This window comes from Pseudonaja textilis, chromosome Z (assembly GCF_049901715.1).
Source record: "Pseudonaja textilis isolate UNSWEBS1 chromosome Z, rPseTex1.2, whole genome shotgun sequence".
Lineage (NCBI taxonomy): Eukaryota > Metazoa > Chordata > Lepidosauria > Squamata > Elapidae > Pseudonaja > Pseudonaja textilis.
Window position 1 is genome coordinate 118,420,180 of NC_142008.1, and position 125,790 is coordinate 118,545,969.

The 125,790-nt window shown below is 38.1% G+C and overlaps 1 protein-coding gene and 2 pseudogenes across 2 annotated transcripts; all 3 read left to right on the plus strand.

Annotated features, from left to right (window-relative positions):
- The first annotated feature begins 68,061 nt into the window (after positions 1–68,061).
- On the plus strand, positions 68,062–77,473 carry LOC113452402 (vomeronasal type-2 receptor 26-like; annotated as a pseudogene). The gene is made up of 5 exons (XR_015740355.1): positions 68,062–68,352; positions 72,256–73,118; positions 74,921–75,148; positions 75,573–75,699; positions 76,398–77,473. The product of XR_015740355.1 is annotated as a vomeronasal type-2 receptor 26-like (transcript).
- A 5,134-nt stretch (positions 77,474–82,607) lies between these two features.
- LOC113452313 (vomeronasal type-2 receptor 26-like) lies at positions 82,608–100,522 on the plus strand. The gene is made up of 6 exons (XM_087917273.1): positions 82,608–82,900; positions 94,779–95,070; positions 95,524–96,387; positions 98,199–98,426; positions 98,593–98,719; positions 99,612–100,522. Exons 1-6 carry the CDS (start codon positions 82,608–82,610, stop codon positions 100,520–100,522), a joined length of 2,715 nt encoding a protein of 904 aa, XP_087773399.1.
- A 3,711-nt stretch (positions 100,523–104,233) lies between these two features.
- On the plus strand, positions 104,234–111,243 carry LOC113453423 (vomeronasal type-2 receptor 26-like; annotated as a pseudogene).
- Positions 111,244–125,790: the final 14,547 nt, after the last annotated feature.

A 125,790-nucleotide genomic window follows, 5' to 3' on the forward strand; every position in this document is an offset into this window, starting at 1 on the left:
TCACGGGATGCCTGCGCTAAGGGTTGGGTTAAAACTGATCGGGTAGCTCCGGTATCCACTAAGAATGTAACTGGCTTGCCTCCCACATTCAATCTGACCATGGGTTCAGGGAGGCTGACTGAACCCGGTCGGCCTCAGTCCCATTCTTCTGCCTGGGCCAAGCCCACCAGAGGGGGTCCGCCCAACCCCCGTCTACTTTCTGTCGGTCCTCTACCCCTCTGGGTCAGCCTTTTCTGACCATTTTCCACCACGAAACTGAGGCTTCGTGGTGGTCCTTCCCTATTTCTGGGTAATTCACGTTCGGGACACTCACCTTTCCAATGCCCATATTTCTTACATAGGGCACATTGGTTATGGCTGAGTTCCCATCTACCCCCTTTCTCCCGACTATTGCCCCGTCCCCTCTGTGAGCCAGACCCCGCACCTCGTGGGTTTGTTCGTCCTCGTGGTGCCCACATCATGGCTGCTGCCATTAGTTCAGCCTTTCGTTGCATCTTCTGATCTTTTTTCCTATCCTCCTCTTTATCTCTATTTGCAAAGACTTTTCGAGCTACCTCCATTAACTCACTTATAGGCTTTCCCAGGGCTCCCTCCAGTCGTTGTAGCTTTCGCCTTATGTCCGGAGCACTCTGGGAAATGAACGCCATAGTTAACATCCTGGCGTTCTCAGGGATTGTGGGATCTATAGGGGTATACATACGGTAGGAGTCAATAAGACGGGTATAAAATGCTTCCGGAGTTTCAGTGGGTTCTTGCAACACCAGGGAAGGTTTTGACATATTTATAACAGGCTTCCGCAAGGCGTATTGCTCGCACCACTAAAGCTTGATAATCCCTCAGTCTATCCTTCCCATCATCCCGGTACATATCCCACTCTGGGTTACTCGAGGGGTATTTTTCTCTCAAAAGATCCTCCATTGAGTGATATAACCGCACATCAGGTTTTAATATCTCAGTCACTACATTCTTAATCTTCTCCCTTTCCTCCGGGCTAAAAAGTGTCCCCAATAACTGTTGAATATCTAGCCAGTTGGGGTTATGTGCATCCATTATAGTCTTAACTAGATCTGCCACCTCTGTGGGCTTTTCACTAAATGGGCCATAGTGAAGTTTCCAATTCAACAGATCTGAAGAAGTGAACAGTACATGTTGGAATAAAGACAGAGTGACTGATTCAGATGGATCCTTTGGATTGATTGCCAACTGATCCACTTGCCTCAAGGGTGCTGTCAGGGAAGCCTGTTCTGTTTTTGCCCGAGTTCTGGCTGCACCGGTTCAGTCATAGCAGATGTACTCGGCGCTGAAGTGGATGGGGTAGGGTCCACGGGCCTTTCCTTTGGGGTGGATGTTGAAGGCAGTGATCTATCCACCTGGACCGATCTATCCATTCCCTCTGACCTTGGGGGACTTTTTAGATATGGAGATAGTCGATCTAATCGTGCCATAAAGTCTGCCACCCCTCCCGATTCCTCCCCCTCTGACCCTTCTTCAAAACCTCCCGGTGGTACATAAGGGGGGGGGGGTTTGGAACTTCCTCGGGACAACTAGGCAGCACTTGTACAGATCTCTGTAATTTTTTAAGAGTAACATGTCGTGATAGCAAGGCTTTACACCGCTGCATTTTAAGTCATCGTAGCCAAGGGGGTGGATGATTCAATAAATCCAGCCACACATCTATATATGGACCCTGATCTGGGTAGCCTAACATTGGGTGGAAGACCCTACGATGTACCTGCACAGCAGTAGGAATATCAAGTGTACCCACCGGGGGCCACCCAATCCCCAGTTTGGGCCATTCACTTTCACAAAATTTTCGCAATTTCTGCCTATCCCATTTATGCCCATAATCCTGAGATTGGTAAGCCTCCCTAAAATGTCTCATCATAATCTCCAGAGGGGTTACCTCTTTACTTTGTCTACCACCCATAATCCTCCCACATAAACAGACAAGAGAGAGAGGAGAGGGAGTTGAAGAAGAGGGTAAGGGGTCCCACTTTCTTCAAACACAGCAGGGGATTTTTCACATAGACACCCACTCACACACGCCCGACCCAGGGAGCCGGATGTTCACGGTCTCCGATGGGAACTGCGGACGCCACTCGCTTTCTACTGACCCACGGTGCTGGAGACTCACAGTCACCAATGGGAACTGCAGTAGGCTCTCTCTCTTCTCCAATCAGACTTGACAAGTCCACCCACTTTATCTGTTAAGAGAGGGTGATCAGTCCTCTCCTCCGTCCCTGCTTACAGGGAGGGATTGTATTTCCCATCCAATACTTGCCTGCAGGCGTCTTCTCCTTTTTTATTCCTCTTTCACTGCTGGCCAGCCCCAGTCCTGTTCTTCTCACCTCTCACCAGTGGTTCGTGGGTTCGTCAATCGCCGACAGCAGCAGTCAGCCGTCTGGGGAAGTCCCTCGGATTCAAAGGGTCCGATGGCGCCTGGGATATTCCCTCCAACTCACCGATCCACTGACTGTCGGGATGGACCACCCAGAGGGCCTCAGGGCCCCTCCAGTCCCGGCGGAGTCTCGCCAGAAAATGTTGCAGCAGTCTCGTTTTCAACACAGAACAAGAGACCACGAGAGGTGGAAGAATTCAGGTTTATTTGCGCAAAGCGTTCAGAGCATTAACATGACAAATTCTGAACCCCATTACATGCCGGGTTAGTTCTTTTATACTTTATGATGATTTCAGCCCAAGCCTGGGCGTTCACCTATAACCTATTTACCAAATATGGATTTTATGCTTACAAAATACCTAAAAACATATTTTGTCCTGGGAACAAAACATAAGAAAGAGGATGTGGTAAAGAAGACAGGATGTTTGTAAGTATATTCTATCTTTTGCCATTATCTTACACTTACGAAAAATGCTTCCATGACCTTCCCTTGATTGCAGCTTCCTTGTACTCAACTTTAAATACATTGTTACTTCCTCTAAATAGATTTCCTAATTCTTTAGCGTAACACAGACAGAGTTGCCTTCTGTCCCTATGACCTATATATCAGAGAGTTATAATATGCTCAGGAGCTAGCTGACTTATATAAAATATATTCCTTCTCTGGTCCTTCTTCAATAGCAGACAACCCTGTAAACTGGAAAGTTCCTGTTGGCGGACTTTAAAGGGTGAAAATTCGTTAGAAGGGTTACTACCCGGCCACCCCCTCCGTACCCAGTCCAGGACCTGGGCGATCAGTCTGTCCTTCCTGGATTGGAAGGCAATGTCTCTCACCGTGACTGGAATTCTGAACTCACTGGTGTCAAAAATGGTGTGGACTGGGGCTGGATCCTCCACAGGCGTTGGTAGCGGGCATTGGCTGAGGGCGTCTGCATGGCTGAGATTTTTTCCTGGACGGTGAACTAACTTGTATGAATATGCTGCCAGGAATAAGGTCCATCTTGTCATTCGGGGGGACAAGACTTGTGGTGTTTGCTTCTCTCCAGAGAGAAGTCCCAACAACGGTTTGTGATCTGTAACCAGTTCGAAGTTGTGCCCAAACAGAAATTCATGAAATTTTTTAACCGCGGCTATGGCAGCTAGGGCCTCTTTGTCGATTTGGCTATAGTTGCGTTCTGTCGTTGAAAATGTTCTAGAGAAGAACGCAATTGGGGCTTCGGACCCGTTGGGTAGTCTATGACTTAATACGGCCCCAATCCCGAAAGATGAGGCATCTGCTGCCAAAACTAGCGGTAGGTTCTGGTTGAATTGGATCAGTACAGCATCTGAAGTGAGGAGTGACTTGACTGCCCTGAAGGCATATTCCTCTTTGGGTCCCCAGTGCCATGGAACATTTTTATCTAAGAGTCTATGTAGTGGTTCTGCCACTGATGCCTTGTGCGGCAGAAATGACGCATAGAAATTCAGCAGGCCTAGGAAGGCTTGTAGTTCTGGTTTGGAAGACGGCGTGGGGGGCTCGTGAATGGCTTTAACCTTTGATTCTACCGGGTGGATGCCAGAGGCGTCTATTCGGTACCGAGAAAGTCCACCTGCTTAGTGGCTATGGTGCATTTTTCTTATTTTAGTTTGAGGCCATGCTGTCTGAATCTGTCCAACACCCCTCTAACTCTGAGGAAAAGCTGTGTTCTGTCCCGGCGGAAACCAAGATGTCATCAAAGCACGGAACCACGCCAGGAGGCCCTGTAGGATCCGCTCCATTAACGACTGGAATATGCCCGGGCATGCACTCACACCAAATTGGAGGCGCTTGCATCGGAAGGCCCCTCTGTGGGTAACAATGGTTTGCAATTCAGCCGTTTGGTTGTCCACAGGAAACTGTTGGTAAGCCTGTGACATATCCAATTTGGCGAATATCGTTCGGGTTCGAATGTGTGCAGTAAATGCTGGATTACTGGCACCGGGTATGCGCTAGTCTGTAAATAGCAATTTATTGTGGTCTTGTAGTCTGAGCACATCCTTATACTACCATCTTTTTGAGGGGTGTGACAATAGGTGTCTCCCACTTAGCAAAACGTGGGTTCGATTACCCCTTGTTTTAACAATTTGTCTAGTTCCGCATCCAGCTTAGAACGCAGAGCGAATGGCACTCTCCACGGTTTCAAGCGGATGGGAACTGCCTGGGGGTCCACTGAGAAGGAAATAGGTGTGCCTTTGTAGCACCTAATTCATCGCTGAAAACGTCAGCGTAATCAGAGAACAGTGAGTCGGTGTCAGAGGACGAGACAGCATGTATCCCCGTTAAGCTAAGGCCAAGAGAGGGGAACCAATCCAACCCCAAAAGACTAGGAAGGGCACCATCAACTACCACTAATGGCAGGTGGCCTTTAAAGGTTCTGAATTTGACTAGGAACTTCCCTGTTCCGATTACTGGAATGTTCTTCCCTTGGTAGTCTCGTAAGGATAGGCGACTCTTCTGCAGCTGTTTCCTGGACAGGCTGGGACATATTTTCTTGAGCGTGCTCCATGAAATAATCGAGAGCGCTGACCCGGTATCGACCTCCATTAGGCAGGGTCTACCTTCTAAATGAATGGAGAGTTTAATTTTATTGGGAGTTAAGAAGGTATGGTTAGCTTGATAGCATGTAAAACAATTTTCTACTTGCCTGGATGGCCCCGAGGGGGCGTAAGATGGTGGCTTTTGTGGAGCCACGTGCACTGCCTGGCACACCCTAGCGATGTGTCCTCTTCTGCTGCAGTTGTTGCAGGTGGCACTTTTGAACCTGCACGTTGCTCTGGCATGGGGACCCCCACAGGAGAGGCACAGCGGGGTGTGCCTAGGTGCGTTGCCTTCTCTCGGTCTAGTTCCTACCTGTGGCTGCTTGAATGGTTTGAGACGGTGCACCTCAGATTGCTCGATGGGCTCTTCTTCGTTCACTGCCTCCTCAGAATGCACAGTGACTGGGTTAGCTTTGGGGGTGCTTCCCTATATTTCAGCCGCTGACTGTATTGCCAATTCTGCAGCCAGGGCTTCTTCGATGGCTTGTGCGAGGTTGAGGTCCTTCCTTGCCAATAACCGCCTCTGTAGCCTTGTATCCTTGACTCCGCAGACAAGTTGGTCCAGGAGCATGTCATCAAGGTAGCCTTTAAATTCACAGTGCAGGGCTGCGGTTCTGAGGGCTGCCATATATTGGTTTATGGTTTCTCCCTCCGCTTGCTTCCTCATGCGAAAGGCGAAGCGTCTCGCGATCTGCGATGGTTTCGGCGAATAATGATTGGAGAGGGTCTCCAGTAGCTCAGACCATGGGACATTCTTGAGTTCTCTTGGGGCGAACAGTGCTGTTGCTGTGTCAAATACAGTGGCCCCACAATAGCTCAGGAAGAATGACTTCTTTTTGTTGTCTGTAGCGTCGGCCAGACCCACAGCATCAATATAATGGTTAAATCGGTTTTTATAAGAGTCCCATTTATCTTCGTCTGGCTTAAATGGCGGGAACGCCGGATTCGCATTCATGACTGGTTCAGCTTGTGGCAGGTAAAACAAGTCTCACTGGGGATACAGGCCCTGGAAAAGGTAGCAGCTTTGAACGAGTGTTCAGCTTCTGAGTTCTCTCTGGGTTGTACAGGTAGCAGCTGCGCTCGCAGTGCAATTTCGGTCTAGTGATTCAGCTCGTGGAATCTCTCTGGGTTTTCTCGCTCTCTGCAGCCCTTGGTTGCTGGGAACAGACATTATAACTGACGTCTGTTTGAAATTTGCGCCCTTACAAGGGCGAGGCGGCAATGGCTGCAGCTGTGCGCTGACAGCGATTTGAATTTTGCGCCTAGATTTAGCGGTCGTGAGCGTCGCGCTGGAGCTTCGCTACACAAAATTCTGGCAAGCTTGCTGTTGGGCGGCTGAGGCTCTCAGCGCCCAACTCTCTTGTAGCTTATTTGTGTTCTTGAGCGGCTATACGCTCCGCTTCGCTTCCTTCTCAAATGGCTGACCGAGCTCTCAACGACGCGGCTACGGTTCAGCGCTTCAGATTCGTGACATTCAGCTCTTGTATAGCTGCTGGTTGGCCACATCCCATCCTCGTCGCCAATGTTAAGTTCAGAAAGGAGGGAGGCCACACCAGAGCTTCAGTCATAACACACTTTATTCGTAGGAATAAAGGGGGCTGTCGCGTCTGCAGCTAACAGCAGACCTACCAGCGAACAGTGGCTGGCTCAACCTAGCAGCCGGCTTTTATAGCCGACTGTCGAAGGGAGCCAGCCAATGGGGACTAAGAACGCCCCCGCAGGAATTGCGGACCTGATGGGGAACTGGTGTCAGCCCCAAGGACATAACAATTATAATAAATGGAGAATATACCCGCCCAATAAAAATAGAAAAAGGAGTCAGACAGGGCTTCCTACTCTCACCCCTGCTCTCCATATTATCATTAGAAGCATTACTAAAGCAAATTAGACAGAACCCAGATGTAAAAGGATTAAAGGTTAAGAAAGAATATAAGTTGCAAGCATTTGCAGATGATATGATTTTTTTTTCACTGAGGAAACAATAGAAAGAGGACAAAAATGATGAACAAATTAGAACAATTTGGAGCAGTAGCAGGACTTAAAATTAATAGGAAGAAAACAAAATTAAAGACTAAAAATTTAATAAATAAAGAAAGTTAAATACTTAGGAATATGGTTGACAGCACATTGTAAGACACTTAAGGAAAATAATTATGATAAATTGATGCAACACGTGAAGAAGGATTTAGAAACATGGGGCAAGCTACAACTTTCATTATTAGGCAGGATTGTTGCTATTAAAATGAATATTCTTTCAAAATTCCTATATATATTTCAGATGATCCCAATCAAAGTATACAATTTTTTTCTGAAGAACTTAATAAAATAACTGTAAAATTTATCTGGCAAGGGAAAAAACCTAGAATAAATTTAAAGGCAATGCAGGATATGAAGAGCAGGGGAGGTCTGGCACTTCCAAATTGGGAGTTGTATTATAGTTCAGCCTCTTTATTATGGTTGAAGGAATGAGTGAATTTAACCAATAAGAGAACGTTATTCTTAGAAGGCCATGACTTGCAAAGGGGCTGGCATGCTTTTTTATGGGATGTAGGGAAAACTATCCAGAAATATTTTCACAGACACCTAATCAGAGACTCATTATTAACTCATTGGAAGAAAATACAGAAAAAACACTATTTAAAAATACCAATTTGGATTTCAACAATGGAGGCGATGATTCACCCAAATAATCTGGATATAACTAAAATGATTAAATATAATGATCTATTGGATACACAAGGAAATTTGAAATTGCGGCAAGAACTTCAAGAGCAGAGACTAAAAATTAATCAGTGGGCATATCTTCAAATTCAAAGTAGATATAAACAGGACAAGAAAGAATTTGGAATTAACAATAAACTACAGCAATTAGATAAAATTTTATTAGGATCAGGCAAAAAGAAATAACAAAATTTTATAATTATTTATTAGAAATAGAATTAGAAGAAGAAATTGTAAAAGGGAACATGATAGCCTGGAGTAGGAATATAGGACGTAGCATCACCATAACAAAATGGGAAAAGGTCTGGAGTAGAAATAATAAAATTACAAAATTGGTAGCATGCAAAGAAAATGCCTATAAAATGTTTTATAGATGGCACCTTCCTCGTTCGAGATTAGTGAAGATGCACCCCAGTGTGAGTCTGAATTGCTGGAAATGCAAAAAAAAGAGGGAACTTTTTTCCATATGTGGTGGACCTGTACAGAAGCTCAAAAATATTGGCAGAAAATTAGAAATTGGCTGGAAGAAATGACAAGAGAACAGATCAAATTCAAACCAGAGTCCTTTTTATTAGGGATCTTTGATAAACAAATATCAAAAAAGTGAAATATATAATAATACACATTTTGACAGTCGTCAGATTGGCTTTTGCACAATGTTGGAAGCAGCCTCATGTTCCATCAGAGGAGATGATCATTCAAAAAATTTCAAGTTGTGCAGAAATGGACAAATTAATCTTGGCATTAAAAAATAAAGACACTTCAATATACTACAACAGCTGGAATTGCTGGTACAAATGGATAGACCAAAGATAGACTTTACACTAAAAGGCAAAAGATGATACGATAAATCCATAGTAGTGATACACAGATATATGTAAGGATTAGGTGTGTGTATATGGCATAAAATAAGGATAAAAAAAGGTCTTACAAACTGTTGAAGATGAGAATGTTTTTAATTCTTTTCTATTTTTTCTTTCTATTTTCTCCTCCCTTTCTTCTTTTTCTCTCTTTCATTTATGTATGTGTTGTTGGTATGTTTTAATTGTAAAATCAATAAAATTTATTTTTAAAAAAGAGTTTGGTTTTCCTCTCTGTGTCCTTGTTTGTGTGTATGTGTGAGTATGTGTGTTTGTTTAACTCTTTGTGTGTCCTTGAGGTAACTGTTACAACTGTTAAGTGTCTCTGATCCCTTCAGATATTTATTTTAAATTGTTAAGAGTTAGAGACACTGAGAGGAAAAGAAAATGTCTTCACCCAGTTTGGTTAGGCCAACTAGACTGGATGAGGAACAGAATTCAATTTTCTTTCGTCTCTGTGCTTTTAAGAAAACCCCAAGGTTATTAATGAATGTTTTAAGTTCATTTACAAGGAAAGTTTCATCCTTGCATTTACTGTGTGTTTAAATGATTTTACCTGATCATTTTTTTCCTGAAGCGTGTGAAGCCAGTTTTTCTCTTTCTCATCTGTTGTGTGCCTGTTTTATTGAAATTGATTTATCTGTTTAGTAACTGCAATACTGATGTGTTATTTTTCTTCCTCCTCAAACCCTGTCTGCAAGCTATCTATCCCCTTCCCCCAAAAAAATTCTAATCCTTTTACAAAGCCTTTCTTGGTAGAATTACCAGCGAAGAGGAGAGGGGACCCTTGTTCTTTGTCTTTCAACCCTGCAACATGTGGAAGCAGATGCTGCCCCCTTAGAGGAGACATTCCATCCATTGGAGCCAGGAATTGGCTTTGGATCCAGCATCCACTGAAAGTCATTTCAGCAAACCAGAGTGGAGGAAGACCTTCCAAGCTTGACTGACCACCCATACCACCAGGCCAAGCCTATGCCACCCAGAGACATGAAGAAAAGAATAGACCAGTAAAAGACTTTTCAATCTCCAGAAGACAGAAAGATTATGGGGGGAGGGTGGAAATTCACTGTAATATGAAATTCCTTGTAATGTTTTCTTTCTTGTATCATTTAATTTTGTAAGCAATTTGATGTATTCATGTAAGGATTGTATTTGAGTGGCTGGCCCAGCAAGTTCTGCACACCTTGGATTTCTGCCTGGTGAGAGGGAAAATTGTCCAGCATGTTTGTATTATCTGTAGTGTAAAACTAGCTGCATATACAAGCACATACATAGAGACACACCATTCCGAATTAGACAGAGGTTATCCCTTTCACCTACCTCCACACAAAGCTGCCCCTAGCTTCCTTTTTTAGTTGCTCCTAGCTTCCTTTTTTGTGTTTATAGTTTTTATTTTTTGCTGCTCTGTGGCATTAAGGCCTAAGCAAAACTCCTCCCTGCTAATTCCATGGGGGAAGGGGCATCCCCCTCAGGCAATTCCTGAAGAAATAGCAGAAAAGAGATCTCTAATTCCCAAGCCCTGACTGTGACTCACAAATTATGCTTCCCAGTTGCCCTGTAAAGCAGAACATGTTCCACTGGTGGTTTCATGAGTTGAAATCCCAGGACTCATCGTATGTAATTTTAAAAATACTAAATAGCCTAGATTGTACACTGACTAACCTCAATTTGGCCTCACAAACTCTGAAAGCTAAGAGCTAGGCAGATAGCAATCACAACCTTGGAAATGGGCAGTCTGTAATTTAAAGGCTGTGGAGAATATAGAGTCTTGTGCTTACAACCTGACTGTAAGCTCATAAAAAAGTACATCAAACACCTGAAAATTAATTGGCATGAAAATTTGAATACAGCAAAAAAAAAAAAAAAAACATCAGAAAACCCAGAATTTTTCCCAGGCTGCTAGACCTTCATGGTTGAAAGCTTTTGGGAGCCACTGAAAGAATCCTTTTTTGTTGCCTCTTTTTCAATGCCTCCCCCTTTGCATCAGAAAAATTAAAAGCACCCATCAAGTCTCCCTGATCTGATCACCTTTTAAACTTTTGTCAAAACACTCATGTGTTTTGAAAAAAAAAGTGAGGGATTGTTGGAAGTTATGATTCATCCCTTTCCTAGGAAAAGGAAAGAAATTTTAAAATCTCAGAAGGGGCAGGAAAATTCCCCTAAAGAAAAGGAGAGGTGAAAACACAAGCAGGGTCAGCTCCATTAGCCCCACCTTTGCATGGGATACAGAAAAAGCCTTCAAATTAGCTAAGATCCTTTCCCTTAGAAATCAAATAGATGGCAACCTGTAAAAAAAACTTGTGAAAAGCAAACTCCAATAGGAAAAAGGATCAAGACACATGAGAAAAGGAAATACTCATCAAAATGCAGTCATAAAAAACATGGCAGGAAGAAAAGGTTTAAAACCATGATACCAAATGAAAAGGCATAACAGGAAACTCAGGATATTGCAAAGTGAACAAGCAGCTACTATAAAACAATTACTCCTACCAAGATCCCAGGAAAAGATCCCAATCTCAAGAGAGACAATTCAAATGCCATAAAAGAACTCATCACAAATCAAAGGCTTCAAGGCTTCACACTTACAAAATCAAAGGACGTGAAGGGTATAAGAAAGGGGTTTTTCTACTTACAAAATTATATTAGTCTCAAGAATGCTGTAGGATTTTGTTGTGGAGCGATGGTAAGGAAGAGGCATGAGACAAGAGCGTACAACTAACAAGGCTTTATTGCAGGGAATAAAGGATTGTCGCATCTGCTTGCTAACTTGCAGACTAGCGGGCGACAACCGGCTGGCTCTGCTCGACAGCCGGCTTATGTAGCCGACTTTCAAACGGAGCCAACCAATGGGAGCGGCTGGTGCTCCCGCTCAAACAGCGGACCTGGTTGGGAACTCCCACCAGTTCCATGGACATAACACTCCTTTCCCCCAGCTGGGAACATGCGTAGTCATGTAGGTAAGTTGGCTGTCTGCGTTGGCGACCAGAACGTCACAGTTCGGGTGAACTGTTGGCTGGTGACAAGTCCAGGCCCTCGGGACATGCCTCGACGGTCATCGGGGCATGGGCTTGCCCCGGCGTGGTGTTCTGCGAAGTCGGCGAGTCCCCTTGCTCGGGCTGACCCGGGCGAGTCTCGAGGTCCGGTTGGCAAACTGGAACGCTCAGCTGCTGAGTCGGTGATCCTGGCCGGAAACTGGCCGGTCTACCTTCCTGTTCATCGGGGAAAACCGGGTTCCACATGGAGCTTCCGTCTGGCACCTGCAGGGAGGCGTTGGCGCTGGCAGGTCGGGTTGGGTTGGCGTCAGCCGCACGTCGCCTTCTGAGTTGGTCCACGTGCCTTCGCCCCAAGAGTCCATCTTCCAGGAGGACCCTGTAGGATCTTGGACCTGTGACTGACACGATTTGACCTGGTACCCACAAAGGATCCCCTGCATAGTTCCTGGCGTACACCAGGTCTTGCAAGGCAAAGTCTCTGACCAGACTGTCAGACCCTAAAGGGGTGTCTGGGCAGTAGTGGGGGTGTAGCCTGTCCAGGGTGGTTCTAAGGCGTCTCCCCATTAAAAGTTCGGCGGGAGATTTGTTAGTAGTGCTGCAAGGCGTCGTATGTTAGCTGAGCAGGAAACGAGACAGTTTAGAGTGCCAGTCCTCCTGGCCAAACCTGGCGAGTGCCTCCTTGGCTGACCTAACTGCTCTCTCTGCCATCCCGTTGCTAGCGGGGTGAAAGGGAGCCGTAAGGACATGTCTGATGCCCAAATTAGCCACGTACATACTGAACTCACATGATGTGAACTGCGGGCCATTGTCAGACACCAGCGTGTCTGGAAGTCCATGGGTGACAAATAAACGGGTCAGGGTTTTGACTACTGCTTGGGTGGTGGTCGTGGGAAGCAAGGCCACGTCAATCCACTTGGAGTAGGAATCCACAACCACCAAGAAAGTCCTGCCATGCACTGGTCCAGCCAGGTCGATGTGCAGGCGAGACCAAGGAGCACTAGCACTTTCCCACCTGGTGGGCATGGCAGCTGGCGGGGCAGCCCTGGTTTCTTGGCAAGGTTGGCAAGAGCTTACCCAGTTGGCGATTTGAGCATCCATGCCGGGCCACCAAACGTAGCTGCGGGCCAACGCCTTCATCCTTACAATGCCCGGATGGCCCTCGTGAAGCACCTTCAGGATGGGTACTCGAAGGGTGGCTGGGATGACTACTCTTGTACCCCACAATAGACATCCCTGTAGCCTCAACAGTTCCTGCTGGCGGGTTTTAAAGGGAACAAAGTCAACTGTACATTGAGTTTCCGGCCACCCCTTCCCACCCAGTCCAGAACCTGGGCGATTATTTTGTCTTTTTGAGTGCGCCCGCAATGTCTTCGGCTGTCACTGGAAGTTTGAGTTCGTTGACCTCAAAAATGGCGTGAATTGGTGCAGGGTCCTCAACTGGGACTGGCAGGGGCAGCGACTGAGGGCATCGGCATGACTCAAGTTCTTGCCAGGACGATGCACCAACTTGAATGAGTAGGCGGCCAGAAACAAAGTCCATCTGGTCATTCTGGGTGAAAGTACCTGCAGGGTTTGCTTATCTCCAGATAAGAGTCCTAGGAGAGGTTTATGGTCAGTCACAAGTTCAAAATGGTGGCCAAATAAGAATTCGTGGAACTTTTTAACTGCAGCAACCGCAGCCAGGGCCTCTTTATCAATTTGGCTGTAGTTCCTTTCTGCCATGGAGAAAGTCCTAGAAAAGAAGGCAATTGGTGCCTCGGAGCCGTTGGGGAGTCTGTGGCTTAGGACAGCCCCAATCCCAAAAGGGGATGCGTCAGCAGCCAGGACCAGAGGAAGGCGTTGATCGAACTGGACTAAAACCGCTTCCGATGTGAGTAAGGATTTGACTGCTTTGAAAGCGTGGGCTTCTTTGGGTCCCCAATGCCATGGTGAGTCTTTATCTAAGAGTCTATGTAGGGGTTCAGCGACAGATGCTTTGTGCGGGAGGAATGAGGCGTAAAAGTTTAGAAGCCCCAGAAAGGCTTGTAGTTCAGTCTTGTTGGTTGGTGTGGGTGCCTCGTGGATGGCCTTCACCTTGGACTCAATTGGGTGGATGCCAGAGGCATCTATCCTATAACCCAGAAAGTCCACCTGCCTAGTGGCGATGGCGCACTTCTCCCTTTTAAGTTTGAGGTCATGCTGCCTAAACTTCTCTAGCACTGTCCTGACCCTCTGAATGAGTTGAGGTCGGCTAGTAGCTGAGACTAAGATGTCATCGAAATACGGAACAACTCCTGGGAGACCTTGGAGAATCCGTTCCATGAGTGATTGGAAAATACCCGGGGCCACACTGACCCCGAATTGGAGGCGCTTACATTTGAATGCCCCTCTATGTGTGACTATGGTTTGTAATTCAGCTGTCTGATCATCAACAGGGAACTGTTGGTATGCCTGGGACATATCTAACTTGGCGAAAATGGTACCGGTTCAATGTGTGTAACAGGTGCTGAATAACAGGGACGGGGTATGCGCTGACCTGTAAATAACGGTTGAGCGTGGTTTTATAGTCTGCGCAGATTCTTAAACTGCCATCCTTCTTGAGTGGGGTGACTATGGGGGTCTCCCATTTGGCAAAATCAGTAGGTTCTAACACCCCTTGTTTAAGTAGTTTGTCTAATTCTGCGTCCAATTTAGGATGGATGGCGAAAGGCACCCTGTGTGGCTTAAGGCGGAGAGGGATTGCCTGGGGATCTACAGAAAACGAGATGGGGGTGCCCGAATAGCAACCCAGCTCGCTGCTAAATATGTCAGAAAAATCAGAAAATAATGTATCTACGTCAGAAGTTGAGACAGCATGGATCCCAGTTACACTAAGGCCAAGGGAAGGAAACCAATCAAGTCCCAACAGGCTGGGGAGGGCACCATTAACAACCACTAATGGCAAATGGCCTTTAAAGGCTTGGAATTGAACAAGGAACTTGCCTTTCCCGAGGACCGGAATGTTCTTGGCCTCGTAGTCCCGCAGTGTCAGGTGGCATCTTTGGAGCTGTTTCCTTGACAGTCTGGGCTGGATCTTCTTCAGAGTGTCCCAGGAGATGATTGAGAGCGCAGATCCCGTGTCTACCTCCATCCTACAGGGTTTACCTTCTAGGAAAACAGAAATTTTAATTTTATCAGGGGTTTGGGAAGTATGGTTAGCGTGGTAGCAGGTATAGCAGTCCTCCACTTGCCTTTGGGAAATAGAAGGTGGTGGAGGTCTTTGAGGCAAGGAGCGCCCTGCTTGGCATACTCTAGCGAGGTGACCCTTCTTTTGGCAGTTCAGGCAGATGGTGTTTCTAAACCTGCAGGATGCCCTAGAGTGGGAGCCTCCGCAGGTTAGGCACAAGGGCGGTTGTTTGGGGGTGAAGTTGTTTGTCTGTCCCGCTCCTACCTGTGAAGGCTTCTGATGCTTAAGGCGGTTAATGTGTGATGAGTCTGTGGGGTCTTCTTCACTGAGCACTTCTTCAGAATGGACGGTTGGACTGCTGGGCTTTAATGGAGTGCCCTGAATCTCAGCTGCTGACTGGGCCGAGAGCTCAGCAGCCAGGGCTTCCTCCATGGCTAGGGCCAGATTCAAGTCCTTTTTTGCCAGCAAACATCTTTGGAGTCTCAGGTCTCTAACCCCACAGACGATCTGGTCCAGCAGCATGTCCTCCAGATATTCTTTGAAACCGCACTGTAAGGCAGCTGTCCTAAGGGCAGCCATGTATTCGTTGATCGACTCCCCCACTGCCTGCTTCCTGATTCTGAAGGCATAGCTTCTGGCGATCTGGGATGGTTTTGGCGCGTAGTGATTGGAGAGTATTTCTTGTAGTTCATCCCATGGGATGCTTCTGATGGCGCGTGGTGCGACTAACGCTGTAGCGGTGACAAGAACGGCGGCCCCACAATAGCTGAGGAAATAAGACTTCTTTCTATGTTCCGCAGCGTCAGCTAACCCGATGGCATCGAGGAAATGGCTGAAACGATTCTTGTAGGAGTCCCACGTTTCCTCGTTTGGCTTGAATGGCGGGAATGCTGGATTAGCATTCATCGTGGGTAGTGCCGGGTTCGTCTTCTTCAGTCATCTTTGAAATCGTGCTCTTAAAAGAGCGCAGGCTGTGACTGTCTCTCTGGGCTACGTAGCTCTTTCTGAATTTCGCGCTCTTGGTGAGCGTTGGCGGCCGCGTCTACGGTGCCGGCGGCTCATTTCAGTGACTACAGCTCGAGTAATGGCGATTTGAATTTCGCGCTCTTTGTGAGCATTGCGCGGCTGCGGCTACAGCGCTCATGACTTCACTCTCAGTGATTACAGCTCTTTGAACACACGCGTCTGGTTAGCCTTCGACCATCCCATCCTCGTCGCCAGTGTTGTGGAGCGATGGTAAGGAAGAGGCATGAGACCAGAGCGTACAACTAACAAGGCTTTATTGCAGGGAATAAAGGGTTGTCGCATCTGCTTGCTAACTTGCAGACTAGCGGGCGACAACCGGCTGGCTCTGCTCGACAGCCGGCTTATATAGCCGACTGTCAAACGGAGCCAACCAATGGGAGCGGCTGGTGCTCCCGCTCAAACAGCGGACCTGGTTGGGAACTCCCACCAGTTCCACGGACATAACAGATTTATTCTTACTTGTCTTCCTATTAATAAACTGATTCTGATTCCAATGCTGCTGACCAATTATTTTGTAGTGAATTTTCCAGCTGGGAAAATTTGAATTAACAAAGGAGAGAGCTCAGCCTTTTTCTTAAAGGGCAAGGCTCCCTTTACTTTTCAACAATCAATTAGCTCTGGTGCACTGGATGGCAGAGTCGGATGTGGAAGCATGCCCCATTGATTTCAATGGTCCACAGTTAGCTCTGATGTTCAGGAGCATGGAACAAGACACAAATCCATGTTGGGAAGCTCCTCCATACAGTACTGAGCTGATCAAAGAAGATATGGTTACTTTATGCTGTTATGTGTGGTAAAAAGAACTAAGAGAAGAAAAAATGTTTATTGTTCTTTTCATGATGTGATTTCCATTAAAACTTCTTAGATGTGTATGCATAATAATGTATAATAATTGCATGTAGAATTGAATTTAGATGCGTATGTATAATAATGTATAATGTTTGTATGAAGAATTGAATAGGATTGAATCAGACTGTCAATCATTTGGAAGCGTGCACTCACAAACAAAAAAATCTCCACACCACAAGCCAGGCAAACACTTGAGCACAGACAGATCCCCCCTGATACCTCCAGCTCAAACACACCCCAACCAGGCACCCAGATGAAACCTAGCTTCCTAACTAATGATAGCCATCCATTTACCCAGAGCCAAGGTGCACTAAAGACCTCCAATAAAGTAACACAATGTTGCCTGCCAATCAAGATATAAAAAGAGCCAAAAAACAGACAGAAGATATTAGAAACACCAATCAAGCAGAACACAGCAAACTCCAAGACCAATAAACACAGACCAAAACTCCCAACCAATCAGGGTGAAGAAAAAACCATTCTGGCACTGCAATAGGCTGCCCCAAATTTAAATCTGAAACCACTATAAAAGCCTGACTCACAGATGAACACTATACAGAAGCCTGATGATGGCAGATAAGATTCTGCCGAAACGTCGCTACAACTTTAAAAGCACAACTACAATGACGTGGGAAAATACCCAAAAAAAGCTGAATGCCATACATGTAAGTACCCGCGAAAACTTCAGGATATATATATATAAAACAATATGATTGCTTGCAAGAAGAATTAATTTTTGTATCCTATTGCATAGATTGCTACATTCCTTATACCCTATATATCCTTTATATCTTTCTACAATTTGATACCTCGGGTAACAACTAATTAATTAATTGATGTATAACTAATTAATGGCTATATATTGATTCATAGACTTAATTGAACTATAAGAAAGTTATACGATATAGTATGTAAGAAAAGAAAACAATCAAACATATACTTATTTATATGTATTGAATTATATATGTTTACTCTATAAGCTATTATATTTAGAATTATATTTAATTAATTTATTAAAAGGATTAAATCGGATCAGAAAATTAAGAGGGTTCTGACTTCCGGTTTGCCAGGTTTCGGCGGCAGCGGGGATTCGCGATTGTGTGCAATCCCTGTTGTGCTAGCCGTCTTGGTGCCTATGATCCTAATGGGTCTGGAGGATAAGGCTGCCCCATAGAGGCAGCCGAAGATAGGGAGGATCTGGGAAGGGGCTAGGGGGTGTCGCAGATCCCCTCCTCACCCAGCATAACCTCCTTTTCTCAAAGCGGTGGAGCGGCGGTCAGTAATGGCCACCACAAAGAAGCTGGCAGCTGGAAAAGATTGTGCTGGAGGAAGAAGGAGAAAGAAGAATAAAAAGTGAAAGTGCTGGCTGAGCCGGGAAAATAACAATTTTTAAAACCCTGGAAATGGAATTGCTTGAATTGCCTGAAAGATACATTGTATCCCTAAGAAGAGGAAAGAGGTGGAGAAAGCTGTCAAGGGAAAACTTGTTTTTCTTCACTCTCCCACCCCATAGAAATAGCACAGTGACTTGGAAAATATATTTGGGCACTGAAGGTAACTCAACTTGAAAGTTAAAGACAAGGGATAAAGGATTCTTAGACATTGGATTTAACAACTTCAGAAATTGGAAAACCCGTATTTGAGGTATGGATTTCTGAGCATTTAAAGGGAAATTGTTGTTGTAAGTGGGGGGAGAGGAAAAATGTTTTGGAGCAGAACTTTAAAAAGGAGGAGACTGCCTAGACCTTTAAAGAAAGATATATTTTAATGGGAACTCTTTGATCAAACAGCCCCAGAAAGAGAAATAGAAGAAAGAAAGAAAAAAGTATTAAAAGAAAGAGTTTATTTGGATCTTTTAGTGACTTTGGAACTTTTTGGAATTATTCTTGATTAAAAATACTTGGGTGGTTGTTTTTGAAAAAGTTCTCTTCATGATGGCATTGCTTCTGGATGAACTAAAAATTCAATATCAAAAATATAAAGAAGAACAGCAAGATGGAAAAGACACTTTGGGCACTCTTTTTCAATTTCTAGAAATGGTGGTATGCACTTATGAAAAACTGACTATGCAGCAGGATGACTGGAATAAAGAAGAAGAAGAAGCCATCTTGGATGAACAATGGGTTTTCTTTGGGGAGAGGAGGAAGAGGAAAAGAAAAAGGGGATTTTAAGGTTTGAAAAAACAATCCAAAAAGAGAAAAAATGAGATGAAAGGTGGATACAAGGTTAGAAAACAACAAAAAGGGGGTAAGCAGAAGAAGAAAAGGGAGGAGGAGAGACAAAGGGGTAAAAAGGGCAAGGAGAAAAATAAACAAGAGAGAAAGGAGGGGATGAGAAGCCTTAATGGTGGGAAGCAAGATTTAAAGAAACAAAACTTATTTAGAGACAATGGGTAAATCTAATTGAAAAAGGGATTCTGGAAGGTACATAAGATTGTGTTTTTATATGTGCATTTAGAGTAAAATGTTTAAGATATAAATAAGTATCAATATATATGATTAGCTTTTTAATGGTATTGATGGTGGTTTATATGCTTTTATTTTGTAATTGTAGTGTTGTTACTTTTCTCATAAAATTTATCGTGTAATTTTGGAATGTACTAAACAGAATCCCAATATAACGTAAGTGTTATATTATGTATTATTAAGTTAGGGGAAAGAGTCAAAGGCGTCACTCTAATTAGTATACAGGAGAAGTATATTGAGGGAGAAAAGATGAACGGATAGTTGGAAAAGAACAGACAAAGAATGATAAGTATTATGAATTGTATTGAGATAAGATAAATAAAATAAAACTAAGAAAGATAAAAGAGGGAAGAAGCTATGTATGAAAATGGTAACAAGATACGCAATGATATATAAACTAAATATGATTTTTGAATTTGCGACTTTGCAAAGAGTTTTAACCCAGGATCAAGCAGCTTTCAGAAAAGATGTTTTATGTTCTTTTATATTTTATGTTCTATATGTTTGTGTATTGTTTTTGAAAGGCAATAAAATTTTAATTAGTAAGAAATATAATTTGGATAATAGAATGATAAGGAGGAGTTGGGATAAGATATGAAGTTGAGCAGATAATGTAAATATATATATTATAATTTGGAACTATTTTGTATGTTCTACTGGGTTTTTTCTTTTAGAAAAGATCTTTTATGTTATCATGCCTTGATTGTTTGTGTATTGTTTTGTAAAGTTAATAAAATTTGTCTTAAAAAAAAGAAAATTAAGAGGGTTACAGACTATCATAGATTATAAACAATAACGATATTTAGTTTTACATTGTTGTATAAATATATACATATATATATAAAGTGTGCATAAAATTAAGGAGAGATATTAGACCTTGTAGTGATAAACTGAACAGATTAGAATAAGATAAAAGGGAAGAGATAAACATGGAAAATGCAAAAGGGAGTTGATACAACGGATGATAATATTGAAAGACTTTCTTAAGAAAATAGGTAGATTTAGGAAGCCTAAGATGTCCACCATGACAACTACCACTAAGATTGGGAAGAAAACAACATCCAACCCAACATCAATGATAACATCACAAGCAGGACAATGTTCGATAGAGGGCATGCTGAATCCTAAGAAGGCAAGTCAGGTGTCAAATATGCAAACAATTCAAGTGGCATTAACAACAATACAAGAAATGATGGTGAGAAACCACGCAGACTTTAAAACAGAAATGGGGGAAATGAAAGGCAAAATATGGAAACTAGATGAGAAGATAAGTACAATCCAACAAACAGTAGTAAAAACAGAACATAAAATGAAAGCAGTGGAGGTAAAGGTTGAACAAACAGATAAGAAAGTAGAATCAATAGAACAGAAATTAATGGGAGACAACAGGAAATTAGAAGAGGCAATTGCATATTTGGAGATGGAAAAGACTGATTTCTTCCTCAGATTTCAGAATGTAACAGAAGAAATGGGGGAGGACTTGTCCAAATTAATGGCAGATCTCATAGCAGAAGCATCACAGAAAGAGGGCCAAGAGGTTCGAAGGGAAATCGATGAGTTATATAGAATATATACCAACTATACAAGATGTTTTAGACTTCCAAGAGAGGTTCATATATGATTCTCAAAGAAATAATTGAGAGATGAGATATACAAAGTGACAAGAGACCAACCGCTGATATTCAAGGGAACAGAAATTGTAACATTGAAACAAATTCCAAGAAGAATAAGAGAACATAGAAAGAAATATAGATTCCTGGCCGCCCAACTGAATAAGAATAACATCCTGTTCAAATGGCTTATCCCAGAGGGAATGTTAATATCATGGCAGGATAAAAAATTTAAAATAGACAGTATAGAAAAAGCGAGGGAATTCTTTGAACTGTATGTAGTATCAGGAGAAGACCAGAACAGCAAAGAGGAAGTGGAAAGTAGAAGCCAAGAAAAAGATTGGGTGGAGAAAAGAGAAACAGAACAAGAGGAAAGAGAGCAGGATGAACTGGAAAGAGAAGGTGTAAGAACAAGACAACAAATGAGAGCAAATAAGCTTCAACAAGAAACAACTACAGAGTAAGATGGTGGAAGAAATCAAATTGATTAAGAGGGGAAAAAATGATAAATAAACTACAGAAACTGAACTTAGATATTATATGCCTTCAAGAAACACATATCCAGAAACATCAAAGTAAACTGTTAGAAGCACCAAAGTTAAGAGATGTATACGTATCTCTAGCCCAACCAAAAAAGAGGAGGATAGCAATATACATTAGGAAACATTTACAAGCAAAATAGCTATATGTAGACGAGGAGGGTAGGATTTTGATGTTAGAAGTTTATATAAATTATAAGAAAATGTTATTGACAGTGATATATGTGCTGAATGAGAAACAAGAAAAAATTTATACCAAACTATACAGAAAATTAGTAGAACAGGAATATGAGAACATATGCCTGTTAGGTGATTTCAATGCAATAGCAAATGTAGGAAAAGATTACAATAATGGAAATCCAAGGAAAAAAAGGAAAAGGAAAACATTACTAAAAGTATTCTATCAAATGGGGGAAGAATTAGGATTAAAAGATATATGGAGAGAAAGAAATTCAGAAAAAAACCCAGTATACTTACTATTCAGCACCACACACATCATGGTCAAGATTGGATATGTTATGGACAAATAGGGAAATGAAATGTAATATAAAAGAAATGGAAATTGAATCTAACATATGGGCGGACCATAATCTCATTAAAATAATTTGGAAAGGATTGAAAAATAAACAGAAGATGGATGCTAAACAAGGAGTTCCTAAAAGAAAAAGAATGTGTTAAGATGATGGAAAAAGAATTGGAATTCTTTCTGAACAAAAACAAAAAACAACAAACATCAATTCCAAACCTATGGGACATGACTAAAGCATATATCAGGGCCCTGGCAACTTCATATAATGAACATAGATATAAGGGGAAAAAAAGAACAATCTAAACTACTAGGTACTGTTAAGGAGTTAGAAAAAACACTAGAAAAAACACCACATAATAAGACAGCAAATATGGAGAGGATAATGATTAGACATAAACTGAATATGTTAGCACAAGATGAATGGTTACAGGACATGAAAAAGATAAACAAGAATTATTTTGAACACGCGAATAAGCCGGGAAGGTGGCTAGCCTATAGCCTTAAGAAAGAAAAAGAAAAAAGAGCAATCCAACAATATATATATATGTGTGTTATATAGTAATTAGGGAGATGGTATCAAGGTAGATTGAAGGTGGCTGGCACGAATTAATAATTAGAGGGGGCAATTTTGAATAAAACTAAGGATTGATAAAATTGCAAATATGACAGATAAAGGTAATTTGGGAAATGAATATAGAAATGACATGAGAATTTCAAATAACATTGTAAAATAAGATATGAGAATACTCTAATGAATGAAATAAGTTATAATATAAATTGGAATTGGATATGATTAATACTTAATACTAATAAGGGTAATGTGATATGAAATTGAACAAACAAAATGAATAGGTAAATATGGTCATGTTTGTATTGTATTGAAACCTGGAACCATAAGGCTTGCCAAATGAGATTTTTTTTTATTTTAAAAAAATTGAGGAGGAAATTGAAAAATGAAATTGTTAGGTATGTCTAATTGATATGGTGATTGGCATTAGGAGAGAGTATTGATGTTGAAAATAAGCAAGGAAGGAATTTGACTTAATATGAATGTGGATATTAAGAGATTATCAAGCTTGCTTATACTAAAATGTATAATATATTGATGCCATACAGTTAAAGTATTGTTGTGTATGTGTAGATTGAAATAAAAATCTTTTACTGAAAAAAAGGGAATGGAGTGAGGTCCACGGTTGATAGTTTAAAGTTTTGTGGGTTTGAGGATGTAACTTTACGATGCATATAATTATTAGATTTATGACTAGTCAGGGGAAATATTCATTTATCTGTGGATCATACTCCATTTGCCCTTGATCCCTAGAGGTAGTATTTCCTATTCAGACACAAGCTATACATGCATTGAAATATAGACTCTAGATGATAACATGATAGATTGATGGATAGATGGATGGATATAGAGAGATAGATGATAGGTAGGTAGATGGATGGATAGGTGGATAACTGGATAGCTAGATAGATGATAGATAGATAGATGATAGATAGATAGATAGATAGATAGATAGATAGATAGATAGATAGATAGATATAAATTAAGCAATAGAGATAGAGAGGTATGAATGTCATCATATAAAATCTATCACTCAATAACCCAAATCTATATCTATAATCATCTACATTTGTCTATCCGTCTGTCTCTCATCTATCTATTTATCTATCTTTTATTTTTGTAAACCTGGACATGGCTGATATAAGATCAAGGTGAGAAGCAACCTTGAACTAAGGAGAAATTTCTGACAGTTAGAACAATTAATCAGTAGAACAACTTGCCTCCTGAAGTTGTTAATTAAGAAGATGGACAACCATTCATCTGAAATAGCATAGGGTTTCAGGCCCAAGCAGGAAGTTGGAATAGAAAAGCAGGAGACTCTATACCATTTCAGACAAGTGGCTATCCAGTCTCCTCTTTAAAACCTCCAGTGATGGAGCATGAACAACTTCTGACAGCAAGTTGTTCCACTGGTTAATTGTTGTCACTGTTAGGAAGTTTCTCCTAATTCCACATTGCTTCTTTCCTTGATTAGTTTCCATCCATTGTTTTAACATCCCTCCTTTTTTTTATCCATTACATTTTATCCATCCATCTACCCACTAATATTGTCCTCATAGAACACAGAAGCATCATAAAAGTCAGGACAAAATTAATGGACCACAGCCATATACATTTCTTATATTGAAAGGTCAATCATAAAGGAAATTTGCACTGACTGTCCTTTGGAAGGACAGATACTGAAGCTGAAATTCAAATATTTTGTCTACCAAATGAAAAGACTCATTGGAAAGATTGAAGGCAAAAGAAGAAGGGGACTTAAGAGCATGAGATGGGTAGATAGTATCATTAACACAATGGGCAGATTCAGAGAGGCAGTGGAGGATGGGGAGGATGGTATGCTATGGTCCATGAGGTAGTGAAACGTCAGACATGACTTAGCAAATGAACAACAGCAATATTGAAAATAAATCAATAGTATTTTTTTCTTGTTTCTCAAACCACATCTTTTCTCAAAATAAAAATACTGATGTTTCCTAGTTTACTCACTCTTTAGGAAGGAGATTGCATTTTAAGAGTAATTGCATTTATGTCAATCTTTAATGACATAATATAATTAAATGTGCTTACATAGAAACACAATCAAACTGAGAAAGAACTCAAAAAGAATAACATGTGTCTCCCACTCTGAAATAAAATTAAGAAATAGGGAAAGCATAGATGACAAATTCCTTTACTTTTTTTCCCCAGATATGAATGACTGTTTTGAATGTTCAGAAGATCACTATCCAAATAAGGAAAAGATAGAATGCATTGTGAAACTAGTAGTCTTTCTAAATATTGAAGAAAACCTAGGAATTGGTTTAGCTTCAATTGCTCTATCTTTCTTCTTCCTCACAATGTGGGTACTTGGAACTTTTATTAAAAACAGGGATACTCCCATTGTCAAAGCCAACAACCGGTCCCTCACCCACACCTTGCTTGTCTCTCTTCTGCTCTGTTTTCTCTCCTCTTTGTTCTTTCTCAGCCATCCTGGCAAAGTGACCTGCATTCTCCAACAACCAATCATCTTCTCAGTGGCCATTTCTAGTGTACTGGCCAAAACCATCACTGTGGTTGTTGCTTACATGGCCTCTAAACCAGGATCTCGGATGAGGAAATGGGTGGGGAAAACATTGGCTTTGTCTATTGTCCTTTCCTGCTCTCTCTTACAAATCTGTATTTGTATTCTTTGGTTGGCAACATCTCCTCCATTCCCTCAGTTGGACATGCACTCAGAGTCCCAAGAAATAATTTTACAATGCAATGAAGGGGCAACTTTCTTCATCTACTGTGTCTTGGGCTACATGTGTGTCTTGGGCTACATGGTTATCTTGGCCATCACCAGCTTTATTGTGGCTTTCCTTGCCGTAAATTACCTGACAGCTTTAACAAAACCAAATTCATCACCCTCAGCATGTTGACCTTTTAAAGTGTTTGGATTTCCTTCTTTTCAGCCTATCTGAGCACTAAAGGAGAAGCCATGGTCGCTGTGGAGGTCTTCTCCATCTTGTCCTCCAGTGCTGCATTGCCGGGATGCATATTTTTGCCAATGTGCTACATCATTGTTTTCAGGCCTCAGCTAAACCACAGGGAGCTATTCATAAAGAGGACTTAGTACATATCATATAGTGTTTCTTGCTATACTGACAAAGAAGACTAAAAATCCTGTTTGCTATGTATATGAAATATATAGAAGTTATTTCTGTGAAAGGAGGATTTTTGGAAGTTATTATGATTATTAAGATTTATTAATGTCACCCATTCAAAAAGAAGTGTTCATGTTGCTGCATTTTCAAATATTTCTGAAGATTGTTTCACCCTTTCAACACTTCACCTCACGAAGATTTTTAGAATCTAGATTTCTTAGATACTGTTAAAAGATTTCAGATATTGACTGAAAGGATATCCAAGCTCCTTCATGGTTTTTTGCTATACTGACAGACCTATTCTGTCTCATCCTTTATTTGACATCCTTTATACTTGTCATTTATAACATTTAATTTGCTTTGGTATACATTGTTCCCTGTAACCTTTCCATGGAATTGTGGAAAAATACATTGTGGATATATCAAGGTGTGGTGTTGTGTTTGTTACTTTTAAAAGAAGAATCGCTGAAGCTTCTAAGGATGGAATGAACTTGCTATGATGGGGAAGTGATAAAAGATTGAATAAATAAATGATCACCCATCCCCAATCAATTAACATTTCTTGTCCTACTTTCTGGTGCTTTGGAAAATAAGTTGACTCCCCTCTTGTTTCTGGCAGCCTTAATAAGATAAACAAAATACTGCAGTTGCAGATATATAGTTTTTTCTCTTAACATCAGCTAGGAACAATAAAGAAATCAGCACTCAAGGAATATGCTGTAGACTATCATTTGATAGGGCAACAATAAAAGTTAAGAGATATTCAAATGCAATGTAAAGTGAATACTCATTCATGGAATTGTCCAAAGCAATGGCGGCATAGTTTTGAAGCTTTGATGAAACTATATTTTACCATCTTAGGGTAGATTCAGATAACCAATTCTAAGCCTTTTCTTGGAAGCTCACGTACCCAGTGCAATTAATAGCTACTGGTAGTGATGTAGACCTCAGTATGTTTGTACAATAGGCTTAAACTTTTTCCAGATGTCATTATTTCTGATCCTCATGACACAAGATGGACTTCAAGGAAGGATTTTAAAAAAGCAGAGAGAAAATCAGATACTTAATTCTTTAAAAATTGCTTACTTATAACTTGGCAGATCTTCCAAAGAAAAGGAAAAGAGATAGAAATTCATATTATGATTGTTAATTTCCACCAGTCTGACTTACACAAATTAGAAAAGTGGTTTTTCTATAAGTGGCTGGGAAATACTGCAATGGTTAATGAAATCTGAACCATGATTCCTTTCTCAGAAAAAAATGGTTTTTTTTGGGGGGGGGGGAGGTCCATGCTGAGCTAAATAATGATTTGTTCTTGCACATCTTGTTTATTATTCTGTAGCTAATTAACTTTTCTTTGAAGAGTCCCAATTACTATAATGGGTTTATCTGCTTAAAGCTCCAGAGATTTTCAAGAAAGCAGTGAACACTGGAAAGCATGGCTGAAAGAGGTTATAAATTAACTCCAACTCAATGATGAGCTTGAGGTGATGGGAAGAGTCAAACAGGGCTATTAGGTTTGTTATTTCCAGTATCTGTTCTTTATTTATCAGACCAATTTCAAATTTTGGTTGTAGAAATCTCAGTCATTATTTATTTCTGTCTCTCCATTAAAGTTAAAGATTCAGATTGATGTTATCCTCCTAGAAGGTGTCTTGGAAAATCCAGGATGCTAAGTCTAATCCATTGGTGTGAGTTGATACGTTGGAGACTTCTTTTAGAAGTGGCAAGAGAGAAGACATTGAAATATAAAGGTAAAGAAATTTTGGTCTTAAAACAAATACTAGAAGAGTGAGAGAGATGAGAAGAGAATATCGATTCCTGACCAAAATGTTATTGAAAAAGGAGGTGACCTACAGATGGCTGATCCCAGAAGGACTGATGTTCACGTGGCAGGAACAGAGACATAGAATTGATTCAATTGAGAAAGCAGAACTGTTCCACACAGAATTTTTTGGAGGGAGAGAAGGAGAGGCAGGAAAGGAGGTTTCATTAATTGAACCTCAAGAGGAACAAATGGAGATTGGAAAAGAAGAAGGTGCAGTAGGTGGACAGGTGGATATTAAAGATCAGCGTGAACTAAGACCTACGAGAGTGGTCAAATCTAAATATAAAATATAACCATGGAAGAGAAAAAACTGATTACAATGAATATAAATGGACTGAATTCAGTTGCTAAGAGAAGGGAGATTTTCCATAAATTAAGGAAACTAAAGTTTGATATAATTTGTCTACAAGAAGTACATATTAAAAAGCAACATGAACAATTGCTAGTACAACCAAAATTAGGGAAATTGTTTACTTCTCTGACTCAATGTAAGAAAAGAGGGGTGGTTTTATATATTAAAGAGGCTATCCCAGCAAAACTGATTTATACAGATGAAGATGGGAGAATATATTAATGGTGGAAATAATGGACAATAATAGAAAGATACTTTTGACTGCAATTTACGCCCCAAATGATAAACAGGAAGAATTTTATAAAAAATTACACACAAAGATGGCTGGACTGGACTATGTTAATATAATTATGATGGGAGACTTCAACGGAATCATGGACAATAAACTTGATCATATTGCAACAGCAGCAAAGTATAATAGAAAAACTCTTCCTAAATCCTTTTTTTAAATGATAGATGAATTAACTCTAAAAGATATATGGAGAGAAAGAAATCTTAAACTTAAGCAATATACGTTCTATTCAAATAGACATTTATCATGGTCCAGACTTGACATGATTTGGATCTCAACAGACTTAATATCTAGCGTTCAAGAAGTAAATATTGAAACAAGTACTTGGGCTGATCATAACCCAGTGACAATCAAATGGAAGGACAAAAAAAAAGATCGAGATGGACATTAAATAATACTATCTTAAAGGAGAAAGAATTTATACAATGGATGGAGAAAGAATTGGCTTTTTTTTTTAAAGAAAATAGAAAAGAAGACACTTCAATACAGAATGTTTGGGATACAATGAAGGCTTATGCCAGAGGCTTGATAATAGACTATACAAGAAAAAAAGAATATTAGGAAAAGGCAAGCTTTTAAAGCCTTGGAGGATGAATATAAAAGACTCGAAAAGAACTGCGTGGAAAATGCCACAGAAAAAGACGTTAAACTGAAACTGGATATAACTAAACATAAAATGGACTTAATAGAGAAAGAAGAACTGGCACAGAAAATTAGGAATGCCAAACAGAATTATTTTGAAGATGCAAATAAGCCAGGTAGATGGCTAGCATATAAGTTGAGAAAAGGAGAAAGAGTCGAGGAAAATATTGCAGTTAATAGATGACCAAGGTAAAACTTGTCATGGCAACAAAGAGAAAATAGAAATTATTCATGATTTTTACAAACATTTATATAAGAAAGAAGATATTGATGAGGAGAAAAGTAAAACAGTACCTGCAGAATGCAAATCTACCTAAGATACCTAAAGAGATTGAAGAAATGCTAGAAAGCAATATAACAATGATGGAGTTAAGCCAAGCACTTAAGAAACAAAATAATGGAAAGGCACCAGGTCCAGACGGGTTTCCTGTAGAATTTTATAAAACCTTTCAAGAATCACTGTGTATTCCATTGTTAGAAGTTATGAATGAAGTTATGTTAAAAAAGATGATACCTAAAACATGGTCAGAGGCCTATATTACACTTATTCCAAAAGAGGAGGCGGACCCACTTCAAATCAAGAATTATAGACCGATTTCTTTATTAAATGCAGATTATAAAATCTTTGCTTCAATATTAGCAGAAAGACTTAAAAAATACTTGAATAACTTTATTCATCCAGACCAAAATGGGTTCTTGCCAAAGCGACAAATTAGAGACAATATGAGAGTAATTCTGGACACCTTGGAATACTATGAGGCGCATCCTGAAAAGCAAATGGCTTTGATATTTTTAGATCCTCAAAAGGCATTTGATAACGTGAATTGGAGATTTATGTTACTTTTAATGGAACAGATGGGCTTTGCTAGAAGATTTATTCAGGCAATAGAAGCAATTTACAATGAACAAACAGCTAAGGTAATGATGGAGGGAGAATTTACAGATCCTATTAATATAAGAAAAGGCACAAGGCAAGGTTGTCCTCTTTCTCCCTTGCTATTTGTATTGACTTTGGAAGTGTTGAACAGAAATATCAGAGAAGATAAAACTATAAAAGGAATGAAAATTAAGAGGGAAGAATTTAAACTACAAGCTTTTGCAGATGACCTAGTCTTCATCTTGGAAGATCCTATAGAAACAGCCTTGAAGCTGTTGGAAAAGATAGAGGCATATGGGGAGGTGGCGGTCTGAAAATAAACAAAAGATAAAACAAAGATTTTGTCAAAGAATATGTTGCTAAGACAAAGAGAAGAACTGGCAGAATTGTTAAAAATTCAAGTTACAAATAAGGTTAAGTATTTGGGGATATATTTGACCCCAAGATGTAGTACACTAAAGGAGAACAATTATATTAAACTTAAACAACAGATAGCCCAAGATCTGAAGAAATGGGAAAACCTACAATTGTCATTAATAGGAAGGATTTCAACAATTAAGATGAATATTCTACCCAGAATTTTATTTTTGTTCCAAAACAATACCAATTAGGCTTGGAAAAGACTATTTTGAGGATTTAAATAAAATTGTTTAGTATATATGGCAAGGCAAGAAAGCAAGGATAAAGTTAAAGCTTTTACAGGATGCCAGAACTAGAGGAGGGTTTGGCCTGCCTAATTGGGAGTTGTACTACCAAGCTGCAAATTTGATGTGGGTTAAAGAATGGATAACATTAAGGAAAACTAGATTGTTGACATTAGAAGGTCATGATTTGTTGTTGGGTTGGCATGCTTTTTATGGTATATGGGAACCAAAACACAGGGGTATTTTTAGAAGACATTATATACGGGAGTCTCTGTGGTTAAATTGGGAGAAGACAAAAAACAATGTTACTTGAAAATTCCAGTTTGGTTATCGACGATAGAAGCGTTTTCTTACCCTATAATTTATAAAAGGAACAAACAGTTAGCTATAGGGGAATTACTAGATGAAAAGGGTGAACTTAAATCGATACAAAAATTAGAGGAACAAGGTATACAGATGAATTGGTTTTCATATTTGCAAATACATTCAAAGTATCATGAGGATTCCAAAACAGAGGGATTTTATGATAAACAGACTGATTTAGATAAGATTTTGATGGGTACTGATGAAAAGGTGATTAAAAAATTATATGGTTACTTATTGGAAATTAAACTGGAGGAAGAACAAGTTAAAGAAACTATGATTGCCTGGGGGAGGAATTTTGGATATGGGATTGACTTAGAGAAATGGCAGAAATTATGGTTGCAAAACTATAAAATGACAATGTCTACAGCCTATAAAGAAAATTTGTATAAGATGTTTTACAGGTGGCATTTTCCCCCGACAAGGATAGCAAGAATGTTCAAGAACAAATCTGAAAAATGCTGGAAATGTCATCAGAAACCTGGTTCATACTACCATATGTGGTGGACTTGTGAGGATGCTAGAAAATATTGGACTAAAATCCACATGTGGTTGGAAAAAATGACAAAGAAGCACATAGACTTGAAACCAGAGCTTTTCTTATTGGGAATCTCACCAGATGTTTATAGTAAAGAGTTGAAATATTTGATTGTAAATGTATTGACTGCGGCTAGGATTGTATTTGCAAAAAATTGGAAAAATGAGAAAATTCCATTGCAGGAAGAAGTTATAAAGAAAATATTGGAATGTGCTGAGATGAGTAGATTGACTTTTGAAATTAGAGAGCAAGAAGATAAACAATTTTATATAATTTGGGATCTTTTCTATCAATGGCTGAATGATGAAATACAAAAATAGAATATTTGAAATGTTAGACAATAAGGAATAATATTGATTTCATTTTTCTTTTCTCTTTTTGGTATTGGATATTATATTTATATAATGGTTTTCTTTTTCTTTTTTTCTCTTATTTAGGATAGAACTGGCACGATTATATGATTTGTTTTAGAATAAATTACTTAAAATATAGTTATCTCACAAAGGCATGATCGAATAAAAGTATAGTCAAACTTCTTTTTCTTTAATAATGATATGATGATTTATAAGTTTGTATTGACAATAAGAGTTATTATATAAGGTAATTGCAATTGTGACTATGAAGTGAATGCACAAAACTGATGAACCAACCGACTCACTGTTTGTATATAAATATGGGAGAGCTGATGTTTTTATGTTTTGTCTGTTTGTTTGTATGTTAAAAAACAATAAAAAAAAATTTTTTTTTAAAAAAGAAGATTTTTTGGCTATTGATGTACTGTTCTTTCTGATCTTCCTGGTGATGAAAGTGAATGCACTCAAATGTCCAGAGGTTGATCTTTTTCCAGTTCCACATGAATGGTACCAACTGGGTGATGTCCTCATTGGAGGAACGGCTTCACAGATAATCTATGCATTCAGTGAGCATTCATTTTATGAACATCCTTCTCAGGAGCTATATGGGCTTTCAGAGTAAGCAAATCCCATACTTTTCTTTATCTAATGATAACTTTGTTTTTACTTTTTAAGATATCCACCTCAGTTCCTTTCATTCACAATGGTCTCAAGGATGGCAGATGAGATCATGTCAGTGAAAGCATTCCTTGATTTTTTTCTGAGATTTCAGATCCTATGTTTCTATAGGAATGAGAGAGTATTTATCCTATTTTGAAAAAGTGATACAAATATGAATTTGAATGTCAAATGAATACCTACGTTACTAATGAGAGAGAGCATATATAGCTCAGGTATAAATTGTACAATCTTTGGTGCTGTCTAAGCTTGGTTATTTTTTGCAGATCTTTTGTTATAAGCTTAGGAAATAGCTTAAGTATTCTGAAGAGCATTGCAAATACATAAAGTAGGAGGACTTGTTTCAGATACTTCATCCCATATGTCAGAAATTGTAGAGTTCTACAAAATTCCACAGGTAGGCCCTATGGGTTAAGAGCTTTCTTAAGTATTTATTCTCATTTCTTTATCTCCACAAAAACATGATTGTAAGCAAATCTCAATCTATACTTAGCAAGAGATTGAAAATTAATGTAAGCTTGCACTGGTATAGGGGGCTTTCAATTTGCTGGTATTTGATCATGTTCCAATTAGAAAAATAATGGCAGACCCTGACATTTTGCTATATTCTCAAAATTTCAGCAATGTTGCACTGGAAGATATATATCAGTGGGATTTGACTATTATTAAGTGTTGTACCTTATGATTCTTGACTTTTGACGAATGTATTTTTTCTTTTATGTACACTTAGAGCATATGCACCAGTCAAATTCCTTATGTGTCCAATCACACTTGGCCAATAAAGAATTCTGTTTTATTCTATTCTATCAGATATAAGAAGTCTAGGGAAAATGAAATATAAATTAAACAAAGTAATAATTTCATTTGAGCAGCTTTTAAACTAATTCATGAAGAGGAAGAGACAAAACAAAACACACTATTTAAACCTTCTGTTGAATATTCTTTATTTATTTTTTTAGATTTCATATGGATCCTTTCCCCCAAAAGAATTTCATATCAACAATTTTTCTTTTTCAATTTTTCAAATGACAGGTCATAGTTATAGCATCTATAATGGTATCTATGTTGTGGCTCATTCTTTGCAAGCTTTATTATCAAAAGAATCCAGTCACAATAAAACATTGATGAATAAAATCCCAGAATCTGAAGATCTACCTCCTTTTAAGGTAAAGTTGTCCAACAAAAGTGATACATTTACTAGAAAATGACTTGTATCACAATATATCATTCAAATAGCTATGATTAAATCAATCAATATATGATAGATACCAAAGCAAAGTATTGTTCTTCTGCAGTAAATACCACCCTTGGGTTACATTCAACTTTCTACCTAAGAACATGTGAAACATTATTCATAGTAATACATTATTTTTTTATATCTATGAGAATGGATAGCATTGTGCTCCTTACTATATATAGTGATGCTCTTCAGGCTAATTCTTGATATTTATTGAGTCAAGCTGTATAAAGAAATTTGGAAAAAAGGGGAAATGTTTCTTAGAATGATTTATCTGATTATTCTTTAAACTTCCTCCTCCTCCTCTCCTTCTCCTTCTCTCCTGCACAGCATTTCTTCAAGGCATTTCTTTCAACAACTCAGCAGGAGAAAGTATGTCTTTTAATGAAAAGATGGAAATTGGAGGAGGATTTGACATCATTAACATGATCACCTTTTCAAACAAATCAATCCAGAGAGTGAAAGTTGGAAGATTAGATCCCAATGCTCCAGATGGAAATGAATTGATTATTAATGAAAATTTGATTGCACGGCACAAAGATTTTAATCAGGTATGGGTAATCTTCAATAGATCAGATCATTGCACACATTTTCCTAAAACATGTGTTATGTTTCTCCCTTATACCAATTGAGAAAAGCTTGGTGAATCCCTTTAATCAGGTCTTCCAGTTTCTTATTCTTTTGGAAGAAATTTTTTTTTCTCTGTGGTTTTAATCAGTATGGATTGCGAGCATGTAGAATGTTTATAGTTTTACAACTTCCTTGGAAATGAAAAATGAAACAATGGGGGGAAGGGGGAAATCACTTATAATGTCTACAGTCAATTTCTGTTGGCCATGACTCTCTTTATAGGATTATTAATTGATTTTGTTTTCAAATGATGAAAAACTTAACAACTCGACAACTAATTGTTCAACATTTTTCATTGTTATGAACAGGTTCTTCCAGTTTCTCTGTGCAATCAATACTGTCATCCTGGATATTGGAAGAGAAAAATCCGAAGAGAAAACCTTTTGTTGCTATGATTGTATTCCCTGTCCAGAGGGGAAGATTTCAAGCAAGACAGGTCAATTATAAAGTTCTTCTATTTTTGGAGACAGATACATTATTCTGTCAAAAATTACAATTTGTTCTATTTCTTACTAACTATGAGATTTTCCCACCATTTAAAGCAACAAACAAATGTAATCCCTATAATCTCAGTTATTAATAATCTCTCATATCTGAAAATACTATATTTTGTAGGATACAGCATCCATATATGCCATCTTTTCTCATAGGCATTTTTATCCCAGAATTCAAAATCCAAACTATTTATTTGGGTTCCAGAAGATGTCACCTACAAAACCGAGGCTTACATAGTGACAAAGTCAAATTTCGGCCCAGCCATCTTTTATATGGTAGTCATTGAAAGCATTATAACAGGTGGAACTGGAAGAAAATTGAAAAATATCCATGTAATTGTTCTAAAATTGGCAGAGGGGGAGGGAGATTATAACCCACCTTATTTTTTAAATTTCAGAAATTCTGCTTAGAAAGCAAGTCATGGCTAAGTGAGATCAGAAGGAATGTCAGTTTCCAAGCAGAACAGAACATTTCAGAAATAAATAAATAAATGATTTTCTTTTTTATCCAGACACAGAAGATTGTTTCGAATGTCCTGAGGATCAGTATCCAAGCAAAGTGCAAGATCGATGCCTTAACAAAACAATGAGTTTCCTGTCCATTGAAGAACCTTTAGGAATCGGTCTGGCCTCTGCTGCTCTTTTCTTTTCCTTAATGACAATCAGTGCACTCAGAATTTTCCTTAAGTGTAGAGATACCCCCATTGTCAAGGCCAACAACTGGGACCTCACTTACACTCTCCTTATTGCCCTCTTACTATGCTTTTTATCTTCCTTGTTATTCTTTGGTCAGCCAGGGAAAGTAACCTGCCTTCTCTGTCAACCAACATTTGGCACCATCTTCTCAGTTGCTATTTCTTGTGTCTTAGTTAAACTATTACCGTGGTTGTAGCTTTTATGGCTACTAAGCCAGGTTCTTCAGTCAGAAAATGGGTGGGGAAAAGATTGGCTCTTTCCATTGTTCTTTCTTGTTCTTTACTTCAAGCAGGTCTTTGCATTCTGTGGCTGGCGACATCTCCATTTCCTCAGTTAAACATGAATTCCCTTATAAAAACCATGATTTTACAATGCAATGAAGTCTCCATTTTCATGTTCTATTGTGTACTGGGCTATCTGGGCTTCTTGGTTATTGTCAGCTTTGTTGTGGCATACTTTGCTTGTAATTTACCTGACACCTTTAATGAAGCCAAGTTCATCACATTTAGCATGTTGGCTTTCTGCAGTGTGTGGATCTCCTTTGTTCCAACCTATCTGAGTACCAATGGAAAAACCATGGTGGCTGTGGAGATTTTCTCCATCTTGTCCTCCAGTGCTGGGTTAATGGGATGTATCATTTTCCCAAAATGTTTCATAATTGTACTTAAGCCAGAGCTAAACATTAAGAAATGACTAATAAAATGAAGTTATTGTATCATGTGATACAATAACTATTTTCCCCAAGAATACTGAATTTAAATGAGATGACTATAATCTGTTTAGAGTTAATTAGATAATTAATTGGGGTTATTTATTGATTTATTTCATATGGCATAATAGAATACATAAATATTTCTCAACTTTGACAACTTTAAACTGTATGGATTTCAACTCCCAGAATTCGCCAGTCTTCTCTTTTGACTGGGGAATCCTGGGAGTTGCAGTTGATACAGCTTAAAGTTGCCAAGTTTGAGAAACATTGGAATAAAGCCTTAATGCATAAAATTCACAAAACATCATATAAAATATGTATATAAATCAGAACAGTGAATTATTTTTAAAATTCACAATATGAATTATGAATAAAATTATTTTAAAAAATTAAATTATGTATGAGTATTTGTTAGAGCACCTAAGCCTATGGCCTATATCTAGGCTATTTAGCCTTTGGAAAGCAATGTCCTCAAGATGATGTAGTTCTTGCAGGGAACCTTCAATGGGGCACTTCATCACAATATGATGTAAAACTTGTAGGACTTTTTTACTGTCATATTTAGTATTATCAACCTTTTGTTTTTCAGATGCCAATCTTAGTTTGGATGAAATTATTGCTGTCCAAGTTTTCATGGTGAATTCTGAGATATGAGACTAAATATTTGATCATGATAATCCACGTGTATGAGTAATAATTAGCTTTGCCTCACATTTTTCCTCTCCATTTCTAAAGCTGATTTTCTTCTAAGGTTTGTGGATGGTATGTTAGATAGCACTGGCTATTTGGAAATCATCAATTTCATAATTCCTGATATTAGCTTCATGGTTTGGATAAGCTGGGTGTCCACTGCTTTTATGTGTGAACAATATTTAGCCATAAAGGGCTGTGATACTTAACTGCCAAATACATCAATCAAAGTAGAGCTAGAAGGGACCTTGACAACTCATATCTGTGCTATCTCCAAGGAAAATCTGTTAGTGCTCTTTTGTAACAATGTAATGGATTACTGTATCTCTGGAGACAAAATGTAAATCAGGGCTATAATCCTTAGTCCATCTGGCTGAGTGGCAGGTAATCTTAACTCTGTTGGATCCAGAAGACATTTTCTTGGAATGTTTTCAGTGTTTAGAAGACAAATACCCCAGCAAGGAACAATCTCTCCCTCTCCCCCGCAAAAAGATATTTTCTGTCATATGAATAGGACTTGGGCATCCCTTTCACTTCACTTTTAATTTTCTTGTCTCTCATCAAGTGTTAGGAATTTTAATAAAAAAAAACAGAAATATCCCCTTCCCCTTGTCAAAGCCAACAACTGAGACATCACTTACACTCTCCTTCTCTCTCTTTCTTCTACTTCTTCTGCCCTCTGCTATTCTCTGGCCAACCAAGGAAAGATACCTAACTTCTTCAACCAAGGAAAGACACCCACCTTTGGATTATTTTCTCTCTGGTTGTTTCCTATGTGTTAGCCCAAACCTTTGTCTCTGTTGCTTTCCAGGCTCAACCGCAAATAAATGCATAGGGGAGAAATGGTACTTTCCATTGTCTTTCCCTGTCTGTCATTCAAATAGGCATGTGTCTGATGTGGTTGGCCATTCCCCTGATTTAGTTATGAGCTAGTTTATTGGAGAAACCATTGGGCAGTGTATTGAAGGATCTTCAACAAAATTTTATCCTGTCCTAGGCTATATGGGCTTCTGAACCATTGGAAGATTCATTATGGCTTTCCATACTTGAAAATTACCTGCCATTTTTGATGAAGCCAGGTTTATCACTTTCAGCATGCTAATGTTCTACAGTTTTTGCAATAAAGTAGCATGATGTAATATTATATACAAAGGAAAATATTTGATAATGAATTACAACAACTAGATAAAATCTTGGTAGGCCCAGAGAGAAATTAATAACAAGAATATATAATTATTTACTAAAATTTGATATGGAAGAGGAAGTAGTAAAATGACCCATAATAGCATGGGCCAAAAATTTTGAACATAATATTGAATTAGAGGATTTAAAAAAAAATATGGAGTAAAAACTAAACAATAGCAAAATTCACTGCATATAAGAAAAATCAATATAAGATGTTTTATCATTAGCATTTGGCCCCAACAAGGTTGGCAAAAATCTTATGGTATTTCTGGACATCTGCATAAATGGATAGAAGCATTCCTGTCAAACAGATAACAAATGGTCAAAATTGGGAGCATCCTATCAAATTCTGTACCTGTCAACAGTGGTGTCTCCCAAGGCAGTGTTCTAGGATCAACTCTCTTCATACTCTACATAAATGACCTCTGCGATCATATTAAGAGCAAGTGAATTCCCTTCGCTGATGACTATTCAAAACCACAGACAATACAGCTACCCTTCAAAAAGACCTCAACCATGTATCAGAATGACCAAACAAATGGCAACTTCAAATCTCAACAAATAAATGCTCTATCTTACATATTGACAAAAAAATATATATCAGAAAATAAAATGCAAGCTGAATAGTCAAGACCTTGTTGATGATCCAAACTCTGTCAAGGACCTTGGAATACTCATCTCTAATGACCTAAGTGCTAGACCCTATTATATTCTTTCTAAAAATCAGCTGACGAAGGCTTTGATGAATGAAACACTGTTTATTGTAACAAAGAAACACACTACCCTAGTCTGTTGATATATTGCTGAATCAGCCTGCTGACAGGTAACAGATGATGCTGTCTGACAGCTCCCTTTTATAGTTCACTGTCAGGCTGCTCAGCCAATCAGAACAAACAAAACTCCCGCTCCCAAATTACAGACCAACAAAGAGAACTTCTGTAGGACACAATACTCCTTTCCCCCAACTAGGAACATGCATAATCATTTTAATATGTGGGACATCATCTCTCTCACCCCGACCTGCACAGTTCAGTCTTTGCAGCTGGTTGACATGGATCAGCTGTCTCCAAACTCTCTGGACGTGGTGGTGCTGGACTTCTCACTGAAGATGAGTGGGACTCTCTCAAGAATTCTTCATCAGGTAAGTTTGTGTCAGCACGTGCATCACTTATTGGTGTCTCATACTTTGATGCATCATACCCACAAAACATTCCCTCTGTTTGTTCCTTCCCCTCTGAGTTACTCTGGAATGAACCCCAATGACCTCTCAATTAGTCAATATGGCGTTGCCATATTCTGCCATCCTGTAACCCAATTTTATAAGACCAGGGGCTTGTGACAGCCAGCACTTGGCTGGGCAATCAGAGAGGATTATCCCCAAAATTCCTAGCATATACAGGGTCATTTACCTGGAATGACCTTACCTGGGCTAAAAGAATCTAATGGAATTGAAGGAAAGTAGCTAGGTTGGAGCCTATCTAAATTATTCCTAAGCCTCCTTCCCATCAGCTTCTTTGCTGGAGAATGATTTGTCACTGAGCTAGGGGTGATATGTTGTGATAGTAAATAAGTGGCTAATTTTGAGTGCCAATCTTCTCCCTCAAGTCTCCCTAAAACCTCCTTGGCTGCCCTTATGGCCCTTTCAGATTGCCCATTCATTGCTGGGTGATAAGGGTCTGTCAGCGCATGCTGGACCCCCTTCTTAGCTAGAAACAATTCAAAACTAGCTGATGCAAGTTGTGGACCATTGTCCGAAACAAGAACCTGGAAAACCATGAGTTGCAAACAAATGGTCTGACACTTTTATGACAGCTGCTGAAGTAGTAGAATGCATGAGGGACAACTCAAACCATTTGGAATAAGAGTCCACTACAATTAAGAATAGGAAGCCGTGGAAAGGGCCTGCCAAATCTAGGTGGACTCGTGACATGGGGACTTAGCCGGTTCACCTGGATTGGCAGCTGGTGGGGCAGGCCTCGATAGTTGACATGCCTGGCATGTCCTGACCTTAGTAGTTATGTCTGTTTCTATGCCTGGCCACCCGACATAACTCTTTGCCAGTGCCTTCATTCTGGCAATACCCGGATGTCCTTCATGTAAAGTATCTATTATCCCAGGCCTCAACCTTCTAGGGACAATGACACAGCAACCCTATAATAAATACCCCTGCTGGGTGGACATCTCATGCTGCCTGACTTTAAATGGTAAGAATTTGGTGTCTAATTTCCCTTCTCACCCAGTCCAAAACCTGTATTATTATTTGGTCTCTTGACGAACATTGAGCAATATCTGCTGCAGTCAGATGTAATTGTTGATCATCCAAAAAGAACACAGTTAATGATGGTGTGGAGTCAATTACAGGGGTTGGAAAGGACAACGGCTTAAAGTATCTGCATGACTAAGGTGTTTCCCAGCTCTGTATATTAATGTATATGAGTAGGCAGCAAGGAATATTGTCCACCTAGTCATTTTTTGAATCAACACTGGAGGACTTGAATGCAGGACTGTAGGACTTTATACCTTGTTCCTCTATATTTTACATCGATTTAAGTTCACCCTTTTTATCCAACATTTCCCCATATCTAACTGTTTGTTCCTTCTTACATATTATAGGATAAGAAAAAGCTTCAATAGTCGATAATGAAACTGGGATTTTCAAATAACATTGTCTTTTAATCTTCTCCCAATTTAACCACAAAGACTCCCATATATGATGTCTTCTAAAATAGCCCTGTGTTTTAGTTCCCTTATACCATAGAAAAGCATGCCAGCCCAACAACAAATCATGTCCTTCTAGCATCAACAATCTGGTCTTTCTTAATGTTATCAATTCCTTGGCCCACATCAAATTTGCAGCTTGGTAGTACAACTCCCAAATAGGCAGACCAAATCCTCCTCTAATTCTAGCATCCTATAAAAGTTTTAACATTATTCTCGCTTTCGTGCCTTGCCATATATACTTCAAAACAATTTTATTTAAGTCTTCAAAATAGTCTTTTCCAAGTTTAACTGGTATTGTTTGAAACAAGTATAAAATTCTGGTTAGGATATTCATCTTAATTGTTGAGATTCTCCCTATTAATGACAATTGTAGGTTTTCCCATTTCATTAAATCTTTTTTTTTTTTTTGAAAACAGTTTTATTAATTTTAACAACAAACAAAAACACATAAAACATAAAAACATCATCCTTTCCTTCATGGGTTTACAGACAGTGTATTGGTTGGTTTATCACTTTTTTTGTGCATCCATTTCATAGTCTCCATTGTAGTTATATTACATAATAGCTCATATTATCAATCAACAATTATATAGCCTGATATCATTATTAAGCAATCATTTGACTATAATTTTATTAATTCATACTTTAAGCGAGATAACTATAGTTTACTTAATTTATTTTATAGCAAATCATAAAGTCATACCAAGTCTATCTTAATAAAATTTTATATAGTATCATAAAAAAAGGAAATATGTATTCATTGTTTCCTAAGATTCTAAATATTCTATTATTATATTTTATTATCTAACCATTGATAGAAAAGGTCCCAAACATCATAGAATTGTTTATCTTCTTGTTCTCTAATTTCAAATGTCAATCTACTCATTTCAGCACATTCCAATATTTTCTTAATAATTTCTTCTTGTGATGGTATTTTCTCACTCTTCCAATTTTTAGCAAATACAATCCTAGCCGCCGTTAATACATTTACAATCAAATATTTCAAATTTTTATTGTATGTATCAGGTAAGATTCCCAATAAAAAAATCTCTGGTTTTAAATCTATATGTTTCTTTGTCATTTTTTCCAACCATATGTGAATTTTAGTCCAATATTTTCTAGCGTCCTCACAAGTCCATCACATATGGTAATATGAGCCAGGTATCTGATGACATTTCCAGCATTTTTCAGATTTATTCTTGAACATTCTTGCTATTCTTGTCGGGGGAAAATGCCACCTATAAAACATCTTATACAAATTTTGTTTATAGGTTGTTGACATTGTCATTTTATACTTTTGAGACCACAATTTTTGCGATTTCTCTAAATCAATCCCATATCCAAAATTCTTCCCCCAAGCAATCATTGTTTCTTTAACTTGTTCTTCCTCTAGTTTAATTTCCAGTAAATAACCATATAGTTTTTTAATCACTTTTTCATCAGTACCTGTCAAAATCTTATCTAAATCAGTCAATTTATCATAAAATCCCTCTGTTTTAGAATCTTTAACATACCTTGAGTGTATTTGCGCATATGAAAACCAATTCATCTTTATACCTTGTTCTTCTAGATTTTGCATCATTTTAAGTTCACCCTTTTCATCCAATATTTCCCCATATCTAACTGTTTGTTCCTTCTTGAATATTATGGGATAAGAAAAAGCTTCAATAGTTGATAACCAAACTGGGATTTTCAAATAACATTGTCTCTTAATTTTCTCCCAGTTTAACCATAAAGACTCCCATATATAATGCCTTCTAAAATAGCCCTGTGATTTAGTTCCATTGTACCACAGAAAAGCGTGCCAACCCAGTAATAAATCATGTCCTTCTAGTGTCAACAATCTAGTCTTTCTTAATGTTATCCATTCTTTAGCCCACATCAAATTTGCAACTTGATAATACAACTCCCAATTAGGAAGGCCAAATCCTCCTCTAATTCTAGCATCTTGTAGAAGTTTTAATTTTATTCTCGCTTTCTTACCTTGCCATATATACTTCAACACAATTTTATTTAAATCTTCAAAATAATCTTTGCCAAGCCTAATTGGTATTGTTTGGAACAAATATAAAATTCTGGGTAAAATATTCATCTTGATTGTTGAAATTCTGCCTATCAGTGACAATTGTAGGTTTTCCCATTTCTTCAGATCAGATGCTATCTGCTGTTTAAGTTTAATATAGTTATTCTCTTTCAATGTAGTACATCTTGATGTCAAATATATCCCCAAATATTTAACCTTGTTCATAACTTGAATTTTCAATAGATCTGCCAGCTCTTCTCTTTGTCTTAATAACATGTTCTTTGTCAGAATCTTTGTTTTATCTTTATTTATTTTCAAACCAGCCATCTCATCGTATATCTCTATCATTTCCAATAATTTTAAAGCTATCTCTAGAGGATCTTCCAGAATGAAAACCAAATCATCCGCAAAGGCTTGTAATTTAAATTCCTCCTTTTTGATTTTCATTCCTTTTATATTTTTGGTCCTCTCTAATATTTCTATTCAACACTTCCAAAGTCAATACAAATAACAAAGGTGATAATGGTCATCCTTGTCTTGTGCCTTTTCTTATGTTAATAGAGTCTGTAAGTTCTCCCTCTAACATTACTTTTGCCGCTTGCTTATAAATTTTCTGGCAAAACCCATCTGTTCCAGTAGTAGTAACATAAATCTCCAATTCACATTATCAAATGCCTTTTGGGCATCTAGGAATATCAAAGCCATTTGTTTATCAGGGTGCGCCTCATAATATTCCAGAGTGTCCAGAATTACCCTCATATTGTCTTTAATTTGTCTCTTTGGCAGGAACCCATTCTGATTGGGATAAATAAAATTATTTAAGTATCTTTTAAGCCTTTCTGCCAAAATTGAAGCAAAAATTTTATAATCTGCATTCAACAAAGAAATGGGTCTATAGTTCTTGATTTGTAATGGATCAGCCCCTTCTTTGGAATAAGTGTAATGTAAGTTTCTGACCATGTTTTAGGTATCTTCTTATTTGACATAACTTCATTCATGACTTCTAGCAATGGAATGTTCAAAGATTCTTGTAATGTTTTATAAAATTCTGCTGGTAGCCCATCTGGACCTGGTGCTTTTCCATTATTCTGTCTGTTAAGTGCTTCGGTTAGTTCCATCATTGTTATAGTACTTTCTAGCATTTTTTCAGTCTCATCAGGTATCTTAGGTAGGTTAGCATTTTGTAAATACTGTTTAACTTTTTCCTCATCAATATCCTCTTGTTTATATAGTTGTGCATAGAAGTCTCGGATAATTGCCTTTTTCTCCTTATTACCATAGCACATTTGGCCTTGATCATCTATTAACTGTAATATTTTCCTTGATTCTTTCTCCTTTCTCAATTTATATGCTAACCATCTACCTGGTTTATTTGCATGTTCAAAGTAGTTTTGTTTGGCACTTCTAATTTTCTGTGCCCATTCTTCTTTCTCTAATTGACCTATTTTATGCTTGATTATATCCAGTTTTAGTTTAATGTCTTTTTTCTGTGGCATTTTTTGTAGTTCTTTTTCAAGTCTTTTATGCTCATCTTCTAGAACTTTACTGGCTTGCCTTTTCCTTATGTTCTTTTTCCTTATATAGTCTATTATCAAGCCTCTAGCACAGTGGTCCCCAACCTTTTTGTACCAGGGACCAGTTTCATGCAGAAACACTTTTTCAAGGACCGGCAGGGGGGGGACTTTTTCAAGGAGGGGGGAGGGGGAGGAGTCCGAGTTTGGTGGTTTGCTTGCAGATGCTTCATTACCTGACTAGATAACATCTGATGTTGTTACCTAGTCAGGTAATAAAATGTCTGCCAGCAAACCACCAAGTTCAGGGAGGCTCAGGACAAGTCCCTGCAGGATGGCTGAGAAGCCCCACCTCTCAGCCCTGCCTCCCTCAGCCTCATCCCTCAGGTGTCTCCCTCCCTCCCTCAGCCTCATCCCTCAGGTGTCTGCCTCGTTCCTCTCTCAGTCGCTCTCTCGCTCCTCCACCAGCCCAGGAAGAAACTGCTTCAAAGAAACCAGCAGGGTGGCTTTTCCTGTCGGCGCAGCTCCTCCAAAGCACCCGTTCACCCCCACCCGCCACCAGCAGTTCAATCCAGTGCTCCGTTCTGCCTGCCTGCCTTTGTTTCTGGTTGCTTCGGAGCAGCTTCGGCTGAGTAAAAGAGGCGAATAGTTATTATTCTCAGCCAAAGCTACTCCAAAACAACCAGAAATGAAGGCAGGCAGGCAGGCAGGCAGAACGGAGCACTGGATTGAACCGTGGGCGGTGGGGTGGGGGTGAACGGGTGCTTCGGAGGAGCTGCGCTGACAGGAAGAGCCACCCTGCCGGCTTCTTTGAAGCAGTTTCTTCCTGGCTGGTGGAGGAGCGAGAATGCGATTGAGAGAGGAACGAGGTGGGAGGAAACCAAAGCCGCTGAGCCAGAGAGCAGGACAGGCTTTGGTTGCTTCCTCCCTCCCCTTCTTTCATTTGTGTCCTTGATCCCTGATCCCAGCAGCATTCACCAAAGGCGAAGAAAGCCGCCATTTTTATTTTATTTTTATTTTCTTTGTGGCCCGGTACCAAATGATCCACGGACCGGGACCGGTTCACAGACCAGTGGTTGGGGACCCCTGCTCTAGCATATGCCTTCATTGTGTCCCAGACATTCTGGGTTGAAGTATCTTCTTTTTTATTTTCTCTAAAGAAAAAGGCCAGTTCTTTCTCCATCCATTGTGTAAAGTCTTTTTCCTTTAAAATAGTATTGTTTAACATCCATCTCGATCTTCTTTTTTGTCCTTTCCATTTAATTGTCATTGGATTATGGTCTGCCCAGGTACTTGTTTCTATGTTTGTTTCTTGAATGTTAGATATTAATTCTGTTGAGATCCAAATCACATCTGTTCTGGACCATGATAAGTGTCTTTTTGAATAAATAGTAAATTGTTTGGTTTTAGCATTTCTTTCTCTCCATATATCTTTTAAGTTTATTTCATCTATCATTTTAAAAAAAAGGTTAAGGGAGAGTCTTTCTGTTTTGCTTTTCTGTTGTTGCTATATAGTCCAGTTTATTGTCTACAATCCCACTGAAATCTCCCATCATAACTATATTAATATAGTCCAGTCCCAATATTTTCATATGTAATTTTTTGTAAAAATCTTCTTGTTTATCATTCGGGGCATAAATTGCAACCAGGAGTGTTTTTGTATTGTTATCCACTATTTCAACCATTAATACTCTTCCCTCTTTGTCAGTATATATCAATTTTGCTGGGATAATTTCTTTAATATATAAAAACCACTCCTCTTTTCTTACAATGGGTCAGAGAAGTGAATATTTTCCCTAATTTTGGTTGTGCCAGTAATTGTTAATGTTGTTTTTTAATGTGTAATTCTTGTAAGCAAATTATATCAAATTTTAACTTCTCTTATTTATGAAAGGTTTTTCTTCTTTTGATAGCCGAGTTCAGTCAATTTATATTCATAGAAATCAATTTTTTTTCCTCCATGATTATGTTTTGTATTTAGGTCTAACAGCTCTCGTAGATCTTATTTCATGTTGTTCTTTGGTCTCCACTTGTCCACCTACTGCACCTTCTTCTTTTCCCATCTCTATTTGGTCCTCCTGAGATTCAGTTGAGATGATCTCTTTTTCTGTTTCTATTTCCCTTTTTTCAAAAAATTGATTGAAAATATTTCTGCTTTCTCAATTGAGTCAATTCTGTGTCTCTGGTCTTGCCATGTAAACATTAATCCTTCTGGAATCAACCATCTATAATTCACCTCCTTTTTCAATAACATTTTAGTCAGGAATCGATATTCTCTTCTCATCTCTCTCACTTTTCTGGGTACTTGTTTTAAAACCACAATCTCATTGTCTTTATATTTCAACGTCTTCTCTCTTGCCACTTGTAGTATTTGTGTTTTGATAGTTTTCTTTGTAAATCTGACACGAACCTCTCTTGGTAGATTGTTCGTCATCGCATATCTTGTGAAGACTCGATATACCTCATCTGCTCCATCCATCATCTTTTCCTCTGATATTCCCAGGGCTCCAGCCAAGATTTCTATCATTATTGCAGCCAAGTTTTGTCCTTTTTCTTCCTCTATATTTTGAAATCTGAGATAGAATTCTGACCTGTCCAACTCCCACTTCAACATCCCACTTTTGTCTTGTTCAACCATTGTTAATCTGCTGTCAATATTTCCAATTGTCACATCTCTTTGCTTATCTTTCTCTTCAATTTTTTGGAGTCTCTCATCATATTTCACCATCATTTGTTGAATATTTTCAATTTTTTCATCGGTCTTCCCAATTCTTTGTTCAATACTCTCCATCCTTTGTTCAATACTCTCCGTCTTTTGTTCATTTCTCAGCTCTTTGTTCAATGCTTTCTATTTTCTTTTCAATAATATCCAATTTCGTTTTAAGTTCTTGAATTCCTTGCAGAATCATCTTTAAATCCACTTGTCCTTTATCTTGCTTTGACATTATCTGGGTTAAACGTTGTCCTCCAGCTGTTGGTGAAGCAGGAGCAGAAGTTGAAATGCCAGAAGGTATGGATTTCTTACTCATTTAGGTAACTCGGGGTCTTCAAGCTCTTTTAATCCAATTAGTAGTGTGGTCAATTATAATCCAAATAGGAAAAGAGAAAAATAAGAAAAATAAGAAAAAGACAATAAAAAAGCCCCAAATTGAAAAGAAAAAGTTCTTCAGGTTCTTCACACCTTAATCCAATTGGAAGATCTCAAAAATAAAAATTAACCATCAAAAATGGATCAAAAATGGAGATGGAAAAGGCAAAAATCCCAATAGGAAAAGAAAAAAAATATTCTAAGGCTTTCCCTTTACAAAGAAAAATAAATAAATAAATAAAAAATAAATATACAATTATTACCAAATACTATGGGATTGAAGAGGAGGGATAAGACAGCTAAGAAAAAATAAAAAATAGCACACTGCGTTTTATTTAATTGTCCAAGGCTCTTATTATGGCTTCTCCACAAGTTTCAAAGCCAAGCTTCAAATATTCAATTGTTGATAGAAGTTCCGAAGAGCACCTGTAGAAGTTCCTGTAGAGCACCTGTAGAAGTTCCGAAGAGCACCTGTAAAAACATTCTCCAGTGTTCTTCCCTCTATCTTATCAAATTCCAGTGTCCTTGAGAGAGAGTTTTTCACAGTTCTCTCAGCTTCAAATAAAGTATTTTCAAGTCTCTAGTTGGCAGTGCTACAAAGTTTCTTTGATCCACTCCCCCTTCTTTCCCAAAAAAAAGCATAATAGAAAAAAAAAAGATATGTATGTATGTATGTATGTATGTATATAAAATTACTAAAGGGACCTTCTATTCTAAAAAATATGAACTGTCAAAAAGGAGAGAAAGAATAGGTAGATATAAGAGAAAAAAACAGTCCAGTTAATAATTGCTAAGTCGCAATGGAAGTTCAGTAAAAAAAAAAAAAAAAAGTAAAAGTAAAAAGCCAAGCCTCACTTTGACATTTCTCTTTAAAAAATCGCCGGTAAGCCAGTTTTGTCAAAAATCTTATAGATTTCGTCTCCTTCTTAGGGTGTCCTTAATTCCCAAATATTAAGTTAAAAAATGTCCTCACCAACCGGTACACTTTCTCTTTCAGTCTCTTCCTTCCGGAGCTGTCCCAGCTTCAGCAGCTTAATGGCTGCCTCTCCACTGATGGTAAAAGGGCTTCTCCTGGCTCAACCAGGGACTTTGCGATGTCCCTGGGATTCACAGAATGTGCCCCTTACTATCACCATCTCTACAGGATGGTTTAGGTCCATTGGGACCGACCAGGGGCGAAGATATCAGCTGCGATCTCAGAGCCCTGAGATTGCAGTTGTATTGCAGTGATGTGGCTCTGCCTTGTCTGCCCCATTTCATTAAATCTAACGTGATCTGTTGTTTGAGTTTAATGTAATTTCTCTTTTAATGTACTACATCTTGGTGTCAAGTGTATCCCCAAATACTTAACCTTATCCGTGACTTGAATTTTCAGTAGATCTGCCAGTTCTTCTCTTTGTCTTATTAACATATTCTTTGTCAAAATCTTTGTTTTATCTTTGTTTATTTTCAAACAAGCCACCTCACCATAAGTCTCTATCTTTTCTGATAGCTTTGGAGCTGTTTCTAAGGGGGTCTTCCAAAATAAAGGCCAGATAATCCGCAAAGGCTTGCAATTTAAATTCTTCCTTTTTGATTTTCATTACTTTGATACCTTTATCATCTCTAACATTTCTATTCAACACTTCCAAAGCCAATACAAATAGCAAAGGTGATAGAGGTCATCCTTGTCTTGTACCTTTTCTTATATTAATAGAATCTGTGAATTCTCCCTCTATCATTACCTTTGCCATTTGCTTATAGTATATGGCTTCTATTGCTTGGATAAATTTTCTGGCAAAACCCATCTATTCCAGTAATAATAACATGAAACTCCATTTCGCATTATCAAATGCCTTTTATGCATCTAAGAAAATCAAAGCCATTTGCTTCTCAGGATGTGCCTCATAATATTCCAAAGTGTCCAGAATTACTCTCATATTGTCTTTGATTTGTCTCTTTGGCAGTATTTTTTAAGTCTTTCTGCCAAAATTGAAGCAAATATTTTATAGTCTGCATTTAGTAAAGAAATAGGTCTATAATTCTTAATTTGCGATGGATCAGCCTCTTCTTTTGGAATAAGTGTAATATAGGCTTCTGACCATGTTTTAGGTATCTTCTTCTTTGCTATAACTTCATTCATGACTTCTAAGAATGGAAGGCTCAGTGATTCTTGTAGTGTTTTATAAAATTCTGCTGGAAGCCCATCTGGACCTGATGCTTTTCCATTGTTTTGCTTCTTAAGTGCTTCAGTTAATTCCATCATTGTTATATTACTTTCCAACATTTTTTCTGTCTCTTTAGGTATCTTAGGTAGATTAGCATTCTGTAGGTACTGTTTGACTCTTTCCTCATCAATATTCTCTTGCTTATATAGTTGCCCATAGAAGTCTCGAATAATTTCCTTTTCTCTTTATTTCCATAGCAAACTTGGCCTTGATCATCTATTAACTGTAATATTTTCCTTGATTCTTTCTCCTTTTTCAATTTATATGCTAACCATCTACCTGGTTTATTTGCATCTTCAAAGTAGTTCTGTTTGGCACTTCTAATTTTCTGTGCCAATTCTTCTTTCTCTAATTGATCCATTTTATGTTTAATTATATCCAGTTTCTGTGGTATTTTCTGTAATTCTTTTTCAAATCTTTTATGCTCATCTTCTAAAACTTTAATGGCTTGCCTTTTCCTTATGTTCTTTTTCCTTATATAGTCTATTATCAAGCCTCTAGCATATACCTTCATTGTATTCCAAACATTCTGGATTGAGGTATCTTCTTTTTTATTTTCTCTAAAGAAAAAGGTCAATTCTTTCTCCATCCATTGTGTAAAGTCTTTTTCCTTTAAAATAGTATTGTTTAACATCCATCTCGATCTTCTTTTTTGTCCTTTCCATTTGATTGTCATTGGATTATGGTCTGCCCAGGTACTTGTTACAATGTTTGTTTCCTGAATGTTAGATATTAGTTCTGTTGAGATCCAATGCATATCTATTCTGGACCATGATAAGTGTCTATTTGAATAAAAAGTTTGGCTTTAGAACTTCTTTCTCTCTGTATATCTTTTAAGTTTATTTCATCTATTGTTTTAAAAAAGGATTTAGGGAGAGTCTTTCTGTTTTGTTTTGCTGTTGTTGCTGTATAGTCAAGTTTATTGTCTACAATTCCATTGAAATCTCCCATCATAACTACACTGACATAGTCCAGTCCAATTATTTTCATATCTAAATTTTTATAAAATTCTTCTTGTTTATCATTCGGAGCATAAATTGCAATCAGGCATGTTTTCATATTATTGTCCATTATTTCCACCATTAATACTCTTCCATCTTCATCAGTATGAATCAATTTGGCTGGGATATTCTCTTTAATGTGTAGAACCACTCCTCTTTTCTTACATAGAGTCAAAGAAGTAAATATTTTCCCTAATTTTGGCTGTACCAACAAATGTTCATATTGTTCTTTAATATGTACTTCTTGTAAACAAATTATATTGAATTTTAATTTCTCTAATTTATGAAACATTTTCCTTCTTTTGACAGCTGGGTTAAGTCCATTTATATTCATTGTAATCAGTTTTTGCTCTTCCATGATTATATTTTGTAGTTAAGTTTGGCAGGTCTCATAGATCTTGGTTCACGTCGTTCTTTTGTTCTCCACCTGTCCACCTACTACACCTTCTTCTTTTTCAGTCTCCATTTGATCCTCTTGGAATTCAATTAATGAAATCTCTTTTTCTGCCTCTTCCTCTCTCCTTCCAAAAAATTCTGCGTGGAATAATTCTGCTTTCTCAATTGAATCAATTCTATGTCTTTGTTCTTGCCATGTAAACATTAGTCCTTTTGGAATCAGCAACCTGTAATTCACCTCTTTTTTTCAATAACCCGGGGCCTGTGACAGCCACCACTTGGCTGGGCAAACAGAGAGGATTATCCCCCAAATTCCTAGCATATACAGGGCCTGAGGGAGATAAAACCTTCCCATTGATCTTAAAAAGATTTGCTTTTAAAGAAATCTTTCTTAGATAGCCTCCAAAATAAGGTAAATGAGTTACTTTGAATTGTGTAGTTATTTTGAGATATTGTCAATGAAAAGAACAGATACAGGCTTACGCATAGCCAGAAATTCCACAAATGCGGCTTACAACCATAATTAAGCCCAACATTTATTGCTTTGCCCTGATCGGGTTGTGTAATCCATATGTTTTTGCAGGGTACGAGTTTCAGATTATGGGATAGTTTTTTTCCGAAACCAAATTGTTTATTAGAGAGTAGGTTGTTTGTCTCTAAGTGGAGGTTAATGGATTGGTTAATAATTGATTCTATGACTTTACAGGTGACGCAGCATAAAGGGATTGGTCTATAATTTTCCAACTAGGCTGGGGTCTCCCTTTTTGAATAGGGGGATGACTGTGGCTAGTGACCATAGCTTTGGCAAGGAGCTGGTCCTGAAGGATTTTTCAAAGATTATGCTTAGAGTTCGGCTATGGCACTGGACAGCTTTTTTAAGAAGTAGTCACATATTCCATCCAGTTCAATAGATAGAGATGGTTTCAGATTGCGCAGTGATTTTTCAACATTGTCTTCTGTAAAATCAATATGTATTAGATCATTGTAGTTGTCTGTGGTTCAATTAGGAAACACTGGGCATGATCCATTGCTGTTGACAAATACTGAGCCAAAGAATGTGTTAAAGAGGTTGGCTTTAATGGTGTCATCATTGCACCATTGTTACCATTAGGTCCTTTAACAGGTGGGATGGACCTTGAGTCTTTTAGTTTGTTGTTTACAAAATTGTAGAAAGTGTGGGTGGAATTGGTGCATAGAAGGGTTTCCTCTTGTTTAATGTGATAATTGGTGCATTCAGTCTTTATCTGGTGGTATAAATTTTTGTATTGGCTTTTGAAGTTGGAAATGTTACCAGAGTTGTTTCTTCACCAAAGTGATCTCATTAGATTGAAGTTTCCTTATTGTTATAGGTAATCTGTTTTTTTTCTGGTTTGGGCAGTTTTTATTGGTACGTATAGTTTGATGACTCTTTTGACTTCAAGTAAAAGTATGTTGGATGGTCTTCAATAGTATTGCATCCAGTGAGTAGAGATTGCCAATCAAGGGATGAGAGACCGTTGTCTATAACTATCATAGTTGTCTTTTTTGAAGTTATAATTGGGGATCCTGTCATTATGATGATTTTTGTGTGGATGTATGTTGAGACAAAAGTCAACCATGTTGTGGTCACAGTTGGAAAATTGAATTCAAACTATTGCAGAAGATGCGATCGAGGCAGTTGTTTAGTGTAGTATTATTGGTTACTAGTTGTTCCAGTCCCAGATTTGTTACAGCATTGTAGAATGTTGCATGTATAGGTTCAGTTTTACATTCGTTTAGGGTCCAGTTAATATAAGGTAGATTGAAGTCACCAAGAAAGATATAAGTGTGTGGGCAGGATGTTGCCCATGTTAGTAGTGAATTTAGCTTGTTTACATGTTCAGTGTCATAATCAGGGGCTCTGTAACATAGTAAGAATTGAAATGTGATATTTAAGGATAGTTCACAGATGATGGTCTCAGGAAGAGCAAGCTCTTGGGTAACTTGGATGTTTTTTAGATGTAAGGACTATTTATAGAAGATAGCAACACCACCTCCTCTATGGATTTCACGATCTGATCGGTAAACATGATAGTCTCTTACTGTGGTAAAGGAGTCAGGGAGAGATGCATTGAGCCATGTTTCACAGACAAATATGTCAAATTTAGCTGTATTTAAGAAGAGGAGAAATTCAGGTATTTTATTCACAAGGCTTTTTGTATTGAGTAGCTTGCATTTAAGGCCAGTTGTAGTTGGAACTGAGGTAGTTAGGGGTGTGCATGCCTAGTTTTGGGTGATGGTGGATTGATTGAAGTAGGGTTGGATGCTGAGCTACAGGTTTTGTGACTTACTTTTGATACAGTCAGCATGGTAGTCAATGTACAGGTCCTTCTCTCCATTGTCTAGACATTTTTTGAGTTCTGTGCAGAGTTCACGGGAGTGGACATATTGCTGTAAGGTTAGATCAGGGCAAGAACAGAGTTTCTTATGCTTAGTGTTGCTTTTGGCGAGTGAATTTATAGTATAAATGAATTTACGTTTGTTAGATTCATTTTTGCAAATGACCCTGAAGAAGTGTGGGGCCACCGAGCCATCTCTGTTTTTGAACTCTAGGCCGATGTGGAAAATGTCAAGTATTTCATCAGGGCAGATGTTGATGCTTGATAGTCACTGATGATGTTGCAGACAATTGTGATTTCATCATTGTCATTGATGTCCTCTAGTCCAAATAAGATGGCGTTTGGACACTTCCGTTCACACTCAGCAGCTTCTCTGATGAGGATTGGGATATCATTATTTGTTGGATTTGTGGGGTTTTTTTGTGAATAGGGTTGTGGTTGTTGGGTAGAGATATGGTTTGTAGCTATTGGATGTTCGGGTTTTTGTGTTGTGTCTTTTTTTTTTTCAAGGTTAGTTAATTTGTCTTTTAAAGTGTCAGGGATGCTACTACGGTGTCAAGGGATGTGATTTGTGTTTCTATGGGACCAACTCTTTCAAACAGGGCAATATATTTGTCCAGATTGGGTTTGCATGATGGGCAGAAATATTGAAATTCATGGTTGGATAATTCTAGGATTTGAGTCATTTGCTTGGGTAATCCCAAGCAGCCATGGTGAGCATAATTGTCACATAGGGAACATTTGGTGGAATTTTCATTATCCTTTAGAGTTTCATTGTATATAAGAAATGTGCAGGAGTCTTGTGGTTCAATGGTGGGGATTTCTTTCTCTTTAGGTTGTGTTTTAGAATTAAGGGGATGAACATTCTGAAACTCTATATTAGGATGCTAATTTTGGTTTGCAACCCACAGGTGAAAATATATTTCATTTTGAGACTTTATTGCTTATATTGTCCATATATATAAACTATGTATATTTTGATATTTTCAGTGTAGGGACACCTTCATTCAATTTAAATCCAGCAAGCAATCCTTTTTTCCATATTTTTCCTTGATTCTTGTGAATAATAGCTCTCTCTCTTTAGTTTAGTTGACTTATGGCTCTTTTGCCCAAGAAGAGTTCCAGACTACTAAGTTATCTTCACTTTATTGCATGGTACCAAATGAGGAGCATCAGTATACTGGAGTTATACAACTTCTTGTTCATTTTAAATGGATGTGGATAGGAGTCTTCACTCTTGATACGAATAAAGGAGAACATTTCTTCCAGAAACTGCAGTCATTGCTTTCTCAGAATGACATGTGTATAGCTTTCTCACAAAATATTCCACAATTAGTTAATTTGGAAAACATGTCTGAATTATTTCAGGGAAACTTAATTATACATAATAAACTGATAGATCAGAATGCAAATGCTTTTCTTGTCTATGGAGAATCATGCACAATTTGTTGGCTCAGAATTGTTGCATTTCTGTGTGAGCTAGAGATCATATCATTTAGAAAAGTTTGGATCCTGATGAATCCAACTGATTTCATACTGACAGTATTTCAAAGAGGTTTTGATCTCCATTTGTTCCACGAGGCTCTGTCCTTTATTGCGCACTCAAGAGAAGTTCAAGGCTTCAAAAAATTTCTTCAAGTCATCAAGCCTTCAACCCACAAAAGTTGATTTTTTCAAGAAGTTTGTGAGCAATTGTTTGACTGTTCATTTTCAAATGAAGACTTATCTGAAAAAAATTGCAGTGGAAAAGAGAATTTGGGGGATCTGCATCCGCCTCTGTTTGAGTTGCAGATAACTGGCCAAAGTTACAGTATCTACAATGCTGTTTATGCAGTTGCACATTCTTTGCATGAAGCAGTGAGTTCAAGATTCAGAAAGAGAGAGATTCAAAGGATTGAATTTCCAGATCTTCAGCCTTGGCAGGTAATGTCTCAAAGGATGTTTGACCTATGTTTTGTTTTATTTTTTTAATATATGTTTCAATCTGAACAATGTATTGACTGGGTACAGTTAGTTTTGAGTAGAGTAACAACAATAATCATAATGGCAATCATAATATACATATCAATATTAATCACATAGTAATAATATGATTAGTTCATCCATCGTTTAAAAAAAATCAATACATAATTAATTATCTTTTTAATCTTTTTAGTTTCTAACCTCTGTTTCTGTTAGTTAGCCATTGGTAAAACAAGTCCACTGTTAAAAAGTATTCTGTTTCTTTCTTTTCTTTTCTTTTAAGTGTTAATCTATCTATCTCGGTGTTGTAGAGCGGCGGAGATATGAGGCTGAGCCAGGGCAAACGTTTAAAGGCTTTATTGAATAAAGGGTTGCAGCGTCTGCCAGGCTAACTCGGCAGATCAGCTGGCGGCAACAGCTGATACCGTTTGACAGCTCCCTTTTATAGCCGGCTGTCAAATGGTATCAGCCAATGGGAGAGGTCGGCGCTCCCGCTTGAACGGCGGACCTGGTTGGGAACTCCAACCAGTCCTATAGACACAACACTCCTTTCCCCCAGCCAGGAGCATGCGTAGTCCTGCAAATATGTTGGTCGTCTGCGATGGCGGCAGGACCGTCGAAGCCCAGGAAAGCCGCTGGCTGGAACAAAGTCCTCGGCCCCGGGAGCATTTCGGAGGCCGTTGAAGAGCGGGCTCGGTCGGCGAGGCCCTTCCGTGGATCTGGTAAGCCTCCCTGTTCGGTTTGTCTTTGGCGCGTCATTCGGCCGGGGCAGTAGACTGGCTCGCTCGGCTGTGAGTTCAGAGTCCTTTGTCAGTAGACCAGGCCCGGCTGGGAGTGCTCAGTGTCTCTCAGGTTGATCGGGGCCTTAAGGGAGCGTTCGGCATTGGCTGGGTAGACCGGGCCCTGCAGGGAGCTCTCGTCGTCAGCGAGGTAGATCGGGTCCTGTAGGGAACTCTCGGCTGGGTAGACTGGTCCCGGCAGGGAGCCTTCAGTGCTGGATGGCTGGGCTGAGTAGATCGGTCCCTTGGCGGTTGCTGGGTAGTCTGGGTCACCGGTGTTTGCTGGGTAGACTGGATCGCTCGTTTGGTTGTGGAAGCCATCAGCTGTGCCTCTCCATCGCCTCCTTAGCTGGTCCACGTGTCTGCACCACAGGCGTCCATCTTCCAGGAGGACTCTGTAGGATCTCGGCCCTGCAACTGACACAACCTGTCCAGGTACCCACAGAGGGTCCCCTGCATAATTCCTGGCATAAACCAGGTCATGCAGGGCAAAATCCCTGACCAAGCTGTCAGATCCAATAGGGGTATCTGGGCAGTAATGGGGGTGTAGCCTGTCCAGGGAGGTCCTAAGGCATCTCCCCATTAAAAGTTCTGCAGGAGATTTATTTGTGGTGGTGCATGGGGTCATATGTTGGCTAAGAAGGTAACGGGACATTTTGGAGTGCCAGTTTTCCTGGCCAAACCTAGCAAGTGCCTCTTTTACTGACCTGACTGCCCTTTCAGCCATCCCATTGCTAGCTGGGTGAAAAGGGCTGTGAGGATGTGTCTGATACCCAAGTTGGCAACGTACATACTAAACTCACAAGATGTGAACTGGGGGCCATTGTCAGACACCAGCGTGTCAGGGAGTCCATGGGTAACAAACAAACGGGTCAGGGCCTTAACAATTGCTTGAGTGGTTGTTGAAGGTAGTAGGGCCAAGTCTATCCATTTGGAATATGAGTCTACTACAACCAAGAAGGTCTTCCCATGTACTGGTCCAGCCAGGTCGATGTGCAGGCGAGACCAAGGCCCCCCAGCACTTTCCCACCTGGTAGGAGTGGCTGCTGGTGGGGCGGGTCTGGTTGCTTGGCAAGGTTGGCACGAGCTTACCCAGCTGGAGATTTGGGCATCCATGCCTGGCCACCAAACGTAGCTGCGGGCCAGGGCCTTCATCCTTAAAATGCCCGGGTGGCCCTCGTGAAGGACCTTTAGGATGGGTACACGGAGAGTGGCTGGGATGACCACCCTTGTCCCCCACAACAGACAACCCTGTAGGTTTGACAATTCTTGCTTGCATATTTTGAAAGGAGTGAAGTCAGGAGTGTATTGTGTTTCCGGCCACCCCCTTCCCACCCAGTCCAGAACCTGGGCAATTACCCTGTCTTTTTTTGAGTGCGTTGCAATGTCTTCAGCTGTAACAGGCAGTTTAAGTTCATTTATTTCAAAAATGGCATGAATGGGTGCTGGGTCTTTGACTGGAACTGGCAGGGGGCAGCGACTAAGGGCATCTGCATGACTTAAGTTTTTTCCAGGGCGATGCACCAATTTAAATGAGTAAGCAGCCAGAAACAAGGTCCACCTGGTCATCCTAGGTGATAGTACCTGTGGGGTTTGCTTGTACCCTGACAAAAGCCCCAGAAGTGGTTTATGGTCAGTTATGAGTTCAAAGTGGTGCCCAAATAAAAATTCATGAAACTTTTTTACTGCAGCTACTGCAGCCAAGGCCTCCTTATCTATTTGGCTGTAGTTTCTTTCGGCAGCAGAGAAAGTCCTAGAGAAGAAGGCAATTTGTGCCTCAGAACCATTTGGGAGCCTGTGGCTTAGAACTGCCCCAATACCAAAGGGGAATGCATCAGCAGCCAGGACCAGGGGAAGTTGTTGATTAAATTGGATTAAAACTGCATCAGATGTAAGTAAGGATTTGACTGACTTGAAAGCGTGGGCTTCCCTGGGTCCCCAATGCCAGGGGGATTCTTTGTCTAACAGTCTGTGTAAGGGTTCTGCAATGGATGCTTTATGAGGAAGAAATGAAGCGTAAAAGTTCAGTAGACCCAGAAAGGCTTGGAGCTCCGTCTTGTTAGTTGGTGTGGGTGCCTCGTGGATCGCCCTTACTTTGGATTCAATTGGGTGAATGCCAGAGGAATCAATCCTATACCCCAGAAAGTCCACTTGCTTAGTGGCGATGGTGCACTTCTCCCTTTTGAGTTTGAGGCCATGCTGCCTAAACCTGTCTAGGACTGCTCTGACCCTTTGTATGAGCTGAGGTCTGTTAACTGCTGAAACTAAAATGTCATCGAAGTAAGGGACAACCCCTGGGAGACCTTGGAGAATCCTTTCCATGAGGGACTGGAAAATACCTGGGGCTACACTCACACCAAATTGGAGGCATTTGCATTTGAATGCCCCCCTATGAGTGACTATGGTTTGCAGCTCAGCTGTCTGATCATCAACAAGGAACTGTTGGTATGCCTGGGACATGTCTAATTTTGCAAAGATGGTGCCGGGTTCGAAAGTGTGTAATAGGTGTTGGATAACAGGGACAGGGTATGTGCTGATCTGCAGATAACGATTGAGGGTGGTCTTGTAGTCAGCGCAGATTCTCACGCTGCCATCTTTCTTAAGTGGGGTGACTATGGGGGTCTCCCATTTGGCAAAATCAGTTGGCTCTAACACCCCTTGCTTTAGTAACTTATCTAATTCTAAATCTAACTTTGGACGGATGGCAAAGGGTACTCTGCGTGGCTTAAGGCGAAGGGGAATTGCCTGGGGGTCCACAGTGAAGGAGATGGGGGTGCCAGATAGCAGCCCAACTCATTGCTAAAGACATCAGAATAATCTGTGAATAGGGTGTCTACTTCAGAGGTTGAGACAGCATGGATTCCAGTTATGCTAAGGCCGAGGGAAGGGAACCAATCTAGTCCCAGCAGACTGGGGAGGGCACCATTAACAACCACCAAAGGCAAATGGCCTTTAAAACCTTGAAACTGAACTAAAAACTTGCCTTTCCCGAGGACAGGGATGTTCTTGCCCTGGTAGTCCCGCAGGGTCAGGTGGCATTTCTGCAGCTTCTTTTTTGAAAGCCTGGGGTGAATCTTCTTCAGGGTCTCCCAGGAGATGATTGAAAGTGCAGATCCCGTGTCCACCTCCATTCTGCAAGGCTTACCTTCTAAGAAAACAAAAATACTTATTTTGTTAGAAGTCTTGGAAGTGTGGTCTGCGTGGTAGCAAGTATAGCAGTCTTCCACTTGCCTTTGGAAATTAGCAGTAGGTTGAGGTCTCTGAGGGAAGGTTTGCCCTGCTTGGCAGACTCTGGCTAGGTGGCCTTTCTTCTGACAGTTTAGACAAATGGCATTCCTGAACCTGCAGGATGCTCTAGAGTGGGAACCCCCACAGCCCAGGCAAATGGGAGGTTGCTTGGGTGTGAAGTTGTTTCTTTGCCCTGCTCCTTCCTGTGGGGGCCTTTGTTGCCTAAGGCGGTTTATGTCTGTTGTGCCTATGGGGTCTTCTTCAAGGGAGACTTCCTCTGAGTGAATAGTGGAGCTGCTAGGTCTGATAGGAGTTCCTTGAATCTCAGCTGCTGATTGGGCAGAGAGCTCAGCAGCTTGGGCTTCTTCTATAGCTAAGGCTAGGGTTAAGTCTTTTTTGGCTAGCAAGCGTCTTTGAAGCCTAAGGTCCCTAACCCCACAGACAATCTGATCTAATAGCATGTCTTCTAGGTAGTCTCTGAACCCACACTGTAAGGCAGCTGACCTCAGAGCTGCCATATACTCACTAATTGACTCCCTCTCAGCCTGCCTTCTGGTTCTGAAGGCATGTCTCCTAGCTATCTGTGAGAGTTTAGGTGAGTAGTGATTGGAAAGAATCTCTTGGAGTTCTTCCCAAGGGATGTTTCTGACAGAGCGAGGGGCAACTAGTGCTGTGGCGGTGTCAAAAACCGCAGCCCCACAGTAACTGAGGAAGAAGGATTTTTTCCTGTGCTCAGCAGCGTCTGTTAGATCGATAGCGTCGAGGAAGTAGATGAACCGGTTTTTGTATGACTCCCACGTTTCTTCGGCTGGCTTGAAGGGTGGGAATGTCGGGTTGGTGTTCATCTTGAGGCAGCAGTGCCTGTCACCTCAGCTGCTGTGGTTTCGAAAATCGCACTCTTAGAAGAGCGTTTTGCGGCTGCGCCTGTCAGGCGGCGTCTGTCTCCTCGGCTGAGGAGGCTTTAAATATCGCGCTCTTGGTGAGCGTCGGCAGCTGTGGCTTCAGCGCCCGGTGGCTTCGCTCTTTTGTTTAGTGACCAGCTCTTCGTATCGGACGTCTGGTAGCCTCTTATGGTATCCCGCCCTTGTCACCAGTGTTGTAGAGCGGCGGAGATACAAGGCTGAGCCAGAGCGAACGTTTAAAGGCTTTATTCTATTGAATAAAGGGTTGCCGCATCTGCCAGGCTAACTCGGCAGATCGGCTGGTGTCAACAGCTGATACCATTTGACAGCTCCTTTTTATAGCCGGCTGTCAAACGGTATCAGCCAATGGGAGCGGTCGGCGCTCCCGCTTGAACGGCAGACCTGATTGGGAACTCCAACCAGTCCTATAGACACAACACTCGGCACATTTCAATGTTTTTTATTACACTTTCCTCTGCAGGGATCTCTTCATTTTTCCATTGCTGTGTAAACACAATTCTTGCTGCCAATTAACACATGTAAAATGAAACGAGTATTCCCTTTATTATAATATTCTGGTAAGATACCTAACAAGAATATTTCTGGCTTTAAATCTATGTTTTGGTTTATCAATTTTTTCTAACCATGTATGTATTTTAGCCAGTATTTTATTTTACTTTTGGGCATGTCCACAACATATAATAATATGAACCTGGTATCTGATTACACTTCCAACATTTAGTTGACAGATTTTCAAATATCTTCGCTAATCTTTCCACTGGTAAATGCCACGTATAAAATATTTTGAATAGATTTTCCTGTCACTTTGGTCAAAGGAGACTTATCTCTTGTTGTTACTTCCTCCTGTGTCTGACCCAGCCTGGAATGCTTATCTCTAGGAGGTGATGTTAGTCTGCCAGCTACTGTAATTTGTTGCTTTGCTCGTGACCTTGTGGTTGACCAGCTCGTTCTTCATTATACCTGTCTGCTATAACTTGAGGCAGCTTTGGATGAGTCCAAATGCCCAGGGATGGGAGGGGGGGTGCCATCGGTCTCTGCTCCCCAATGGGAAGTGGACTCTACTCCTCCTGAAGAGTCTTTCCTGCTGTTTTAGTGCTTGGTAGGCCAGTGGTAGGCTGGTGTATACACACACACACACACACACACACACACACACTCATAAATGAATTTTCAACCTTATTTGTATAAGTTGTACTTCTCCCTAAGACTAGTAACAAAATATTGTTTTTTGTGTATGTGTAAGCTCAGAATATATTCAGCATTTAATATCTTGGTTTCTCCTGATGTTACCTTCATAACTTGTGAGGACAACCTTCTTATAAGAGACTCATTATAAGTCCAGTTAACCTAATAAATCTTTAAATGAGAGCTCGCCAGTTAATTACAGTTTATAACATAGTTTAGAATTAAAAAGAAAGTGTACTGAATAAAACAAGGACAATTTACCTGATATCTACCAAAAAACCCACCTGAACACATCATTGGAATTTATGCTAATTTATGCTAATTTCTGAACAAATTCAGGAATTTGTTAATTTCTTCTTCTTTTTCTTTTTGCTCATATAAAAGTATGACTGGAGGGCCACAATTTCCTCATTTAAGCATGGCAGAGAAATAAGAATCAAGTTAAATCTAAACTTCTAGTTGCAATTTAAATAAATTCTACTGCGAAGCTGAATGAATAAGGGGAACAAATTAAATTAACATTAAAAATGACCATTGTTAAAATTGTAAAGTACAACTAACAAATATTTGCATGGCTCAGGTCAGTTTAACTGCCAATGAACTGTCACTTGTTCTGCCATTTTCCAGACTTTTACTTCCATGAAAACATAAAAATAAGGGAAACCAAAAAAGCTTCATTAGACATGGGAAGATTTGTGAATTGATCTAATATTCATATAAAGGGTGTTGCCTGTAGAACCTACTAATGTTATCTCATAGAAACATCACAAAGGCCAGGACAAAATTCATGAACTACAGTAATGTACTTTTCCTATATTAAAGATTCATTCCTAAAAGAAATAAACCTTGACTGTTCTTTGAAAGGACAAGTACTAAAGCTAAAGCTCAAATATTTTGTCCACCAAATAAGAAGAGAGGACAGACTGGAAAGATTGAAGGCAAAAGGAGAAAGAGACTGAAGAGCATGAAATAGGTAGATAGCATCATTGATACAGTGGGTATGAGTTTGGGCACATTTAGGGAAACAGTGAGGATAGCAGGGGATGATATTATATGGTCCATGAGGCAGTGAAGAGTTGGACATGATTTAGGAACTGAACAACAACAATATCGAAAGTAAATTTATGTGATTTTTTGTTTTGCTTGTTAAACCACACTACTTTTTCAAAATAAAAATACTCTTTAGGAAGGAGAAAAGCTAGAGGGTTTAAAGAATTATATTGGAATGAATCTAAGAGATTCTCCATCTGCTCTGTTATTCAAATCTATCAACAGGGTTTTCTTCTCCATTTTTGGAAATTGTCTCTATTGTAGTAATTTTCAAAAAAATGTTAGAAAGACTGCATTTTAAGAGTAATTGCACTTTATTTTAGGCCAATCTTAAATGATGCAATAGAATTAAAACTGTACATACATAGAAACACAATCAAACTGAGAACAATTGGAAACAACTCAAAAAGAATAGCATGTGGCTATTAATAAAACTAGGGAATGCATAATGACAAATTCCTTGACTTTTCCCCCCCAGATATGGATGACTGTTTTGAATGTTCAGAAGATCACTATCCAAATAAGGAAAAGATAAAATGCATTGTGAAGCTGGTGGTCTTTCTAAATATTGAAGAAACCCGAGGAATTGGTTTAGCTTCAATTGCTCTATCTTTCTTCTTCCTCACAATGTGGGTACTTGGCACTTTTATTAAGTAAAGGAATACTCCCATTGTCAAAGCCAACAACAGGTCCCTCACCTACACCTTGCTTGTCTCTCTTCTGCTCTTTTTTCTTTCCTCTTTGTTCTTTCTCAGTCAACCTGGCAAAGTGACCTGCCTTCTCTGACAATCAGTGTTTGGCATCACCTTCTCAATAGCCATTTCTAGTGTCCTGGCCAAAACTATTACTGTGGTTGTTGCTTTCATGGCCACTAAACCAGGATCTCAGATGAGGAAATGAGTGGGGAAAAGACTGACCTTTTCTATTGTCCTTTCCTGCTCTCTCTTACAAGTATATATTGGTATTCTTTAGTTGTCAATATCTCCCCAATTCCCTGAGCTGGACATGCACTCAGAGTCCCAAGAAATGATTTTACAATGCAATGAGGGGGCAACTTCATTCTTCTACTGTGTCTTGGGCTACATAGGTATCTTGGCTATTTCCAGCTTTAATGTGGCTTTTCTTGCCCGTAAATTCCCCGACAGCTTTAATGAAGCCAAGTTCATTACCTTCAGTATGTTGGCCTTTTGCAGTGTGTGGATCTCCTTCTTTCCAGCCTATCTGAGCACAAAAGGAAAAGCCATGGTAGCTGTGGAAGTCTTCTCCATCTTGCCCTCCAGCGCTGCGTTACTGGGATGCATATTTTTGCCAAAATGCTACATCATTGTTTTCAGGCCTCAGCTAAACCACAGGGAGCAACTCATAAAGAGGGCTTAGTACCTCATATATTTTTCTTGCTATACTAAAAGAAGAATACAAAGCTTATTTGTTGTGTATATGAAACTTATAGAAACTATTTCTGTGAAAGGAAGATTTTTGGAAGCTTATGATTATTAAGATTTATTACTGTCACCCATTAAAAAAAGAAGTGTTCATGTTACTGCATTTTCAAATATTTTTGAAGATTGTTTAACTTAATGAATAGAATACAATTCTTTATTGGGCAAGTGTGGGTGGACACACAAAGAATTTGTTTGGGTGCAAATACTCTCAGTATACATAAAAGAAAAGATACATTCATCAAGAGTCAGTCCCTTTCAGCCTTTTAACACCTCACCTCAAGAAGATTTTGAGAATCTACATTTCTTGGGTACTCTTAGGAGATTTCAGATATTGAAATAAAGTGATGTGAAATGTATTTTTTCTGCCTCATCCTTCACAGTTTTTATACTTTCTATACATAAACTACTGTATCAATATAGTAAAAAGCTGATTAACATTTTATGAACACATATTTGGAACAGTTTTCAAATGTTTAGGGTTCTTTGTAATGTAAAATTTAGAAAGTTTCTGAATCCTGGACATTTAATTGAATTCGTAGGTCACAAGCAGTTATTCTGGAAATGAAATGAAATAAAGTGATGTGAAATGTATTTTTTCTGTCTCATCCTTTAATTGACACATATACTTCTCATATATGTACTTATAAAATTTAATTTGCTTTGGTATACATTCTTCCTCTGTAACCTTTCCATGGAATTGTGGAAAAACAAATTGTGGATATATCAAGATGTAGTGTTCTGTTTGTTGCTCTTTAGAAGAATACCCAAAGCTACTAAGGACAGAATGAAATTGTTATGATGGGGAAGTGATAAAAGATTGAATAAGTAAATGATTGCCCATCCCCAGTTAATTAAAAAAAAATGTCCTACTTTCTAGTGCTTTGGAAAATAAGCTGACTCCCCTCTTCTTTATGGCAGCCTTAAAAAAGATAAACAAAATACTGAATTGGTGGATAGATTTTTTTTCTCTTAACATCAACTGTGAACAATAAAGGAATCCACACTCAACAAATGTTGGTATAATTTTGAAGCTTTGATGAATATCATGTTCTACCATCTTAGGGATAGATTCAGGTAATCAATTCTAACACTTGTGAAAAATGGTCATACGTTACTTTTTTCGGTGCCATTATAACTTTGAATGGTCACTCCACACAAGCAAAATACCAGCAAAGGAGGGGAAAAAAATGTTCCTGAGACAGGAAGTCTAGTCCTGCCAAGAAAGTAATAAGGGTTAATGGAGAGGCAGTTTCTTTAAGCAACACCAGAATGTTACCTTCCTGCCTTTTTTACAGGATTAGGCCAATAATTTTTCTAACAACCAGTTCTCCGAACTGCTTAGAATGTTAACAACCAGTTCTAGCATATAGGTGTGAACTGGTACTATCCCACCCCTGGTCAAGATCCATCTGGATCTTGAGCCTATCTTCTTGGGTGTTAGCTAATAGACATCAGTACATTTTTAGAATAGGCTTAAACTTTCACCAGGTTATTATTTCTGGCCCTCATGACACAAGATTGACCTCAGGGAAGGACTTTAAAAACCAGATTCTGCAGATAAACTCTTCATTCTTAAAAATTGTTTACTTACAACTTGGCAGGGCTTCCAAAAAAAGGAAAAGAGATAGAAATTCATACTGCCATTGTTAATTTTTACCAGGCTACTATTTGCAAACAAATTAAAAATGAGAAATAGATCAAACAAAGATTAACTTCCTTTTAAAGGTCACATTCCATGAGAATATTTTCATAAGCCTGAAGACAAGTAAAAAAAAATATTAGAAGCAGGATTCCAGAGACAGACTGCACACTTTAAGAGAAATCAGAAGAGCCCATATGTTTAAATATTCATTTGTTTTAATTTCCCATTTTAAAGGAACATTGAAAAAAATAGTTTATGCTCATAAACAAATGGCATTTCCACTTTTCTTGAAGTTTTAGGGCCATATTTTTAACCTGTATATTTTTTTAAAAAATATACTATTATCAGGATTTCCAAAGACATTCCAAAGATTTTAGATGAACATCATAAATTTGGGATGATAAAATTCCTAAAATAGTAATTTAAATTATTTTTTTAACACAGCCGTAACCAAATTCTATCAGCATGTTGCTGTCTTCACTGTGAAGGAAATCAATGAGAATCCCAGATTCTTGACTAACATCACCCCTGGGTTCCAAATCTATGACAGCTACTTGGAATGATGAGTTATTAGACTACTTTAAACCTGCTTTTCAGCTCAGGTAGATTCATCCCCAACTATAAATAGGGCACCAAGGAAACCTTCCTGGGTATCATTGGTGCACTTGGCACTGATGCCTTCAATCCCATTGCTGAGATTCTGAGTCTTTATAAGTTTTCACAAGTAATAAGTAAAGTTAATATAAAGTTACTATTTCTGACCAAGGAAAAATAACAGTCATAAAATAGCCTCCTATTTTCAGTGGTGGAGAATATTCTGATTTGACTGGCAGTCCATTTCCTGGATCCATGCTCTGTTTTGGAAATATCTCTTGTTTTAATGGGTTCAACATTGAAAAAAACCTCATGATACATGATTCATGTTGGATCAAAGGCTTCCCTATTGAAGTATAGATTTAAGGATGGAATGAGATGCTTATTTGAATAACTCTCTCTGTAAAACTTGTATAACTCATAATATTTTGATACAAATGGAAAGAAAGATTCCCTAAACTCACACTCAGTTCTTAGTGAAATGCTTGCATCTATGTGTGGTTTTTCATTGTCATATTCTCTGAATTTTTCATGACCTCCCATCTATAATAAGTACTATCCCTATAAGGCCTCGTATTTTTCAAAATCGCTAAGGTGGTTTTTTTTTTTCATTGATGCACCAAGTTAACTTTGTTGTAGTGTATATTTGATTCTATAAGTAGCTGGGAAATACTGCAATGTTCAGTGAAAACTGCAGCATTATTCCTTTCTGAGCAAAAATGGTTTCTTTGGTTTCATGCTGAATTAGTAATTGCATTAAGATTTCCTATTGCACATCTTGTTTATTATTCAGTAGATAATTAATTTTCCTTAAAGAATTGAAATTACTATAATGTATTTATCTACTTAAAGCTCCAGAGATTTTCAGGAAAGTAGTGAAAAATAAAAAGCATAGGTGAGAGAGGTTATAAATTAATTAGTTCCATGAAGATCTTGAGCCTATGGAAAGAGTCAAACAGGGCTATTGGGTTCATTTCCTCCAGTATCTGTTCTTTCTTTGATTGGACCAATTTTAGACTTGGGTTGTAGAAATCTCAGTCATTATTTATTTTTGAATCTCCATTGAAATTAAAGATTTAGGTTGATGCTATTCTCTTAGAAGGTGTGTTGGGAAAATCCAGGATGCTAAGTCAGATCCATTGGTGTAGGTTGGTATGGTGGAGATCTCTTTTAGAAGATTTTTTGGCTGTTGATATACTGTTCTTCCTGATCTTCCCTGTGATGAAAGTGAATGCATTCAAGTGTCCAGAGGTTGATCCTTTTCCGGTTCCACATGAATGGTACCAACCAGGAGATCTCCTTATTGGAGGGATGGCTTCACAGATCATCTATGCATTCAGTGAGCATTCATTTTATAAGCATCCATTTCAGGAGTTATATGGATTTTCTGAGTAAGTAAATCTCATACTTTTCTTCACCTAATGATAATTTATAGAATCCACATCACAATGGTTTCAAGGGAGGCAGATAAGTCAGGCCAAGATTTCTTGATTTTTTTCCTGAGATTTCAGATCCTACGCTCTCTATAGAAAAAGTGATACAAGTATGAATTTGAATGCCTAAGAAATACCTAGATTACTAATGAGAACATGTATAGCTCAGATATAAACTATATAATTCTTGGTGCTATCTAGCTTGGTTATTTTTGGCAGATATTTTGTAATTGGCTTAGTTAATATTTTTAGTATTGTGAAGAGCATTGCAAAGCTTTTAATATGCTACTTACTGGGGAGGCAAATATTTGAAAGAGAACATTCAAGATCTGAAAGACCTGCACGTTTCCCAATACCTAGAATATAAATACATAAAAGTAGAAATTCATAATATAAGAAGAAAATGTTCAGAAATGATCACTCCTCATCAAAGAATGAAAAAATGTTCTGCACGATTAACATATTTTCTCAGAAAAAGGAGGAAATGACCAAAAATGGTTAATTAAATATATAAAAGTAGGAATTCCTAATATAAGATGTTCAGAAATAATCCCCGATCCCCATAAAAAGCATACAAGCAATACAAAATGGGGAAAATGTTCTTCACATTTAACAGATTTTCTCAGAAACAGGAAGAAATGGGAGAAAAAAAATGGTTAAAATAAGTGTAAAGAAGTGGAATTAGTTTAGCTTCCTTTAAATAAAACAGAAGATATCATCCTTCTCATTGGAAATTAATATAAAATATAAAAATATAAATTAGTGTATTATTTAATGCATGATATAGTGTAATGCACAACAACACCCACACCATGATACTTTGAAGCAGTATAAAAGGAATTTAATCTTTTTAATTCCAATCACAGGCACAAATGGCTATTCTTGATGACCGACTAATTCATTCACATTTTTACTTACAGTATGATTACAAAATTTTACCAACATGTCCTTTCCTTCGCCTTTGCTGTCAAGGAAATCAATAATAATCCAGAAATCTTGTCCAATATTACTCTTGGGTTCCATATGCATGATAGCTATTATGATGCAAGAATGACTTATCGGACCACCCTGGACCTGCTCTTCAAATCAAATAGACTTATGCCCAACTACAAATGTGGACTTGAGAAAAATCTCATGGCCATCATTGGAGGACTTGGTTCAGATACTTCATTCCATATGGCAGAAATTGTAGAGTTCTACAAAATTCCACAGGTACGTCCAGGAATGAGGAAATTTCTACAGATCTTAGTTAAGAACCTTTTTAAACATTTATCGTCATGTGTTTATCTCCACAGAAACATGATTGTAAAAAACTCCCAATCAATACTTAGCAAGAGATTGAAAATTAAAATTAGCTTGGATTGGTAAAGGTGGCTTTTAACTTGCTGGTATTTGATCATGTTCCAATGAGAAAAATAAAGTCAATTCTATAAGGATTTACATGAGAGAATCATTGAGATGGGACAAGATAATGTATGCATTTTGGGAGATCTTAATGTGGTAGTAGATATAAGGAAGGATTATTTTAGTAATGCAAAGAACAAAAAGAAAAGGAAAATTTTGCTCAGATCCTTTTTCAATATGACACAGGAACTAAATTTGATAGATCAGTGGAGGAGAATAAATTTGGGGGAAGAAGAATTCACGGTCTACTTTAACCCACACAAATCATGGTCTAGATTAGACATGGCATGAATGAACGCAGAACTAGGAAACCAACTAGATATGATAGAGATTATGACAAATGTATGGGCTGATCATAACCCATTAAAAATAATTCGGAAAGGAAGGAAAAGGAAGAATAGAAGATGGATACTTAATCCCCAAATTTTAAAGGAGAAAGATTTTGTAGAGGAAATTAAGAAAGAAATGGAACTTTTTTTAAAGGAATATACAGTGGAGCAAACACCATTACAGAATATATGGGATACAGCAAAGGTAGTCTTGAGGGGGCTGGTAACAGCATAAACAGCGAAAAGGAATAAGGAAAGATGGCAAAATCAGAATAAATTACAGGAGATTAAAGACCTAGAAAGTAATTACACACACACACACACACACACACACACACACACACACACACAAAAACAAGATGAAAAAATGAGGAGATGATTCTTACTAGGCATAAATTGGACATTATAAATCAGGAAGAGAGCATTAAAGAGGTGAAAAGGGCAAAACAGATTTTTTTTTTTTGAACATGCAAATAAACCAGGGAGATGGTTAGCCCATAAATTAAGGTTAGAAAGAGAAAGAAGGGTGATACAAGAATTGGAGGATGGTGATGGAAAATTAGAATATCGAATGACTGAGAAAAAGAAAATAGTACAAAAATATTTTGAACAACTATACAGGGAGGATGAAATAAACCCTGAGAATATAGAACAATATTTGAAAAGGAAAGGTCTCCCAGAAATTAGAGAGGAACAGAAAGAGATATTAAATAAAGAAATAACAGTGATGGAATTGAAAAGGGCGATTGAAAGGCCAAAAGATTATAAGATGCCAGGGCCGGATGGTCTTCCAGCGGAACTGTATAAATGTATTTATGAATGTCTTGAACCAGTGATGTTAGATGTGCACAATGAGGTATTAGACTTTGCCAAATTACCTGATTCATGGAGAGAAGCGAATACCTCACGAATTCCTAAAGATGATTTAGATCACAAACAGATTAAAAATTATAGACCAATCTCACTCCTGAATGTACACTATAAAATATTTGTAACTATAATGTTGGAAAGATTAAAAATTATATTAAATGAACTTATTCATATTGACCAGAATGGCTTTCTACCTTTTAGACAGATAAGGATCAATATAAGGATAGTATTAAATATATTAGAATACTATGTGACCCACCCGGGAAAGCAGGCAGCATTGATATTCTTGGATGCTCAGAAGGCCTTCGACAATCTCAGCTGGCAGTTCTTCATCCAACAGGTCAATAATATGGGATTTGGATCTAAATTCAAGAAAATGATTGGCAAAATTTATTAGAACCAAAAAGCTAGGGTAATTATAAATGGGGAGATTAATGAAAACTTTAAGATTATGAAAGGTATTAGGCAGGGATGTCCAATGTCATCTCTGCTTTTTAACTTGACCATCGAAGTGCTTTTAAATCAGATTAGACAAAGAAAGGAGATAATTGGACTGAAGAGCAAAAAAGAAGAATATAAAATACAGGCGTTTGCGGATGACATAGTATTTTTTGTGGAAGATCCAATGGAGTCAGGGACCTATTTAATTCAAGAATTAGAAGAATATGGGGCAGTAGCAGGACTAAAAATTAATAAAGATAAAACAAAAGTAATAACCAAAAACTTGACAGAAAATTTAAAAAAAAGAATTGGAAAGGAAATTGGGATTACAAAGTGTCAAAAAACTTAAATATCTAGGAATTTGGTTAACAGGAAGATGCTCTTCCATAAAAGAGGATAATTATATGAAATTACTTTCACAGATAAAGAAAGATCTGGCCAATTGGGGAAAATTACAACTATCACTATTAGGCCGAATAGCGGCCATAAAAATGAACACACTACCAAAACTGTTACACAATTTTCAAACAATACCTATAAAATTGGATAAGAATTTTTTTCAGGAACTAGATAGGATGATAATGAAATTTATATGGATGGGGAAAAAAGCATGAATAAAATTGAAAATATTACAAGATAATAGAACCAGACCCAGCCTTGGACTCCCAAAATGGGAAACATATTATCAAGCAGCAATTTTACTATGGGTTAAGGAGTGGATAAACTTTTTTTAAAAAAATTGGTGATAGGTCATGACCTCCAAATTGGGTGGCATGCCTTTCTATGTGATAAAAAGAATAAGATCCACTCCTATTTCCATAGACATTTGATAAGGGACTCACTTTTACAAACATGGGAGAAATTTTTTTTTAAAAAGCATCATTTGAAAAGACCAAACTAAATCTCACCTATGGAAGCTATATTATATCCAAATACAAGGGACATTTAAAAAATGATTAGATATAAAAAGTTGGTAGATGAACAGGGGGAATTAAAAACACTGGATAAACTAAAAGAAGAAGGGATAATATTGGACTGGTGAGTATATTTGCAAATTCAAACTAAATTTCAGAAAGATGTAAAGGAGCTAGGGATAGATAAAGATTTACAAAAAATTGGACCAAATCTTGACAGGCAAGGATATAAAATTTATAACATAAACATATAATTATTTACTGGAGGTAGACCTAGAGGAGGAAATTGTTAAGGGACCAATGATTGCCTGGGTGAAAAATGTGGGTCATAATATAAATTTGGATAAGTGGGAAAAGACTTGGACCAAGAACTGGAAGCTGAGTTTGTCAATGGCATTCAAAGAAAATCAATATAAATGTTTTCTAGATGGCACTTAGCACTGGCACCACTGGCGAAAATGTATCCAACCTTGAAACCAGAATGCTGGAAGTTCAAACAAAAGAAAGGAACGTTTTTCCATATGTGGTGGCAATGTATAGAGGTCAAAAAGTAAATACAGAGATGGCTTTTTGAGATTACAAAATATAATTTGAAATTGGAACCCGAAACATTTTTATTAGGTATGATTAAAGGGAATTTGAGTAAAGATAAAAGATACCTTATTGTACACATCTTAACTGCAGCAAGAATCACGTTAGCACAAAATTGGAAGAGTGATAAAATACCACCAGATGAAGTTTTGATTCAAAAAATAATGGACTGTGCTGAACTAGATAAATCCACTATGGAACTGAAAGGCAAAGAGGATTGAGAATACTCTGTGACATGGGAGAGATGGTACGAATGGGTGAAGGATAAGGATAAAAATAATGTATAGTCACAAAATAAGAAACATGTATATACAATGATACAATAACAGTTAATGGAAATGAGTTTTTTTTTTTAAGAATTTCTTTTAAGAAAAAAATAATGATTCTCATAATTTCAACAATGTTGCACTGGAATCCTTATATAAATAGTAACAGATATGACAAGTCTAGGAAAAATGAAATATAAATTAAACAATAAATTCATTTGACCAGCTTTTAAACAAATCCATGAAGATGAACAGAAAAAACCAAAATCCTCTGATGAAAGTTCTTTTGTTTTCTTTTAGCTCCCATATGGATCCTTTCCCCCAAAAGAATTTCATATCAGTAATTTTTCTTATTTTTATTTTATGGCACCAAATGAAGGTCTTATATATATTGGGATTATCCGATTACTTCAACATTTTGGATGGAAATGGGTTGGACTCTTTGCCGTTGAAAATGAGAGTGGAGAGCACTTTTTGAAGAAGATACAAGTGATGCTTTCCCAGCATGGAATCTGTCCAGCTTTCATACAAAGAATCCCCCTATTGCTTCCATTGGATCACATCTATTCCTTCAACGATATAATTAAAAGTTTTTACATACATTTCACAGATATTAAAGCAAACATATTTATTCTTTATGGAGAGTCTTACACGCTTGTCTGGATGATATCTCCCATATTTCTAAGTGATCCTGAAGATAAATTAAATGCATCCCTTAGAAAGGTATGGATCACTACAAGTCAAGTTGACTTCATATTAACAGGAAATGTAAGGAACTGGAATCTCCAATTGTTCGATGGGACTATTTCTTTTCAGATACATTCAGGCAATGTTCCAGCATTCAAAGAATTTCTGCAGACGATAAAACCTTTTTGGAGGCAAAGAGATGGATTTCTAAAAGGGTTTTGGGAGCAAGCATTTGACTGTCCCTTGAATAATTCAGAAGCTCAACAACAAATCCTAAAAAATGTACTGGGGAGGAGAAACTGGACAATCTTCCTGGACCTCTTTTTGAAATGCAAATGACAGGTCATAGTTATAGCATCTATAATGGTATCTATGTTATAGCTCATTCTTTGCAAGCTTTACTTTCAAAAGAATCCAGTCAGAGTAAAACTTTGGTGGATAAAATCCCAGAATCTGAACATCTACTACCTTTTGAGGTAAAGTTGTCCAACAAAAGTGAAAAATTTACTAGAAAAATGACTTAGATCACAAATGAGTTCAATCATATTTTCAGGCACAATATATCATTCAAATAGCTAAGATTAAATCCATCAATATATTATAAATAGGTAAGGAACGCACTGTTCTGCAGTCAGTAAATTCTACCTCTGGGTTACATTCCACTTTCAAATGAAATGGAATATGTGAAATATTATTCACAGTAATACACTGCTTTTTTATATCGATGAAAATGGAAATCATTGTGTTCCTTACTGTATAAAGTGATGCTCTCCAGGCTAATTCTTGATATTCATTGCATCAAGCTGCATAAAGAATTTTGGGGAAACTTTTTCTACTTGTCCAAGTAGAAAAAATTACAACTCTTGCTAATTGGAAGAATAACTACAATTAAAATGAACATCCTACCAAAATTTTCATTATTATTTCAAGTAATCCCAATAAAATTAAGTAAAAAATTATTCAAAAATAGACTAATAGCAAAATTTATTTGGTTAGGGGAAAAAGCCATGGATCAAATTGAAAATGTTACAGGACAGTAAAAGTAAAGGAGGATTTGGGCTACCAGATTGGGAGCTATATTATCAAGCCTCAGCCCTTACATGGATAAAGGAGAAACTACAGATAAAATATAAGAAGGACACAGAGAGTTATGGATTCTATAGTGGACCACAAGATTTGGATAAGATATTACAGGGGATGGATGAAAAGTTAATTTAAAAATGTTATGACTACTTACTGAGGTTTAACATAGAAAAAGAAACAGTAAAGGAAAATATGATAACCTGGGCAAATTTTGGGGGGTAAACTATAGAGTTGGATGATTGGCAAAATTTGTGGGAAAAAATTATAGATTGTCAGCAGTGTATAGAGAAAATTTGTACAAGATGTTCTATAAATGGCATCTACCACAAGCAAGATTAGCAAAACTGTTCCCAAATAGCCCATGAGAATGCTGGAAATGTAAACAAACATAGGGAACATATTACCATATGTGGTGGACCTGTCCATTGGCGAAAATAGATTGGGCAAAGATAAAAAACTGATTGGAGAAGATGATAAAACAATAGACTTAAAACCAGAGCCATTTCTATTGGGGATATTGAAATATAATAAGAAAACTCAGTACTTGATGCTTCATGTAATAACAGCTGTGAGAATTAGCTACACACAAAATTGGAAAAACAGAAATACACCAACAGAGGAAATGGTAATAAGGAAAATATTTGATTGCGCTGAAAGGGACAGGTTGATGATGGAAATAAAAAATAAAGGAGAATCAGAATATTATTCCATTTTGACATCTGGTACAATTGGTTAGCTAAGAGATGCAAAGATTAGAAAACTACAATGAAAGATAATCAAAGTACTAGAAACAATATGAGTATAATGATAGTTAAAAATATAAACATATAGAATAAGAAAGATAAATATGGTATTGTATAAAGAAAAGTTAAATGGTTGAACATAGAAGATATAATAGAATACAAAATGTATAATGTTGATACAACCACTATATCGCAGCTGTAAAATTGAAGCTGTACTACAAAATGAAGAAAATGTATAATAAAACTTTATTATTATTATTATTTTAAAAGAAATTTGGGGAAAAAGGGAAATATCTCTTAGAATGAATTATCTGACTATTCTTTAAACTTCCTCTGTTTCCTCCTCCTCCTCTTCTTCTCCTTCTCCCTCTCCCCCTCTTTCTCCTTCTCCTCCTCCTTGTTCTTCTTTTCTTCCCCTTCCCCTTCCCCTCCCTCAACCTCTTCCTCTGTAGCTGCACCCATTTCTTCAAGGCATTTCTTTCAACAACTCAGCAGGAGAAAGTATGTCTTTTAATGAAAAGATGGAAATTGGAGGAGGATTTGACATCATCAACATGATCACCTTTTCAAACAAATCAATCCAGAGAGTGAAAGTTGGAAGATTAGATCCCAATGCTCCAGATGGAAATGTATTGATTATTAATGAAAATTTGATTGCATGGCACAAAGATTTTAACCAGGTATGGGTAATCTTCAATAGATCAGATTATTGCACACATATTCCTAAAACATGTGTTATGTTCTCTCCCTTATACCCATTGAGAAAACTTGGTGAATCCCTTTGATCAGGTCTTCCAGTGTCTTATTCTTTTGGAAGAATAAGCATTTCAAATGCCTTTCAAATTTCAAATGCAATTATTGAATGGCAGAAAGGTTTTAATTGGTATGGAATACAAGCATGTAGAATGCTTATATTTTTACAACTTCCTCGGAAATGAAAAATGAAACAATGGGGGGGCAGGGGCAAATCACTTATAATGTCTACAGTGGATTTATGTTGGCCATGATTCTCTTTAGAGGATTATTAATTGATTTTGTTTTCAAATGATGAAAAACTTAACAACTTGACAACTAATTGTTCAACATTTTTCATGTTATGAACAGGTTGTTCCAGTTTCTCTGTGCAATCAATACTGTCAACCCGGATATTGGAAGAGAAAATCCAAAGAGAAAACCTTTTGTTGCTATGATTGTATTCCCTGTCCAGAGGGGAAGATTTCAAGCAAGACAGGTCAATTATAAAGTTCTTCTATTTTTGGAGACAATGGCTGCAGATAAATAATTCTGTCAAAAATTACAATTTGTTCTATTTCTTACTAACTATGAGATTTTCCCACCCTTTAAAGCAACAACAAGCATAATCCCTATATAACTCAGTTATTAATAATCTCTCATATTTGAGAATACTATGACATCTTGTAGGATATAGCACCCATAGATGCCATATTTTCTTATATGCATTTTTATCCCAGAATTCAAAACCCAAACTATTTATTTGGGTCCCAGAAGATGTCACCTACAAAACCAAGGTTTACATAGTGACCAAAGTCAAATTTCAGCCCAGCCACCTTTTATATGGTGGTAATCCAAAGCATTAGTGTAAGTGACAATATAATAGATGGAACTGGAAGGAAATTAAAAATTATCCATGTAATTGTTGTAAAGTTGGCTGAAAAATGCAATAATCAATGTTGGAGAGGGAGCGAGAGAGAGAGAAAGACACACACACACACACACACACACACACACACACACACACACAAAGAGACACTGTAACCCACCTTATTTTCTAAATTTCAGAAATTCTGCTTAGAAAACAAGGCCATGGCTAAGTGAGATTGAAAGGAATGTTAGTTTCCAAACAGAAGAACAGAAATCTCAGGAAGAAATAGATAATAAATGATTTTCTTTTTGATATCTTTTATCCAGACACAGATGATTGTTTCAAATGTCCTGAGGATCAGTATCCAAGCAAAGTACAAGATCGATGCCTTAACAAAACAATGAGTTTCCTGTCCATTGAAGAACCTTTAGGAATCAGTCTGGCCTCAGCTGCTCTTTTCTTTTCCTTAATGACAATCAGCGTGCTCAGAATTTTCCTTAAGTGTAGAGATACCCCCATTGTCAAGGCCAACAACCGGGACCTCACTTACACTCTCCTTATTGTCCTCTTACTATGCTTTTTATCTTCCTTGTTATTCCTTGGTCAGCCAGGGAAAGTAACCTGCCTTCTCCGTCAACCAGCATTTGTCATCATCTTCTCAGTTGCTATTTCTTGTGTGTTAGCTAAAACTATTACCGTGGTTGTAGCTTTTATGGCTACTAAGCCAGGTTCTTCAATGAGAAAATGGGTGGGGAAAAGATTGGCTCTTTCTATTGTTCTTTCCTGTTCTTTTCTTCAAGCAGCTCTTTGCATTTTGTGGCTGGCAACATCTCCTCCATTTCCTCAGTTAGACATGAATTCCCTTACAGAAATGATGATTTTACAATGCAATGAAGGCTCCATTTTCATGTTCTATTGTGTACTGGGCTATCTGAGCTTCTTGGCTATTGTCAGCTTTATTGTGGCATACTTTGCCCGTAATTTACCTGACACCTTTAATGAAGCCAAGTTCATCACATTTAGCATGTTGGCTTTCTGCAGTGTGTGGATCTCCTTTGTTCCAACCTATCTGAGCACCAGAGGAAAAGCCATGGTGGCTGTGGAGATCTTCTCCATTTTGTCCTCCAGTGCTGGGTTAATGGGATGTATCTTTTTCCCAAAATGTTTCATCATTGTTCTTAAGCCAGAACTAAACACCAAGAAACAACTAATAAAATGAAGTTATTGTATCATGTAAACATTTTTTTCTGCAAGCATACTAGGTTTAAATGAGATGTCTATAATCAGTTAAGAGTCAATTAAATAATTAATTGGGGTTATTTATTCATTTATTAAAGGGATGTGGTGGCTTAGTGGGTAAGACACTGAGCTTGTCGGTCAGAAAGGTTGACAGTCTGGTGGTTTGAATCCCTAGTTCTGCATAATGGAATGAGCTCACTTACTTATCCCTGCTTCTGCCAACCTAGCAGTTCTGAAGCATGTAAAAGTGCAAGTAGAAAAATAGGGTCCACTTTGGTGGTAAAGTAACAGAATTCTGGGTGCTTTAGTCATGCCAGCCACATGACCATGGAGATATCTTCAGACAGCGCTGGCTCGCTTTGTAACAGAGATGGGCACCACCCCCTAGAGCTGGAAATGACTAGCACATATGTGTGAGGGGAACCTTTACCTTCCACCTTTACATATTTATTTATTTCTTTTTTAAAAAAAACAATTTTATTGGTTTTTTTAAAAACAAACAAAATATGATTTGCTGTTGGGTTTGCACGCTTTTTATGGTATAAGGGAACTAAAACACAGGGTTACTTTAGAAGACATTATATACGGAGTCTTTGTGGTTAAACTGGGAGAAGATAAAAAAACAATGTTATCTGAAAATTCCAGTTTGGTTATTGACTATTGAAGCATTTTCCTATCCTATAATCTATAAGAAGGAACAAACAATTAGATATGGGGAATTATTGGATGAAAAGGGTGAACTTAAATCGATACAAAATCTAGAGGAACAAGGTATAAAGATGAATTGGTTTTCATATGTGCAAATACACTCAAGGTATGATGAAGATTCTAAAACAGAGGGATTTTATGATAAACGGACTGATTTAGATAAGATTTTGACAGGTACTGATGAAAAGGTGATTAAAAAACTATATGGTTATTTACTGGGAATTAAACTAGAGGAAGAACAAGTTAAAGAAACTATGATTACTTGGGGGAGGAATTTTGGATATGGGATTGATTTAGAGAAATGGCAAAAACTATGGTCACAAAATTATAAAATGACAATGTCAACAGCTTATAAAGAAAATCTGTATAAGATGTTTTACAGGTGGCACTTTCCCCCGACAAGGATAGCAAGTATGTTCAAGAATAAATCTGAAAAATGCTGGAAATGTCATCAGATACCTTGCTCATGCTACCATATGTGGTAGACCTGTGAGGATGCTAGAAAATATTGGACTAAAATCTACATGTGGTTGGAAAAAATGACAAAGAAACACATAGATTTGAAATCAGAGTTTTTTTTATTGGGAATCTTACCGGATGCATACAGTTAAGACTTGAAATATCTGATTGTAAATGTATTAACTGCGGCTAGGATTGTATTTGCTAAAGTTGGAAAAATGAGAAAATTCCATTGCAGGAAGAAATTATTAAGAAAATATTGGAATGTGCTGAGGTGAGTAGAATGACATTTGAAATTAGAGAGCAAGAGGATAAACAATTTTATAAAATTTATTTCTTATTGCATAATATAATGGAGCAATGTTTCTCAACTTTGACAACTTGAAGCTGTATGAATTTTAACTCCCAGAATTCCCCAGTCAGTTCTGTTGGCTGGGGAATCCTGGGTGTTGCCATGGATACAGTTTAAAGTTGCTAAGCTAGAGAAAGTCTGGAATAGAACATTAATGCATAACTTTAAGAAAAAAACATAATGTGGAATATGTGCCAAAGTAAAGAACATCAAAACTGTGAATTATTTTTTAAAAATGCACAAATGATGAATAAAATTATGTATGATCAGATATAAGAATAACTAAGCCTATGGCCTGATATCTAGATCATTTAGACTTTGGAGAGCAGTATCCTCAAGGTGAAGTAATTTCTGCAGGGAATTTGGGAACCTTCAGTGGGGCATTCAATCTTAATATGATGTAAACCTTGCAGGATATTCTCACAATCATATTTAGTATTATCAGCCAGACCCCATTTGTTTTTCCAATATTGGTATTCGCCTTTTTGGTTTGGATCTGATTGAGTGCTGTCTGGTTTTCCCTTTGAAGATCAAAGCCGAAAGGGTATTGAACTGTATCAGATACTAAATCAAACAGATCTGGTTTGAAATTGCCTATTCCCGGCACCATATTGTTTCAATATAAAAGTCTATCAATTAATATTAATTAATCAATTATGTGACAATCAAGCCCACCTTGCCTGCTTAAACTTAAACAAAGATGTAGCTGATCTCCTAAAAGCATCAGAAATATTCCTTTGTCTATGTCCATCATGTTTTCCTAAGCTAAACAAACCAAATACCCTGACTGACAGAGTTGATAGCATAGAATCCATGCAATCAATAGAAAAATGCTTAGCAACATGTTTGAAACAATTATACAAGAAAGCCTAATTTCTCTTGAAAAAAAAATACAGTACTGATAAGTGACTACCTATCAGCTCAAAATCAAATCCCAACCCAACAAGCACTACCACAACTACTACTGCAAGTACAATCACAGCTACAACCAAAAATAACCACCAAACCACAACCACAAATAATTACTATCCAAAATTATATCTCCTTACTCATCAGAGACACCATGGAACGTGATCAGAAACATCTAAATGCCATCTTATTTGGTCTTGAAGACACCAACAAATTAGATAACATCACCAAAGTTCATAATATCATAAGCACATCAAATACAACAAACATCTCACCTGAAGATATCATTGAAATAACCAGAGATGGCCTTGAGTACAAATACAATGACGGCTCTATGGCCCCAAAATTTTGTAGAATTTTGCAAAATTTTGCAAAAACAAGTCCAGCAAACACATGTTAATTCATACAATAAACACCATTGCAAAAACCTATCCTAACCACAAAAAAGTTGCTCAAGATCAGATTTGTCCATTCTACAAAGAATCTGTTCCTGTAAATGAACTCTGCAATGAACTCAAAAGACATCTAGACAATGGAGTGAAGGATCTGTAGATTGACTACCGTGCTGATTGTATCAAAAGTAAGTCACACAACCCACAACTCCACATCCAACCCTACCTCATCCAACCCACCATCACTAAAAGCTAGGCACGCACGCCCCTAACTACCTCAATTCCAACTACAATTGGCCTTAACTGCAAGCTACTCAATGCAATAAGCCTTGTGAATAAAATACCTGAATTTCTCCTCTTACTAAATATGGCTAAATTCAACATCATATTTGTCTGTGAAACATGACTCAATGCATATCTCCCTGACTCCATTACCACAGTAAGAGACTATCATGTTTACCGATCAGATTGTGAAATCCATAGAGGAGGTGGTGTTGCTATCTTCTATAAAAGGTCCTTACATCTAAAAAACATCCAAGTTACCCAAGAGCTTGCTCTTCCTGAGACCAACATCCATAAATATCAAATTTCAATTCTTACTATGTTACAGAGCCCCTGATTATGACATTGAAAATGTAAACAAGCAAAATTCACTACTAACATGGGCAACATCCTTCCCACACACCTCTATCTTTCTTGGTGACTTCAATCTACCTCACATTATCTGGACCCTAAATGAATGTAAAACTGAACCCATACATACAACCTTCTACAATGCTGTAACAAACCTGGGATTGGAACAATTAGTAGCCAACAATACTAGACTTAACAACTACCTCAATCTAAAATTCTGCAATAATTTGAATTCAATTTATGGAATACAAATTAAAGAGCCCTTTTCCAACAGTGACCACAGCATGATTGACTTTTCTCTGAACATGTGTCCACACAAAAATCAACACAACTGAGACTTCCGGTGGCAGGACAGGGACGTGCAGAGGTGGAGAAGCCCAGCTGCATTTTTTGAATACCCTTTCTTGCGTCTGGAGTGATCTCCAAAGGATACACGCACCCCAGAGGGATTCGTGTTGGTGTTGGGGACCCTCGGGTTGCAGTGTGGGGGAAGGCAACCTCCTGGCAACTTAAAGGAGAGCCCCTGAGCCCAGAGCAAAAGAGCCAGCTGCCAAAATATGGCGGCTCCAAAGTCCAGTCTGCCACCAATGTTACTAAGCGAGAAAGTGACACCCTGTTAGATCAAGAAAGAAAGAGATGCAGAAAGACTACAATAGTGAAGAGTGAGACTGGCGTGAGATTTCTTTTCCTTTATTGTGAGCCCTATTTGTCAGAAGCTGGTGAGAAAAGCGGCCAGAAAAGCGGCTAGAAAAGCGAAAGTGCGACAAGCATGGGTGGAAAGGCTTGATTGTCAGAGTGAAAGTGTCTGAAAGGAGAAGTTTGTGGAGAGAAGAAGAATACTGGGAAATTAAGAGTTTTGTGGACTCGAGTTTGTGAGTGGTTTGCTATTTGGAATTAGTCTCCAAGTAAAACCCGAAGAGGAAGGAGGCAACGGAGGAGAAAGAAACGCGGCGCTGAAAGTGATACTTTGACTCTTTGAATTTAGCGTAACAAGACTACTGAGTCTATTTAACACCATTTATATGATAGACTTCTAAGTGATTGGGAGGAGAGAACTATTGGATTGAGGTGAAAGCAATAAGTGAAGGAGATCAGGACATTGGACTTAAAAGTGTTGGGGAAAAAAAGAAAAAAAAGAAAGAAGAAAGAGACTAATTGAAGTCTGGGAAAGGCTGACTGTTGACAGCGATTAGTCAGCACTTCCCACCATCCTCCTTCCGGTGTGCTGGAAATGAAATACAAAAACTCAAAAAACTTTAGCTTTAATTTTGACCTTATAATTCTATTCCTTTATCACTCTACTCTATCTTCTTGAATCCTCTCTTGGCATTGTTTTCACAAATTTAATATCTTGTCTTCTACTTATTGATTTCCTGATCCTAAGGGGCAATAACATTGAATGGTGATTTGGGATAATATAATCAACTTAGTTCAACAGCAAAAACAAATTCCAAAAGAGATGACCTCCAAAACAACCACGGCCCTGAAAACGGGAAGGAAGACTACCCCGACCTTAACGACCATTTTGACATCAGCTTCACCAACAATTCAAAAAACTATTGAAGAATCTTTAACAGGAGAAAAACAACCCAACATTTCCAATGCTAATATACAAGCCACTCTACTATCTTTGCAAGAATCAATGTCCAAAATGGAAGAAATAATGATTAAGAACCATAACGAAACTAGAGCGGACATCAGTGAATTAAAGGAAGAGATGGGAAAGCTAAAAGCGGAGATGAAAGCAGGTATACTTAAAGTAGAGGATAAGATTGGGACAAATGCAACAGGCTATGGAAAAAAATGAAACAATGATAAAAGAAATAGAGGTAAGGACAGGACGAATGGAGAAGAATCTAGAAAGGATAGACAAAGAATTAAAAAATGTAACTAGAGAAACGGAAGATTCCCTGGTCCATCTAGAAATAGATAAAGCAGCGGCATATCTGAGATTTCAGAACATGGAGGAATTGAAAAATGAAGAATTAGAGCAGCTAATGGCAGGATTATTGGCCGAACTGTTAGAGAAAGAGAAAGATGATCTACTCAAGGAATTCGATGAGGTTTATAGGGTCAGCAGTAGTTATGCAAGACACCACAATTGTCCAAGAGAGATTCACATCTGCTTCACAAGAAGGTGTGTGAGAGTTGTAATACTCAGAATGTCAAGAGATGAAACAATAACATACTAGGGCAAAGAGATTATGATCCTTAAGCAAATCCCAAGAAAAGTGAGGTTCATAAGACAAGATTACAAATTTCTAGCAAACTATTTAAACAAAAAAGGAATCCCATTCAAATGGTTAATCCCGGAAGGGATGCTAATAACATGGAAAGAAAGAAAAATTAAAATAGACTCTTTGGAATAGGCACAAGACTTCCACGGACAGTTAGCAGGCATGGATGAGCAAAACACAAAGGAGGAAAACAAAAGTAATCTGCAGGAAGACCGAAATCGCTATAGAAACAAAAAAGAAGGACCCCCCGCAAAAAACCAAGGGAACGACAACCCACATCAAGAGAGAGAAGAACCAATCCCACAACAACCACAAGAAGAGAGCCGAATTATTACAAGACAAAAAGCTAAACAGACTTAGTTAAATGGAGGAAGGAAAGAAACTCCTTTCTATCAACATAAATGGCCTAAACTCAACATCTAAAAGGAAAAGGATATTAACCAAACTAACTAAACAAAACGCTAATATAATATGCTTACAAGAAACACATATTAGGAAAAATGATGAAAGATATTTAATTTGCCCGAAACTAGGGAAGCTATTCATGGCACCAGCAGATAAACATTTTTAAAAAAGGAATTGCAATATATGTGAAAGATGACTTAAAAGTGGATTTAATTTGGTCAGACCCGGAAGGAAGAACCCTGGTTGTACAAATTTTGATTAATTTTATTACATTTTTATTGGTAGCAATTTATGCTCCAAATGAAGAACAAGGAAAATTTGTTAAAGATCTACACCAAAAAATAATAGGTTTTGAAAAAAGGAACATCTGTATGATAGGCGACTTTAATTCTATTGCTGACTATCAAAAAGACCATAGTAATGCGAGTAAGAACAAAAAAGGGAAAAGAGAATTCTCTAAGTCTTGTAAGGATATGATGAAAGAATTAAATTTAGTAGATTTATGGAGAAAATTAAACCCAGAAGATAAACGATTTACACATTACTCTAACCCGCATAAAATATGGACAAGAATAGACATGGCCTGGATGAATGGGGAATTGGCAAATGAAATAAAAGAAATCGAAATTTTACAAAATGAATGGGCCGACCATAAGCCAATTCAAATAATTTGGAGAGGCAGGAGAAAATCAAAGAAAAGGTGGACTCTAAACACTCATTTAATAAGTGAAGAAGAGTATATTAATAAGTTGAAAGAGGAATTAAATTATTTCCTAAAGGAAAAGGACAATGAAGCAACCTCAAAACAAAATATCTGGGATACAATGAAGGCAATCATAAGAGGAATAACAATCTCTTATAATCCCATGAGAAATAAAAGAAAATATGCCCAACAAAACAAATTACAACAACAAATTAAGGAACCAAAAAATACAAAATCAATTAATAACAACTAAACATAAATTGAACCTATTTCAACAAGAAAAAATGGAAATAAATCTGAAAATGACTAAACAAATTTATTTTGAGTATGCAAATAAACCAGGAAGATGATTATCCCACAAACTTAAAAAAGGGAAAGAAAAGAGATTGATACACCAATTAATGGATGAGAAGGGTGATTTACAACACGAGATAGAGAAGAAAAAAGATATTACTCATAAATACTTTGAAAAATTATATAAAAAGGAAGAAGTTAACGAGGATAAAATAAGAAACTATTTAGTGGAAACGAATGACAAAGTAATTGGAGAGGAATGGACAGAATTACTAAATAAAGACATTACATGGTCTGAATTGAAGTCAGCAATAGAGAATCAAAGTAATAACAAATCTCCAGGACCAGATGGGATTCCGGCAGAATTATATAAAGTAACTATGGAGCTAATAGGACCGCTGATGATGGAAGTGTTCAGTGAGGTACTTCTAGCAGCTAAGATGCCAGAATCGTGGAGGGGAGCATTGATTTCGCTGATCCAGAAGGAGGATGCTGACCACAGATATATTAATAATTACAGACCAATCTCACTGATTATAAATTATTCTCCTTCATTATAGCTAATAGATTAAAACAAGTTTTAAACCCACATATTCATGAAGACCAAAATGGTTCCTCCCATCTCGACAAATAAAGAACAACTTAAGAACAGTCATAGATGTCTTAGAATTTTATGAAGCACTTATGTTTCTAGATGCAGAAAAAGCATTGATAATTTAAATTGGCACTTTCTAATTCAAAAAATTTACAACATGAGTCTTGGCACTAAATTTGAAAACATCATAACAACAATTTACGACACACAACAGGCCAATATATTAATAAATGGGGAACAAACAGGTCCAATAAAAATAGAAAAAGGTGTTAGACAGAGTTGCCCTCTCTCACCTCTTCTCTTTATATTTGATCTAGAATCACTTTTAACACACATTAGGCATAATTCTGAAATTAAAGGATTGAAGATCAAATCAAAAGAATACAAACTACAAGCGTTTGCTGATGACATGGTCTTCTTTTTGAAAGAACCAATAGAAAAAGGACACAATTTAATAAAAGAATTAGACCGATTCGGCGCAGTTGCAGGACTTAAAATCAATAATAAAAAAAACAATATTAATGACCAAAAACCTAACAGAAGATCAGAAAAAAGAATTAGAGGCAAGGGTGGGGATACAGGTAACAAAGAAAGTCAAATACCTAGGAATTTGGCTAACACCACAATGCAAATCACTTAAAGAGAATAATTATGACAAATTACTCCAACAAGTAAAGAATGATTTATAAACCTGGAGCAAGTTGCAGCTTTCTTTACTGGGCAGGATTGCTTCGATTAAAATGTGTATTCTAAATTCCTATACCTATTTCAGACAATCCCAATCAAATTACATAATTTTTTTTTGAAGAACTAAATAAGATAACACTCAAATTCATTTGGCAGGGAAAGAAAGCTAGAATTAATGTAAAGGCATTACAAGATCAGAAGAGTAGAGGGGGTTTTGCACTTCCAAATTGGGAATTATATTATACAGCAGCCACCTTATTATGGCTAAAAGATTGGGTGAACTTAATAAAAGAACACTCTGATTAGAGGGTCATGATTTGCAGAGAGGTTGGTACGCTTTCTTATGGGATGCGGGGAAACCCAAGCTGTCATATTTTCATAGACACGTTATTAGGGATTCTCTATTAACTAACTGTAAAAAAGTAAGGAAAAAACACTATCTAAAGTACCAATTTGGCTATCAACAATGGAGGCAATGGTTCACCCCAACAATTTGGATATCTCAAAAATGATCAAATATAAAGACTTATTAGACTCACAAGGAAATCTGGAAACATGACAAGAATTACAAGAACGAGGATTTAAAATTGATTATTGAGCTTACCTTCAAATACACAGTAGATATAAACAAGACAAAAAAGATTTTGGAATTTATAACAAACCTCAGCACTTAGATAAAATTTTATTAGGATCAAACAAAAAAAATATAACCAAATTTTATAAATACTTACTGGAAGTAGAATTAGAACAAAAGATAGTCAAAGGAAATATGATAGCCTGGAGCAAGAATATTGGATGGAGTATTGCACTAACAGAATGGGAAAGGATTTGGAACAGAAATAACAAGATCACAAAATTGGCAGCTTACAAAGAAAATGCATACAAAATGTTTTATAGATGGCACCTTCCCCCTTCGAGGTTGGTGAAGATGCACCCCAGCACGAGTCCAAAATGCTGGAAATGCAGAAGCATAGATGGAACTTTTTTCCACATGTGGTGGTCATGTAAGGAAACCCAGAATTATTGGCAAAGAATCAGGAAATGGCTGGAGGAGATAACCGAAGAACAAATCGAATATAAACCAGAGTCTTTCCTTTTAGGGATTTTTAACAAACAATTATCAAAAAAGACGAAATACATAATTATACTTATCTTAACAGTGGCCAGGTTAGCATTTGCTCAGTGCTGGAAACTACCCTGTACCCCCACTGAATAGATGATTATTCAGAAAATCTTAGACTGCGCAGAAATGGACAAATTAATGCTAGCCTTAAAAAACAAAGAGTCCTCAATACATTACAATAACTGGAATTCCTGGTATAATTGGTTAAATCAAAGATAGATTGTGCATAAGATAAACTTAGTCAAGGGTAATTCAAATATAGATACCGATAAGATGTGTGTATACAATATAACTTAAGAAGAAAAGATCTTACAAACTGTCAAAAAGGAAGAAGTTTTTAATTGTTCACCTTCTCTTTTTTCTTTTTCTTCCTTTTTCCTTCTTTTTCGTGTTTCCCTCTTTCTCTTCTGCTGGCCTTTCTTGGCTGTGTTATTTGTGTATATGTTGTAGAGGTTTTTTTTAATTGTAAAATTAATAAAAATTGTTTTAAAAAAATCAACACAACTATGTGATCCCCAATTATAATTTCAAAAAAGACAACTATGATCTTATACACAACAATCTCTCATCCCTTGATTGGCAATTTCTATTCACTGGATGATATGCTGTAGAAGACCATTACAACATATTTTTACCTGAAGTCAAAAGAGTCATCAAACTATATGTACCAATAACAACCCCCCCAAAAAAAACAGATTACCCATAACAATAAGGAAGCTTCATTCCAAAAGAGATCACTTTGGCAGAAAAACAAATCTGGTCATGTTGCCAGCTTCAAAAGCCAATACAAAAATTTATGCCACCAGATAAAGACTGAATGCACCAATTATCACATTAAACAAGAGGAAAACCTAATATGCACCAATTCCACCCACACTTTCTACAATTTTGTAAACAACAAACTAAAAGACTCAAGGTCCATCCCACCCCTGAGAGGACCTAATGGTAAAGACTGCAATGATTACACCATTAAAGCCAACCTCTTTAACACATTCTTTCACTCAGTATTTGTCAACAGCAATGGATAGTGCCCAGTATTTCCTAGTCGAACCACAGACAACTACAATGATCTAATACATATCGATTTTACAGAAGACAATGTTGAAAAAGCACTACGCAATCTAAAACTATCTCTAACTATTGGACCGGACAGAATATGTGACTACTTCTTTAAAAAGTTATCCACTGCCATAGCCAAACCTCTAAGCATAATCTTTGAAAAATCCTTCAGAACCAGCTCCTTCCCAAAACTATGGTCATTAACCACGGTCACCCCCATATTCAAAAGGGAGACCCCAGACTAGTTGAAAATCATAGACCAATCTCTTTATACTGCAACTCCTGTAAAGTCATGGAATCAATTATTAACCAATCCATTATCCTCCACTTAGAGACAAACAACCTACAAATAAACAATTTGGTTTCAGAAAAAAAATATCCTGCAATCTGCAACTCTTACACTGCAAAAACATATGGACTACACAACTTGATCAGGGAAAAGTAATAGATGTAATCTACATAGACTTCTGTAAAGCCTTTGATTCAGTGGTACATGAGAAAACTACTAAAACTAAAATCTTATGGTATCTCTGGACACCTGCGAACTGCATAGAAACATTCCTGTCAAACAGACAACAAATGATCAAAATTGGGAGTGTCCTATCAAATTCTGTACCTGTCAACAGTGGTGTCCCCCAGAGCAGTGTTTTAGGACCAACTCTCTTCATACTCTACATAAATGATCTCTGTGATCATATTAAGAGCAACTGTGTTCTCTTTGCTGATGATGTAAAGCTATTCAACACCACAGTCAATACTGCTATCCTTCAGAAAGACATTGACTATGTATCAGAATGGTCAAACAAATGGCAATTTTGTATCTCAAGAAATAAATGCTCTTACATATTGGCAAAAAAAATATCAGAAAATAAAATACAAGCTGAATAGTCAAGACCTTATTGATTATCCAAACTCTGTCAAGGATCTTGGAGTACTCATTTCTAATGATCTAAGTGCTACAGCCCACTGTAACTACATAGCCAAAAAGGCATTAAGAGTTCTTAACCTAATCCTATGTAGCTTTTCCTCTGTAATATCACTCTACTAACTAGAGCATACAAAACATTTGCTAGACCAATACTCGAATACAGCTCATCCGTCTGGATCACAAATTATGTATCTGATATTAATACAGTAGGGAAAGTCCAGAAAAATTTCATAAGAAGTGTTCTCTACTCCTTTACTTATTGCAGAATACCTTATGCCACAAGTCTTGAAATTCTAGACCTAGAAAACCTAGAACTACACCTCCTTTGGTCCGATCTAAGTATAGTATATAAAATCATACATTACAATGTCCTACCTGTCAGTGAATACTTCAGCTTCAACCATAACAATACAAGAGCTAACAATAGATACAAACTCAAGGTTAATCGCACCAAACTTGATTGCAGAAAATATGACTTCAGCAACAGAGTGATCAATATTTGGAATATTCTACCTGACTCTGTGGTTTCTTCCCCAAACCCCAAAAACTTTAACCGTAGACTTTCTACTATTGACCTCACCCCTTTCCTAAGAGGTCTGTAGGGGGCATGCATAAGTGCACCAACATGCCTATCGTCCCTGACCTATTGTTTCTTTTATTTTTCTTATATGTATCCATGTATTCATAACTATGTTTTTACTTATTCGAAAATTTTAGGAAGAGGTTCTCTGCCCAGTTGCTTGTAAGCAATTGACAAACCAAATAAAATAAATAAATAAAAACTAAATAATAAAAAAATAAATAAACAAGGGAAATATTACAATTCATTGCCTCAATTTGAAGAATACGAGAATCTTGATTTTTTTATATCACTTTTTAGCAACTGGTTGGATATATTTCATGCTCCACTCTCAGACACGAGTGGCCTCTATGAGCAAAGATTAAAGAAAATATCTCAGCTTCACTGAATCCTGGGGGAGCTCAAGGGCATCAGCTCTTAGTCCCCCCCCCCAAAGTAAAATAAGTGGATGAACTAATTTTACTTTATTATAAGGCTACATTAGCAAAATCTTGTATATTTAAAGGTCTAAAGTAAACTTCCCACTGCCATTTTTAACTGTTTGATTCATTAGGGTGGGTCCTTTTTCAGTTTTTCTTTTTCTGACCATTAAGCCCCTAGGGGTTCCTGGATCTCTTATCTAATCCTTTCATAAGCAGCATCTCTTTCCCTCATTCTCAAATTCACATTTTCCATTACACAACAGTAGCAGTGGAAAGGATCAAGTTGATGGTTGTAATCTCTATTTTTGTCTCTCTCTCCCCACAACACACACACACACACACACACACACACACATATATCTATAACACACACTCTCTCTCTCACACACACATATATGTATATGCACACACACACACCACACACACACACACACACACACACACACGTGGATGGATGGGCTTCAAAAATTTTAGCAACAGGTTCTCTGCACAGTTGCCGGGTGGGAGTGGTCATGGTGGGCATGGCCTAGTCAGCCTCCTGCAGCATGGTGTGTGGAGGGGGGGCTCCAGAGGCTTTACTCAAGCCTCCAGGAGGCAAAAATGGCCTTCCCAGGCACTGGAGGCTCTCTGGAGGCTGGAAATGAAGCCTCCAGGAGGCCCGGTTTTTGCCCTCAACCAGCCTCTGCACATGCCCTGCTCTTACCTGCATCCAAAATGGGCTGCCTGGGGACTCCTGAGAGGGGAAGGGTGGGCGGTGGGGATTTGGGGGGTTCTCTGAACTGCACAGAATCTTAGTTAAGGGCTGAGAACCCCCAGTAGCCCACCCCTCTCTGTGTGTGTTTGTGTGTGCATGTGTGTGTGTATGTGTACATTACATACAGATTAATTTACCATTATCCGATATCACAAGAACAAATCTGTGTGTATTTGTGTGTATACATTTGTGTGTAAGTGTCTATGTGTGTGTGTGTAAAGTCTGATTTTTAAAATTACTTTTATTTCTGAAAGTGGAGGAAGCAGTTTCTTGGATGAGCAATTAACAATTTTCTGGGTTTTTTTTTAAAGTCACTTACAGGAAATAGTCTTAGTAGATAATTAACTTTTCCTTGAAGAGTCCAAATTGCTGTAATGTATTTACCTGCTTAAAGCTCCAGAGATTTTCCAGAAAGCAGTGAAAACTAGAAAGCATGGATGAAAAAGGTTATAAATTGATCCTGGTCCCATGAAGAACTTGGGGTGGTGGGAAGGGGACAGAGTTAACAGGACTATTGGGTTCATTTACTCCAACATCTGTTCTTTCTTTGATCAGACCAATTTCAGATTTAACTTGTAGAAATCTCAGTCATTATCCAAACAAATGTCTATATCTCCATGGAAGTTAAAGGTTAGATTGATGTTTTTCTCTTAGGAAGTGTGTTGGGAAAATCTAGTATGTTAAGTCAGATCCATTGGTGTGGGTTGATATGTTGGAGGCCTCTTTTAGAAGATTTTTGGGCTATTGATGTATTATTCTTTCTGGTGTTTCCAGTGATCAAAGTGAATACACTCAACTGTCCAAAGATTGATCCTTTTCCTATTCTACATGAATGGTACCATCCAGGCGACCTGCTTATTGGAGGGGTAGTTTCACAAAACCTCTATCCCTTCAATGAACATTTATTTCAACGACATCCATTTCAGGAGTTACATGGATTTTCAAAGTAAGCAGATCCTACACATTGTTCCCTGAAATGATTACTTGTTTATTCAAAGCTTGTCTCAATGTCCACATCAGTTTTTATTTTACTTACAATGGTCTGAAAGAAGGCAGCTGAAATTATAACATAGACCAACATTTACTGAATTTTTTGAGATTTCAAACCATTCTGTACTAATGGGAGAATATTTATTTATTTTGAAATATTTTTTCTATTTTCAAAAAAAAGTGATACAAACATGAATTTGAATGCCCAAGGAATACCTAAATTATTAATAGAGAATAACATATGTAGCTCAGATTCAACTGTGCTATCCTTTGTCTTCTGTGACCTTGGTTGTTGTTGTTGTTGTTGTTTGCAGATATTTTGTTACTTGGTTAGGTAATAACTTTAGTGTTCTGAAGAGCATTTCAAAGCACTAAATATGTTATTTTCTTGGGTAGCAAAATATCTGAAAGGAAACAATGAAACTCAGCACCCCGGATTCCACAATACCAAGAATATAAATAAATGAAAGTGGGAATTCATAATGTAAGAAGAAAATGTTCAAACATATGGGCTTCCTATTACATAAAATAAGTATAGAATGGGGAAACTGTTTTTCCCAATTACCAGATAAACAAAGAAGGAAGAGGAAATGGAGGAAAAATAATGTCTAACAGGATGTTTAAAGGATGTTTAATCCTTTATTTATTTATTTTTTGAATAAATTTTATTGAATTTACAATTAAAAACATATTGACATTACATATAAAACAGGGGGAGAAAAAGAAAAAAGAAAAAAAACGCTCGGTCTTGCGAACCGAAAAAAGAAGAGAAAAAGAGATATAAAAGAAAGAAAGAGACAAAGAAATGGAAGAGAAAAAAAAACATTTAAAAACAGACAGATATCCTTTTTGACAGTCTGCAAGATCCAATTCTCCTACCTTACTTTAAATACACACATCTTATCAATATCTATGCTTAAATTACCCATTGTTCATTAAACAGTTTATCTCTGAAATAACCAATTATACCACGAATTCCAATTATCATAAATTGTTGAAGACTCTTTATTTTTAAATGCTATAGTTAATTTGTCCATTTCTGCACAGTCACATATTTTCTGGATGACCATTTGTTCTATAGGTATATAGGATGATTTCCAGCACTAGGCAAATGCTAATCTGGCCGCAATTAGAATATGAATTGTTACATATTTCATCTTTTTAGGTAAATGTTTATCAGAGATCCCTAGTAGGAAGAACTCTGGTTTGTATTCGATTTGTTCTTTGGTTATCTCCTCCAACCATTTTCTGATTTTTTGCCAGTATTTCTGGGCTTCTTTGGAAGACCACCACATATGAAAGTAGGTTCCTTCTATGCTTTTACATTTCCAACATTTTGGACTAGTGTTTGGGTTCATTTTCGCTAACCTCGAAGGGGGTAGGTGCCATCTATATAACATTTTATACATATTTTCTTTGTACGCCGCGGATTTCGTAATTTTGATGTTTCTATTCCAGATCTTTTCCCATTCTGTTAATGTAATGCTTCTTCCAATATTCCTACTCCACATTATCATGTTCCCTTTCACTATCTCTTGCTCTAATTCTACCTCCAATAAATATTTATAGAATTTGGAGATATTCTTTTTATTTGATCCTAATAAGATTTTATCTAAATATTGTGATTTGTTATAGATTCCAAACTCTTTGATATCTTGTTTGTATCTGCTATGGATTTGTATATATAACCACTGGTCAATTTTAAATCCCTGTTCCTGTAAGTCCTGTCGAGTTCTTAATATTCCTAAAGGGTCTAATAAATCGTTATATTTAGTCGTTTTTGTTATATCCAAATTGTTGGGATGAACCATTGCCTCCATTGTTGAAAGCCAAATCGGAATTTTTGAATAATGTTTTTTGCATATTTTTTTCCAATTAGTTAATAATGAATCTCTAATAAGATGTCTATGAAAATACGACTGTTTACTTTTCCCCACATCCCATAGAAATGCGTGCCATCCTCTCTGAAGGTCGTGCCCTTCCAAGACTAAAGTTCTTTATTCAGTAAATTGACCCAGTCTTTTAACCATAATAAGTTGGCTGCCCAATAATATAATTCCCAGTTTGGGAGCGCTAGCCCACCTCTACTTTTTGCATCTTGTAAAGCCTTAATATTGATTCTAGCTTTTTTCCCTTGCCAAATAAATTTAAGAGTTACCTTATTTATATCTTCAAAAAAATTTTTTGGTAATTTTATTGGGATTGTCTGGAATAAGTAAAGGAGTTTTGGTAGGATGTTCATTTTGATCGTGGCAATCCTGCCCAGTAGAGAAAGCTGCAACTTATTCCAAGATTCTAGATCTTTCTTAATTTGCTGTAACAATTTATCATAATTATTCTCTTTGAGCGATTTACTATGTGGTGTTAACCATATGCCTAAATATTTGACCTTTTTTGTTGCCTGTATCCCCATGGTTTTTTCTAATTCTTTCCTCTGATTCTCTGTTAGATTTTTAGTCAGTAATTTTGTCTTATTTCTATTAATCTTTAATCCTGCTACTGAACCAAATTGTTCTAGTTCTTTTATTAGGTTATGTCCTTTTTCCATGGGTTCCTCTAGGAAAAAAACCATATCGTCTGCAAACGCCTGTAGTTTATATTCCTCTGCTTTGACCCTAACTCCTTGGATTTCACAGTTTTGTCTTATCCACGTTAACAGTGATTCTAAAGCAAATATAAATAAGAGGGGTGAGAGAGGGCAACCCTGTCTAACGCCCTTTTCAATGCTTAATGGGCCTGTTTGTTCACCATTGATTAGTATATTGGCTTGTTGGGTATTGTAAATTGTTGTGATAATGTTCTCGAATTTAGTGCCCAGACTCATGTTATAGATTTTTTGTATTAAGAAGTGCCAATGTAAGTTATCAAATGCTTTCTCCGCATCTAAAAACATGAGTGCAAATTGTTTCATCCAGAGAAACATCCTTTAAATGATGTTTAAAAAAATAAAGAAGTGGAATCATTTTAGTTCTCTCTATATAAAACAGGGCACATAATCTTTCTCATTGGTCATTAATAGAAATCCCAAAAATATTAAGTAGTGTATTTGTAAATGAATAGCATCCATGATACAGTGTATAATGCATGAGAAAATTTGAACCATGATATTTTGAAGCAATATAAAAGGAATGTAACTTTATTTAATTTAATTCTAATCACAGGTACACATGGCTATTCTTGATGATCAACTAATTTATTTACTGCAAAATTATTTTCTAAAAGACTTTTTTATTTGCAGTCTGATCACAAAATTCTATCAACATGTCCTTTCTTTGGTCTTTGCTGTCAAGAAAATCAATGAGAATCCAGAAATCTTACCCAATATTAGTCTTGGGTTCCATATCTATGACAGCTACTATGATGCAAGGCTGACTTATCGAACCACCCTGGACTTACTTTTCAAATCAGATAGATTTATGCCCAACTACAGATGTGGACTTCAGAAAAATCTCATGGCCATCATTGGAGGACTTGGATCAGATACTTCATCCCATATGGCAGAAATTGTAGAGTTCTACAAAATTCCACAGGTGGGTCCAGAGATGAGGGGATTTTTATTTGTCTAAATTAGTTAAAAAATCAGAACCTTCTTAAGTATATATTCTCATGTGTTTATCCCCACAAAAACATGATCGGAAGGTATCTGATTCCATACTTAACAAGAGATTGAAAATAAAATACCAGTATTAGCTTGCACTGGTGAAGATGAATTTAAACCTGCTGGTGTTTGATCATGTTCCACTTAGAAAAAAATGATGACAGCTGCTGAAATTGAACTGCATTCTCACAATTCTCACAATGTTATATTGTAACTCTTTTTTAAATGGTAAGGTATATGGGCAGTCTAGAAACATGACATATGAAATAATTAGCAAACAAACAAATAAATGTGACTAGGTTTTAAACCAATTCTTGAAGAGGAACAGACAAAACAAAACACATTATCAAAATCCTCTGGTGAATATTCTTTTGTTTTCTTTTAGCTGCCATATGGATCCTTTCCCCCCAAAGAATTTTGTGTCAGTAGCTTATCTCCTTTTTATTTAATGGCACCAAATGAGGGTCCTGTATACATTGGGATTATCCGATTGCTTCAACATTTTGGATGGAAATGGGTTGGGCTCTTTGCTGTTGAAAATGAGAGTGGAGAACACTTTTTGAAGAAGCTAAAGGAGATGCTTTCCCAGCATGGAATCTGTCCAGCCTTCATAGAAAGAATCCCCCTGCTGCTTCCTTTGGATGACCTCCACATATTTAGCTATAAAATGAAAAGTTTGTATATACATCTCACAGACATTAAAGCAAATGTATTTATTCTCTATGGAGAGTCTTATACAATTCCCTGGCTCATATCACCCATATTTTTAGGTAATCCTGAAGATAAATTAAATGTATTACTTAGAAAAGTATGGGTCACAACAAGTCAAGTTGACATGATACTCACAGGAAGTCTAAAGACTTGGAATCTCCAATTGTTTGATGGGGCCATTTCTTTTCAGATACATTCAGGTGAAGTTCTAGCATTCAAAGAATTTCTGAAGTCCATAAAACCTTTTAGGAGACAAAGAGATGGATTTCTAAAGGATTTTTGGGAACAAGCATTTGACTGTTTTTTGTCTAATTCAGAAATACCAGCAATGGACATGGAGAAATGCACCGGAAAGGAGAATCTAGACAGTCTTCCTGGACCCCTCTTTGAAATGAAAATGACAGGTCATAGTTATAGCATTTATAATGGTATCTATGCTGTGGCTCATTCTTTGCAAGCCTTACTATCAAAAGAATGCAGTCAGAGAAAAATATTGGTGGATAAAATCCCAGAACTTACAGATCTGTCACCTTTTAAGGTAAAGTGCCCAGAAACTCTGAAAATTTTACTAGAAAATTATTTGGATCACAAAATAACCACAACTAACTTCTTGGTAAGCTAAAAAAAATGGGATAAACAGCATTACCACCAGATAGATTTGTAACTGACTGGCAAATCATGCTCAATGTATAGTCCCCAACTAAACTGCATCTAGAGGGAAGGAAAGAAGCAGCGAGTACCCCAATGTTCTGTTTTAAGTCCAGTACTCTTCAAATTCTTTGTAAACAATTTAGATGGGGAAATAGAAGAGAAACTCATCAAATTTGCAGATCTAAATGCATCTTGACAGACTTGTACATTGGGCCCTAACAAAATAAAATTCAGTGTAGAGAAAAGTAAGATTTTTACATTTTAAGCATGAAATGGAAATCAAATATATAGATATAGATCAGATGAGACCTGGCTCAATATTATTAACTATGAAAAGGATCTTGAACTCTTAGTATGCAATCATTTAAATATGAGTCAGCAGTGTGCAACAGCAGCCAGAAAAGCCAATGCAGTCCTAGATTACATTCACAGATGAACAGAATCACATAAAAGTATTAATCTCACTTTATAAAGCCTTACTATGACCACTTTTAGAATACTGCATCCATTTTTGATCACCATATTATATAAAAAAAGATGTAGTGTCTATGAACATAGTGCAGAAAAGAGCAACAACGATGATTTCGGTGCTGGAGGCTAAAACATATGAAGTATGATATCAGGAATTTGGTTTGTCTTGTGTAGTAAAAGAAGAACTAGGGGTGACATGATAGCAGTGTACCAATGTACCAAGGGCTGCCACAAAGGAGAGGGAGTCAACCTATTTTCTAAAGCATGTGAAGGCAGGAAAAGAAACAATGGATGGAAACTATTCATGGAGAGAAGCAATCTAGAACCAAAAAGAAATTTCAACGATTAACCAGTGGGTCAGCGTGCCTTCAGGTATTATGAATGCTCCATCACTAGAGTCATGTAAGAAGAGACTGGACAGCCACTTGTCTGGAATGGTATAGGGTCTTCTATATGTACAGGAGTTGGATGGGAATATTCCAAGAATCCTTCCAACTTTGATATTCTGTTATTCTATTAAAATGACACAATGTATCACTCAAATAAGGTAAAGGTAAAGGTTCCCCTTGTACATATCTGCTAGTCATTTCTGGCTCTAGGGGGTGATGCTCATCTCCATTACAAAGTAGAAGAGTCAGTGCTGTCCAAAGACATCTCTGTGGTCATGTGGTTGGCATGACTAAATGCTGAAGGCACATGGAGCACTGTAACCTTCCAACCAAAGTGGCCTCTATTTTTCTACTTGCATTTTTACTTTTGAACTGCTAGCTTGGCAGAACCTGGGACAAGTAACAGGAGCTCACTCCATTAAGTGGTGCTAGGGATTTGAACTGCCGATCTTTCTGACTGACAAGCTCAGCATCTTAGCCACTGAACCACTGCATCCCTCATCATTCAAATAGGTATGATTTAATAATATCAATAAATGGTAAACACACAAGGAAAATACTGTTCTTCTGCACTCAGTAAATGCTAACACTAGGTTACATTCAACTTTCTACCAAGAAGAACATGCGAACTACTATTCCCAGTAATACATTTCTTCTATCCATGAAAATGGAAAGCATTGTGCTCATTACTGTACATAGTAACTATCGCCATGATAATTCTTGGCATTTATCATATGAAGCTGCATAAAGAAATTTGGGAAGAAAGGGTAAATGTATCATAGAATGTTTTATCCCTCTATTATTTAAACTTCTTCTGTTTCTTCTTTTTTTCAAGTAGCTGCACCCATTTCTTCAAAGCACTTCTTTCAATAACTCAGCAGGAGAAATAGTGTTCTTTAATGAAAAGATGGAAATTGCAGGAGGATTTGATGTTGTCAACGTGATCATTTTTTCAAACAATTCCATTCAGAGAGTGAAAGTTGGAAGATTAGATCCCAATGCTCTGGATGTAAATGAATTGATTATTAATGAAGATATGATTGAATGGCACAAAGGTTTTGAACAGGTACAGGTATTCTTGAAAGGAAAAGATTTCAATTAAAATGTCTCCAACCAATCTCTGCTGGCCATGGTTCTCTTTATAGGATGACTAATTTACTGTATTGTCAGCTGATGACAAAGCTTAACAATGTACAAATTACCTCTGCATTTGTTTTTCATGTTATGAATAGGTTCTTCCAGTTTCTCTGTGTAATGAACACTGTCACCCTGGATATTGGAAAATGAAATCTGAAGAGAACATTTTTTGCTGCTATGACTGTGTTCCATGTCCATGGGGGAAGATTTCAAGCAAGATAGGTCAGTTTTAAAATCCTCAAATTTTTGAAGACACTGGCTGCAAAGAAATTGGCCTGTAGTGCCTCTGCCAGTAAAAATGGAGCTTGGGAGGGCCATGAGCTCCTTTTTCACTGACAGAGGGCTGCAGGAGGCCATCATGGTTAAATACAAAGCCCGGGGGGTGCACAGAACCTTCCCAGGCTCCTTTTTCGCTACAGAGAGCTAGCAAAACAAACTAAAAAACAAAAGGAGAAATTTTCCCCATTTGCATTTGAGCATGCAAGAAGGGACAGGAAAAGAGAAAGGAAAAGAGAAAAGACAAAGAAAAAGAAAGGAAGATGGGAAGAGAGCCAGGAAGGAAAAATAAGAAAAGAGGGGAAGGAAGAGGAAAGGAAGATGAAGTGGGAAGGAAAAAAGAAAAGGAAGGAAGGAGATGATAATGAGAGTGAGGGAGGGTCTGAGGGAAGTCCTAACTTAGCACATGGCCACCAAAGGTGCCCCCAATATGAGGGGTGTCGAATTGGCCACACCAACCCTTGCTACACCTACTATCACCACACCCACCCGCACCACACCCACCCTGGTCCCTCGAGGTCAAAACAACCCTGATGCAGCCCTGTTTGACACTCCTGTTATTGATGCATCATTTTCAATAACTATGTCTGTTTTCAGCATTACATGTTCCTTAACAGTAAACAGTCAATCCAGCAAAGACTTGAAAGAGATTTGATGAAAAAAGATTAATTTTGCTTTAACGTTCCTAATTTTGTAAATTTCAGAAGTTCTGCTTGGAACACAGGTATAGCCAAGTCAGATTGGAAGGAATGTTACTCTTCAAACAATAGCATAGAACATTTGAGAAAGAAATGGGAAAAAGAAAGTAAATGAGTTTCTTTTTTATCTTTTTATCCAGATACAGAAGATTGTTTCAAATGTCCTGAAGATCAGTATCCAAGCAAGGAGCAAGTTCAATGCCTTAACAAAACAATGAGTTTCCTGTCCATTGAAGAACCTTTAGGGATCAGTCTGGCCTCAGCTGCTGTTTCCTTTTCCTTCATGATAATCAGCGTGCTCGGAATTTTCCTTAAGCGTAGAGATACTCCCATTGTCAAGGCCAATAACCGGGACCTCTCTTACACACTACTCATTGCCCTTCTGCTCTGCTTTCTCTCTTCCTTGTTATTCCTTGGTCAGCCAGGGAAAGTAACCTGCCTTCTCCGTCAACCAGCATTCAGCATCATCTTCTCAGCTTCTGTTTCTTGTGTGTTAGCTACAACTATTACTGTGGTTGTAGCTTTTATGGCTACTAAGCCAGGTTCTTCAATGAGAAAATGGGTGGGGAAAAAATTGGCTATTTTCATTATCCTTTCTTGTTTCTTTTTTCAAGCAGGTCTTTGCATTCTGTGGCTGGCAACATCACCTCCATTCCCTGAGTTAGACGTGAATTCCCTTACAGAAATCATGATTTTGCAATGCAATGTAGGCTCCATCTTCATGTTTTATTGTGTCCTGGGCTATCTGGGCTTCTTGGCTATTGTCAGCTTTATTGTGGCTTTCTTTGCCTGTAATTTACCTGACACCTTTAATGAAGCCAAGTTCATCACATTTAGCATGTTGGCTTTCTGCAGTGTGTGGATCTCTTTTGTTCCAACCTATGAGAGTACCACTGGAAAAGCTATGGTGGCTGTGGAGATCTTCTCCATTTTGTCCTCCAGTGCTGGGTTATTGGGATGCATCTTCTTTCCAAAATGTTTCATCATTGTGCTGAAGCCAGAACTAAACACCAAGAAACAACTAAACACCAAGAAACAACAAGGTTATTGAACCTTGTGAAAGAGTGGCATGGTGGCCTTTTGGTGAAGATGCATACCTCCCACTCAGAAGATTGAAAGTTCAATCTTAGGTAGTGGAAGATACTACTTGCCTAAGATGCAAAGAAAAAAATATCTGCCATGAACTCTGTGTAGTGTCAGGAAGGACATCTGGCCAATAAATGCTCAGCTCCATTCAGTCACCCTGACTCTAACCTGAACTATGCTATTACAGGGTCATAAAAGGGGAGATTTTTATTGTATCATGTGAGATATATTTTTCCAAGGAATTGAGTTTAAATGGGATGGATATTATCAAGTAAGAGTTAATTAAATAATAAATGGGGCTTACTGTATCTTTTAATTTATCAAAAGAAAAAGGATTACAAAACTGTCTTAGAAGATATAAATAGCTTGTCTATCATTTCCACATATGAAATTCTAATTTTCTTTAAATAAGAAAATGAAATGAAAATGAAACCTATTTTAATATAGGTCATTTGTAGCTTCAGCAACTATTTGGTAGAAGACATCAATTACATCACTGAAAGTCACTTAAGAAATCTCTCTTCAAAATGTCTTCTCCATTTTGTTTTGTTAAAATAAATGATGACATGGTGCAGTATGTCATGTGTTGTTCATCTGAGGTTTTATTTATCTACTTTTAAGAACTGCTAAGGGCCAGATCATTTTTACTATATCTTGATGTTTAAAACCATAGAACTCAAAAAGGGCATATTCTCTTTTTCACATCGTTGTACAACATATGGAACACCAAAAGAATTTATGAATATATGAGCTTCCAAGTCTGTCCAATATTTGTGTTGATTCATTCAGGATTGAGATTTGGGGTATGTTATAGTGTGTCATTCGTATGAAGATGACATACAGATCCCACTCCCTATCAGATCTGAGTGATGAGATATTGTAAACACTTTGAGTCCCTTCAACACTTTAAGTACACAGTGGATTGTACAGTTACAGATAGTTTAGAATCCCACAACTGTTTCTAAACAGAACCAAGAAATACTATACTCATAGTTAATGCATACAGTTCTTTGACATATGACATTAATCTAATTCCAATATATTTTGGCAATGTTAAAACTGAAATTGCTTTATCTATTTCAATCCCATTTAAATGAGTCAATAGGGCAGAATGGTAGGTATAAAGAGAAACTATGTGAATTGATTGGTGTTCTCAGATAAAAATCCATATCCTCAAATTTCTTTGCATTCTGAACAGAGTAAAATAATTATTTTTATTCAATTATTCAAAGAAGTTTTCAGCTGTCTGGTACCTATTATTTGACAAAGATAAAAGGACATGCTACCAAGTAGACAAATTTACACTCAGTGTGAAAATGCTGAATAGATAATTAATTCTCCCTGGAATTGTCCAAATCAATATAATTGGTCTACTTGCTCAAAGCTACAGAGGTTTATTTAAAGATGAGAACAAACCCCCAAATATGCTATAAACTAACCGCAGTTCCATAGGGTGTTCGGAAAAGAGACAAGCGAGCTATTCAGGTTTATTTCTTCTGGTATTTGTTTTTCATTTTACCAGAAAACTGCAAGACATGAGTTTTGGAAATCTCAGTCAGTCAGTCAGTACTCAAACTTTATCTCTGCCAAAGTAAAATTGATAGTTTTCTCTTAAGAAAATGCTGAGAAAAGGCACTATGCTGAGTCTAGTAACCTGTCTTAGTTAATACAGAGAATACAACTTTCAGAAGATTTTTTTTGCTGCTGCTATGTTGTTCCTTTTGATATTTTCATCTAACATATATCCAGTGAATACTCTAAAGTGTCATGCAGATCCTTTTCTGGTTCCATATGAATGGTACCATCCGGATGATATTCTCATTGGTGGGATGACTTCTCAAATCATATACATTTTCAACAAACAGCTGTTTGATGAATATCCAACTCAAAAGCTGTTTAACATTCCAAAGTAAGCAAGAGTCTAATGTTACATTGCTTCTTGTCAGTTGCTCTGAGATCAGCAAAAATAACAAACAGATAACAAATAACAGCTTGTGTATCTATGAATAACAAGAGGCTCAAAGAAGATGAATAAAGATCTTACACAATCTACTTATTATTTCCCAAGTTTTCCTAGAATGTCTAACTCCAGACAAAGTGAGATTTTGAACCTTTATTCTTTTTTTGTTTTAAAAATGTACATAATGAATGTGTAGATTTAATTATGGGTAGTGTTTTAGAACTTCCAATTGCTAAACATGAAGAAATTTCATACTTCATGCATATAAGGTAAACTGACTATAAGGTAAAGTATCTGTGCATTGTCTCTCTAATCTAGTCCTCCACTTGATTTGTTTTAAATGATTTTTATGAGACTTCAGATTCTTCTTTTCCATCTTTGTTCCACAAGTAAGCACCCACAAGAATATTATTCTACTCATCACTATTCAAGTGGCCGACTAAAAATAGTTGAATATTATACACTATTGCATAATATAAAATATAAGGTTTTTAGAATTGCTAAGTATCAGTTAGGTCATTAAGAAATCAGGGATAGGGATTCAACCAATAGTAGAATGGCTTGCCTTCAGAAGTTGTGGGTGCTTCATCATTGTACACTTTAAAAAAGAGACTGAGCAGCCAGTTATCTGGAATGGTATAGGGTTTCCTGCTTGAGCAGGGGGTTGGACTAGAAGACTTCCAAGGTCCCTTCCGACTCTATTATTCAATATTCTATTCTGCATTGTGATTTGTATTACTAGAAGGAAAACATTTAGCCATGATATCCCTCTATCATACATACAGGGAAAACCATTTAAGCCAACCCAATTTTTAGAAAGATAATAAAAAATATGTAGGAACTGGCAATTTTAGATAACATTTCTTTGAAAACAAATATGCATATTTTCCCTAGGAACAGAAACTCTTCACATCTATCTTTATCACAGAGTTATATCTTTTCTACCTATCTTGGCCTTAAAATCCAATCTTATATATATAAAAGTGAAATACCACTAACACATCATCACAAAATCTCCAGAGCCGTAAAGCCTACAAACTCGAAATTTGGCATGTATCTTCCTCTTGGCTTCTAGGTGCTCACTAAGAAAGGATTTTTCAAAATGACCATCAGAGCATTAGTATTTTGTATATTATTAACACACTCTGATGCTAAGGAGTTGTACTCTCCCTCCCCACTTGAAAAGAATTCTGTTCCAAATGCAAAACAAAAGCAGAGGAGAGGAGTTTAGTTTCACAGCACCAAGCAGCTTTAGTACAGAACAGTTGAGCTGAACCACGCCCAGGCTCCTTCTGTCTCCTTTTTGCTCACACAGCAAATACTGTTTCAGTTTCCAAACAGTCCTCAACTCTCTTACACACTGACAGGACACTAGCCAGATGAAAAACAATGGATGCTAGTAGGTAGAGGCAGATTCCCCCCACCCTTATTTTCTTCCCTAAAAACTAAGCCCGACCACATAGTTTTGTATCGAAGCATGGGTATCGAGCTAGTTCTTTATAAAATGTGTATGTATTTAATTTGCTGAATATAATGAAATGTATAACAAAAAGTTTATTTTCATTAAACTATTTGGACTATTGTTAAGAGTGATGCTTAAATTTGAAATATAAAAAAATATTTTTCTGAATCAAATTAAAATTAAAGGGGAAATGAGACTTCAGTCAATTTTCTTACTGAAGGGTTGCTTCTCCAAACATTTTATTTCTTTGCAGCATGATCACAAAGTTCTACCAGCATGTACTTTCTTTGGTCTTTGCTGTAAAGGAGATAAATGAAAATTCACAAATCTTGCCCAATGTTACCCTTGGCTTCCACATCTGTGACAGCTACTGCAGTGCCAGAATGACCTATCGGACCACCTTGGACTTACTTTTCAAATCAAATAGATTTCTCCCAAACTATAAATGTGGCTCTTCTAAAAACCCCATAGCCATCCTTGGAGGACTTGAGTCTGATACTTCATCCCATATATCAGACATTATAGAATTTTACAAAATACTTCAGGTTGGTTGGGAAACAGAGAGAATTTTCTTTTTCCTTTGTAAATAATCAAAGCTCAAGCAATGTACATGGGATCCCTAATCCTAAATTTACTCCCCAAAATAACAACCTCATAAACAAATTTCAACCAAGACTTGAGCATTTGAAAATTCATTAGTTTACATAATTTATTTATTTTATTTATTTGATTTGTCAAGCGATCATAAGATAACAGGTATAAGTATAAACATAGTTATAAATACATGAAATGGATCCATATAAGAAAAATAAAAAGAAACAATAGGACAGGGATGGTAGGCACATTGGTGTGCTTATGCATGCCCCCTACAGACCTCTTAGGAAAGGGGTGAGGTCAATAGTAGACAGTTTAAGGTTAAAGGTTTTGGTGTTTGGGGAAGAAACCACAGAGTCAGGTAGACTATTTCGAACATTGACCACTCTGTTGCTGAATCTGCAATCAAGTTTGGTGTAGCTAATCTTGAGTTTGTATCTATTGTTTGCTCTTGTATTGTTATGGTTGAAGCTGAAGTATTCATTGACAGGTATGACATTGTAATGTATGATTTTATATACTATACTTAGATCGGACCGAAGGCGGCATAGTTCTAGATTTTCTAGGTCTAGGGTTTCAAGTCTGGTGGCATAAGGTATTCTGTAATGAGTAGAGAGGATTTAAAATAATTTAAAAGTAGAATTTCTTCCATCTTCAAGCACCTGGACTGAACTCCAGAAATTATATCATATAATCATAAATCAATAAATCGATACTCCAAGAACAATGTATTTAACTTTGCATTCTGCTGGCGAGTTCCTTCAATTGTTCCAATAAGCATAAAGAATAGCAATAATATATCCATACCACATCATGGAAGATTCCCTGCTCAAGCAGGTGATCCTATGCTATTTCAGACAAATAGCTGTCCAATCCATTTTTGCAAACTTCCAGTGACAATATCCGAAGACAAGCTATTGCATTGGTTGATTGTCTTCCCTGTCAGGAAACATCTCCTTAGTTCTAGGTTGCTTCTCTCCTTGGTTAGTTTCCATCCATTGTTTCTTATCTTGCCTTCGGATCAGTGGGATGTCAAATGTGCGTTGCATGTGCATACACGTTACTGGCTCCAGCAAGGATTTATCTTCTCCAGCTGATGAACGGCACTCAGCTGTGCCACACAAAGCAGCTGAGAAGGAAAATGCAACCACTAAAGGACAGCCTAGAGTCCGGGTGTGAGGGTGGGCCAAACAGAAGACCAAAACCTCACCCCAATGAACTGGTTCAGTGTCAGTTGTTCTTTGGAGCTACCTGTTCTATAGAACTAGACCGAACCAGTAAGATCCCACCTCTGCTTCAGATGCTTTGGAAAATAGTTTGACACCCTCACCTTTGTAGGAGCCTATAAAATATGGAATCTTTCTACTTTCTTTTAGCTCAAATATGGTTCATATCCCTCAGAAAGTTTTTCTAGAAATAACGTTTCTATAACTTTACTTTATGGCCCCAAAGGAGGGTCCCTTATATATTGGGATTATCTAATTGCTTAAATATTTTGGATGGACGCGGATTGGACTCTTTGCTTTTCTGAATGAGAGTGGCGAACGATTTTTGCAGAAACTGCAATTGATGTTTTCCCAGAATGGAATCTGTCCAGCCTTCATACAACAAATCCCTGGAATACCCCATCTGGATAACTTGGATAATTTTTTTGGCACAATGTCCAGAATTTATAAACACTTCGCCAATCATAAAACAAGTACATTTATTTTGTATGGAGACACTTTGACTCTTGTGTGGTTCACATTTCTCATATTTTTTGAGACCCCCAAAATAAAGAAAAGGCATCGTTTAGAAAGGTATGGATTATGACAAGCCAAATGGATTTTATATTAACAGGAATCCAGAAGGGCTTTGACCTCCACTTGTTTGATGGGGCCATTTCCTTTCAAATTCAGTCAAAGGATCTTCTGGGGCTCAGGACATTTCTTCAGGACATTAAACCTTATTGGAGGCACAGAGATGGATTCATAAAAGAGTTTTGGGAGCAAGCATTTGACTGTTTCTTTCCTAATTCAGGATCGGTAACAATGGATAATGAAAAATGCACTGGGGAGGAGAAGCTGGACAGTCTTCCTGGACCTCTCTTTGAGATGCAAATGACTGGTCACAGTTATAGTATCTATAATGGTATCTATGCCATAGCTCTTTCTTTACATCTTTCAAGGAGATCCAGCTGGCAAAAAATGACACTGGATAAAATCATTCAACTTCAGGATCTCCAGTCTTGGCAGGTAATATCACTATGTAACACTTTTTTTTTTTCTTCATTGGAAAATGTACTACAAAATGATTGGGTTGGTTCAAAGTGCTAAGATTTATGTGAATCATTATGTTTTGATCACCTAACAGTGATGAACAATACACAATTCTTTCGTAGTCTCAAACCCTACCAAGTAGATTGTGTCCATATTTCTCCTCAGCATCACACACTATTATTTTACAGATCTTCAGTGATAATACTTTGTAGGTTAACAATTTGTTCTCTGCATGAAATTTGCAAATATTTTAATGTTTAAAGAAAGAGCTAATAAGGTGTAATGACTATGACACCAAGCTAAAAACCAGGAGTTCTAATCCCAATTTAGGCACAAAGCCAGCTGAGTCTGCCAATTATTTTCTCTCAGGCCTAGGTAGAAAAGGATAGCAAATTATGTCCAAAAATCTTGTCAAAACTGACTTGAAGGCACATATCTCTCTCTCAAAAAATGAAGTCATATTGCATATTTTCCTTTTTTTGTATATCAACCTCATTGGTCTTTCATAGACAAAATATATATTAAATATCTGGAAACTTAGTTCATTATCTATGGCGATTCTCAATCATTCTGGTCATGGTTGTCCCAAAGGCACTTTTTCACTTTTTCAAGACGTTTCACTTCTCATCCAAGAAACTTCTTCAGTTCTACTTCAGAGCCACAATGACTCTCAGAGAGCCATTATGACCAGATTACTGCAAGAAATATAAATCTTTGCATTCCCCACCATTCAATCAAAACTGAAGAAGCTTCAATCAGAACTGAAGAAGCTTCCTGGATGAGAAGCAAAATGTCTTCAAGGAGAAACAAAAACCAGTTGCCTTTTGAAAAAGCTTCTTTGGGATGACATAGTTAATTGGTTTGCACATCACTATTCTTTCATTTCTTTGTTTCTTTTTTTTTAAAAAAAAAAAGCTCCATCCATTTCTTCAAGGCATATCTTTTAACAACTCAGTTAAAGAGAGAGGTTTTTTTTAATGACAAAAGGCAAGTAACAGAAGGATTTGACATTATCAACATGATCACTTTTCCAAACAAATCATTCAAGAAAGTGAAAGTTGGAAGATTAGATCCCAATGCTCCAGATGGATACCAATTCACCCTTAATAAAAATAAGATTGAATGGCATAAAAGCTTTAACCAGGTAGGATCAATAACATACTTTGAAAAGATGTTGTCACTTTGTTCACCTGAATTTTCTATTTTCCTATTACATGTAATCTCATCAGCATTCAGTAGAATTATATAATACAGACCTAGTTTAGGAGATGGTCAGGCTGAGCCCAAGGGAAGGGTCAAATGCATGATAAGTCATGAATCCCTACAATAAGATATAAGTCCAACCTGCCTTGAATGCCTTTTTTTTTAATCTTCTGCTCATATCTCTTGACTGTTAGTTGGTCAGATGTTTGTAGAGAGTTTTGAACTGCCTGAATCTCTTGATTTCCCTAATGCTTGACACCTAGTGCAACATTATATTTCTATTTTGAAAATGAAATGATCAAACACTATGTATGCAGAATTTGTGCATATTTACAAGAGCTTCCTTAACTGTGGGTGAAAAGTCAGATTAAAAAATATTTCAAAGACTAATATAGCCATATCCCTTTTTAAAGAGATAATTTACAGATGAATAAAAGAATCAAAGCCTGTCCTCTTCTTATTAAACAATGTTCATGTGATTTAGAGGCTCTTCCCATTTCTCTTTGTAATGAATATTGTCACCCAGGATATTGGAAGAGAAGAATGGAAGGGGAAAAATTCTGCTGCTATGACTGTGTTCCATGTCCAGAAGGAAAGATTTCAGACAAGATGGGTCAGTTGACTGAGATTTAAAACTAATGTATGGATCATAATGAATAAATCATCATGGGCTGGGCATTTAGCTAGCCCTGTGGTTCTCAACCTATAGTGTGTGGACCCCTGGGGGGCCACAATATAATTACAGAGGGTCCACAAAGGCTTGAATAAATGTTATGGTTTAAATCTTGAGTTAATTCTTGGTGGTCCATGGCCATAGGCCATGGCTCAAAAGGAGGTCCATGGTGAAGAAAAGATTGAGACCCACCAATCTAGACTATGCCAAAGGTGATCTTTGCCAGTCTGAAGGTCAGGAATGAATGGTAACCCATGTTTTCATGTTCTTATTTTTTTTAAAAAAAAAGTCAGAGGAATAGCTCTTTTGAGGTTTAATTCAAATAATATACATGTAGGCAAATATACATGTTTCTAGAGAGGCTAGAGGGAAGGCTAGAGGGAAGGCTAGAGAGAAGGGTAGGGAGGCTAGAGAAAAGTTCCCTGAAGATGGTCTCCAGCATGAGTCCAAAAGTTTGGAAGACAAAACCTTTGGTACCAGCGAACAACCCAGGTTGGATCCTGCAACATGACCAAAAGTGGAGCCAGAATTTTGGTTATGGAGCAAAACATTTAAGCAAGAGACCACTGTGATCACTTTTCTCAATGGCCACAATCCTAGCTCCCTCAATTGCAGTTGTTAAGTTACTACCTGTGATATTAAACAGATGGAATGAAAGAGCTACCTGTTGAAGGAGGCAGGTAGTTTCTCTCTGTTTTTTTTTTTTAAAGAAATTCCTATGATGGAATACAAGAACAAAGTTGGATCTTCAGGATCTCTGCTTTGTTTCTCCAGCCTAGCACAAGGGCTTGTTTCTGCTTGTGCTTAGAAGGGCACTCCTGGTCTGGACTGAAGAAATAGATAAAGTTGTCCCACTTTATTTCTGCATCACAGAAGTTGCTCTCCCCTACATGAATTACTCTGAAGTTGTTGAGACATATTGTCAGGTAAAAATGGTATATTTAAATTTTCAGTACATGAAAACAATGGAGAAATGAATAAAAGAAGCAAAACTGTCTGTCTATCTATCATCTATCTATGTCTACCTATCTCTTTCTATCTATCTATCTATCTATCTATCTATCTATCTATCTATCTATCTATATCTATCTATCTATCTATCTATCTATCTATCTATCTATCTATCTATCTACATGTATACAGCTATCTAATTATTCAATGAATTTGTATGCCATTCATCTCACCAAAGGCAACTCAAGGCACCTTACAAAAATACAATTAAAATATACTCTGTAAAACATTAAAACAATAAATAAGAATCTTGAATTTAAAATTCAGTTAAAATGAAACTGACCTGGATGGAGAGAAAGAAGGACCAAGGTGCACACAGGGAGTAGGTATGTGTGTGTGTGGGGGGGGTTATTAACACTGTTATCACGTCATCTATAGTTCTTCTTTTCCAGTCCCATAACCATCTTTGTTGTTTTTCTCTGCAGTGTTTTAGAATCATAATATCTTTTTTATATTGTGGCAACCAAAACTGGATGCAATATTCCAAGTGTGGTCTTACCAAAGCAACCACCCAGTTATGAGACAGCTTTCTCTATATTTCCAGAACTTAATAATAATAAAGAAATCTGACTTTTCTTGTTTTACTTTTACTCTAGAGATGGAAGATTGTTTCAAATGTCCTGAAAATCAGTATCCAAGCAAGGAGCAAGATAGATGCCTGAACAAAACAACGAGTTTCCTTTCCTTTGAAGAAACTTTAGGGATATCTTTGGCATCAGCTGCTGTTGCTTTTTCTGTGATAACAGCCTTGATTCTCGGAACTTTTATGAAATACAAAGATACTCTAATAGTTAAAGCCAACAATCGGGACCTCACCTACATTCTCCTCATGGCACTTCTGCTTTGCTTTCTTTCTTCCTTGTTATTTCTTGGTCAACCAGTGAAAGTCACCTGTTTTCTTCAGCAACCAACTTTTGTCATTGTCTTTTCAGTGGCTGTTTCTTGTATTTTGGCCAAAACGTTCACTGTGGTTATGGCTTTCATGGCCCCCAAGCCAGGCTCCAAGATGAGGAAATGGGTAGGAAAAAGATTGGGCCTTTTTATTGTCCTTTCCTGCTCTCTTTTCCAAACCAACATCTGTATTGCATGGTTGGCAAAGTTTCCTCCATTCCCTGAGTTAGACATCCATTCCCTTATGGAAACCATGATTTTGCAATGCAATGAAGGTTTCATTGTCATGTTTTATTGTGTCCTGGGCTACCTGGGCTTCTTGGATACTGCCAGCTTTGTTGTGGCATTTCTTACCCGTAATTTACCTGACAGCTTTAATGAAGCCAAATTTATTACTTTCAGTATGTTGGCTTTTTGTAGTGTGTGGGTGTCCTTTGTGGCAACCTACCAGAGCACTAGAGGGAAAGCCATGGTAGCTGTAGAGATCTTCTCCATTTTGTCCCCCAGTGCTGCCTTATTGGGATGTATTTTCTTCCAAAAATGTTTCATCATTTTGCTGAGGTCAGAACTGAACAACAGAGAACAATTAATTAATAAAAAGAAATCAAATCATGTAAATATCATTTATCAATAATATTGTCTTATTTAAATGAAGAATATGAGTATCCAAGTAATCCATGAATACATATTTTCATTTAATCAAACTTTGAAGATTATACAGTTAAGTATGTTTCTTAATGTGCAAGATAGTCCATTCTTCTGTTTTCAGGAAAAATGATTTTGATAAAATTTATTTACATACATAATTTGAAGAGAAAGTAGCATATAAATTTGATTAAAATCAATAAACCTTTAGTTTCTGTCTTTTGACTGGCCTCGCCCCATCTATTCTTTGCCTCCTGAGTCCCAGCTGGTTGCCTGGGTCTTCTTTTGTTGCCCTGAACAGGAGAATGGAGCTGGAAATCAGGTTAGTGGGATGGAGAGGGAATGGGGATTTTACAATATCCTTCCCCTGTCATGCCCACCAAGCCACGCCACACCCACCAAGCAATGCCCACAGAACCAGTAGTAATTTTTTTTGAATCCCATCAGTGGTCCCCCAGACCTGATGACAAAAGATCTGGTTTTAAGGGACTTCTGGAAAATCAACAAGGATAAAGCCAGCCTCACTTTGGTGGGGGGATGTTCCATAGGTGGTATCATGACACAAAAGGCCCATCTGCCAATTATAGCTCCCTCACAGATGGAACCGGTAGCATATCTGTTATTGCAGAGATGATGGAACTAACAAATATAAATGTGTTCTGTATTAACATTCTTGTAAACTTGCATTCTGATTGGTCCATCCGGACCACAACCCGATTGGTTCACTGAACACCTGTGATTGGAGCACTGAGAATCTACCGCGATTGGCCGAGCCGATCGCGGGAGATTCAAAGCGCTGCCATTGGCCGCCGAGCCGCTGGCCGGCTGTATAAAGCCAAGCGGCTTGCACGCTTTAGCTGTCCTTGTTCTGAAGTCACAATAAAGAGCTGACTGTTCACTTTCGCGTCTCGCCTCTTATGTGACCCGATCCACCGATCTAACACTGGCAACGAGGATGGGATCATGAGGCGAGGACCAACCAGCACGTGGCAAACAGCGCACAACGACCAGCAAGATGGCCAGCACCCCGCCACCTGCTCCGTTCGACCCAGCCACCGAGGACTGGGAGTCGTACCAATCGCTTCCAGATGTTCCTGGAATGCAGCAACCTCAAGGACGCCAATGGCCAGAGGAAATGGGCAGTGTTTCTGACGCACTGTGGCCCTGCGGTATTCAAGATGGCCAAGGCGCTGGCCAAGCCTGCCGACGTAAAAGAGATGGACTGGGCTGACCTCGAGCCCATCTTGCACCGCCATTATGCCCCTGCCGTGCCCATCCTCATCCGTAGGCACGACTTCTACCGCCGAGATCAGCGCGAAGGCGAAACCATAGGCGACTTTGTGGCTCAACTGCAGAACCTGGGAGGCCTCTGCGGGTTCACTGACCTGGACGAGGCACTTTGTGACTGAGTCGTCCTCGGACTCAGAGACCCCGTGCTGCAAAGCCGGTTAATGGCCAAGGGCGACATCTCCTTTGCCGACGCCCTCGCCAAGGCTACCGCCGCCGAGGCCACCCGCCAATCAGCAGCCCGGATGCGACAAGTGAACACGACTGAATGGCCACCGACCAACGAAGCGACCGCGGTGGTCCAAGTTCCTTGCCGCATACTCGTATGAACTGTCACACCGGCCCGGCAAGAACATTCCGCACGCTGACGCATTAAGCCGGTCACCACTACCAGACCTAGACGACCTACCCAGCCCACTCTTAACCGTGCCAGACATTGCCCGTGAAACAAATAAAGACAAACGGCTGGCGCGGGTATTGAGTTGGGTAGAGCGGGGGTGGCCAGAAAATGAGGGTGGCGAACAGTTCAAAGCCTTCGGAAACCACCAAACTGAGCTGTTCACACAAAGGGGGTGCATACTCTGGGGAGACCGGGTAGTCATACCAGAGACACTACAAAATAGAGTGCTGGCAATGCTGCACGAGGGACACCCGGGGGTTGTCAAGATGAAAGCCCTGGCCAGAAGCTATGCTTGGTGGCCAGGGATGGACAAACAAATGGAGACATGGGTCGCCGGCTGCAGCAGGTGCCAAGAGTCAAGAGCCACCACCCCCGCCGCCCCGGTCCTGGAGTGGGAAACCCCCAGAGGACCATGGTCGTGAATACACATAGACTTCGCCGGCCCAACCAAGGGGCATACATTCCTCATCACCGTAGATGCTTACTCCAACTGGCTGGAGGTAAGCACCATGAGGGCAACAACAACAGAAGCGGTCATCGACAAGCTCAACAGACTCTTTACAGCGCATGGGCTACGGATGTCATAGTGTCGGGACAGCGGCCCACAGTTCACGGCACTGGCATTTGAAAAATACCTGGCGAGCAGGGCATCAGACACGCCTTAACCTCGGCGGCTCACCGGCGGCGAGCAGTAGGGTGGAGCGGATGGTCAATACACAAAAAAAACCATCCAAAAATCGAAACCGGCGACATTCAAGAAAAAATAAACAAGCTACTCTTCATACAGCACATCACGCCGAGCACGACCACGAACAAGAGTCCAGCGTAGTTACTGATGGGAAGAAAACTGAGGTCTCCACTGGACCGGCTACTCCCCACCTACAACCCAGAGAAACCCCCAGACTCCTCCAGCCGGTACCGGGCATTCAACATCGGGGACACAGTCTATGCAAAGAACTTCACGGGAGACCCCCTCTGGGTACCTGCACAAATAACACAGGTAACCAGGCCCTGATCATACAGACTCCAAACGACGGATGGAAGGAGCTGGAAGCGGCACATCGACCAGCTACGGTCCAGACTAGCTGCCAACACCCCAGCGCCTCGGCAGCAACAACCTCGGAAAGCAGAGAGGAGGGAAGCCTCAACAACCAAGCCGGTGAATGACGAAGGCCGGAATCGTCAATGGCATCCCCACAAGCATAGGCCGAACACCCCCACCAGAAGACAGCAACGTTCAAATAAACCAGCCATACACACCAGCAGACCTCGAACTGTCACAGACGGGATCTTCACCTGGGAGGTACAGCCAAGCCAGCTCAACCAGCCCGGAAAGACCGGCGAGAGCAACAGGAACAGCAACTCGACCGACCCAGGTAGTCCGGGTGGGAGCTGCGGCAACAGGCCCGGGCTCACCCTTCCAGGCGGTTCCATCAGCGGAGTTGAGAGCGGCCGCGGAGCCCATCCGAACCGGCCGCGATCACACACAGACTGAACCGCACAGGTCAACTAGACAGATTCGGAGTCCCACCTACCTGAGCGACTACGTCACGGCGCTGCGTCAGGCGAAACCATGAGGGGAGGGTGTTCTGTATTAACATTCTTGTAAACTTCGCATTCTGATTGGTCCATCTGGACCGCAACCCGATTGGTTCACTGAACGCCTGTGATTGGAGGCGCTGAGAATCTACCGCGATTGGCGAGCCAATCGCGGGAGATCAAAGCACTGCCATTGGCCGCCAAACGCCCGGCCGGCTGTATAAAGCCAAGCGGCTCGCACGCTTTAGCTGTCCTTGTTCTGAAGTCACAATAAAGAGCTGACTGTTCACTTTCGCGTCTCGCCTCTTATGTGACCCGATCCACCGATCTAACAAATGGATGGAGGAAAACCCTTAAATGACTCAGGCCCATGTCATGAAGATCTTTAAAGGTCAAAACCAGCACCTTGAGTAAGGCCAAGAAGCACGTGGGCAACCAACACAGGTGACAGTGCAGAGGTGTAATCAGTGCCATTCCAGGGGCATGCATAGCTACATATAGCACTGCACTGTACACAAGCTGAAACTTCCAGATAATCTCCAATGGCAGGTCCTTGTAGAACATACTGCAGTAGTTCAGATGTAGGCTGATTAGGGCATGAGTGACAGTGAGCAGAGTTTCTCAGTCCAGGAATGAGCAGAAATGGTACTGTTGAAAGGCTGGAAAATGCTTTTCTTTTGAGGATTCGATTTTCCTGCTGGGAGGGCTCCGGTGCAAGGACACAGACAGAGACAACTGCTTGGAAGCAGGTTCCTTTTATTTTCCAGGAAGGCAAGAGATATCAAGAAGTCTGCGTTCCTGGGGCTAGCCATCTTTGTATATTAAACCCCTGATTTTTATACCTTTTCTCCTTTTGTGTGTGAGTGCTTGTGTTTGTATTTCTTAATGTTTTAAATCCTGTCAGGGGTTGTCTTCCTAATGTTTTCTTATATTTGTTTGGTGGCAATCTCCTGTCTGCTATGGAATTTATTTCGTGTCTTTTGTCTATTTGTTTTGCTGATTTGGCATGACCTTTTGTTTGTAAGGGATTTCTTTTTCTTGTTTCCCTAGCTTTCTTAACTACTTGGCTTTTGTCTAGGGGGCTTCTTTCAATACCTTTTATTAAATCTCTTTTCCTATGCAAGTTTGTTTTATGGCTGGCCTGATGTTCCCTTTTGGGCTTTTCCTGCTTGGGTGTCACCACTGTCCTCATGAAGCTCCCTTTCCACAGTACATTACTGAAAATGTGCAAAGGATCTTCTGGCCATGGATGCCATCTGTTCTTCCAGAAGGCTCTAAGCATATAAAACCCTTAGGTGGTATTCTAGGTCTGTCTGGCCCAGTGCCACATATTTTATTATGCTGTTTATTAATTGTGTTGTTGAGAGGAGAAGAGTGTTAGCTATACTTTAAGTATTCCAATATACTTAAAAGATTATTTAAAATAAAAAGTAACTAAAACTTCCTTAGATAACTCAAATGCTGAATATATAACCCTATGTTCAAATAACCAAAATGTTTGCTAACTTTTGTTAGTATTGTTTCATTAAATCCATAATATTTTGTTGGAGAAATCTGAAAAAACATCCTAGCAAACTAAAATTTTATCAGCATGTAACAATTGCAGTCATTTTATTACTCAAAAATCCTTTGATTCTCATCTGAAAGTGATGAAATGATCCAAATACAGTGAAAAGATAAAAAGTAGATTTAATATATATTTATTTTAATAATGCTAGCTGAGGAAATAGTATAACTTTATATCTCACTCCCTTTCTTTTCTCTCCCTTTTTTTTATTTTTGTTTGGTTATGACTGTTGATTCCACACTCACTTATTTATGAAGATGATTTGTGTTTCTTTATGATGTGTATGTGTTTGTATACGTATACATACATACATACATACATACATACATACATACATACATACATTTTGTTTTGGGGACAGAAGATAAATAATTTTATACAGGTAGTCCTCAACTTAGGAGCCATGGTGGCACAATAGTTAGAGTATAGTACTGTAGGCTACTTCTGCGGCCTGCTGCCTACAATTTGGCATTTCAAATCCCACCAAGCTCAAGGTTGACTCAGCCTTCCACCCTTCCAAGATTGGTAAAATGAGGACCCAGATTGTTGAGGGCAGTATGCTGACTCTGTAAACTGCTTAGAGAGGGCTGTAAAGCACTGTAATGTGTTATATAAGTCTTAGTGCTATTAGGAACATAGTTGAGCCCCAAATTTAAGTTGCTACTCAAGAAAGTTGTTAATTTTGTCCCAAATTATAACCTATCTAGCCACAGTTGTTAAATGAAACTTGTTAAGTTAGTAACATGGTTGTAAGTGAATCTGGCTTCCCAATTGATTTTACTTGTCAGACAATCACAATGGGTAATCACATGATCCTCGGAGACTGCAACTGTCATAAATACAAGCCAATTGCCAAGTGTCCAAAGTTTGATTATATGACCATAGGGATGCTGCAATTGTCATAAAGGTGAAAATGGTCTTAAGTCATTTTTCTCAGGGCTGCTCTAAGTTTCAACAGTCACTACCGGCATGGGTGTAAGTTGAGGACTACCTTAGATGGACATCTCAACCAAACCCTGTTTTCTTTAGAAAAAGCTACTCCTGAACTTCATTCTGTTATCTATGTGTGAAATCCTAAAGTCCCACCTAAAAAGGAGTTCTGCTCTCTATATAAAATACTGAGAAATAATTCTATTGAAGTATGAATTTTACTAGAAAAATAACAACTGAAAATATGTTTCTGCGATTTGGGGTTTGGTTATTTTAAAAGTTGAATTTAGAAAGACAATCTATTTGCAAAGTTGACTATGGTTGTACTTACAGTAAGAAAAGACTGCTTCTGGGAGAAAGTGGGAGAACAATTATACAATCATATCTAATGTTTACTACTTCACTATTTAGTACATCATTTTTTTTTAATGACAGATAACATTCAGAGCGAGATTAATGCTCTCCACTAGAATTATTTTCATGGTTATAATTTGTCCACTTGAGCAAAGATGTAAACATCTGAAGCAGAGACAGTTAGTGAGAATGAGAAAGGTTTTATCCACATAGAGAGTTGCAAGTAAGAGTAAGAATTGGAAAGGGTAGACTCTACATTTTCATTTGCTTCAAACTGTGGTTTTCAATAGTACCAGGCAGCCATCCTTTGACCACAGTGTGTGATGGTTTTGACAAATTTAATAAAGGACGTGTATTGAACTATATTCTTGTTTTATGTTAATATAAGCAAAGTTCTTCAGTGATGTATTCAGCCTGACTAATATTTGCTAATGCAGGATTTTGATGGTAGTGAAATCAGATCCATCTATATTGCAGAAGACTTTCTCTTACCCAGATGTTTTTTCTTCTTCCTTTAATGATTCCAATAGTCAGGGTGAATAGTTTAGCAGGTCATCTGGAGGATCCAATACCTATTCCATATGAGTGGTACCAGCAAGATGATGTCATTCTTGGAGGGATGGTCTCTCTCTGATACATTACCATTTTAATTAAGTTTCATTTAAGAAGCATCCTTCTCAAGAGTTTTTTGCATTTCAAGAGTATAGATTTTCTATCTTGCTCCTCTTTATCAGTTAGGAAAGTTTTAATTCATGGAGGGAAAGAGGGAAAAGTGGACTATTTTCTTACATAATGGCAATTCTTTTTCCTGGAGGGTGTTACTACATCTCTTGAATTCCAGACAGCTTTTAATGAATGAAAATTCATTTAAAACCCAGCATGCTTTGAACATCCTGTTACAGCCTTTTGTTTACAGAGTAATAACAGCAGCAATCAGAGCAATAAATTCCTCTTACCCAGTCTATCACAGCTGCTAGAAAAACAAACAACCCTTTCCTTAAAGACTCTCAATACTACCTCATTATTTTAATCAAACACCCATTAATTCATTACCTCAAAACTTACAACTTTTCTACCTCATCACCTACATCAATGATTAGATAATCAATTTCTATAAAATATTTTATTAATGGTTTAATTGATTTATTGTATTAATTGATTAGTGTGATTAGAGTGTTTAGTGCAAATAGTGTGATTACTGACTAGTTTAAAAGATCAAGCTTCATGTAATTTAATTGATTAGTAAAATCAGTGATTTAGTGAATTTAATTGAACAGTGTGACTAATGATTAGTGTAATTAATTGATTAGTAGTTAGTGTAATTAATTGATTAGGTTGATCGTTGCTTAGGAAATTATCTGACTAGAGAGATTACTGCAAATGATTGATTGGTGTGATATTGGCTATATTGATTACCCAAAATTGTTCCATTAATTAATTCCATCAACGTACTATCTTAACAAACCTACCATGCCAAGAAAAAAATCCAATGCCAAACCACAACCTAAAGAGAAATTAATCCCCAACAATGAACCACAAGACTCCTGCACATGCCTTAAATGCTACAAAACTCTAAAGGATAATGAAAATTCCATCAAATGTTCTCTGTGTAACAAATACGCTCATCATGACTGCTTGGGATTACCCAAGCAAATGATTCAATACCTAGAATCATGCAATGAGTTTCCATATCTTTGCAAATCATGCAGACCCAAACTGGATCTGTTGGAAAGAGTTGATACCATTGAAACATGAGTAACATCACTTGACACCATAGTAGCATCCCTGGACGCCTTAAAAGAAAGATTATCCAACCTCGAAAAAAAAGACACAACGCAAAAACCTGAACATCCAATAGCTACAAACCACATCTCTACCCAACAACCACAACCCAATCCACAACCCAATCCACAAAAAAACAAAACCCAGACAAATATTGATATCCCAATCCTCATCAGAGAAGCTGTTGAGCATGAACGGAAACGTCAAACGCCATCTTATTTGGTCTAGAGGGCATCAATGATAATGATGACATCACAACTGTCCAAAACATCATCAGTGATTATCAAGCATCAACCATCTCCCCTGATGAAATACTTGACATTTCCCGCATTGGCCGAGAGCTCAAAAACAGTGACGGCTCTGTGACCCCACGCTTCTGCAGGGTCATTTGCAAAAATGAATCAAGCAAACGCAAATTCATTTACACTATAAATTCACTCGCCAAAACCAACACCAACTATAAGAACCTCCGTTGTCGCCCTGACCTAACCATGCAGCAACGTGACCGCTCCCGTGTACTCTGCACTGAACTCAAAAAACGTCTCGACAATGGAGAGAAGGACCTGTACATTGACTACCATGCTGACTGTATCAAAAGTAAGTCACACATCCCGCAACTCAGCTTTAACCTTCAACCACAACCCTACCTCAACCAATCCACCATCACCCAAGACTAGGCACGCATGCCCCTAACTACCTCAATTCCAATTACTGCTGGCCTTAAATGCAAGCTACTCAATGCAAGAAGCCTTGTAAATAAAATACCTGAATTTTTCCTCCTACTAAATATGGCTAAATTCGACATTATATTTGTCTGTGAAACATGGCTCAACGCATCTCTCCCTGACTCCATTACCACAGTAAGAGACTATCATGTTTACCGATCAGATCATAAAATTCGTAGAGGAGGTGGTGTTGCTATCTTCTATAAAAAGTCCTTAGATCTAAAAAATATCCAAGTTACCCAGGAGCTTGCTCTTCCTGAGACCATTATCTGTGAACTATCCTTAAATATCACAATTTGATTCTTACTATGTTACAGAGCACCTGATTATGACATTGAACATGTAAACAAGCTAAATACACTACTAACATGGGCAGCATCCTGCCCACATGCTTTTATCTTTCTGGGTGACTTCAATCTACCTCATATCAACTGGACCCTAAATGAATGTTCAACTGAAACCATACACGCAACCTTCTACAATGCTGTTACAAATCTGGGACTGGAACAACTAGTAACCAACAACACTAGACTAAACAACTGCCTCAATCTCATCTTCTGCAATAGTTTGAATTTAATTTACAGAATACAAACTAAAGAACCCTTTTCCAGCAGTGACCACAATATACGTCCACACAAAAACCACCACAATGATGATATCCCCAATTATAACTTCAAAAAAGGCAACTATGATCTTATAGACAATGATCTCTCATCCCTTGATGGGCAATCTCTATTCACTGGATGCAATACTGTTGAAGACCATTACAACATATTTTTACTTGAAGTCAAAAGAGTCATCAAACTATATGTACCAACAACAACTCCCAAAACAAAACAAAAAAACAGATTACCCATAACAATAAGGAAACTTCAATCCAAAAAGAGATCACTCTGGGGGAAAAACAAATCTGGTCACGTTGCCAATTTCAAAAGCCGATACAAAAATTTATGCTACCAGATAAAGACTGAATGCACCAATTATCACATTAAACAAGAGGAAAACCTTCTAAGCACCAATTCCACCAGTGCTTTTTACAATTTTGTAAACAACAAACTAAAAGATTCAAGGTCCATCCCACCCCTGATAGGACCTAATGGTAAAGACTGCAATGATGACACCATTAAAGCCAACATCTTTAACACATTTTTTGGCTCAGTATTTGTAAACAGCAATGGATCATGCCCAGTATTTCCTAGCCGAACCACAGATAACTACAATGATCTAATACATATCGATTTTACAGAAGACAATGTTGAAAAAGCACTACGCAATCTAAAACCATCTCTATCTATTGGACCAGATAGAATATGTGCCTACTTCTTAAAAAAAGCTACCCACTGCCATAGCCAAACCTCTAAGCATAATCTTTGAAAAATCTTTCAGGACCAGTTCCTTGCCTAACCTTTGGTCAAAAGCCACAGTCATCCCCATCTTCAAAAAGGGAGACCCCAGCCTAGTTGAAAATTACAGACCAATCTCCTTATGCTGCGTCACCTGTAAAGTCATGGAATCAATTATTAACCAATCCATCATCCTCCACTTAGAGACAAACAACCTACTTTCCAATAAACAATTTGGTTTCAGAAAAAAACTCTCCTGTAATCTGCAACTCTTACACTGTAAAAACATATGGACTACACAACTTGATCAGGGCAAAACAATAGATGCAATCTACATAGACTTCTGTAAAGCCTTTGATTCAGTGGTACATGACAAACTACTACTAAAAATAAAATCCTATGGTATCTCTGGACAACTGCATAACTGGATAGAAGCATTCCTGTCAAACAGACAACAAATGGTCAAAATTGGGAGCGTCCTATCAAATTCTGTACCTGTCAATAGTGGTGTTCCCCAAGGCAGTGTTTTAGGACCAACTCTCTTCATACTCTACATAAATGACCTCTGTGATCATATTAAGAGCAACTGCGTTCTTTTCGCTGATGATGTAAAGCTGTTCAATACCACAGACAATACTGCTACCCTTCAAAAAGATCTTGACTATGTATCAGAATGGTCAAACAAATAGCAACTTCAAATCTCAACAAATAAATGTTCTGTCTTACATATTGGAAAAAAAATCAGAAAATAAAATACAAGCTGAATAGTCAAGACCTTGCTGATGATCCAAGCACTGTAAAGGACCTTGGAATCCTCACCTCTAATGATCTAAGTGCTAGAGCCCACTGCAACTACATAGCCAAAAAGGCATTAAGAGTTGTTAACCTAATCCTACATAGCTTTTTCTCTGGTAATATCACACTAACTAGAGCATACAAAACATTTGCTAGACCAATACTCGAATACAGCTCATCGGTCTGGAACCTACATTACGTCTCTGATATTAGCACAGTTGAGAAAGTCCAGAAATATTTCACAAGAAGAGTTCTCCACTCCTCTACTCGTTGTAGAATACCTTATGCCACCAGACTTGAAATTCTAGAACTAGAAAACCTTGAATTACGTCGTCTTCGGTCTGATTTAAGCATGGTATATAAAATCATACATTGCAATGTCCTACCTGTCAATGAATACTTCAGCTTCAACCATAACAACACAAGAGCACACAACAGATACAAACTCAAGGTTAACCGCACCAAGCTTGATTGCAGGAAATACGACTTCAGCAACAGAGTGATCAATGTCTGGAATACTCTACCCGACTCTGTAGTTTCTTCCCCAAACCCCAAAAACTTTAACCTTAGACTGTCTACTATTGACCTCAACTCTTTCCTAAGGGGTCTCTAGGGGGCGTGCATAAGCGCACCAACGTGCCTACCGTCCCTGTCCTATTGTTTCTTTTATTTTTCTTTTATTTTTCTTATATGTACCCATTTTATGTATTCATAACTATGTATACACTTATACTTATTATCTTGTAAACAATTGACAAATCAAATAAAATAAAAAATTCTGTCTGCTGAATGCACAAGAAACTAGATCAGGTAACCTAGTTTATGTGGTGGCAAGGTGATAGAGAAAAATAACATGTAAATTTTATTTAACACAGGGTGTTAACAAAATTCTACCAACATGTCCTTTCCTTGGCCTTTGCTGTGAAGGAGATCAATGAGAATCCACAAATCCTGTCTAATGTTACCCTTATCTTCCATATCCATGACAATCATTATCATCCACTGATGACCTATCAAACCACCCTGGACTTACTCTTCAGATCTCAGCAATTTGTCCCCAACTACAAGTGTGACACTATGAAAAGCTTTATGGCCATTATTGGGGACTCATTTCTGAAACATCAATCTATATAGCAGACATTGTAGGTTTATACAAGATACCACAGGAAGGCATTTGAAGAAGAGTTATAAGAGAATTACCTTTCAGCTTGAAACAAACTTACTAAAAAAGGTGAATATGTTACTGGCAATATCTTTCCACAAAATGTATTTTTTCTTTTAGCTGACTTATGATTCATTTGCCCCTCAGAATAGTTATAACAGTGAAATGTCATCTTCATTCTCCATTTTCCCAAATTAATCTCAGTACATGGGGATTGTTTGAGTGCTTCAACATTTTGGGTGGACCTGGATTGGGTTCTTTACTACTGATAATTGGAATGGAGAACATTTCCTGCAGATCACGGAGTCCCTTTTTTCCCAACATGGAATCTGCTCTGCTTCCATTCAAAGAATTCCATATTTAACACAATGGGATAAATTGTATGATATGATTGGAAAACCAACAATTATTTATCATGGCATAAATGATGAGAAGATTAATACCTTTATGTTATGTCCCCTCTTGGAAATTCAAACGAACAAACGGAAAGCATACATTTCACAATCAAATCAAACTAAAGGGAGTAACGTCCTCATTCAAAACTGCAGGCAAAACTGTTAGGACTTCCTTTTGAAATTCAAACAGTCATTTTGTTCCTGGCGAAAGGCACTAGCTCAGCTGTGTCCTTTTATACCCATTAAGGCAACGTGCTAATTAACTGGCTTGCCCATCAGATTAACGTTTCCTGGTTCTGATGTCAATCCACGATCTAACAGTCATCAGATTCAAAGTTCCTAACAGGATTGGTCCTTCCAATCACAACACTATCCCCCACCTCAGGGCCCTTCCCCCGAGTCTTACGTTCAGGATGTGGTTTTGAAGGGAATTCTGCATGATATCTTCGAACAAGGTCTGGGGCATGTACCTTGGCCACATCCTGCCAATAACAAATCTCCGTTTCATTTTCTAATCTTCCCACAAAGTACTGGAATCGTCCCTTTTTCCATCGTGAATCATAAATTCCAACCACTGTAGTATCTGTAACAGGTTCAGTGCAGGGCCTAGATGTGAAATGTACCAGACCTAAGGCCTCCTTAAGGTCAGGTCTACCCTGTTTTCCTGACGAGCCAAGAGTGGTTTCAGGTACGGGTCTGCGGTTCCCTCTCCGATTGCAGGAATTAACAAAATGTCCCAGACCCCCGCAATAAAGGCACAAGCCTTCCTGGAACCGTCTCGAACGTTCCCGTGCTGTTAAGCGAGGGCGGAGTGCTCCCAACTCCAACGGCTCCTCTGTCTTAACCATGGGTTGGAAAACTCTCGGTGGCGTGGGTTGTGCACGAAAAACGAAGATGGTTCCATACCGAGCCGTTTGCGCCCACGTTGCTGTAAACGAGCTTCAATTGCGTAAGCACTGAACTATCAATGCATCCAAGGTTAAAGCCTTCTCTGCATGGACCAGCTCATCTTTGATGGCATCGGACAGGCCTTCCTGGAATGCAGCCATATGAGCCGGTTCGTTCCAGTTGGAGTCCAAACACAGCATCCGAAATTCTGCAACGTATTCCTGAAGGGAGCGTTTCCCCTGAGTAATGTCCCGTAACCGTCTATCCACAGTTTGTATCTTAATTGGGTTCTCAAACATAACCCTTATTTGTTGCAGAAAACCCTGAAAGTTATCCAATAATGGGCTATCTTGAATTAACAAGGAGTAGCCCATTTAGCAGCCTGCCCAGATAAAAGGCTGAGAATGAATCCCGTCCTGGCCCGATCATTTGGAAAGTCTTCAGGCCTCAAGGACATAAATAATTGACACTGCCCCAGAAATGCCGGAAACATGTCCATTTGCCCAGAAAATTTCTCCGGCATGGATACTGGGCTTTTCCTCACAGGAGGGGCAGGGGGAACAGCAGCAGGGCTTGATAAGCTGGAAACATTATTCAGCAATTGTGTTACCTGATTCTGAAGCGTCACATTGCTTTGCAGTAGCTGATTAATTTGCTGTTGCTGCTGCTCGACCAGGTTCTGCAGTTTTTTCGTATCCATCTTGATTTAAAGATGATTTGTTTTTTAGGCTTGAAAGCAAAAAATGTAATGTCTCACCTATAAGCTCAGATGAGCAGACAAAGTTTCAAAACTCAAGATATTCAAACGTAAAACAACACCGAATTCAAAGGAATAAATTAACACAGTTGTCCAGTCTTTTGGCAGACTTCCGGACTCTGTCAGGCTGAACGGAAATTAATCAGTTTTTGGCAGACTTCCCGGACTCTGTCAGGCAAAACAGAAATTATCTGGTTTCACAAAGACGCTGCAAACGTATTCCTCTCCACTGGTCACACGCAGCAGATGATTTATAAGTCCATCTTACCTGAAAGATGGTTTGTTTGGGGCCAGGAACAATAATGTTATGTCCCCTCTTGGAAATTCAAATGAACAAACGGAAAGCAGACATTTCACAATCAAATCAAACTAAAGGGAGTAACGTCCTCATTCAAAACTGCAGGCAAAACTGTTAGGACTTCCTTTTGAAATTCAAACAGTCATTTTGTTCCTGGCGAAAGGCACTAGCTCAGCTGTGTCCTTTTATACCCATTAAGGCAACGTGCTAATTAACTGGCTTGCCCATCAGATTAACGTTTCCTGGTTCTGACGTCAATCCACGATCCTAACAGTCATCAGATTCAAAGTTCCTAACAGGATTGGTCCTTCCAA

Coding starts and splice junctions, on each gene's coding strand:
- LOC113452313 (XM_087917273.1), top strand. CDS start 82,608: ATGGAGAAGAATCTAGAAAGGATAGACAAAGAATTAAAAAATGTAACT. Junction 82,901..94,778: donor CACATCTGCTTCACAAGAAG/GTGTGTGAGAGT, acceptor TTTTATTTGCAG/TCTGATCACAAAATTCTATC. Junction 95,071..95,523: donor AGTTCTACAAAATTCCACAG/GTGGGTCCAGAG, acceptor GTTTTCTTTTAG/CTGCCATATGGATCCTTTCC.